We start from the raw sequence: 144,179 nt of genomic DNA, 5'->3' as shown, positions 1-144,179 counted from the left end.
ATGGCGCAAATGTGAAAAAAATCATTTTTGCAACCATATTTTGCACTTCAAAATAAAGTCGCTGTTGATCCAAGGGGGAAATGCAAGGGAAATAAAAAAATACCATTTTAGCCTGCTTATGATTGGTTGATAACATCAGCAGAGCTTCTACTCATTTCAGATCTACCCCTTAGGTTCAGAGCGACTTCACTTCCAAGTGCACTTGCAGTGCAAAGTGGATTTGCCTTTCGTAAATAACCCCCAGTGTTCCCAAGCTTCTAGATGTGAGCTCCACCTGGCCCTAGGAGTAGTAAGTTATATTAACTTTTCCACTGCAATCCCTAGACCTTAAGTTTTTCTTTGCTGCTCTCTTTTTTTCAAATTTAATTTAACTTTCATTCATAAAAAACTCCTTTCCCTTTTCACCTTCAAAACTTAACTTGCTTTACCCTCTACAATATAGAATGTTTTCATTAAAAACACCTTTAAACTCACTTACTTTATCCTCATCACAAAGTAAGGTGTTCTCAGAACATTCCCTTTCCTTGCACAAACCATCAGCACACCTAACAAATTATTTTGCAATCTTCAAAATACTATTTTTACCTTCAAAGAGTCATCAAAACATATATTTAACATGTACTTCAAACAATTACACATCTTGCAAACAAATTAAGCACGTACAACAATTACAATTCTATGAACAAATATTAGTAAAAGGGAGACCTCATATATCTCATATATATATATATATATATATATATATATATATATATATATATATATATATATATATATATATAATCTATTGTACTTTTATAGTACTGACTGGCCGTTTAATATTCATTCTCTTTATACACTGTATGTCTATTTTGTTCTCTTAAGATATTTGTTGACGCTCAGCAAAAATATAAATATCCGTTCCAAATTTAAATCGCATAGCCAAAACCCCTTTTTCCAATATGCACCACAGCAACAACATTTCTTAATTTCTTTAGACATTTTAACACCTTAAAGGGATTGTAAAGTGAATTTTTTTTTTTTAAATAACAAACATGTTATACTTACCTCCACTGTGCAGCTCGTTTTGCACAGAGTGGCCCCGAACCTGCTCTTCTGGGGTCCCTCGGCGGCTGTCTCGGCTTCCTCCTGCAGGTCCCTCGCATGGTGAGAAGCATCTGCGGGCACGCTCCCGTGATACAGCCGGCGGCTATAGCCACTCGCTGTATCACACGGCCCCGCCCCCAGCGCTCCGTGTCAGTGGATGTGATTGACAGCAGCGCAAGCCAATCCATCCACTCCAGCCAATCACTGGCCAGGCTGAACAGTGGAAAGGACGTCGGGGGACGAGCGCGGGACTTTTGAGGGGAGAGGTAAGTAAAACGGGGGGGGGGGCTGGGGGCGCAGGCACTGTCAGATGTTTTTTCACCTTAATGCATAGAATGCATTAAGGTGAAAAAACATTTACCTTTACAAGCCCTTTAAGCAATGACAAAACCACATTTGAAATTTTCCTTCTTTCATTCTTTAAAGAAAACTTAGCAGATTATATGAACATACATACACTCATAATGCAAAATGCTGTAGACCACTTTGACTGTCCTACCTTACAGTCAGTGTATCTACACAACAAATTATCTTATTACTTCTATGCAACAAAAAAGAAGCAAAGATTTAGCTGGCATTGTTGGTTACCTAAATACCCTTCCCAAAAGGATACTGAACTGCAGTTTCTAATATATAGAGTCTTAAATATAGACTCCCACAGACCCTATAATGTATTTTATTTATTTATTTCAGGTACTTATATAGCGCTATCAATTTATGCAGCGCTTTACATATACATTGTATATTCACATCAGTCCCTACCCTCAAGGAGCTTACAACCTAAGGTCCCTAACACACATTCATACATACTAGGGCCAATTTAGACAGAATCCAATTAACCTACCAGCCTGTCTCTAGAGTGTGGGAGGAAACCAGAGTACCCAGAGCAAACCCACGCAGGCACAGGGAGAACATGCAAACTCCAGGCAGAGGGTGTCATGGTTGAGATTTGAACCAGTGACCTTTTTTGCACAGTACTTGTGCAAGCATTTTTCTAAGCATTCTTTCATAGTTGCAGATTTAAGCTAAAATGACAACATCTTGTATACTGAAATGGCAAAGCATATCAAAATAGAGTCACAATGGTTTGGGCATATTATTACAGGTATATGTGAGGGTTTACATCCACTTTAATATCTTAATTTTCCTCAAAAAAGTGACAAAAAAATACCAACTTCAAAAAACTCACAATGACTCTTATCAGATACTTTGGACTGTCTACTTTACAAAAACGGGTCATTTGGGGGTATTTGTACTGTTCTGGCATTTTAGGGCCTCAAGAAATGAGATCCATCAGTACATCAGGACTGATCGATTTTCAGATATGTTTCAAACATGAATACCATATAGCAGAATACTTTTTGGCCTAAATTTATGAAGAAGCATTATTTATTTGCAAAATTTTTTAACAGAAACAAAAGAAAAACTATTGAATAATACTGAAGTCGTAAATGCAGTAATAAAATAATATAAAAAAAAAATGGTGACAGGTAGGTTTAGATAAATGATGAGGAGACTCTATCAGTCTCTTCTGTTTTAAATGTTTCCTTGTAAACTGAGCCACACATGAGCAGCTCAGCATACATTTATGGCAACTGATTTGTGCCGCAAATATGTGACACAGCCATCAAACACACAAAACCTGTAAGGAAGATTGGGCAAAAGTGTAAGCACTTGGGACAGTGCAGAGCTGGAGGGCACATTATTCCTTGTTTTAGAGGGACAGGGAGAATAAAAGAGAGGGAGGGGTGTGCCTGTATATCAAGAATGATTTGATGGTGAACGTGAGGGATGACATTGCAAATGGGGCAAGGGAGGAGGTGGAGTCCCTGTGGGTGGAGCTTCAAAGGGAAGAAATTAATAGTGGGGTATGTTTCAGGCCCCCCTAACCTGAAGGATGAGGAGGAGTTGGATCTCCTATCGCAGTTAGAAATGGCAGCGAAGCAGGGCAATGTAACTATTATGGAGGACTTTAACTATCCAGATACTGACTGGGCAGAAGGAAGAGCTCACTCATTTAAGGCTTGTAAATTCTTAAATGTCTTGCAGGACTTCATGTGCCAATTGGTGGATGCCCTAAACAGAAAGAATTCACTGCTTAATCTATTAATTGCAAATAACACAGATCTGATCGCAGATGTGGAAATACGGGACAACTTGGGAACCAACAATCACAGGATAAATACATTCAGCATAAAGCAGAAAGGTCATTTCAAAAGAGACAACTTTTCTAATCTGCTCTCCACACTACAAGATATTACATGGATGTTGTTTGAAGATACTGAATCTCAATGTATCTATATGAGTGTATTTCTTATTGAATAAATGTGTGTTTTTAAAAGGTTTTAAACTATCCAGCTATTTTTGCTTGCATATACATTTATGGGAGTTCAAGATGTACCTACCCATGTTTCAAGGCTGTACACCGGAATGTGGATTTAAAGGGGTATTCCTCAAAGCTTGCCAGACCTGCGCTTAATTATGAGGTCCTGGCTATATGGTAAGTATACATCTTGTCCATATTTCGGTGGTAGCCTCTATGATGAATGGAGTTTGATGAGTTTCACATGCGATTTGTGGCAAGAAGAATATCACATTATGCCTCTTTATTTAGGACTATTTATTTGCACTTCGAACTATACGCTTTTTATATACTTTTTATATTTTCATGTTTGTAAAATAATTTGTAGCGCAGCAGGAACACAGAATACATTCACTCCCCCCTGTCAAAATTAAGATATGCCTTGTTTACATAGGCATATCTCAGTTCTCCATGTATTGATCAGTGGGTGCCTGAGGAAATCGATTGCCCGGCGTCAGCAGAACAGCTTCTTTTGTGAACCATCAAAGCAGAAGTGGCAAGCGGCCGTTGTACATGCCCCCTGCAGGCGGAAGTCTGGAATTACTTACACTATATTACCAAAAGTATTGGGATGCCTGCCTTTACATGCACATGAACTCTAATGGCATCCCAGTCTTAGTCCAATATTGAGTTGGCCCACCCTTTGCAGCTGTAACAGCTTCAACTTATCTGAGAAGGATGTCCACAAGGTTTAGGAGTTTGTCTATGGGTATGTTTGACCAATCTTTCAGAAGCGCATTTGTGAGGTCAAGCACTTATGTTGACGAGAAGGCTTGGCTCTCAGCCTGCACACTAATTCATCCCAAAGGTGTTCTATCAGGTTGAGGTCAGGACTCTGTGCAGGCCAGTCAAGTTCCTCCACCTTTAAACTCGCTCATCCATGTCTTCATGGACCTTGCTTTGTGCACTGGCCCAAATCATTTGGTGAAGGGGGGATTATAGTGTGGGGTTGTTCTTCAGGGGTTGGGCTTGACCTCTTAGTTTTAGTGAAGGGAACTTCTAAAGGTGTCAACATACCAAGACATTTTGGACAATTTAATGCTCCCAACTTTGTGGAAACAGTTTGGGGTTGGCCCTTCCTGTTCCAACATGACTGCACACCAGTGATCAAAGCAAGGTCCATAAAAAAATGGATGAGTGAGTTCCCATAGACACACTTCTAATGCCTTCCTAGAACAGTTGAAGCTGTTATAGCTGCAAAGGATGGGCCAACTCATTATTGAACACTACGGACTAAGACTGGGATGCCATTAAAGTTCATGTGGCACCCCAATACTTTCAGTAATATAGTGTATATATTTGTGATCCGGCACACGGCTGTCACCCTGTAGCATTAAAACTGCCATGGGGCGGACAGCAAGCGGTTAAACAAAGTTCATCAACAAATGCCCATGCTATACAGTGTTTAACCACTTTAAGACGGGGCCTCTTTTTTAGATGTGGTGTTTACAAGTTAAAAACATTTTTTTGCTAGAAAATTACTTACAACCCCCAAACATTATACATTTTTTTTCCTAACATTCTAGAGACTAAAATGGCGGTCGTTGCAATACTTTCTGTCACACCGTATTTGCACAGCTATCTTACAAGTGCACTTTTTTGAAAAAATACACTTTTTTGAAAAAAAAAAATAAGACAATAGTAAAGTTAGCCCATTTTTTTTATATTGTGAAAGATTATGTTACACCAAGTAAATTGATACCCAACATGTCATGCTTCAAAATTGCGCCCGCTCGTGGAATGGCGACAAACTTTTACCCTTAAAAATCTCCATAGTCAACAGTTAAAACATTCCACCGGTTGCATGTTTTGAGCTACAGAGGAGGTCTTAGAATTAATGCTCTCGCTCTACCGATCGCGGCGATATCTCACATGTGTGGTTTGAACACCATTTTCATATGCGGGCACTACTCACGTATGTGTTCGCTTCTGCACATGAGTTCGGCAGGACGGGGTGCGTTTAAAAAAAAAAAATTCTTATTTATTTTACCTTTTACTTTTTATTTTTACACTGCTTAAAAAAAAAAAAAATCTATCTCTTTTATTCTTATTACACGGAATGTAAACATCCCTTGTAATAGAAAAAAAGCATGACAGGACCTCTTAAATATAAAATCTGAGGTCAAAAGACCGCAGATCTCATATTTACACTATGCAATAAAGAAAAAAATGTAATTTAAAAAAATGAAAAAAAATAAAAGAGCTATGGAAGTGATGTTATGATTTCACTTCCACCCTGCAGTGTCATGGAGATGGGTGGGGGCCATCTTCCCCTCAATGTCTCCATGTCAGCCCAGAGGACAGACGCGATCGCCTCCGCCACTGCCGATGGCTCCTGTAAGCGGCGGAAGGCACAGGATCGTGGCGGGAGTGGGAGCCCCTCTCCCACCACAGATAAAAGTAATCTCGCAGGGAATACGCTGCAGAGACCACTTTTATCTTGTACTGGACCGCCGGCCGAGCATGGGGATACTGGGGTCACAGCAGCTAGCTGCTGTCATAACAACGATACCCGTCCCCAACGTAGGGACGTACACCGGCGTGTGGCGGTCCGGAAGTGGTTAAAGTGTAGCTAAAGGCAAAGCATTTTTCATTTTGGATAGAGTGGAAAGGAATTAAAACACCTGTCAGGTTTTTATTGCTGCCTGTGCTGCTGTTTGGGAGATGCATCCTCTCTGTTTATGATGTTTACTGTTATCATTGAAAGTGAAAGTAAGGCCCCTTTCACACCGAGGCGGTTTTCAGTCGCTACAGCGCTAAAAATAGCGCTTGTGTAGCGCCTGAAAAAACTGGCCCATTTCACTCCAGTGTGAAAGCCGGAGGGCTTTCATACTGGAGCGGTGCGCTGGCAGGACGGTGAAAAAAGTCCTGCTAGTCGCATCTTTGAAGCGGTGAAGGAGTGGTGTATTCACTGCTCCTACCCACTGAAATCAATGGGGCAGCGCGGCTATACCGCTGGCAAAGCACCACTGCAGTGGCCCTTTGTGGGTGGTTTTAACCCTTTTTCGGCTGCTAGCGGGGGTTAAAACCGCCCACTAGTGGCTGCATACAGCCGCTAAAATTACGGTAAAGCGCCGCTAAAAATAGCCTTGTTTCAAGATATTGAGCTGGGGAAGGCACCAGTAAATATGTAATTTACTCACCCCTTTCTTTCCTGAATGAACACAGTGAGCGATTTGTACAAACTGTGTTTACTGTTCTTAGATTTGTGAATGAGTAGGAAGCCTCAGAGCACTTCCTATTCATTCATCTGTGCAGCTGAGGCTACAGAGAAAGGGACTGATAAATATATGTCCCTGGTCACTGTTGGCTAGGGGAAGGGGCCCTGTCAGGTAGGGCCTTGTGATTTATAACAGCTGCCCTGGGGCCCTGTCAGGTAGGCTGTACAGGGCACCATGAAAAAGTATGTTAACATTCAACGAAAAAAAGTCACATTTGATAACTGTGACTCTTTACCTTAATCGGCCTTGCCCTAGTTTCCCGAGTAGTAGTCGAGTATTGCACCATGTTAGCCATAATTTAGAACTTTTCTTTGGACTTTATAGCCTGAAGACTTACATCTTTAAAAATGTAAGTTAGTCAATAAAGGGTATCATTTAAACGTCAAAATTTCTGCTCTAGTTTTTTGAGTGATAACATTTTGGTTTGGTTCAGGACTTATCAGCTGTGTACCTAAGCAAAGGATTAGGTCTAAAGTATTCAAATGAGGTCACTATTGGTTTATACCTTTCTTGAGTTGACGTTCCTAATTTATTTATGTAAAATTATTGAGGAAAATTATAAACGCAACACTTTAACACTTTAATTATAAGCGCAGCACCTATTTATCATGAGCTGAACGCAAAGATCTACAACTTTTTCTATGTACACAAAAGGCCTACTTCTCTCAAATATTGTTCACGAATCTGTCTAAATTTGTGTTAGGCTCGGTTCACACAGGGGCGACACGACTTCAGGACGACTTTGTGAGGCAACTTGAACACGACTTTTAGACATGACCTAGGGCGACTTACAAGTCGCCCCAAGCCAGGCGACTTTTGCCGTGGCCAATCAGAGAATGAGGGAACTCCACGCCAAATTTATTAAAAAAATTTGGCATGGGTTCCCCCTCCGAGAGCATACCAGGCCCTTAGGTCTGGTATGGATTCCAAGGGGAACCCCCTACGCCGAAAAAACGGCGTGGGGGTCCCCCCCAGATCCTTATCCGAGCATGTTACCCGGCCGGCCAGGAAAGGGGGTGGGGACAAGCGGGCACCCCCCCTCCTGAGCCGTACCAGGCCACGTGCCCTCAACATGGGGGGTGCCTTGGGGAGGGGAGGCGTGCGCCCCCCCCACCCCAAAGAACCTTGTCCCCATGTTGATGAGGACAAGGGCCTCTTCCCGACAACCCTGGCCGTTGGTTGTCGGGGTCTGCGGGCGGGGGGCTTATCGGAATCTGGGAGCCCCCTTTAATAAGGGGGCCCCCGAATACCGCCCCCCCCCTCCGCTATCTTCTTCTAGCTCTTTTACTAGCGGAGGAGCCCGGCTTTCTTCCTCGCCGCTGCCCTCTTCTTCCGACTTTGGGGGTCTTGTCCCCCTCTTCGGTTCTTCTGCCGGGCCACCGCGCCTTCTTATAGCTCTTTTACAGGCGGTGGCCCGGTCTTCTGTCGCCGCCACCGCCTTCCGTTCTTCTTCTTCTTCTTCTTCTTCTTCTTCTTCTTCTTCTCCTGGAGATGTTGACTCGACGTTCTCTCCGGCCGCAATGCCAGGGGCGCGCTGCGCGGCGACTTATTTAGGGACAAGGGGCGGGGTCATCGATTGATGTCACATGGGTTGATGTCACATGGTGACTCCGCCCCCTTACGATGTCACAGTCCCGGAGGATGATGGGACTGTTGCCATGTGACATCAACCCATGTGACATCAACCCATGTGACATCAACCGATGACCCCTCCCCTTGTCCTTATATAAGTCGCCACGCAGCGCGTCCCTAGCATTGCGGCCAGAGAGAGCGTTGAGTCAACATCTCCAGGAGAAGAAGAAGAAGAAGAAGAACGGAAGGCGTCGGCGGCGGCGACGGCGACAGAAGACCGGGCCACCGCCTGTAAAAGAGCTATAAGAAGGCGCGGTGGCCCGGCAGAAGAACCGAAGAGGGGGACAAGACCCCCGAAGTTGGAAGAAGAGGGCAGCGGCGAGGAAGAAAGCCGGGCTCCTCCGCTAGTAAAAGAGCTAGAAGAAGATAGCGGAGGAGTCCGGCGAGAAGACCCCCGAAGACGGAATACCCCCGGAGCTGTGCAATAAACTATTTTATCTTGTGTGTTGTGTTTTTTTTGTACTTTATTTTACAGGTGAATGGGTAGGGGTACATTGTACCCCATACTCATTCACATAGGGTGGGGGGCCGGTATCCGGGGGCCCCCTTATTAAAGGGGGCTCCCGGATTCCGATAAGCCCCCCACCCGCAGACCCCGACCACCAACGGCCAGGGTTGTCGGGAAGAGGCCCTTGTCCTCATCAACATGGGGACACGGTGCTTTGGGGTGGGGGGGCCGCACGCCCCCCTCCCCCAAGGCACCCCCCATGTTGAGGGCACGCGGCCTGGTACGGCTCGTCCCCACCCCCTTTCCTGGCCGGCCGGGTAGCGTGCTCAGATAAGGGTCTGGTATGGATCTGGGAGGGACCCCCACGCTGTTTTTTCGGCGTAGGGGGTTCCCCTTGGAATCCATACCAGGCCTAAGGGCCTGGTATGCTCTCGGAGGGGGAACCCACGCCAAATTTTTAAAATAAATTTGGCGTGGAGTTCCCCCTTCAGAGCTAATAATTCTGTCAAAGTCGCCTCCGTATATACAGAGATCCGACTTGAAGGCGACCACCATTGAAATCAATGGGTACAAGTAGCCTACAAGTCGGATTCAAGTAGTACAGGAACTTCTTTTGAAGTCGGAGCGACTTCAGTAGCATGCATTAAGACGGCTCTCATTCACTTACATTGATTTTTAAATGTTGTCCGACCTGAGGTGACTAGGGGCGACCTGAAGTCGGATCGGAGTCGCCCCTGTGTGAACCGAGCCTTAGTGAGAACTTCTCTTTTGCCGAGATAATCCCTCCACCTCACAGGTGTGGCATATCTACATGCTGATTAGACAGCATGCTTATTGCACAGGTGTGCCTCAGGCCACAATAAAAGGCCAAAATAAAAGGCCACTCTAAAATGTGCAGTTTTACTCTATTGGGGGGGTCAGGGTCCAAAAACCAATCAGCATTTGGTGCGACCATCATTTGCCTCACGCAGTGCGGCAAATGCCCTCAACATGGGGGGTGGGTGCTTTGGGGCATGGGGGCACCACCCCAACACCCCAACCCTCGGCTGTGGTTGACGGGGTCTGCAGGCGGGGAGCTTATCGGAATCTGTGAGCCCCCTTTAACAAGATCCCGGCCCTCCCCACTATGTGAATGGCTATCGGGTACATCGTACCCCTACCCATTCACCAAAAAAGTGTACAAAAGTAATAACCCCAGTTTTTGACCAATCCTTTATTAAAAAATAAAAAAAATAGTTGTCCCTCGATGTACATCCATCGTCAATCACGTCGCCCGCTGGACCAGAATTTTTTTAAAAATAAAAACGCTCTCACCTCTGGGTCCAGCTGGCGACGTGATTGACCATGGATTTTCATTGAGGGACACTATTTTTTTTTTTTAACGTGTGGTTATTACTTATGTACACATTTTTGGTGAGTGGGTAGGGGAACGATGTACCCGATACCCATTCACATGGGGGGGTGAGATTTGGGGACCCCTTTGTTAAAGAGGGATTCCAGATTTCATTAAGCCCCCCGCCCACAAACCCCGACTCCGCAGGGTTGTCGGGAAGCGACCTTTGACCAAATCAACATGGGGGCAAGGTGCTTTGGGGTGGAGGGGGCAGAACCCCTCCATCCCAAAGCACCCACCCCCCATGTTGAGGGCATGTGGCCTGGTATGGTTCAGAAGGGAGGGTGCGCTCCCCTTTCCTGACCTGCCAAGCTGCATGCCCGGAGCGTCTGGTATGGATTTTTACGGGGACCCCGCTCCATTTTTTTTTTATTTTTTCAATAGCTGGGTGCCAGCAATTGCAACTGTGAGTCATTTTAATTGGGATTTGATTTTTTGACTTGTTTTTTTTCCTTTAAAAAATACATTTTTGCTGTAGGATGTTTTATGCATGCTACAGATGCACCACTTTGCAGGCACATTAGGGAAACCCCCAGGCATATTTAAAGGAATTTTTCATTTTTTATTGTTGCACTTTAAGCATCATTAAAGTCACTGCTTCTGAAAAAAAAAACAATTGTTACAATTACTTGTATATAAGCCTTCAAAATGGCACTTTGATTTTTCCTGTTCGGCTCCCATAGACTTCAATAGGGTTCGCCATTAGGGTTAGAACATTTCCCCTTTTGGGAAGTTCTGCTACAAACAGAACAGGGGGATGTTCGGCCTATCCCTATTCTCAAATACTTTAATAAATCCTCCCCTATGTATTAGGCATCATATTCAAGAACTAAAAAAACAAGATAAGATGAAGTGGGACAATAGTCATTTATGAATTTTAGCTATTAATGGGTATCATTTAAGCTAAAAGTTTGCTTAATGCTGTCAGTTGGCTTAACTAGTCTCATGAAGAAATGTGACTATAAGGTGATGTTTTAATTATAAAAAATAAAAAATAAAAAAATAAAGCGTCCAGCAAGAATAACAGATCGTGATGTCAGTAATGAGTCTTATCTAAAATGACAAAGTGGGTTGAACTTGGCAGTTGGCAATGAACTTGTCAGCTTTAGTCATATATCAGTTATATTCTGAAAGGAATAGTGTATATATATGATCCATTAATAAAAAAGACAAAAGTCCTAACAGCTTACTTTATTATAATAAGACAGGCTACTGATAACAAATCCTCCTAGCTCACATTTGATACAAACCAAGCCACGGGGAGTTATTTAACAGACTTCAGTAGACAATGCTTTAGCATAATATAGCATGACTTATGGAGAAAGATAATCCCTTTGAAAATAATGGGATTTCACAACTGTGTTGTATATCTTTATCTCAGTTGTAGTTTGTAGCTGGAAGCCCTTTAATGAATTATACCAATGTTCATAGTGGGTCATTTAAAGTTCCCTAGCGGCAAGACTGGCAAGCTAGCTGCATTTTGAATTAACAAAAGAAAAATGTCAGTAACCCATATTTCCATGATAAATGGGCTGGAATTCTCTGCATGACTTTTAAATCTTAAGGGTACGTTATCCTTTTTAATTGCAGACAGCAAATAACACACGTACATAACAAACCCTCGGTGTTGCAAAACGACCTCCAAGGGTTAAAAAAAGATATAGCATTATTTTATGTTAATGTGTCTTCTCCAAGACTTTACTGCAATGGTCAATAGAAATAGTTGACTCATAATTCAAGTTATTATGAATGGACATAAATATGTGACAAAAGCTTGTGTCACACAGGCTTATGCAAAATGATTTTATGAAATTACCTAAAAATTCTTATACACAGCGTTACCATTAATTTATTATGGAACCTCCATAATAATATGTTAATAGCATAGGTAAGCTGCCTAATAATCAGACAGAAGATAACTGTAATGCCGTGTACACACGACCGGACTTAGGTCCGACAGACTTTCGACGGAGTTCTGACGGAGTTCTGAAAGAGTTCTGACAGACTTTCCGAATGAACGGACTTGGCCACACACAATCACACCAAAGTCTGACGGATTCGAACGTGATGACGTACAACCGGACTAGAATAAGGAAGTTCATAGCCAGTAGCCAATAGCTGCCCTAGCGTCAGTTTTTGTCCGTTGGACTAGCATACACACGAGCGGATTTCTCGGTAGGAACTGGGTCCGGCGGAGTTCTGGCGGAAAAATTTGAAACATGTTCCATTTCTAAAGTCTGTCAGACTTTTGCAAATCAAAAGTCCGCTGCAGCCCACACACGATTGAATAGTCTGCCGGAATTGTTCCGTCTGACTTTTGATGTTGAAAAGTCCGGTGGAGTGTACGCGGCATAACAGTTTAATAAAAAGATGCAAAATCTGAAGCAATAATGCAAAACAGGTAAAGATGGCAAAGAACATGTATACACTGCAAAATACTACAAAAGAGATTATGAAAGATGCACAAACATGGACACTTTGCAGAAACATTTATGTGGCTTTGTCAGGGTAACATGTGGCTGTGTAGCGCAGTCTCTATAAGACTATAAAAGCAGAGAGCCGAGCTGAGAACTGTTACTTCAATAAAACAATTCAGAGCACAAACAGCTACTTACAATTATCTAATAATCAGCAACCCTCTCAGTGAAATCCGGAGTAACACAAGTGAATAACTGGAATGGTCCAAAGCTCAAGGACCCAGGGAGATGAGGCCACAACTAGAACTGAGGTACTCTGGTCTTCTGGGAAAGCTGACTACACTCATCCTTGTTTTGACTGTAGAGGACCACTTTTTGATTGAAAATGTATACTTTATTTTGCAAGAAAATATACAAAAAACAAATACTTTAAACAGGGTACATTCCACTCTGTACTGCGACGCAGCGCATAAATACACTACACAACAATACAGTTCCAAGCATACAAATAAATTACATTCATCCTGCGGTATGATGCCTGATGTGTTGCGCAGAGTAATGGTACCCTGAAACATCACATCATGCATGACACCGCATTACCCTGAAAGCATTACAAAAACATGTCAGAAAAATTAGGTCATACTGTCATAGTCAAATAGCGATTCAATGAGCAACAGGTGTGATGGGGGAGGGGTGGAGAAGGTGGGGTAGGGAGGGGGAAAAAGAGTTCACAGGCCCGAAGCTTTATTGAACTGCCAAAGGATACAAAGTGGGGGGGGGGGGAGGGAGTGAGGGGGAGAGGGGAAATCTTCAGACCTCCTCTTCCTCCTTAAAGTCCATCAAGTGATAGTCTCTGAGCAGACTGTGAACCAGTCTGCGACAGTCCTCGATGGACATCCTCTCCCTCTGGTGGAGAGGCGCTTTCTGGCGCACCAGATAGCGTCCTTAAAGCAGCACAGCACCCACCAGGCACTATCAATGTCCTCCTGTGAATGAGTTCCACAAAAGAGTCTGTTCAACACACCAAAGTGTATGATAGCAGTCTGTGGAACAAAGTCTTTGCGATCAGGTTCCAGAGCCCTCAACAGGCCCTGTGCAAAGGGACACTCCCAGAAAACATGCAGAGCAGGTTCCTCCTGGATGATGCAAAAGGGGCAGTGTCTGTATCTGCACAGGTTTCTGGCATGCATGAATGTCCTGAGTGGCAACCCCCCTTGGATTGCCATCCATGCCAAATCTTTATGCCTGAGTCTGGTGAGTTGGTGAGAAACATTCCTCCAGACCACTTTGCAAATGGCTGAAGGGAGGCCTGGAACAGTCTCAACAATGTCCAATGCTCTAATCAACTTGTGGATAGTTTTTGGCTTCCACAAGTCGGGCTTCACTCCATGTAGCCCCAGCTCCTTAATAAACTTGAAAGTGTCCAAGTAGTACCAAGGAGTGTCCCAGTTGTAGGGGATGGAGCTGTCCCATTTGTCCCATCCAAGGGACCTCCAAAGAGGCAGGAGGAAAAAACGGGACATGGAGTTACCACCAGAGTCTACAGTTCTGTCAACCAAAGTTCTGCGGATGCAGTTACAGGCAAAGAACACCCTCAGTAGAGTGGCGATGTCAGGCACGCCCATACCACCCTTGAGGGGTTCCTTGAACATAACCGCCCGCTTTACTCTGTCCATTTTGTAGCTCCAGATGAAGTGAAACACTGCTCTGGTGATGGCCTTGCAGGTGTTAACCCGGGGGGGGGGGGGGGGGGGCAGGCCTGGGAGAGGTACTGCAACACAGGGAGGATCTCGCTGCGGAGTACCAGTGTTTTACCTTCGATGGTGAGTTCTCGGAGGCTCCAAAGTCCAAATTTTTGTCGCATTTTAGTCAGTCTTTCTTCCCAGGACTTCAGGGCTGCGCCCTCAGCTCCAAACCAGACCTCGAGAATTTTGATGAAGTCTGCTTTGATGCTGAAGGGTATGTGGGCAGAAGAAGGCAGGAACCACTTTCCGAAGAGCATGACTTCCGACTTCCCGCAGTTGACCTTTGCCCCTGAAGCTTGGCCGAAGTCCTCACAGGTCTGGGCGAGTGTGTCGATGGAGCGCCGGTCGGCACAGAACACCGTCACATCATCCATGTAGAGTGAGCACTTGACCTCTCGTCTGTCCGGTCCTGGTGCGGTGATCCCTCTGATCTCTGGGTCCCGTCTGATGCTTCGGGTGAAGAACTCTATACAACAGACAAAAAGAGGTGAGAGAGGGCAGCCTTGTCTGACCCCAGACAACACTGGAAAGGGGTCAGTTTTCCAACCGTTCACCAACACCACACTACAGATGTCATTATACATTACATTTACATACGAAAAAAACATTTCCCCAAGACCAAACCTGTGCAGAACGCTGCACATAAACTCATGAGAGACACGGTCAAAGGCCTTCTCCTGGTCAAGACTGACCAGGGCCACGTGCACACGGCGGCCATGAATGTACTGGACCGTGTCCTGGACAAGCGCAAGGCTGTCCGCAATCCTGCGACCAGGAATGCCACAAGTCTGATACGGGTGGATGATCTGTCCGATGACAGACTTTATCCTGTTGGCCAGAACCTTGGTGAGGATTTTGTAGTCCACGTTCAGAAGAGAGATCGGATGCCAATTTTTCAGGTCCGATCTCTCCCCTTTGCGCTTATACAAAATCGTGATCATACCCTCCCTCAGTGTCGGAGGCATTCTGCTCTCCACCACCATCTCCTCGTACAGCAGGTCCGGGCCCATGAGATCCCACAGCGTTACATAAAGTTCAACTGGGAGACCATCGCAGCCCGGGGTCCTGCCCCGCCTAAAGGATTTAGCGGCAGAGTGCAGCTCCTCCAACACCAAGGGGGCGTTGACGGCCGATGAACCTGCAGGATCAATTGGGTTAGAGATACCTGATAAGAACCTGTTGGCAGCCTGTGTGTCTGTTGTTTTCGTGGAGTAGAGGTTGGTGTAGTTGCCGCTGACCACTTGCATCACAGCCTCTTTTCCCTTCTGGAGTGTTCCGGTCTCGTCACGCAGCTCTGACAAGGGTGTGTGTCCTGAGTGGAGTTTCCTGAAAAAGAAAGAGTTACACTTCTCACCTTTCTCAAGATTCTCCACCTTGGCATGGAAGATAATGTGCCTGGATTCTTCCTCAAAGTGCCCTTTCAGGCCTTCAGGTCCTGCCTAACGTCCCAGCCACAGTGATGAAGGTCCTGCAGGGACTGCAACTGACATTGCAGTCTCCTGAGTTCCCTCTTCCTGGCACACACTTGCTGGTGTCCCCTTGCCTGAAAGAAGCTGCGCAGCTTGACTTTCACAAACTCCCACCAGTCACTTACCCTTCCGAAGAATCGCTTTTTCTCTGTCCAGGTGGCATAGGCCTCCCGGAGTTCCCCCATCAATTCCTCGTTTTCCAGCAGGGTACTATTCAGCTTCCAGGAGCCTGGTCCCCAGGCAAAGCCCTCGCCCAGGTCACCCCGAAAGTGAATAGCCCTGTGGTCAGAGAAAAAGCAGGGGATCATAGAGAAATCATGATGCTTGACTGCTCTTGATGTGAGCACGAAGTTGATCCTGAAACGCACCGATCCATTGGGTCGGCACCACGAATAGTTCACGGTACCTTTCCCTATGGATCCCACGGCGTCCTGCAAGGAAGCCTCCGAGATCATCTCCCTGAGCAGCCTAGACGTAGCATCAAGTTTTGCGTACATGCTGGAGCTGCGCCCCTCCTCCTCTATCGGATAGTTAAAATCACCGCCGATTACTACTGCCCTGGTGGTGACGAGTTGGGTCCGCAGGGTCTGGAAAAGTTCCAATCGCTCACTCTTATCTGGGGGGGCGTACACGTTGATGAGCCTAATTGACTCTCCCACCCGTCTATGACCAGAAGACTGCCACAGACTAGCTCATGGATGGAGTCAACCGTGAAGCGCCCACCCCTGACAAGAATGGCTACCCCTGCAGACTTACAATCACAACCCCCGGACCAGTAGGAGGGACCAAGGCTCCACTGGGAGGTCAGATGTGTGTACCTCCTCAGAGGAGGAAGAGCGCACTACTGGAGCATGTAGACATCACTCTGCTGAGTAGAAAGAAATGTCAGTGCCCCTTGCCTTCTAGATGTATCCTTGATACTCCTCACATTAATGGAAAAGATTGAGATCTCTGCCATAATCAAAAAGGGTATGAGGTCTAGTCAGCAAGGGACCGAACATACCTCCCCGGAGAGGGGTCTTCCGTTGCTTCCTATGCCTGTCCTGTGTTCTCGGTCAGACCCAGCTCCTCCAGGACAGCCTCCATCATCTTTTGGTTGATGTTGATGTTGAGGTTGGAGTCAGGCTCAGAGTCGGCCATGATTTCCTCCTCCCTCCCATCCTCATCCTCCTCCCCCGCTGACTCGAGGTACTCCACTATTGGCTCTGGTCCATCGCTGTCGCGCTGGTCCCCATTGGGCCTTTTAGTGGAGGTGGTGGGTTCTTCTGCTGTTGGTCTCCTTGGCTTCCGTCTCCGGCTTCCTGTTGGTCCACTGGTGAGGGTGGAAGGGAGGGCGGGGAAGTCCTCTAGGGAGGACAGGTCCGGGGTGGGTGATTGAGGGGTGGGGAGGGTCTCCCCCCGCACAGAGGTGGTGGGTGGGGGTGTGCTGGAGGCAGGGGTTGGGGCAGGGGCTGGGGCCGGGGCAGGGGAAGGGGTGGTGGGAGTGGGCTTACTAGTGGCCTTCCGAGGTTCCTTTGCTTTTTCCGGCTGCTTCTTCCCTGTGCTGGCGGATGGCTTGCCCTGGATCAGGGCTCCAGCGCAATACCGGGTCCTCTGGGGGCAGTGTTTAAACACATACTCGGCCACTCCACAGAGGTTTCAGGCTTTGGACCTTGGAAAATCCTTGGTCTCATGGCCTGTGACCCTACAGAACCTGCCAGCAAGCTCTGTGCAATCCTTACCCATATGTCCGGTGTGGCTACACCTGTTACAGGTGTAGGGTATCCCGGGGTAGAGAATTAGATAGTGGGCTATGGCGCTAAAACCCAATGTGTATTTAACCTATAAAGGTCTATTCGTAAAGATATATACAAAATTTAATTATAAGTGTTGCAATACAATACTATATTTCAGTGCTAAAAAAAAATTCAAAAAAGAAAAATGCAATAATCAGTGTGTGCAAATACGTGCTGACATTACTGTGACCCATAAATATAATTAGCTTATAATAATAATATCAAATTCATAAAAAATTCATAAAAAATTCATAAAAAACATTCGAGAAATTGTGCAAAACAATTAATCCCAAAAAAACATTCGAGAGGTTGTGCAAAATAATTAATCCCAAATAACATCCTTGTGCATAGAAAAAAACTTTCAAAATCGCATTCTGGGATCGCTGGAAAGTCCCAAACAGTAATGTTCCAGGTAGTGGTAACAAAGTAAAGTGACTAGTGCAAAAGTGCCAATCCTCAATGCAGAGAAAACACTCATCCCCGGTGCGCCACTCAGTGTTGTGGTAATGTGAATGCTCTCACCAGATCATGTACCCCTGTGGGGTTGGATGGGCTTTCACAGTATGAGCCACTGTGCTGCTAACTGGATACTGCTGCTAGTGCGCTGGGGGAATGTTCACTCTTCACTTTATACTCCGTTGCTATATACATTGAGGGAAGAAAAACATATCCATGGTGCAGTACGTTTGAACAGCTTTTTATTTAATTATATAAAAGAAAATGACTCACATTTACTAGTGAAAGCCCATCCAAGGACGTTATTTGGGATTAATTATTTTGCATAACCTCTCGAATGGTTTTTTGGGATTAATTATTTTGCACAATTTCTCAAATGTTTTTTATGAACTTTTTATGAATTTTTTATGAATGTTATATTATTATTATAAGCTAATTATATTTATGGGTCACAGTAGTGTCAGCACGTATTTGCACACACTGATTATTGCATTTTTATTTTTTTTTTATTTTTTTTAGCACTGAAATATAATATTGTATTGCAACACTTATAATTTAATTTTGTATATATCTTTACGAATAGACCTTTATAGGTTAAATACACATTGGGTTTTAGCGCTATAGCCCACTATCTAATTCTCCCCCCCCCCCACACTTTTAGGGGGTGGAGGATCTAGGCAAAGGCAGCTCTAACCCTTGTAAATCTCACGTCTAATAATTCACAGTAGTTTTTGCAACTTTAATTTTATTTTAATTTCCATCTGTCTTAGTCACACACAGAGTGGGAAGTCCGTAACGCGACTTTATTTATTTATTTATCCCGGGGTAGAATAGGATTCCTGCAGAGTTGCCCAGGGAGAAGCACGGCTGCAGGTGCTGGATGTCCCCCGAAGGGTCCTTCCTGAACTTGCAGAGCACAGACCACTTACCTATCCAGAAGCCGTTGGCATCGAGGATTCGGACAGGGTCCTTCACCACGGTGCAGAAACTCTAGAGGTAGGTGGATATAGTATAAAGTGCAGCGCTAAATAATAATGTTTAAAAAACGTGACAGAATCACAAAAGAAATTATATACAAAATACACCATATGATCTTAGTTGCAACTAAACAGTTACGCAAACAATAACGTGTCATATAGCAAAGTGAAAAATTGAAAGACAAGGCAATATAAATAATCCTGTGTGCATTAAGGAAATTACGAACTGAACAGTTACACAAACAATAACATGTCATATAACAAAGTGAATGAATGAAATGAAACCAAAGCAATGTGAATAGTCCTCTGTGCATAAAAGGAGATCCCAAATGGAATGGAATTGTGCTAATTAGCATCCAAAGATGTTTCCTCTGGAAGCTTTCACCAACGTGCTAGTACCACCACTTTAAAAGATGTAGGCTTACCAGAAAATATTGACCCAATTGAACATATATTCAAGGGGTCACCAAAGGCTTGTTGCTCCAATTCTGGGGCACTGGCTCTTCAGTCGCTGGTCAATAAATCCCACCTCAAAAGTAACCCTTCTCCAACTTTTGGGTTTATGTAGTCATAATTTATAATTTATTTGTTTAGACATCAATTTCACTAAGGTAGCAGCTGTTTGTTTTGTTTTTTATTTTCTATTTTCACTGATATTGATATACTTTTTGTATGTTTTTCAGTAAGACTGTTCACTATTAGAGGTCACTGGTTATTGATTGGCGCAGTGGGGGCAGTGCATTTTTTTGGAGGGGTACACATTGCCAGCTGATTTTGATTTTATCACCTTTGCCAAACTGGGGAGATTTCTCTTTAATTTCTGTCCCCACAAAGAGAGAGAAAGAGAGTACCCCTGTTCAGCTCCACATCACCTCACAGAGAGAAACCGCTCCACATCACCCCACAAAGAGAGACAGCTCCACATCACCCCACAAAGAGAGACAGCTCCACATCACCCCACAGAGAGATGGCTCCACATCACCCCACAGAGAGATGGCTCCACATCACCCCAGAGAGAGAGAGATGGCTCCACATCACCCCACAGAGAGAAACCGCTCCACATCACCCCACAAAGAGAGACCGCTCCACATCACCCCACAGAGAGACAGCTCCATATCACCCCACAGAGAGATGGCTCCACATCACCCCACAGAGAGAGACCGCTCCACATCACCCCATAGAGAGAGACCGCTCCACATCACCCCACAGAGAGAGACAGCTCCACATCACCTCACAGAGAGAGACGGCTCCACATCACACCACAGAGAGAGATGGCTCCACATCACACCAGAGAGAGAGACCACTCCACATCACCCCACAGAGAGAGACCGCTTCACATCACCCCACAGAGAGAGACCACTCCACATCACCTCACCCGGGGCTGTCTCCCAGGGGCATACCTGTCTATCTTAAGACTTATATCTGTTTGGTGCAACAGCTCTAAATGCTGACTGTGGTATACTTTACACTACAAGCATCCTTTGAGCTTTATGAATGGTGCTTCCCATAGGATCTTGCACCACTTAGGATTTTTCTACTGGTTGTACGTTTTGTTATGAGACCATACCTGCCCCTGTTATAGGCTACATTACAAACATATTCACTGAACCTGTTATGTGCTATCTACCCGGTTACAGTGTGTTATACACATTCCATATATCTAAAAAAAATTCCGGCTTTTGGATATTTTTTGTTAAATCTTTAAACCTTTACCGTGTCCTGAGGAAGCCTTGCGGTGAAACGCGTAGACACACAAGGGCTCATTGTACAAATTGTATAATTTTATATGATTTTTAACCGTGTGAACACTGTTTCTATACTATGTACTTTTTCAATCAATACAATTTTTTGCTATTTTCTCGTTGTTTTCTTGCCTCAAAAGTCCAACATTTGGGTACCTATTTTGCATCCTTCCCCTGTGTTACCACTCCACAGAGAGAGAGAGAGAGAGAGACCATGCCACACAGAGAGAGAGACACCGCTCCACAGAGAGAGACCACTCCACAGAGAGAGAGAGCGACCACTCCACAGGGAGAGAGAGAGATCACTCCACAGGGAGAGAGAGAGATCACTCCACAGAGGGAGAGAGAGAGAGGGAGAGGGAGAGAGAGAGAGAGAGAGAGAGCACTCCACAGAGAGAGAAACCGCTCCACAGAGAGAGAGAGAGAGAGACCGCTCCACAGAGAGAGAGAGGGAGACCGCTAAAAAGAGAGAGATATTGCTCCACAGAGAGAGAGAGAGACCGCTAAACAGAAATAGAGAAAGGGACCGCTCCAGAGAGAGAGAGAGAGACCGTTCCAGAGAGAGAGACCGCTCCACAGAGTGAGAGACCGCTAAACAGAGAGAGAGAGAGAGAGAGACCGCTTCACAGAGAGAGAGACTGCTAAACAGAAATAGAGAGAGACCGCTCCAGAGAGAGAGAGCGAGAGACCACTCCACAAAGAGATACCGCTCCACAGAGAGAGAGACTGCTCCACAGAGAGAGAGACTGCTCCACAGAGAGAGAGACCGCTAAACAGAGAGAGAGAGAGACCGCTCCACAGAGAGAGAGAGAGAGAGAGAGGGAGACCGCTAAACAGAGAGAGAGACCACTAAACAGAGAGAGAGAGACCGCTCCACAGAGAAAGAGAGAGAGGGAGACCGCAAAACAGAGAGAGAGAGAGACCGCTAAACAGAGATAGAGACCGCTCCACACAGAGAGAGAGAGAGAGAGAGAGAGAGGAAGACCGCTAAACAGAGAGAGAGAGAGAGACTCCACAGAGAGAGAAAGAGACCACTAAACAGAGCAAGAGAGAGAGCCCGCTCCACAGAGAGAGAGACCACTAAACAGAGCAAGAGAGAAAGAGAGAGACTGCTCCACAGAGAGAGAGAGACTGCTAAACAGAGAGAGAGAGAGAGGGAGAGAGACCGCTTCACAGAGACAGACCACTAAACAGAGAGAGAGAGACAGCTCCACAGAGAGAGACCACTAAACAGAAAGTGAGAGAGACCGCCCCACAGAGAGAGAGAGAGAGAGAGAGAGACAGCTAAAGAGAGAGAGAGAGAGAGAGACCGCTCCACAGAGAGAGAGAGAGAGATTGCGGAAGGAGGGCCAGGCTACAGTACAGCTCTAAATGGCAACTGGCTGAGAGGCGGTGGAGGTTGGAGCAATTATCACAACTGCAGAAGACAGATTGGATCGTCTTGGGCAGCTGGCTCTCGGGAATCTCCAAGTCGAGCCGATTACAGCAATTTTTTACTGCCGCTTTTCCCCTGCTACGGAAATTTATGGGCAGGAGAAAAGTGCCCTATTCTTACAGGCTGCCCGTAAAAATACAGGCAGTTGGCAACACTGGTGGGGTTGATTTTCTAAAGGCAAATATACTGTGCGCTGTAAGTATATAGTAAATAAGGTAAAGCTTCACTTTGCAAAGAATACTCAATCACATGCAGTGCACAGTATATTTGACCTTAGTAAATCAATCTCCCAGTATACAACAAACAATTTCTGGAAGAAAAAGAGACTAAAGTGCATCTTTCTGGTAAAATAAAACACAAAATATTAATTTGCAATATTTCATATTGGTCTGACTATAAAAAAAATAATGATGTACCAAGTCTTTACACATTCCTTATAAAGTACATGTAAATCATAACTGAATGGCATTTAGTTTTATTTTACAAGCTGTTTATTTTGTGATAATATAAAAAAAAAAAAACATAATATAAATCTGATGAATCATAATGGTTTTTACATAGAGAAAGAGCGGTATTACAAAGTTTGCAGCTAAGTACCTGTCAGACAACAGAAGAGTACCTTAAAGTCAAGTAACAAAGGGGATGGTAACCTAATTTTCATTCCTCTACATAGTAGGTCATTTATTGAAACTGGAGAGTGCAAAATGAAAGATCAGCTTTCAGGTTTTTTGTCAAAGCTTAATTGAACGAGCCGAAGTTAGAAGTTGATTGGCTACCATGCAAAGCTGCACAAAATTTTGCACTTCCCAGTTTTAGTCATTTAACCCCTTAGTTAAAGTGATTGTAAAGCCTTTTTTCCCCCTTAAAATAACAAACATGTTATACTTACCTGCTCTGTTCAATTGATTTTAACAGAGCAGCCTCAATCCTCCTCTACTGTGGTTCCCCCACCGGTGTTCCTGGCTTAACCCCCTTGCCAAATGCCCCCATAGCAAGCTGCCTGCTATGGGGGCACTTGTGTGTGCTTGCTCCCAAACCCTACTCTGAGTGTCCATAACACACACAGCGCAGGGCTTGATCAGTGCAGCTCCAACAGTGCCCATTGGTGCTGCCTGTCAGTGCTGCCAATCAGTGCCCATCAGCGCTGCCAATCAGTGCTTCCTCATCAGTGCCACCTATCAGTGGCCATCAGTGCTGCCTATCAGTGCAGCATATCAGTACCCAAGCGAGGTTATACAGGAGACATGGCATGGCATCAGGCAGAGAAAAAAAAAACTTACTGGGAAATTTGTGGGGACCCAAACATTAATCGTTACAGACCACGTGGTATTCCAACCCTTCAGCTTCCAGATACGTACAGTTGAATTGGTTTCAGCGGATCTGTATCGCTTTATTTCAATATAATTGTAGGTTTCAAATTGTATCTAAGGTGCCGTACAAGTATGGGGCTAACGAAGCCCTAACGGTGAAAACCAATCAGTGCCCATCAGTGCAGCCTCATAAGCACACATCAGCGAAGGAGAAATATTACCTGTTTGCAAAATGTTATTAAAGAAACTAAGAAGAACTTTATTTATTTATTTTCAAATGGTTTGGTCTTGTTTTGTTTGTTTCGCAACAAAAACCCTGGTGGTGATTAACCACTTACAGACCGGACCATTTTGCTGGTCAAAGACCAGACCACTTTTTGCAATTCGGCACTGCGTCGCTTTAACTGACAATTGCGCGGTCGTGCGACGTGGCTCCCAAACAAAATTGACGTCCTTTTTTTCCCACAAATAGAGCTTTCTTTTGGTGGTATTTGATCACCCCTGTGGTTTTTATTTTTTGCGCTATAAACAAAAATAGAGCGACAATTTTGAAAAAAAAACGCATTATTTTTTACTTTTTGTTATAATAAATATCCCCCAAAAATATATAGTATTCTTCTACATATTTTTGATAAAAAAAATCGCAATAAGCGATTATTGATTGGTTTGCGCAAAAGTTATAGCGTTTACAAAATAGGGATAGTTTTATAGCATTTTTATTAATAATTTTTTCTTATTTTTTTTTTACTAGTAATGGCAGCGATCAGCGATTTTTATTGTGACTGCGACATTGTGGGGGACCCATCGGACATTTTTGACACATTTTTGGGACCATTGTCATTTATACAGTAATCACTGCAATATAAATGCAGTGATTCCTGTGTAAATTACACTGGCAGTGAAGGGGTTAACCAGTGGGTGGCAGTGTAGGGGTTAAGTGTTCCTAGGGGTGTGTTACTAACTGTGGGGGGGTTGGGCTTTCATTTAGTGAACACTGATCTCTGCTCCAATCACATGGAGCAGAGATCAGCGTCACTAGTTGCTAGGCAGAATGGAGAAATGCTGTTTACATGGCATTTCCTCCATTCAGCAGTCCCGTGAGACGATCGCGGGTATGCCCCCGGCGATTGAGTCCGCGGATCCCGCGACCGGACTCACGGGGGTCCCGACCAGCGGGGGAGCGCGCTGTCAGCGTGAGGAGCAAAAAAAAAACTGATCACTGAGCTTTTGTTTACATCATGTGAACAGCTGTGATTGGCTGACAGCTGATCACATGGTAAGGGGCCGGGACCGGCCCCTTACTAGGATCGGTGATCAGCCGAGTATCTGTGACTTTGCAGGGTGCATGCAGGAAGCGTGCACAGGGGAGGATGTCCTATGACGGCCTCCCGGAAATTGAGGTCCGCACTGTAGTCGTCATTCAAGTGGTTAAAGCTTCAAAAAAGCATCACTAAAGCATCACAGATGCATCAAAAACACATTAAAAAAGCATGTTGAAGCGGTAGGTGCTTTAATGTATGTTAATGTCAAAGCAACTGTAAATGAGCCCTAATAGGGGTGTAATACTACTTTAAGTGCTGTCTTCCTGATAGTTTAAGATCTAGTCAATTTATTTAGGTAACATTACACATGCTCCAAGTCTTACAGAGAAAACGTTGTTCCCTGGGGAACAGAATACAATAATATAAATGGAAGTGAGGCTTCCTTCTTTAAAACAGAATCTAACTGTATCTGAGCATCACAAAGCTAAAATGCTATTTAATTCTTTTTTTTTTAATATTCAAAGCAAACATATCATGTATCATCCATGTATCTATGATTTATTTTGTTGAGAAATCACTTTGAAAATCACCCACTAGCATTTCCCCCAGCAGTCATAGCCATCTTGAATCATGTAGCATTTACTTCCTGGAATCCCTATGTCCCCAGGCATGTGGCAAAGCCCCTCCTCCAGATCAAAGAAGAAAAAAGCTCATGACATAATTTTGACCTAGGCCAGAAACCAGGAAGCAACTAAAGAAATAAAAAAATAAAAAAGTTTGAAACAACCTTCCTATCTATATACTAAGGCTAACGGTAAGAATTAAAAAATGTTGATTGGGAGAGTTTATTTCTGCTTTAAGTATACTAGAAGATAATTTTTACTTTTCTGTGGCATCCCTTTCATGTCATGCATATTATTTACAAATGCATAGTATATTGTTGAGCCTCTGGTTTTGCCCTTGCAGATTATTTGCAGCCTATCATATAAATGTGGCGTTCAGATTATACTGTTCTGCCCTGACTTCTAAACCTCACACAGTCATTTCTGGTCTGCTTAAAACACTGGAACAATATGCAGTGATCTGGAAGAAATGTCTCGTACTGAACAACCAATGAGCCATAGCATGCTGTATTTTATTATGTAAAATAAAAAAAATTAAAAATAACTACTTGGATTTCTTTTCATTGCTTTAAGCGTGACTTTAACCATTTTCTTTCTTAAAGATTGTGGCAACCAAAATTTCATTTAGCAAAGTGAAAAATAGATGTTTAAATGCATATCATTAAAACAATTGTCCTCTAGTATGTTAGTGCCTAGTTCTGGTCCTCAGGGTCCCCAAACAGTGCATGTTTTTTAGTTCTCTTTGCAGGCTAGCAGTTGAGATAGCATCGTTCACTTCTGATGCCGCGTACATATGGTCGGAATTTCGGCCAGCAAAAGACCGATGAGAGCTTTTAGTCGGAAAATGCGACCGGGTGTATGCTCCATCTGAGTTTTTCTGGCCAAATTTCCTTCAGCAAAAGATTGAGAGCATGTTCTCAATTTTCCCAACGGAAAAAGTTTCTATCGGAAAGTCTGATCGTGTGTATGCAATTCTGACTCACAGAAACTCACGCATGCTCAGATTCAACTACGAGACAGAAGCTATTGGCTACTGGCTATTGAACTTCTTTTTTCTAGTCCCGTCGTACATGTTGTACATCACCGCGTTCTTGACAGTTGGAATTTGGTGTGACCGTGTGTATACAAGACAGCTTGAGCAAAAACCATCGGAATTCTCTCGGGAAAACCATCAGAGCTTTTTCCAACCAAAAATCCGATCGTGTGCACGGGGCATAACATAGGTTACAAATATATACAGCTGTACCATTACCTGGCGGTGGAAGAAATACGCAAACACACACCTACTTCTCCACCATAAGCCACTGCAACAGGTCCAAGATGCTCTGCTGATGATCTACTTTCTGCCTATCCCATTATACTGAACTGATATTTAAAACTAACCGTCATAAAAAATACACAGGAGCTGCCATAGCTGGCTTACTTCTGAGTAGGGATGAGCCGAACACCCCCCGGTTCGGTTCGCACCAGAACTTTCGAACGGACCCCAAATTCGTACAAACGTTAGAACCCCTTTGAAGTCTATGGGACTAGAACGTTCAAAATTAAAAGTGCTAATTTTAACAGCTAATATGCAAGATACTGTCCTAAAAAGGGTTTGGGGACCTGGCTCCTGCATAAGGGGACATGGGTCAATGCAAAAAAAAGTTTCAAAAACGGCCATTTTGGCGGGAGGACTGATTTTAATGACGATTAAAGTGAAAAAAAAAAGAACTATTCCTTTAAATATCGTGCTTGGGGGATGTCTATAGTATGCCTGTGAAGTGCCACGTGTTTCCCGTGTTTAGAACAGTCCCTGCACAAAATGACATTTAACGGAAATAACGTCATTTAAAACTGCTTGCGGTTTTAATGTTATATCTGGTTCCTGCAATATGGTTGAAAATCATTGAGAAAAATGACATGGGTAGCCCTACCTGCCCATTACCAGCCCCTTTGGGTCTTGTACGGATATTAAGGGGAACCCCGTACCCATATTAAAAAAAGGAAATACAGCAGTATACAGGCGGTGCAAACAAGACAGGGACTGTGTAGATTTGTTGTGTTAAGTTGAATCTGTTTGTAATTTTCAACTGGTACATTTTTAAAGTGTAGCTCCAGTCAAAAAAACTATTTTTAAGCTTTTTAGAAAACATAGGGAAGGGTTATCACCCCTGTATAATTTGTTTTGCCGTCCGTCTTTTTTCATCTCACTTGCTGTTGTCTCCTTCCGTTTGCAAGTAAGAGATGTTTGTAAGTTGGATGTTTGAAAGTAGGGGCCTGCCCTATATGCTCTGCAGAAATGGCGGAACAAGGTGTTTTGCCACAACATTGTAAGCCCTCAAAGTGACTCTTGGTGGGCGCTGGAGCGCCCTGCTGTGAACGATTATATCAAGAATAGTAATTACATGCCATTGTTGAACAGTGGTAGAAAAATTGACCTTTGGTGGTTGTGGTGCTGGTGCCACAACACTGCAACCTCTCCCATATACTCTAGTTTTAGTGCAGGAATGAGCCCTGCTGCAAAGCATTGCATCAAAAATTGTAATTAAACGCCCCTGTTAAATAGGGGCAGAAAAATTGGGCCTTAGGCACTGGTGCCACGACACTGCAACCTCTCCCATATACTCTAGTTGTGGTGCAGGAATGAGCCCTGCTGCAAAGCAGTACATCAACAATTGTAATTAAAAGCCCCTGTTAAACAGGGGCAGGAAAATTGGGCCTTAGGCACTGGTGCTGGTGCCACGACACTGCAACCTCTCCCATATACTCTAGTTTTAGTGCAGGAATTAGCCCTGCTGCAAAGCATTGCATCAAAAATTGTATTACATGCCCCTGTTAAACAGAACCAAAAATGTTCTTCCAACATATCAGCGGAGGAGGAAGAGGATAGACAATCAACATAACAGGACAGTCACTCAGCATCAGCATAGGCAGTCTTGAAGGGATGTGATATTTAAAAAAAAATTATTCGGTTACATCAGCTTCAGGTGCTTGGTAGCTGTGGGTGATCCAAGACTGATTCATCTTGATGAAGGTCAGTCGATCAACTGATTCGGTGGACAGGCACACCCTGTGATCGGTAACAAAGCCACCAGCAGCACTGAAGGTGCGTTCCGAAAGAACGCTGGATGCAGGACAGGCCAGTAGCTCAATTGCATACTGTGCAAGCTCTGGCCAGTGATCCATCCTCAAGATCCAGTAAGCCAGAGGATTTTCGGTGGGAAAGGTGTCCAAGTCTGACCTTGCCCCTAGGTATTCCTGCACCATGTAAATCAGACGCTGGCGATGGTTGCTGGAACCGATCATATCTTGGGGCTGCGGACTAAAAAATTATCTGAACGCATCGGTCAGATGGCCACCTTCTCCACCGCTCCTTCTGACCGATGCCTCAGCAACATGTTGTCCAGGACCAGGAGTTTGTAACCTCCCAGTCTCTGGGAACGCGTTGCACAGACCTTTCTGCAAGGCCTCCCGGAGATGACTCATCCTCTGCTCCCTCTGCAACGGCAAGATAAGGTCGACAACCTTACCCTTGTACCGTGGATCAAGGAGAGTGGCCAGCCAGTAATGGTCCCTCTCCTTGATCCGAAGAATACGAGGATCCTTCCGCAGGCTTTGCAGGATCAGGGAGGCCATGCAGCGTAGGTTAGCTGAGGCATTCGGTCCAGAGTCCTCTGGGTCACTAAGGACAACATGATCCGCAGCTACCTCCTCCCAGCCACATACAAGTCCACGGGTTTCTTGGGACTGTAAATCATCCCTACAAGACTGCTGCTGCTGCTGATACTGAGTGCCAGCCTCCACCTCCATGCTGACACAATCATCCTCCTCCTCCTCCTCCTCCTCCTCCTCCTCATCCTCTTCCTGTGTGATGGGTGGCACAGCAGGAACACTGTCTGGATAAAGGGGGCCTTGAGAGGCAAGGAAGTCCTCCTCTTCCTGCCTCTGTTCTGCCTCAAGTGCCCTGTCCATTATTCCATGCAGCGTATGCTCCAAGAGGTGGACAAGAGGTACAGTGTCACTGATGTATGCACTGTCACTGCTCACCATCCTTGTGGCCTCCTCAAACGGTGACAGGACAGTGCATGCATCCCTGATCATGCCCCACTGGCGTGGTGAGAAAAAAACGAGCTCCCCTGACCCTGTCCTGGTGCCGTAGTCGCACAGGTACTCATTGATGGCCCTCTGCTGCATGTGCAGCCGCTGCAGCATGGCCAACGTTGAGTTACACCTGGTGGGCATGTCACATATAAGGCGGTTCTTGGGCAGGTTCAACTCCTTTTGGAGCTCAGCCAGCCGAGCACAGGCATTAAATGATCGTTGGAAATGCACACAGACTTTCCTGGCCTGCTTCAGGACATCCTGTAAGCCCGGGTACCTGCCCAAGAACCGCTGAACCACCAGCTTAAGGGCGTGAGCCACACAGGGCACATGGGTCAGTTGTCCCTGTCGGAGGGCGGAGAGGAGGTTGGTGCCATTGTCACAAACCACCATTCCTGGCTTAAGCTGGCGTGGCGTCAACCACCTCTCGACCTGCCCCTGCAGAGCTGACAAAACATCTGCCCCAGTGTGGCTCCTGTCCCCCAAACAAACCAGCGCAAGCACAGCATGGCATCATTTTGCCTGCGTACTTGCGTAGCCCCTGGAACGCCTGTGGAGCACCGCTGGTTCTGAGGACAGAGCACTGGAAGAGGCCATGGAGGAAGAAGAAGAGGAGGGGGTGGAGGAGAGAGGTGTGTCACAACCAATAGTAGCATTTTGGAGGCGTGGTGGCGGAACAAACCTCCAACACTACTGCACCTTGTCCTGCATCCTTCCCAGCTGCCAGAAGAGTGACCCAATGGGCCGTGAAAGACAGGTAACGTCCCTGTCCATGCCTGCTGGACCATGAGTCAGTGGTAATATGCACCTTACCGCTGACCGCCCTGTCCAGCGAGGCAAGGACATTGCCTTCCACATGCCGGTAGAGAGCCGGAATCGCCTTCCGTGAGAAAAAGTGGCATTTGGGGACCTGCCACTGAGGAACTGCACATTGTACAAACTCACGGAAGGGGGCCGAGTCTACCAACTGAAAAGGCAGCAGTTGAAGTGCTAGCAATTTAGCCAAGCTAGCATTCAACCGCTGGGCATATGGATGGCTGGGAGTGAACTTCTTTTGCCGGTCCAGCAGCTGGGGCAGGGACATTTGCCTGCTATAATCGGACGTGGGTGTACTGCTAGCAGAGTGCCCGGAAGCACTTGGCTGTGACACACCTAATTGTACACCTTCATTCCTCTCAGAGCAGGTTTCAGAGAGGACTGAATGTCTAGTGGGGTTGGAGATCCCAGCTGATGAGGAGCAAGGAGAGGTCCGCTTTGTTCTTTGGTGTGGGTCTTTGAGGTATGCTTGCCAACGAGCTGCATGGCAGGTCAACATATGTCTGGTCAAGCATGTGGTGCCCAAGCGGCTGATGTTTTGGCCACGCGAGATTCGCTTTAGACATATGTTGCAAATAGCAGCGGTGCGATCTGATGCACTCGTCTCAAAAAAGGCCCACACCAAAGAACTTTTAGAATAACGCGCAGAGGCAGCGCCCTGCACAGGCGGAGCTCTACGGTGTGATTCAGTCGGTGTGCTGCCCCTAAGCTGGCCCCCGGAGGGCATCCTGCTCCTCCTCCCCTCTCCTACCAGGCACCCACGTGGAGTCAGTGCCCTCATCATCCCCTCCCTCTTCATCGCTGGAGCAAACCTGGCAGTATGCTGTAGCTTGTGGAACATGACTGCCAGATTGCTGTCCTTCTTGAGCATCCCCTCTCTCTGCATTCACGCTACTGCCTTCCTCTAGCTGAGTATCTTCATCAGAGCCTACAAAACACTGGGCATCCTCCTGGAGCATGTACCCAACACTGTGCTCAAAGAGTTCAGGAGACTCCTCAGGAGGACGTGGTGGGTCTAGGGAAGGAGTCACTGATGATGACATTGAGAGGAGGGAAGACGATGCGTTGGCAGCTGCTTTGCTAGTACCCTGAACCTGGGTGAGAGAGGATGAGGAGGATGAAGAGGGCTTGGTCATCCACTCTACCAAGTCATTGGCATGTTGCGGCTCAACATGTCCAGCTGCCGAAAAGAAGGACAAGCGTGTCCCATGGCCACGTGCTGATGATGACGATGCACCGTGTCCACGACCAGCACTTTTGTCTCTAGACACAGAGCCTGCTTGCCCTCTTTTATCGGCTCGCGCCTGTCTGCCTCTCCTTGCTGGCCTTCCAGACATGGTAATGGCCTGAAGGGAGTTGGGAAAACCAGCAATTGGGTAGTGTATATTGTGCTGGAGGCACACACAACATCCACTAACTCGTGCAGATGGCAGATGGAGAGCTATGTAGGTGGATATAATGGTGTATACTGGGTTCAGAGCACGCAGACAGCACGAAGACAGCACACACAATCTCCTACCACTGACTGCAAGCTCTATTTAAAACAAGCAAGATAGTTAGCTATATAGGTGGATATAGCGGTGTATACTGGGTTCAGAGCACGCAGGCAGCCCACAGACAGCACGCACAATCTCCTACCACTGACTGCAAGCTCTATTTAAAACGAGCAAGATAGTTAGCTATATAGGTGAATATAGCGGTGTATACTGGGTTCAGAGCACGCAAACAGCACGCACAATCTCCTACCACTGACTGCAAGCTCTATTAAAAAAGAGAAATATAGCTAGCTATATAGGTGAATATAGCGGTGTATACTGCGGTCAGGGCACGCAGACAACAACCACTACAGAAGAGCAAGAACGAAAAATCGGCCGATAACGATCAGTGTATACTGTGTTGAAGGTACACAGAACACCCACTAACTCCTACAGACGCCAACACACTACACAAGGCTGTCGCGCTGGCGGCCTTATATAGTGTGGGGCGTGTACTACACAGCCTGAGCTATGATTAGCCACAGGCATCCTGCCTGTGGCCAATCATGGCTCTCCTGGCTGCCGGCGCTGTGATTGGCCAAGCATGCGGGGTCACAGTGCATGCTTGGGCAATCATGAGCCAGCAATGCACTGCGATGGCGCAGTGCATTGTGGGCCATGAGCGCCACACGAATTTGGCGCAAACGGCCCATAACGTTCGGAATTCGCCGAACGGGCGAACAGCCGATGTTCGAGTCGAACGTATGTTTGACTCGAACACGAAGCTCATCCCTACTTCTGAGTATGCTAGCTGTGTGTAATTATATATATATATATATATATATATATATATATATATATATCTGTATATGAACACACACACACACACACACTGTCATGGTTATGCAGTGATCTTCCTGTGTTTGCTTACCTCCCCTCATGTGTTCAGACTAAGAGGCCAGCCACTTCCACCTGGTGGTTTTTATAACCTCTCCTCTAAGCATGGCTCCACCCCAGGCCCTATCAGGGAGCCCTATATTAACCTGTGCACTGCAGGCCATCAGTGCTGATCAACCATTGTGTATACCTTTGTGTGTTAGCTTCCTGTTCCCTGCCATGTGCTCTTCTACTGTTTTCCGTTACCGACTTTGGCGTGTCTTCGACTATCCCTGTTTGCCTGTGATCCTGACCTTTTGGCGTGTCCCCGACTATTCTTGTCTGCTTGTGGCCCCGACCTTGGCTTTGTCCCTCGCCATCCCTATCCTCCTGTTGCCTACTGTGGGTGTGAGCTGGGGGACCCTGGGGGTCGCGACCTGGAGCCAGTTGCAGCCAAGTCCATCCTCACCACTAGAGGCGCTGGTGAACACCTGCTGGCTCTTAGACTCCGCGCCCCAGGGAATCTTACGCTCTAACCCCAGTGGGATCTGTCCCCCATCTGCAGCAGTCAGCCGCAGGGTCCATAACCTTGCGGTGCACTCCTGATCCCTACGGTGTGCATCTGTCACCTTGCCTCAAGGTGACCTGACACACACACAGTATCTCACAAAAGTGAGTGCACACCTCACATTTTTGTAAATATTTTATTATATCTTTTTATGTGACAACACTGAAGAAATGACACTTTGCTACAATGTAAAGTAGTGAGTGTACAGCATGTATAACTATGTAAATTTGCTGTCCCCTCAAAATAACTCAACCCACAGCCATAACGTCTAAACCGCTGCCAACAAAAGTGAGTACACCCTTAAGTGAAAATGTACAAATTGGGCCCAAAGTGTCAATATTTTGTGGCCACCATTATTTTCTACCACTACCTTAACCCTCTTGGGCATGTAGTTCACCAGAGCTTCACAGGTTGCCACTGGAGTCCTCTCCCACTCCTCCATGAGGACATCAGGGAGCTGGGGGATGTTAGCGACCTTGTGCTCCTCCACCTTCGGTTTGAGGATGCCCAGGAGTCAAGTCCTGGGGAAAAAAGTGTGGGAACTCCCACCCAAGATCCACTCCCCCACCAAAAATAAATAAATGAGAGGCGCATGCGCGGCAGCGTCCAAGATGGCCGCGTAGACTGGGAGCTCTGCACCACCCTGATCTAACGACCACCGCCACAGCTGTCTGAGCCCTCGTTCCTGACCGGGAAGCATTCCAGACGGCTGGGGACACTCCAGGCTACCCCCCGATGTCCTCAGGATACACCCGCAGGGGCCTCACCCCCACTCTAAACTCGACAGCAGCGCAGTCCGGCCGTCCTAAAATGGCTGCCGTCACTTCACGAGGCTCGGCCTGCTCGGCTGACTCCATTGCAGACCAGGACCAGGTAGCTCTACCGCCCATCACAGCATTGGATGCCACAATGAGTAATTGCCTACCTGGGGCTCCCTCACCGACATCCACGGAATCCCTAATAGGGGGTACTCTGGGAGCAGGGGCTCTGTCTCCACAGCATGACCTACTACACAGCCCTGACCCATGGGACACAGATGCCAGGGACCCATCCAAAAATCTATCTTATCTAAATTCCAATCTAAGGTGGTTGGATTTGTCTGGGGAAAGCAGGGCCACCGCTTGGCACGAGATACCCTGTTCCGCCTTACATCCCAGGGTGGTCTAGGGCTACCGAACCTATGGCACTACTACCAAGCGGCACAGTTGGCCCAGTTCTCAGCGATATATACCAAGAACTCCAGGCCCGACAGGGTCTCTCTCGAAAGAGACAGGCGGTCCCTCACTTTACCCTTGATTTTTTAGTATGGAGACCAGCGAAACACAGACCCACCATACTAGCCCCTACTCTATCTCACTCCCTGGCGATATGTGATCAACTACACAAAAATGACCACCTGATATCCCCACTGAAACCTCTCACACATCTCTTTCATAACCCCGATTTCCCCCCAGGAATGAACATACAGGCGTTTCACTGGTGGCTGAACAAAGGCCTTCTCAGGATAGGCCATTTCCTCACACACAGCGGCCCCATATTACTGGGTCACTGCCTTAGTAAATTGGAAATGCCCACCTCTGAACAATTTAGGCTAGCGCAGATCAGGCACTTTCTACATTCACTCAGGTCAGATAAACAGAACATTCACAAGGCGACGATGTACGAACAATGGTGCACAAACACAGGTGCTCAAAAGGGTGGAATATCCATAATTTATGCCTCCCTGGCAGATAGGACGGACAAGCCGGCATATGCCCGATCCTGGGAGAATGATTTAGACATCCAGCTGGACCCGGACATGTGGTTTCAGGTTTTCAGGAGATTGTATAAAGGTATCTTGAATATAACCTTGATAGAAGCTAATATTAAAATTCTCACAAAATGGTACTATGTTCCTTCTAGACTCTCCAAGATGTTCCCTGATGTTTCTCCCCTGTGTTTTAGAGGTTGTGGACACATAGGCATGATGCTCCACGTATGGTGGATGTGCCCCTGTATAAGAAATTATTGGAACAGGTTTCTGCACCTATTGCGAAAGGTTACTAAAGCCGCAATTCCTCAAGACCCCTCATACATTTTACTGAACCGCAGATTGCAGGACACCCCTAAGCCCATTCAGCAACTAATTTTTCTTATGTGCTTGGGTGCCAAGATCACGCTAGCAAAGTCTTGGAAAACCTTCAAGGTATCCCTCTTGGCTGCCAAACGAAAAATTTCATGAATCATGACACAGGAACAAACAGTGGTTAAACTGCGGGACACGGTCCAGCTATTTTAGAGAATTTTGGGAACCCTGGGCCATACATATTAGGGTCCCGCTCTACCCGGGTCATTTACAAACATGAAGATTTCTACGATGAAACCACGGTCCTGTTCCCTGTACCCTACCACCCTCTTCCCGCCTATCCTTTTCCTGTCCCCCTCCCTCTCTACTTCTTTTCTCTCCCTCTTTCTCTGTTATAAAATCTAACATTTGATACTAGCCTTATAGATCCCACACACTCGTCAGTGTGCTCTTCTCGGATATACTGCATAACCAAGTTGGATTAGCCAGTGTTGGAAACTAATCACCAATGTGGGCTTGAGGGTTACGGCGAGAGTCCCGTAGACTCACACCCAGGGGTCACAATCTCAGTGTGTCCCCTGGGGAGGTCGGAGGGCGACAGGCGGGGGTCTCCGCAGTAGGAGTTCCTGGAGCTCTCTCACTCCACAGTGTGTTCCCATAGGAAAGAAATCAGATCTATATCCCCAGGGAGATCTCCCCCCAGGGGATATAGATCTGATTTCTTTCCCCTCACGCAGGCCCTCATTCACAGTGACACGCTAGGGTCACATGCCAACAGTAAAGAGGCCCTAGAGGAGACAAGCCCTAACACCATGGCAGGTCTGTCTTTCCTGCGTTACTTAAGGGAAACTACCTACAGCCCACTGGTACTTACTTGATTTGGGTTGTTCACCAATGAGAACCTCTTTACCTATATATATTTTCTTACCCATAAAGTTTCTCCTGATTAAGAAGGGGCCATAATCCCCCTCCTATAAGTTATACCCTCTTGGTGACCCAAGGGACCAGTTGGGGTTCTTTAACAACTTACAGACCGGACCATTTTGCTGGTCAAAGACCAGACCACTTTTTGCGATTCGGCACTGCGTTGCTTTAACTGACAATTGCGCGGTCGTGTGACGTGGCTCCAAAACAAAATTGACGTCCTTTTTTTACCACAAATAGAGCTTTCTTTTGGAGGTATTTGATCACCCCTGCGGTTTTTATTTTTTGCGCTATAAACAAAAATAGAGCGACAATTTTGAAAAAAATGCATTATTTTTTACTTTTTGTTATAATAAATATCCCCCAAAAATATATAAAAAAACATTTTTTTCCCTCAATTTAAGCCGATACATATTCTTCTACATATTTTTGGTAAAAAAATGGCAATAAGCGATTATTGATTGGTTTGCGCAAAAGTTATAGCGTTTACAAAATAGGGATAGTTTTATGGCATTTTTATTATTCATTTTTAATTATTATTTTTTTTACTAGTAATGGCAGGGATCAGCGATTTTTATTGTGACTGTGACATTATGGCGGACACATCGGACATTTTTGACACATTTTTGGGACCATTGTCAGTTATACAGCAATCATTGCTATATACAGTGGTGTGAAAAAGTATTTGCCCCCTTCCTCATTTCCTGTTCCTTTGCATGTTTGTCACACTTAAGTGTTTCGGAACATCAAACCAATTTAAACAATAGTCAAGGACAACACAAGTAAACACAAAATGCAATTTGTAAATGAAGGTGTTTATTATTAAAGGTGAAAAAAAATCCAAACCATCATGGCCCTGTGTGAAAAAGTGATTGCCCCCCTTGTTAAAACATACTATAACTGTGGTTGTCCACACCTGAGTTCAATTTCTCTAGCCACACCCAGGCCTGATTATTGCCACACCTGTTCACAATCAAGGCATCACTTAAATAGGAGCTGCTTGACACAGTAAGGTCCACCAGAAGATCCTTAAAAGCTACACATCATGCCGAGACCCAAAGAAATTCAGGAACAATTGAGAAAGAAAGTAATTGAGATCTATCAGTCTGGAAAGGGTTATAAAGCCATTTCCAAAGCTTTGGGAATCCAGCAAACCACAGTGAGAGCCATTATCCACAAATGGCGAAGACATGGAACAGTGGTGAACCTTCCCAGGAGTGGCCGGCCGCCCAAAATTACCCCAAGAGCGCAGCGACGACTCATCCAAGAGGTCACAAAAGACCCCACAACAACGTCCAAGGAACTGCAGGCCTTACTTGCCTCAGTTAAGGTCAGCGTTCATGCCTCCACCATCAGGAAAAGACTGGGCAAAAATGGCCTGCATGGCAGAGTTCCAAGGAGAAACCACTGCTGAGCAAAAAGAACATCAAAGCTCGTCTCAATTTCTTCACAACACATCTTGATGATCCCCAAGACTTTTGGGACAACATTCTGTGGACCGATGAGACAAAAGTGGAACTCTTTGGAAGGTGTGTGTCCAAGTATATCTGGCGTAGAAGGAACACGGCATTTCATAAAAAGAACATTATACCAACAGTAAAATATGGTGGTGGTAGTGTGATGGTCTGGGGCTGTTTTGCTGCTTCAGGACCTGGAAGACTTGCCGTGATAAAAGGAACTATGAATTCTGCTGTCTACCAAGAGATCCTGAAGGAGAATGTCCGACCATCTGTTCGTGTACTCAAGCTGAAATGAACTTGGGTTCTGCAGCAGGACAATGATCCTAAACACACCAGCAAGTCCACCACCGAATGGCTGAAGAAAAACAAAATGAAGACTTTGGAGTGGCCTAGCCAAAGTCCTGACCTGAATCCTATTGAGATGTTGTGGTATGACCTTAAAAAGGCCATTCATGCTCGAAAACCCTCTAATGTAACTGAATTAGGACAATTCTGCAAAGATGAGTGGGCCAAAATTCCTCCAGGACGCTGTAAAAGCCTCATTGCACGTTATCGCAAACGCTTGGTTGCAGTTGTTGCTGCTAAGGGTGGCCCAACCAGTTATTAGGTTTAGGGGGCAATCACTTTTTCACACAGGGCCATGATGGTTTGGATTTTTTTTCACCTTTAATAATAAACACCTTCATTTACAAATTGCATTTTGTGTTTACTTGTGTTGTCCTTGACTATTGTTTAAATTGGTTTGATGTTCCGAAACACTTAAGTGTGACAAACATGCAAAGGAACAGGAAATGAGGAAGGGGGCAAACACTTTTTCAAACCACTGTAAATGCACTGATTCCTGTGTAAAGGACACTGGCAGTGAAGAGGTTAACCAGTGGGTGGCAGTGTAAGGGTTAAGTGTTCCTAGGGGTGTGTTACTAACTGTGGGGGGTTGGGCTTTCATTTAGTGAACACTGATCTCTGCTCCAATCACATGGAGCAGAGATCAGCGTCACTAGTTGCTAGGCAGAATGGAGAAATGCTGTTTACAACAGCACTTCTCCATTCAGCCATCCCGTGAGATGGTCGCGGTTATGCCTGCGGCGATCGAGTCCGCGGGACCCACGCCCGGACTCACGGGGGTCCCGACCAGCACGCGAGCACGGCGGCCCGCTCGCGATGGCAGGGCGGCATTGAAGATTGGACGTACCTGTACGCCAATATGCCTGCCCGTGCCATTCTGCTGACGTACATTGCCGTGCGCTGGTCAGGAACCGGTTAACCCTGTAAATTGTTTTCACGCTGTTATATGTTCATATGTGCTCACCTATTAGGGGCCGCTCTCCTGCTGCAGATTTTCTTTCGGCTGTATTGTCTCCCACGTTTCCAGGCGGTCTAACCGAGAAAGGGTTATTGTAAAACGGTGACCTCTAGCCCTCCCCTGGTTTTTGAAATATGTTCTGGTTCTTTATTACTTTGTCATATGTAATTGTTCACAGATTATTGTACATGGTACATTTTGAATCTTAAATAAAAATATTGAAAAGTAAAAAAAATAAAATGATACGGTCATATGCACGAATGCTTCTAAAGTGATATTTTTCATCCAATTTTCATATTAACTGTTAGTACATAAAAAAACAATCCTCCATAAACATAAATACAGCAATTCTCTGAATAATCAGCATTCATTCAATTGTGCTTCCATGCAAATGTGAACATCATGTTCTGATCTTTATTGGGGAATTTTATTTTGTATATAGAGTGTTTACGTGGTGAGTTTACACTTTTCATTGAACAGAGTTTGGATAACCCGGGTTAAACGGAAATGTCATAAATGAACTCCACATTATCTGGACAGAATGCTTGGGGAGATAGTGATGTGTTCCTGCTTAGGAGATGTATGTTAGCTTGGGGGGCTGCAAACTCTGCAGGGCTCCAGCACACCCTATCTGCTATTCCAACCCTTCACATATTTCACATAAACTTCCCTCCTGGCATTAAACTTTGCCAGGTATTGTGCTTAGCTTACCACCCCAAACTGATGTTCCTCCGTCAGTTCACCTGTCTCCCCGCATGTCCTGTGAGCAGAATAGCTGTGCTCCTCCTCTGGGTTCTCTCATCATATGGCACTGAAGATAGAGGAGAGGGGATTCAGCGGGACACACAGAGCAAGTATGCAGTAGATTGGGGGGGGGGGGGGAGATGAGGAGACAGAAAATCAGGAGGGGCCGGCGGAGAGGAGCACATCACGAGAGGTCTGACTAAATACAATCTCTTAGCAGCAGGGACCTGATCTACCTGTCAGCTAGCTGTGATTGGCAGGTAGATCAAAGCGGAAGCTGTCATGGGGCGCCCTACTGGCAATGCCTGAATGGTCAGGTGTGCGGCACTTACTATTGCGACCAGTGTCGGCAGCTGAGAGTGATAACACCAAATTTAACACATCTGTTCCCTACTCACACCTGAGACCTTGTAACACTAATGAGTCACATGACACCAGGGAGGGAAAATGGCTAATTGGGCCCAATTAGGATGTTTTCACTTATGCTTCGTACATACGATCAAACAATCCCGCCATGTGTGGGCTCCGGTGGGCTTTTTTTACCAAAAAGTCCGGGGACTAAGAAAGTATTTTTGCACTCCAATCTGTCTGCCGGACTCGCATTTCGGCGGACAATTCGGGCGTGTGTGTGCCAGTCCGCCATACTTTTGAAATTAACTGTCTTTTCCCGCCCGGAGAAAAGTCCGCTCATTTTGAGCGCTTTTTCAGGTAGCCGGGGCCAGCGAAGGAGGCGTCGCTGGCCCCGTCACCTGGTATGGACTTAAAGGGGAACCCCTACGCCAAAAAATCGGCATGGGGTCCCCCCCAGGTCCATTTCGGACCCTTATCCGAGCACGCTACCCGGCCGGCCAGGAAAGGGGGTGGGGACGAGCGAGCGCCCCCCCCCCCCTTCTGAGCCATACCAGGCAGTGTGCCCTCAACATGGGGGGGTGCCTTGGGGAAGGGGGGCCGCACGGCCCCCCCACTCCAAAGCACCTTGTCCCCATGTTGATGAGGACAAGGGCCTCTTCCCGACAACCCTGGCCATTAGTTGTCGGGGTCTGCGGGCGGGGGGCTTAACGGAATCCCGGCCCCCCACCCTATGTGAATGAGTATGAGGTACAATGTACCCCTACCCATTCACCTGTGAAAAAAAGTAAAAAAAAAACACAACACACAAGGGTTAAAATAGTTCATTGCACAGCCCCGGGAGTCTTCTTCCGTCTTCGAGGGTCTTCTGGCCGGACTCCTCCGCTATCTTCTGCTAGCTCTTTTACTAGCGGAGGAGCCCGGCTTTCTTCTTCGCCGCCGCCGCCCTCTTCTTCTGACTTCGGGGGTCTTGTCCCCCTCTTCGGGGGTCTTGTCTCCCCTCTTCAGTTCTTCTTGCCAGGCCACCGTGCCTTCTTCTAGCTCTTTTACAAATGGTGGCCCGGTCTTCTGTCGCCACTGCCGCTGTCGCCGTCTTCTGTTCTTCTTTTCTGGAGATGTTGCCTCGTCGTGGTCTCCGGTCACAATGGCAGGGATGCGGCGCACGGCAACTTATATAGGGACATCATCCGGTGATGTCCCTGCCCATTATGATGTCACAGTCCCAGAGGATGCTGGGACTGTGACATCATAATGGGCGGGGACATCATCCGGCGATGTCCCTATATAAGTCGCCGCACGCCGTGTCCCTGCCATTGTGACCGGAGACCGCGATGAGGCAACATCTCCAGAAGAGAAGAACAGAAGACAGCGGCAGCGGCGACAGAAGACGGGGCCACCGCCTGTAAAAGAGCTAGAAGAAGGCGCGGTGGCCCGGCAAGAAGAACCGAAGAGGGGGGACAAGACCCCCGAAGAGGGGGACAAGACCCCCAAAGTCGGAAGAAGAGGGCGACGGCGGCGAAGAAGAAAGCCGGGCTCCTCCGCTAGTAAAAGAGCTAGCAGAAGATAGTGGAGGAGTCCGGCCAGAAGACCCCCGAAGACGGAAGAAGACCCCCGGAGCTGTGCAATAAACGATTTTAACCCTTGTGTGTTGTGTTTTTTTTTACATTTTTTTCATAGGTGAATGGGTAGGGGTACATTGTACCCCATACTCATTCACATAGGGGGGGGGGGGCGGGATTCCGATAAGCCCCCTGCCCACAGACCCCGACAACCAACGGCCAGGGTTGTCAGGAAGAGGTCCTTGTCCTCATCAACATGGGGACAAGGTGCTTTGGGGTGGGGGGGGGCGCGCGGCGTAGGGATCCATACCAGGTGACGGGGACAGCGATGCCTCCTTCGCTTGCCCCGGCTACCTGGAGACGCGCTCAAAATGAGCGGACTTTCCTCCACGTGTGTGGGCGAGTCCATTCATTTCAAAAGTACGGCGGATAGTTCGGCGGACTTAGTACGCCGTATTAGTCCACTGAAAAAGTACCGTGTGTGGGCAAGTAGCTCCTTCGGAAAGTCCGGCGGACAGTCCGGCGGAAAGTCCGCCAGGCTAAGTCTGCCGGATAGTCTGCTACGTGTGTACGCGGCATTAGGGGTGTACTCTTTTTTGTTGGCAGCGGTTTAGACATTAATGGCTGTATGTTGAGTTATTTTGACGGTACAGCAAATTTGCACTGTTACACAAGCTGTACATGCACTACTTTCTTATAATGTAGCAAAGTGTAATTTCTTCAGTGTTGTCACATGAAAAGATATAATAAAATATTTACAAAAATGTGAGGGGTGTACTCACTTCTGTGAGATACTGTATACAGTGGATATAAAAAAGTCTACACACCCCTGTTAAAATGTCAGGTTAATGTGATGTAAAAAATTGAGAAAAACAAATAATTTCAGAACTTTTTCCACCTTTAACCACTTCAGCCCCAGAAGGATTTACCCCCTTCCTGACCAAGCCCTTTTTAGTGATACGACACTGCGTCGCTTTAACTGACAATTGCGTGGTCCTGCGACGTGAACAAAATTGACGTCCTTTTTCCCAAATAGAGCTTTCTTTTGGTGGTATTTGATCACCTCTGCAGTTTTTATTTTTTGCGCTATAAACAAAAAAAGAGCAGCAATTTTGAAAAAAAAGCAATATTATTTACTTTTTGCTATAATAAATACCCCCCCCCCCCCTAAACTAAATTTCTTCCACAGTTTAGGCCAATATGTATTCTTCTACATATTTTTGGTAAAAAAATTAATTTTTTTTTTGCAATAAGCGTATATTGATTGGTTTGCGCAAAAGTTTTCGCTTCTACAAAATAGGGGATAGATTTATGGCATTTTTATTATTTTTTGCCAGCGATCTGCAATTTTTATCAGATTGCAACATTGCAGTAGATGGATCAGACACTTTTGACACTATTTTGGGACCATTGGTATTCATACAGCGATCAGTGCTATAAAAATGCTGATTACTGTGTAAATGTCACTGGCAGGGAAGGGGTTAAACACTAGGGGGCTATCAGCATGTTCTAACTGTAGGGAGGGTGGGTTCACTAGAACATGACAGAGATCACTGCTCCCGATCACTGGGAGCAGTAGATCCCTTTCATGTTGCTAGGCAGAACAGGGAAATGCCTTGTTTACATAGTCTTTTTGGGTATGAGTCTATCAGCTTGGCACATCACATCAAAACACTCCAAATCTGCCAGATTGCGAAGGCATCTCCTGTGCACAGCTCTGTTCAGGTCACCCCACAGATTTTCAATTGGATTCAGGTCTGGACTCTGGCTGGCCCATTCCAAAAATGTAGTCTTCTTCTGGTGAAGCCATTCCCTTGTTGATTTGGATGTATGCTTTGGATCATTGTCATGCTGTAAGATGACGTTCCTCTTCATGTTCAGCTTTCTAGCAGAAGCCTGAAAGTTTTGTGCCAATATTGACTGGTATTTGAAATTGTTCATACTTCCCTCTACCTTGACTAAGAAGGCCCCTGTTCCAGCTGAAGAAAACCAGCTCAAAAGCATGATGCTGCCACCACCATGCTTCACGGTGGGTATGGTGTTCTTTTGGTGATGTACAGTGTTGTTTTTGCTCCAAACATTTCTTTTGGAATTATGGCAAAAAGTTCAACATTGGTTTCATCGGACATAACACATTTTCCAACATGCTTTGGGAGACTCCAGATGTGTTTTTGCAAAATTTAGAGGGGCTTGGATGTTTTTCTTGGTATGAAAAGGCTTCCTTCTTGCCACTCTACCCCATAGCCCAGACATATGAAGAATATTTGAGATTGTTGTCACATGTACCACACAGCCAGTACTTGCCAGATATTCCTGCAGCTCATTTAATGTTGCCATAGGCCTTTTGGCAGCCTCCCTGACTATTTTTTTTCTCTTTTCAGTAATTTTGGAGGGACGAACAGTTCTTGCTAATGTCACTGTTGAGCCATACTTTCTCCACTTGATGATGACTGTCTTCACTGTGTTCCATGGTATATCTAATGCCTTGGAAATTCTTTTGTACTCTTCTCCTGACTGATACCTTTTAACAAGGAGATCCCTCTGATGCTTTGGAAGCTCTCTGATGACCTTGGCATTTGCAGTAGGGTTCGACCAAGAAAATGTCAGGAAAGATCTACTTGAACAGCACACATGCAACCACATCAGTTTAGTTGTTCATTTTTTCTCCCCCCCCCCTAAAAGATTTGAGGTTGTTTTTCAACTGAGTTTGTACAGTTTATAGGTCACAGTAAAGCTCTGAAATTATTTATTTTTGTCTCATATTTTTTGTACATCACAGAAACCTGACATTTTAACAGGGATGTGTAGACTTTTTTTTTATATCCACTGTATATATGATGTGCAGTATAGAATTAATGCAGGTATAAAAAAAAGCTTATACTAGACTTAGATATTATTCATTTTCAGGCTTGCTGATTGTCTAATCTAAGTCAGACAACCGGTTGCTTCCTGTTCTTCACCGACAACAGTTTGCCTGCTGAGCTGTATTTGGTAGCTCTCAGGCACTTTCTGAAAAGGTTGTCAGTTACTGTGTGAGAAATCCAGCCTGACTTTCAGTAATTCCCCTCTCCTGTCCAACACTGCCCCTATCCCTCTAGGAGAGCGAGAACTAGAGGGAGTGAGAGAGCGCAAGAGAGTGGGAGAATGAGAGAACGAGAGAGAGAATGAGAGAGAGAGAGAGAACGAGAGAGAGAGAAGGAGAGAAAGAGAACAGGAGAGAGAGAGAGAGAGAGAGAACGAGAACGGGAGAGAGAGAGAGAACGAGAATGGGAGAGAGAGAACGAGAACAGGAGAGAGAGAATGGGAATGGGAGAGAGAGAGAATGAGAATGGGAGAGAGAGAGAATGAGAGAACGAGAGAGCAAACGAGAGAGAGAGAGAGAGAGAACAAGAGAGAGAGAACAAGAGAGAGAACGAGCATGAGAGAGAGAGAACAAAAGAGAGAGAGAGAGAGAGAACAAAAGAGAGAGAGAGAGACAGAATGAAAGAGAGAGAGAACGAGAGAGAGAGAACAAGAGAGAGAGAGAGAGAGAGAGCGAGAGAGAGGACGATGTAAGGCTGCAATGCTCAGTGCAGTGTATAGACCAACACATGACGCACACACTGCAATGTATACATAACACCAAAACATGACACACACACTGCAATGTATACACCAACACATGACACACACACTTACACACTGCAATGAATACACCAAACACAAGACACACACACTACAGTGCATACATCAACACATGACACAAACACTGCAGTGTATACAATACATGACACACACACTGCAGTGTATACACCAACACATGCTACACACGCTGAAATGCATACACCAAGATATGACACACACTGCAGTCTATACATCACCACATGACACACACACTGCAGTATATACACTAAGGCCGCGTACACACGCGGGGACTGTTCGCCCAACTTTGTCCGCTGAACAGTGTTTCGGCGGACAGTCCGCTCGTGTGTGGGCTTTCAGTGGACAGTTTCAGCGAACAGTCCGCTGAACAAGGTTTTTCGGAATTTCCGAAAAACTGTCCGCTGAAACTTTGTTTCAGCGAACAGTCCCCTTGTGTGTAGGCTTGTTCGTCAAACTAAGTTCTGCGCATGCTCAGAAAGGATTTACACGCCGAAAGTTATAATGCAGCGTATAGGACGCCGTATTTTTCGTCCCGTCGTACGTGCCGTTCACGTCATCGCGCACGGTTTCAGCAAACTGTTCGTTCGTCGTGTGTGGCCATGTCCGTCCATGCTAATTTTGAGCGGACTGTTTGCTGAAACTGTTTGACGGACAAAGTTGGGCGAACAGTCCCCGCGTGTGTACGCGGCCTAACACATGACACTAATGATGAGCCGAACACCCCCCCACCCCCCGGTTCGGTTTGCACCAGAACATACGAATAGACAATAGACAATAGACAAAAAATAAGTCAAAATAAGTGCGAACATGTTATACCTGTAGTTATGTTCTGTTTAATTAACATCCATCCCCCCATACTGGGACACGTTTTACTACTGTACAGGCCCCTTACGGGTCAATTGTTCCCTTTTGCCTTCCCACGCCCGCTACATGCACTTCCTGCTAGTCCCCCCCCTCCCCCCCCCCCTTTTTTATGTACTCACCATCCCCCCTCCTTCCCTCTGGCCAAGACCTCCTCAAATTAACTACACTGGCTACTCTAGCCCATCACAGCCATGTGTCCGGCAGCAGAGCCCCCCTGCTCTACCCCGCCCTCTTTGCTATCTAATATCTGTTCTGTCTCTTCCCATCCCTGTTTTTCTCTCCCCTTGTCTTTGCCTCTGCCTTTCCCCTCTTGTGTCCCCCCCAGGTCGGAGCTCCACTAGGGCCCAAATTCCAAGTCCCTGAAGGCCGCTACGGAACTTACACAGTGCAGCTCAGCTTTATCACCTTGCCATGGCTGTGACCCCGTTGAAGTTTTATTCACACAACATCCATGGGTTCAACTCAACTCAACTCAAAACACACAAAAGTATTTCATCATGGTATGCTTGCAAGAGACCAGGTTTTCCTCCTCCTCCTCCCCAAAATATGTTTCTCCTCATTTCCCCATCTTCTATGCTGCTTCTGCACCCAAAAAGCATAGGGGAGTTCTAATTGCCTTCCGACACAATCTCTTATTTTCTTGCACCAAGGAAATTGCAGACCCAACCGGTAGATATTTGCTACTCCGAGGCGTGCTAATTGGTTAAGACATAACAGTAGCCTACTATGCCCTTAAAGAGGAAGTAAACCCTGATGAGTTTACTTCCTCTTTTTTTCCCTGCAAAGGTAAAGCATAATGGACTACTATGCATCGCATAGTAGCCCATTATGTGTCACTTACCTGACACAGGAGCCAGCGAAGTTGCGCTGTCCCCTGTAGTCCGCCGCATCCATCTTGCTGGTGGCGTCTCGCAGCTCCGCCGCTGTCATTCGGCGAAGCCGTGATGACGTCACTCCCGCGCATGCGCACGGGAGTCGACAAATGCGGCAGCTCCATTTTTGGAACTGCCGCGTTCAGTGCGCCTGCGCGCCGCTGTCTACGGCGCATGCGCCGTAGACAGCGGTGCCCGTTTTCGGGCAAATATCTCCTAAACCATATAGGTTTAGGAGATATTGCTTGGACCTACAGGTAAGCCTTAATCTAGGCTTACCTGTAGGTCAAAGTGGTTTGTAAGGGTTTACAACCACTTTAACCGCTTCCAACACAAATTCTTCTCGCTCCTTCTATTAGTGGTCTCCCAGCACTGTTCTGGGACCCTGATCCTAATGGGAGATTCAAAGCTCAAATGCGATCCCTCTCGCAATCACACTGACTGGTGGACGCACGGAGAGAACATCACCCCCGTGACCACGACTTTACCTTTTATTCAAACGCACATGAGAGCTTCTGCAGGATTGACCACATCTTTATCCCCCTGCGACTCATTTCTAGCATACGTAAGATAACGATCCCGGCCTCTCCATGGTCAGACCATAATCCCATAGTCTTCACACTTGCGCTCATGGGCCTAACTCGATCACCTTGTCAATGGTGGTTCAACGACTCTCTCGACATCCCAGGACGCCCTCCATGAACTTTCCACCCACCTCCAGCACTCCAGTCGGCTCCATGTCATCGGCTATCTCCTTGTGGGAGGCTCACAAGGCCACCATGCAGGGTCACTGTATCCAACTCCTGCAAAAGGGACAGGGAAAATAAAATTCAAGAACTTATGACCCGCCTGGCATCTCCTAACGTGGCCTGGAAACCCAACCTTACCCCAGCTAACAAAAAGACCCACAACACCATTGTCGCAGAGCTGGATCTCTTATCCACGACAGCCGAAAAAGCCCTGCAATGGGCTAAGCACAAATTCTACTCTTGTGCAAACAAGCCAGGCGTGATGCTGGCAAGGAAACATAAGGCCACGGGCCATTCTCACAAACCGGTTCGCCTCTGTTCGGCCGGAGGGGACCTTACTTCTGACCCCACTAAAGTTACAGCAGCCTTTGCTGATTTTCTGATCACCTTATATAGGAATCCCCCCTTCCCCTGTGACTTAGCTGATGCCTTTTTCCGTGATTTGCACCCCCCCTCTCATCTGAGGACCACACAGCCCTTAATGCAGACATTTCTGAGCTGGAGGTGGCCCAGGCTATCAAAGACATCGGGCCCTCAAAGACCCCAGGCCCAGACGGCTTCTCTGGCCTATATTATCGGAAATTATCTTCCCTCCTGCTCCCCCACCTGACAGCATACTTTAATGATATGAAACAGGGTACTTTTCCTTCCTCTGACTCCTTGCGGGCGCACATATCCATGGTCCCGAAAACGTACGCAGAAGCTCATGACCCCCAAGCCGTTCGCCCGATCCCCCTTTTGAATGAGAGTATATAACTGGCAGAATCCTATGTTCACGCACCAATAAACACCTGTAAAGTAGTGCATCTTTCCCATATTTATAACAGTACCGCAGCAAAATGACATTTCTAAAGGAAAATATGCCATTTAAAATTGCTTGCGGTTGTAATATATTGCTGGATCCTGGCAATATACATAAAAAAATCATTGATAATACTGAGTGGGTTCCCCTCCCCAGTCCATACCAGGCCCTTCGAGGAAATCCACACCGGAATAAAAAAAATGGCGCGGTGGTCCCCCCAAAATCCATACCAGGCCCTTCAGGTCTGGTATGAATTTTAAGGGAAATCCCATACCAAAATGTAAAAAAAAAAAAAAAATGCCCTGGTGGTCCCCCCCTCCTAAACCATACCAGGCCACATGTCCTCAACATGGGGAGGGTGCTTTGGTGTCCCCCCCAAAGCACCTTGTCCCTATGTTGATGTGGACAAGGGCCTCATCCCCACAACCCTTGCCTGGTGGTTGTGGGGGTCTGCGGACTGGGGCTTATCGGAATCTGGAAGCCCCCTTTAAGAAGGTGGCCCCCAGATCCTGCCCCCCCCATGTGAATGTGTATTGGTTATGTTTTACCCCTACCCATTCATCAAAAAAGCCTCAAAAAAGTAAAAACGACAGGAGACAGATATCCATCCATCTTCAATCACAGCACTGATGGACCGGAAAAATAGAAATAAAAAAACACGAAAATACTCCACCTCCATGGGTGGCGTCCCACCAACTGCTGTCTTTTTGCTATAAAAATCTCTTATATTGGCAAGGGCGGGGCCATGCAACCAGCTGACCCGCGCCCCCTCTGATGGCACATGACATCAGAAGGGGCAGGGTCACTCGGTTACGTCACCAGGTGGCCCCGCCCTTGCCTATATAACAGCTGTCACAGCCAAGAGACAGCAGTCGGTGAGGTGCCTCCCATTTAGGGGGAAGGTTGTCTTTTTTCTTTCTATTTTTTCGGTCCGTTGGCACATAACCCTACCCATTCACATGGGGGGGCAGGATCTGGGGTCCCCTTGTTAAAGGAGACTTACAAATTCCGATAAACCTCTGTCCGCAGACCCCCACAACCACCAGCAAGGGTTGTGGGGATGAGGCCCTTGTCCCCATCAACATGGGGACGAGGTGCTTCTGAGAGGGCCCCAAAGCACCCTTCCCATGTGGAGGGCATGTGGCCTGGTACGGTTCAGGAGGGGGGTGCTCACTTGTCCTCTTTCCTTTTCCTGCGGTTTTCCAGGTTGCATGCTCGGATAAGGGTCTGGTATAGATTTTGAGGGGGGACCCCACGCCAATTTTTTAAAAATGTTGGCGTGGAGTTTCCCTTAAAATCTATAACAGTCTCAATGGGCCTGGTATGGACTGGGGGGGGGGGGGCATGCCATTTTTGTCTTAATTCTGTCATAGGGTTCCCCTTAAGCACTTAAATACACTATATTATATATTGTACACTGCACTATATACCCTGCACTGTATTATATATACTACACTGACTGCACTATATACTCTGAACTGCAGTATATATACTATACGGACTGCACTATATACTCTGAACTGCAGTATAAATACTACACAGACTGCACTGTATATTCTGCAGAAAAAATAGGCCTTAGGTGTTGGTGGTGCCAGAGCACTATAACCGCTCCCAGTTACTCTTGTTGGGCACAGGAACAGGCCCTGATGTTAAATATTATTTCAAATATTTTAATTACATGCCCCAGTCAAACAGGGGCAGAAAAATTAGGCTTGGGTGGTGGTGCCACAACACTGCAACCCCTCACAGTTACTCTTGTTGGGTACAGGAACGGGCTTTGCTGTTAAATATTATTTCAACATTTTTAATTACATGCCCCTGTTTTGTTGGAACCTAGTATCATCAAATTCGAGGAATAGGATAGGCAGCATAGGCAGGCTTCAATGGATCTCAGATCCATAGCAAATTCAGTCAATTATATCAGCATCAGGTGCTTGAAAGCTGCTAATCCAGAACTGATCCATTTTTTTAAATGTGAGCCTATCAACGGAGTCTGTGGACAGGCGCACTCTTTGATCCATTACAAACCCTCCAGAAGCACTGAATGCGCATTCAGAAATCACGCTGGATGCAGGACAGGCCAGTAGCTTGATTGCATATTGAGCAAGTTCTGGCCAGTGGTCCATCCTTAAGACCCAGTAACCCAGTGGATGCTCTGTTGGAAAGGTCTCCAAGTCTGCTCTTGCCCCTGGATATTCCTGCACTATATAATGCAGATCTTGGTGCTGAGGACTGAAAAATTGTTTCCAGGCATCAGTCAGCAGGCCACCTTCTCCACCGCTCTTCCTCTGACAGAACGAAGCCTTAGAAACACCTTGTCCAGCACCATGAAATCGTAATCTCCCAGGGTCTGGAAAGGTGTTACACAAACTTTTCTTTAAGGTCTGCTGAAGCTGTTGCATCCTCTGCTCCCTCTGCGAAGGCAGGATGAGTTCTGCAACTTTACCCTGTACCGTGGATCAAGAAGGGTTGCCAGCCAGTTATTCTAGGGTCCTTTCACAGGCTTTCCAGAATCAGGGAGGCCGTGCAGCATATGTTTGCAGAGGCATTTGATTCTGGGTCTAGTGGGTCACTAAGGATCACATTATCTGTAACTACCTCCTCCCAGCCACGTACAACTCCTTGGGTTTCTGGGGACTGAAAACTATCTCTTGAAGACTGCTGCATGTTATCCTCTACATCCATGCTGATACAATCCTCCTCCTCCTCTTCTTCCTGTGTATTTGGCAGATCACATAAATTCTATCGAGATAAAGGAGGCCTTGAGAGGAAAGGAAGTCCTCCTCTTCCTCCCGCTGTTCTGCCTAAAGTGCCCTGTCCATGATTCCACAAAGAAGGTGCTCCAACAGGAAGACTAGAGGGACAGTGTCACTGATGCATGCATTGTCGCTGCTCACCATCCTTGTGGCCTCCTCAAATGGTGGCAGGACAGTGCATGCATCTTTGATCAGTAGCCACTGGCGTGGTGACAAGAAGCCAAGCTTCCCTGACCCTGTCCTGGTGCCATACTCGCAGAGGTACTCATCGATGACCCTCTGCTGTGTGTGCAGCCACTGCAGCATTGCCAACGTTGAGTTCCACCTGGTGGGCATGTCACAAATGAGGTGATTGGTGGGCAGGTTGCATTGTATGACTGGCAGAAATGACCACAGACTTTTGGCCTGAATGGGATCTTGTAAGCTTAGGTGCCTGGTCAAGAAATGCTGCACTACCAAATTCAGGACGTGTGCCAAACTTAGAACATGGGTCAACTGTCTCTGTCGGAGGGCGGAGAGAAGGTTGGTGCCATTATTGTATACAACCATTCCTGGCTCAAGCTGGCATGGCGTCAATCTCTGAGCCTGCCCCTGCAGAGCTGACAGAATATCTGCCCCAGTGTGGCTCCTGTCCCTTAGGCAAACCGACTCAAGCACCACATGGCATATTTTAGCCTGACTGCTTGTGTAGCCCCTTGAACGCTTACAAAGCACTGCTGGTTCCGAGGACAATTCTGCAGGAGAGGCCATAGAGGAAGAAGAAGAGGAGGGGGTTGAGAAGAGAGCTGTGGAGAAGAGGGGGCAGAACAAGCTCCAACAACACTGAACCCTGCCCTGCATCCTTCCCCGATGCCAGCAGAGTTACGCAGTGCATCGTGAAGGAAAGGTAACGTCCCTGCCCATGCCTGCTGAACCATGAGTCAGCAGTAATATGAACCTTACTGCTGACCTCCCTGTCCAACAAGGCCAAAACATTGCCTTCCACATGACGGTATAGAGACCAGCTAGCCTTACCTGAAAAGAAATGCAGTTTTGGAACCTGCCACTGTAGTACAGCACATTGTCAGGGCTGGGCCCAGCCCTTCCTTCTCTGAGCTGGCCACTCAGCTGTCAGCTAATTGCCAGCTCCTTTCTCTCCACAGTTACTCACCTGTTGATGATGCTGCTCGTCGGTCCTGCCAACTTAAGCCATCCAGTCCAGATGATCTCTGCCTTCGCCTTGGTCACATCTCTAGATACGCTCTCCTGTGTTCCTGTTAAAGACTTGCTTGGCTGACATTCCTTCGGGCTCCCTGACGTTTTGGCTTGTCTGACTATAGGTTCCGGTCCTGAACTCTGGCTATGTTTTGACTACGTTTACTCTGTTTACCTTTTTTTTATTATTATTATTAAACAAGTATGATTTAATTGTACTTCTGTCTCAGTCTGATTCATGGTTTCTGACATACAGTCCACAAATTCACGAAAGGGGGCAGAGTCTACTAGCTGAAAAGGCAGCAGTTGCTGTGCTAGCAATTTGACCAAGTTAGCATTTGGACACTGAGCATGTGGATGGCTAGGACCGAATTTCTTTTTACGGTTCAGCAACTGGGGTAGGAAAATTTGCCTGCTGAAATTAAGTGTAGGGAATTAACTCCCTACACTGAGAAACGACAGCTGCAGAATCGGTCAGCAGCACTGCATGCAGTGCACTATAATATGCTTTCTATATTTGAAAGAAAGTATATTATATGTGTACAACCCTATATACTGTACACCTATACTAGTACTTAAAAGGACCTTTGTGGACCTGATAATATATAACATATAATATACTTTCTTTCAAATATAGAAAGCCTATTATACTTAAGTATACTATTATACACTGCTGTGCTGCTGAGTGCTGACCGATTCTGCAGCTGTCTTTTATCAGTGTAGGGACTGCTCCAAACACCAAACTGTCCCTCCCTGATAAAAGACAGCTGCAGAATCGGTCAGCACTCAGCAGCACAGCAGTGCACCATAATATACTTTCTATATTTGAAAGAAAGTATATTATAAGTGTATTACAACCCTATATACTGTACACCTATACAAGTCCTTAAAAGGACTTTTGTGGACCTAATAGTAATAGCTAATTAGCTAGCTAGTGATTAGACTGACTGCCCCTGCTCCACACAGCGCCCTTTCCCTACACTGACAAAAGACAGAATGTAAAATGGCCGCCGGATCAGGTCTATTTATAAGGTAGGGGGTATGTCCATGTTCTGTAATGTCTCAATTGGCTGTCCTGTACCCCATGATGGATGTGTCATGGGTCAAAGTTCTTCACAATGTAAACAAATATGGCCGCCGCGAACAGCGCCAGAAGTCCGCCGGTTTGGCGAATCGTGAACTAGCAAAGTTCGCCATGAACCGACCGTCATGCGAATCGCAAGGCCATCTCTAGTAGTGAGGAGGACCATCATTCATCTTTACATAGTGTGCAGCTAGAGTAGGGACAGCTCATATAGTTTTAGTGTAGTATAGTGAGACTGTGTCAGTAATCTTGACATTAGTGTATAGCTAGAGTAGGGAGAGTTCGATAATGATATGGATGATGGATGATGATGATGATGAATAATGATATGGATGATGATGATGATGATGATTAGGATGAGGATTAGGATGTGGATTATGATGATGATGATGATGAGGATAAGGATAAGGATGATGATTAGGATGATGATGATGATGATTAGGATGATGATGACAATGATGAGGATGAGGATGATGATGAGGATTAGGATAATGATGATGATTAGGATGATGATTAGGATGATGATGATGATCTAGATAGAGCAGAGGAGGAGGTGGCACAACCCAAAAGACGCCTACATCAAGAAAGTGTAGAGAGCAGCCACCCTATTCCATCACATTCTGCAGCTGTTACCACCATTTGGGTACCACCAACCATTTGGTTACCATGTGCTTAACAAGGAATTTAACATCCAACCACTCAGCCTGTTGGCAAGAGCACCTAAAAGCCACAGAAAAGCCACACAAATCTGTCCTTCCTCCTTACACACTTCAGTCTGCCCCTGCGACACCGAGTCATTACCTTTCAGCAGCCTCCACTGACAGGGATGATTGTATAGCACAGGGTGTCCCAGGTGCTAGCAGCACACCACCAGCTGTAGACTGTAGCCAGAAAATTTCTCTTCCCAATCTGCTGCAGCTAAAAAAAATACAGTCCCTGCCACCCACATGTCCAGCATCTGAATGCAAGCTTGTCAAAGCTGTTGGCTTCTGTCTTTCAGCCTGGTGGATTCTGCCCCCTTCCATGAACTCACACAATGTGCTGTACCACAATGGCAGGTTCCCAGTCGCTACTTCTTTTCACGTAAGGCCATTTCATCTCTCTACTATCATGTGAAAGGAATTGTTCTGGCAAGGCAGTCAGCCGTAAAATCCACCTTACTGCTGAAAAGTGGTCCAGCATGGGCAGGGACGATATATTTAGTTCACAGCACACTGGGTAATGCTTCTTGCAGCTGGAAAGGATGCAGGACAGGGCTTAGTGCTGCAGCTTGTTGTGCCCCCACATCTCCATACAGCTGGTGATGCCAGACCTGTGAGCTCTACCCCCTCCTCCTCTGCCACCTCCATGCCCCCCTCTTCAGAATGGTCCTATGAACATCAGGTACCCCCTAAGCATTCAAAGGGCTATTCCCAGAGTCAGGCTAAAAGGTGCTATGCAGTGCTTCAGCTGGTGTGTTTAGGGGACAAGAACCACACTGGAGCAGAAATTCCTGCAGCTCTGCAGGGACAGGCCCAGAAGTGTTTCACACCACACCAGCTGGAGCCAGGATTGGTGGTGTCCGTTATTGGCTCAAACCTCCTGTCTGCCCTTAGACAGGGAAAGTTGACACAGGTGCCATGCCTGGCACATGTTCTCCATTTGGTGGTGCAGAGCTTCCTAAGTACGTACCCAGGGTTGCAGGATGTACTAAAGCAGGCCAGAAGAGTCTGTACCCATTTCAGGCAGTCATACAAAGCCAGTGCTCTGTTGGCTGAAATTCAGCTGGAATTCCACCTGCCCATAATCCACCTGATTTGTGACATGCCCATCAGGTGGAACTCAACTTTGGGAATGCTAGTTACATAGCAGGTAATGTTGAATAAAGATACAAGTCCATCAAGTCCAACCTATGTGTGTGATTATATGTCAGTATTAAATTGTATATCCCTGTATGTTACGGTCATTCAGGTGCTTATCTAATAGTTTTTTGAAACTATCGATGCTGTCCGCTGAGACCACCACTTGTGGTAGGGAATTCCACATCTTTGCTGCTCTTACAGTAAAGAACCCTCTAGGTTAAACCTCTTTTCTTCTAATTTTAATGAGAGGCCACATGTCTTGTTGAACTCCCTTTTGCGAGAAAGTTTTATCCCTATTGTGGGGTCACCAGTACGGTATTTATAAACTGAAATCATATCCCCTCTCAAATGTCTCTTCTCCAGAGAGAATACGTTCAATGCTTGCAACCTTTCCTCATAACTAATTTCCTCCAGACTCTTTATTAGCTTAGTTGCCATTCTTTGCGCCATTTAGAGTACATCCTTCCTGAGGGCTGGTGCCCAGAACTGGACAGCATACTCCAGGTGTGGCTGGACCAGAGTCTTGTAGAGAGGGAGAATTATCATTTTATCTCTGTAGTTCATCCCCTTTTTAACCACTTAAGGACCACCTCACGCCGATATACGTCGGCAGAATGGCACGGCTGGGCACAAGAGGCACACTCGCAACCCAGGCCTGAGCTTCATGACCGTGGCCACGGGACCCGCAGACCCGATCCCCGCCGGTGTCCGTGATCGTTTCACAGAGCTGAAGAGCTGGGAGTGGTAAGTGTAAACAAACCTCTCCCCGTGCTTTCTAGTGAGCTTGTTACTGATCGTCTGTTCCCTGTCATAGGGAACAACGATCAGTGATGTCACACACCAAGCCATGCCCCCTTACAGTAAGAAACACAAATTAGGTCACACTTAACCCCTACACTGCCCCCTAATGTTAACCCCTTAACTGCCAGTGACATTTTTACAGTAATCAATGCATTTTTAATCACACTGATTGCTGTATTAATGCCAATGGTCCCAAATATGTGTCAAAATTGTCCGATGTGTCCGCCATACTAGTAAAAAATAAATTATTAATAAAAATGCCATAAAACTATCCCCCAAAATGTAGACACTATAATTTTTGCGTAAACCAATCAAAAAAACACTTATTGCGTTTTTTTTAACCAAAAATATGTAGAAAAATATGTATCGGCCTAAACTGAGGAAAAAATATGTTTTTTTTATATATTTTTTGGGGTATTTATTATAGCAAAAAGTAAAAAATATAGACATTTTTTCAAAATTGTCGCTCTATTTTTGTTTATAGCGCAAAAAATAAAAACTGCAGAGGTGATCAAATACCACCAAAAGAAAGCTCTATTTGTGGGGAAAAAAGGACACCAATTTTGTGTGGGAGCCACGTCGCATGACTGCGTAATTGTCAGTTAAAGCGACGCAGTGTCGAATCGCAAAAAGGGGCCTGGTCCTTTAGCTGCAAAATGGTCCGGGGGTTAACCACTTCAGCCCCGGACCAATTAACAGCCTAAGGACCAGAGGTCTTTTTACAATTTCGCACTGCACTGCTTTAACTGGTAATTGCGCGGTCATGCAATGTTGTACCCAAACAAAATTTGCGTCCTTTTCTTCCCACAAATAGAGCTTTCTTTTGATGGTATTTGATTGCCTCTGCGATTTTTATTTTTTGCGATATAAATGGAAAAAGAGCGAAAACTTTGAGAAAAAATTATATTTTCTACTTTTTGTTATAAGAAAAATCGAATAAACTCAATTTTAGTCATACATTTAGGGCAAAATTTATTCAGCCACATGTCTTTAGTAAAAAAAATGTCAATAAGCGTATATTTATTGGTTTGCGCAAAAGTTATAGCGTCTACAAACTAGAGTACATTTTCTGGAATTTACACAGCTTTTAATTTACGACTGCCTATCTCATTTCTTGAGGTGCTAAAATGGCAGGGCAGTACAAACCCCCCCAAATGACCCCAATTTGGAAAGTAGACACCCCAAGGAAGTTGTGGAGAGGCATGTTGAGCTCATTGAATATTTTTTTATATAAAATGTCAGGGCAGTACAAACCCCCCCAAATGACCCCATTTTGGAAAGTAGACACCCCAAGGAAGTTGTGGAGAGGCATGTTGAGCCCATTGAATATTTTTTTTTGTCCCAAGTGATTGAATAAAGACACAAAAAAAAAAAAGTTTACAAAAAGTTGTCACTAAATGATATATTGCTCACACATGCCATAGTTATATGTGGAATTGTACCCCAAAATATATTCTGCTGCTTCTCCTGAGTATGGGGATACCACATATGTGGGACTTTTTGTGAGTCTAGCCGCGTACGGCACCCCGAAAACCAATCACTGCCTTCAGGATTTCTAAGGGTGCAAATTTTTGATTTCACTCCTCACTACCTATCACAGTTTCGAAGGCCATAAAATGCCAAAATAACACAACCCCCCCCCCAAATGACCCCATTTTGGAAAGTAGACACCCCAAGGAAGTTGTGGAGAGGCATGTTGAGCCCATTGAATATTTATTTTTTTGTCCCAAGTGATTGAATAATGACACAAAAAAAAAAAGTTTACAAAAAGTTGTCACTAAATGATATATTGCTCACACATGCCATAGTTATATGTGGAATTGCACCCCAAAATATATTCTGTTGCTTCTCCTGAGTACGAGGATACCACATATGTGGGACTTTTTGGGAGTCTAGCTGCGTACGGCACCCCGAAAACCAATCACTGCCTTCAGGGTTTCTAAGGGTGCAAAGTTTTGATTTCACTCCACACTACCTATCACAGTTTCGAAGGCCATAAAATGCCAAAATAGCACAAAACCCCCCCAAATGACCTCATTTTGGAAAGTAGACACCCCAAGCTATTTACTGAAAGGCATGTTGAGTCCATGAAATATTTTATATTTTGCCACAAGTTGCAGGAATTAAAAAAAAAAAAAAATTTCCCACAAAGTTGTCACTAAATGATATATTGTTCACACATGCTATGGGCATAAATCAATTTACACCCCAAAATAAATTCTGCTGCTTCTCCCGAGTATGGGAATACCACATGTAGGGGACTTTTTGGGAGCCTAGCCACGTGACCATGAAAACCAAGCACTGCCTTCCGGATTTAAATATAAAATGCTACCAAAAAACTGTTAGCGATCGCAGGGATCAGGCCTGACTCTGCGATCGCTGCAGTTATGTGTTTAGTGTTTTGTAAGTGACAGTGATCGATCGATACTGCACTTGGGTGGGCTGGGCAGAGGGGCAAAACGCAGGTGCCAGCAGGTATCTGGGCTGATCCCGCTACCAATGCGTTTTTTTGGAACCCTAAACTGCTGGGGATGCTAGTATAGATCTGATCAGATCAGATATTGATCTGTTCAGATTCTATACCACTACGGGAGGTTTATGCTTTGCGTGTGGGTGTTAGCGGTACTGGCACTAACCTAGCGCTGCCTGGGGCGACACAGACCCTGACCCTAAAACCTAATTGATATCACCCGCCGGGTGATCAGGGGGTTAAACCTTTAAAAAGCAAACTAACCAGAGTCACCCGTAACACTTATACGGTGATCACTGGTGAAAGGGTTAACTAGGGGCAATCAGGGGGTTCAAATTTTTATTAGGTAGTATATGGGGGTCCCTGGCGCTATATAAAAACCTGACGGGGAACCTAAATAACTAACTGGCTAACCAGCGTCACCAGTGACACTTATACTGTGATTGCTGGTGAAAGGGTTAACTAGGGGCAATCAGGGGGTTAAAACCATTATTGGGTAGTATATGGGGGTACTTAGCGCTATAAAAACCTGGCGGTGAACCTAAAAAAATAACTAGCTACCTAGCGACACTAGTGACACTAATGCAGCGATCAGAAAAACGATCGCTTAGTGACACTGGCAAAAGGGGGTGAAAGGCTTAACTAGGGGCAATCAGGGGGTTAAAACCATTATTGGGTAGTATATCGGGGTACCTAGCACTATAAAAACCTGGCGGTGAACCTAAAAAAATAACTAGCTACCTAGCGGCACTAGTGACACTAATGCAGCGATCAGAAAAACGATCGCTTAGTGACACTGGCAAAAGGGGGTGAAAGGGTTAACTGGGGCAATCAGGGGGTTAAAACCATTATTGGGTAGTATATCGGGGTACCTATCGCTATAAAAACCTGGCGGTGAACCTAAAAAAATAACTAGCTACCTAGCGACACTAGCGACACTAATGCAGCGATCAGAAAAATGATTGCTTAGTGACACTGGCAAAAGGGGGTAAAAGGGTTAACTCTAGGGGCAATCAGGGGGTTAAATCTTTATTGGGGGTGGTAGGGGTCTACCCTGGACCTAACACTAACTGCCCTGACAGTTTTTACTTTTACAACTGACACTGAATGCAGTGATCAGTAAATAAATGATCACTGCAATCAGTGACACTGTGACTGGGGGGGGGGGGCGGGGGGGATCGGGGGGCCGATCGGGGGGGGGGGTTTGTGTGCCTGTGTGTGCCTACATGTCAGTGTAGTGTTGGTGCACACTTACTTTCTGTCTTCTCCTCGTAGTCCGGTCAAAAAGACCGCCCCCGAGGAGAATGACATCACTTCCTCCCTGCCTGTGTATACAATACACAGTGGGATGAAGCTTCTCGTTCGCCAGGAGCGATCGAGAGGGGATGGCCAGAAACCAATGGCCACCCCCTCATCCTGGATCGCTCCTGAAGTGAAACAGACCGCCGTATCCAGCGGGAGGGGGTCCGATCGGACCCCCCACCCGCTGGAAGGCAAGCACGTACATGTACGTGCTTGTGCCTGTACATGCCATTGCAATGACATACATTGGCAATACGGCGGTCCTTGAGTGGTTAAGTGGTTAATGTATGCCAGTATTCATTTTGCTTTGTTAGCAGCAGCTTGAAATTGCATGCCATTGCTGAGCCTATCTACTAGGACACCAAGGTCCTTTTCCATCCTAAATTCCCACAGAGGTTCTCCCCACAGTGTATAGATTGCATTCATATTTTTGCCACCCAAATGCATTATTTTAAATTTTTTCTACATTAAACCTCATTTGCTATGTAGTAGCCCATGCCATTAATTTGTTCAGATCTTTTTGTAAAGTTTCCACATTCTGCGGAGAAGTTATTGCCCTGCTTAGCTTAGTATCATCCGCAATACAGAGATTGAACTATTTACCCCATCCTCCAAGTCGTTTATGAACAAAATAATTAGGATTGGTCCCAGCACAGAACACTGGGGGACCCCACTACCCACCTCTGACCATTCAGAGTACTCCCCATTTATCACCACCCTCTGAGCTCGCCTTTGTAGCCAGTTTTCAATCCATGTATTCATCCTATGGTCCATGCCAATGGACCTTATTTTGTAAAGTAAACGTTTATGGAGAACTGTGCCAAATGCTTTTGCAAAATGCGGATGCACCACATCTACGTGCCTTCCTTTATCTAGATGGCAACTCAACTCCTCATAGAAGGTTAATAGATGGGTTTGGCAAGAACGATTCTTCATGAATCCATGCTGGTTACTGCTAATGATAACGTTCTCATTACTAAACTCTTGTATATAGTCCCTTATCATCCCCTCCAGGAGCTTGCATACTATTGATGTTAGGCTAACTGGTCTGTAATTCCCAGTGATGTATTTTGGGCCCTTTTTAAATATTGGTGCTACGGGGGCGTGGCCTGGCTGAGCTTGATGGCGGTCGCTTGAGCTCTTAGCTCCGACATCCCGGGACAAAAGCTATCGCCTACCGCAGGTCTTCCCGTCAATGTTTTACATCTAACGATGGGTACAGCTTCCCGTTCGTCCTCCGCATCCAGATCTCGCTCCCCGAGAGAAAATTCTGCCGGACAACCGCCTCAAATCATCCCGGAGATGTTCAGGTCACAACGAGGAAACATGGCGCCTTCCTGCCACAGCGCACCTCAGGCCGCGGACTCTCACTCTCCCTCACAGGGGGCGATCGTCTTGTCTGATAACCTCATAGTTGGGAACGCAGCAGCTCAGAGATCGACTGATCATCCCCCGCAGGCGGCTTCTTCACCGCAATCGATCAGCATGAACGACCTCCGTTCCGTCGCCTCTGATATCAAAGACACGTTGTCTGCGGCCATAGCTGAACTCAAGGTTGACATTAGAGGCCTTTCGGATCGTATGCATACAGTGGAGCAAATTACAGATCAACATGAAATATCGCTCCGCAAGACCACAAGGAAGCTGGACTCCCATACTCTTCAAATGAGAGATATTCAGCGACATTTGGAAGATTTGGACAACAGGGGAAGGCGTCACAACCTGAGGGTTAGAGGCCTCCCTGAATCGGTTGAAGCTGACCAAATCACCTCAGCAGTCACCTCCATCTTTAATGATATTATGGGAAGACAACCTCAATCTAACATTGAATTTGAACGTATTCACCGCGCTTTAAGACCGAAGGGAAGAGACAATGATCCTCCAAGGGATATAGTTTGTTGCCTGGTCAACTACCACCTCAAAGAGGACATTTTAAAAGCTGCCCGAACAAGGCAAACCATAACTTTTGGCTCTACCCCTATCCAGATTTTTCAGGATCTCTCTGGTATAACTTTGCAACACTGCAGAGATTTGCGCCCCCTGCTGGACGTTCTGAAGACTCACGGCATACCATACAAATGGAAGTTCCCTTTCTGCCTCGCAGCCTCTGACTCTGGCCGTACTGCACACCTTAAAGTACCGGAAGACTTACCGAACTTTTGCTCGATTCTGAACATCCCCATGGTTGAGCTCCCTAACTGGTACGCCTCCTTCCGTCCGATGATACCTAGAGTACCCAGACAACAAGCGGATCCGATGGATACTCACGATACCTCCTTCCGAAGACGAAGATCCCCCTCGGGATCGAGGGGTCGGCGTCCGCCTGATATTACCCGCGGGGATCACAGTCCCTCATCCTCTCCACGCGCCCGCCGGGCGAGAAGAGAATACTGAGTGAGTTGCCATCCTTTACTCTTCACCTTTTCTTTCTGGTCGGACTTTTACACCTAGTTGTGTTCTCTGTTACTTTCCCGCCAGAACGAACTGTCTTCACTCGTAACAGTCCGCAGTAAGTTACTAGTTACCATCCGTTCATGTTGCATTGGTTTTTGTTACCGATTCTTTCCCTGTTATACTCTTCACTTCAGCACGTTGGCGGTACATGAAAACTTTTAGTCCTGCAGTACACCTACCCCGGATCAGATACTGAATTGGTCCCCATGTGACTTTTTAGTTACTGCTCTGGTCTTGACAAAACGATCTGTGCTACCTCTTCGCAGTACCCTCTGATTTGTATTGCTTTCAGGATATGGCATTGTGCGACAACTCGTACACTACCAGCGGAACTTTTGGATCCAGCCTTACTTCGGGACGCCGTTCGTTACCGGTTACAGACGAGTCTGTTCCCTGCCATCCCACTCTGGATGTTTACACGATATAGTTCTGTACACCTCTCCCTATACTATCTGACATGTGTACCCTAAGCAGACTGATCGTCCTGCCTTCTTCGCAGAACTGATAACAGCTCTATATCCTGGAATCTTTCGTCAGTTCCCGAACCCACTTGTTTAAGCCTCCCTCAGTGACAAGGCCGGACCGAAGGTGATTTCTACCCGCAAGTGTCCCCACTATATACTCGTCACATCAGACTGGTCTTCCCTTTCTTTTCTTTTCACAGATTCTCCAGTTGATAAGTATTATTATCCTGATTTGTTGTTGTTAGATTGCGATATTGTTATTATGTTTCACGAGCTTATTCTCTCTACTTTACCATTTTCTACGATCGAATCTGGAAGGCGACTATTTGCTTCTATGTCGCCTGCAGATTCGGACGTGTTCACCGAACATCTGAGGTTTCTTATAAATGTTGACTGTTCGGTCGTGCCTGTGCACCCTGAATTGGTTTATCCACAACTTTATATATGTATGTAATGAAATGTTCCCCTGGTGTACACTGTGTTATACAACGACATGCAGCTACTTAGTTTATTCGAACGACAGAACCCTCTGTTAACTATCCTCCCTTCGTTAGTTCCTTTAAATACACACCAATCATAATGTAGACCTGCTCCCATCACGCACATCTTATAGTCCTGGGATGTCGTGAGGACGTCCAATCGACAAATTTTCTGTGATCCGTTGTTGAGTTGAGACTTGGCCAACCCCACTGTAGGGTGTCGTCCGGGATCCCCTTCGTTTAGTGTCGGGGACTCCCTGCCTCATCCTACCCTTCTTTGTTTTTCTCGTACCACCGACTAAGTGGTCTGATTCTCTCTGCCCTCCCCCCCCCCACTCATTCCCTCCCCACACACGTCCTTCCTCTTCCCTCAGCATTACAACTGGCCCTTTTACACGCTGATCCGTTCTAATTACTGTTCGGACTGTTCCCATCCTCCTAGCTTCCCCCCTAATTCCCATTGCTTTGCTTTGATTTACTTGCACCTCTCTGAACATGTCGGAAGCACGTTCTTCTCAAGACGTCCGTGCTTCTCCACCTGATGTCACAGCCGGTACAAAATTCTACTCGATCAATATTAGAGGTTTAAACACTCCCGAAAAGAGATCAAAATTTCTTCTTGCTTTACATAAAACACACGCACAAATAGCTCTGGTCCAAGAGACGCATTTTAGAACTGATTCTATACCCAAACTACATGACACAAATTATCCGATAGTATATCATGCTACAACGACAGAATCAAAATCTAAAGGAGTCTCTATCTTAGTTTCTAAACATTGCCCTCTTACTGTCACGGATGTCCTGTCGGACCCGATGGGCCGATATCTCTTCCTCAAAGGATATCTGCATAATAGACCTGTTACTATAGCTAACATTTATGCTCCGAATTCTAGACATGTTCCATTCTTCCGAGACGCACTCTCTCAACTCACCACTTTCCAACACGGGATGCTCGTCCTGGGGGGAGACTTTAATATCCCGCTTTCCCCAGACATTGACACTTCTAATGGTTCCTCTTGTATCACTTACAGAGCATTGCGGGCCATCAAAATGGAACTCCAGTCTCTTACGCTACATGACACATGGCGTATGTTACACCCAAGCACTAAAGACTTCACGTTTTTCTCCCCACCTCATAATAAATATTCACGCATAGACCTTTTTTTTCTTACACAAACTGATGTAGGCTGCTTGATGCGAGCCACCATAGAACCGGCATTTCTCTCAGACCACAACCCGATTACTATCACCCTTAACCTGACGACTACACCCCAACGTCCATTGTTATGGAGACTCGATGACTCATTACTCCTAGACCTTGACCACAAACAAGCCATCCTGGAATGCTTACAAAATTACTTTTCAGACAACTCCGGTGCTGATTCCTCTATGGAAACCGTATGGGCTGCGCACAAATGTGTAGTGAGGGGACTGCTTATTTCTTTAGCTGCTAAGCGGAAAAAACTTAGAGAAGCTCGAATCACGGAGTTACACAGTCGCATTCACACGTTGGAGCGGACACATAAACGCACCCTTGCGTCCTCCAGTCTTACCGAACTTACCATAGCCAGGGAAGAGCTTTTGGAGGAATTGCAATTGTCAGTTAAACGTAAATTTGCTCTCACACACAAAATGTTTTATGAATTCGGAAACAAGGCTGGCAAATTTTTAGCGAAAGCTCTAAGGAATAGGAGAATGCTACATACTATACATAAGATTGTGACCCCCACAGGGACTCCTGTTGTCGCACCTGATGCCATAGCAAAGCACTTTGTTAACTATTTTCAATCTTTATATAATCTGCCTCGAACTCCCCATAATGCTGATCCCGCGCCTCGGGCTGACATGATTCATGACTTTCTATCGAAATATGCCCCGTCCCCCTTGAATACCGTTGACGTCTCTTCCCTAGAGGCCCCCATCTCGCTGCTAGAAATTAGGGAAACCGTTAAACACTTGAAGTCCGGAAAGAGCCCGGGCCCAAACGAATTAACGGCGGCATACTATAAATCCTTCCTCGATCTGTTGTCCCCACACTTAGCTGAGACCCTTAATGCCCTTCCACAATCCACGAGGAATAATTCGGACCTCCTAGAAGCACATATTACCGTAATTCCCAAACCAGGTAAAGACCCTTCCTTAGTCACTAATTATCGCCCCATTTCTTTACTTAACGTGGATTTGAAAATATACGCCAAAATTTTAGCAAATCGCCTATCACCTCTACTCCCCGATCTGATATCCAATGACCAAGTAGGCTTTGTCCCTGGTAGAGAGGCCAGGGACAATACCATTAAGGCATTAAATATTCACCACTGGCTCACCACGTCCCACTCGGAAGGCTTTTTTCTATCCCTAGACGCTGAGAAGGCGTTCGACAGAGTGGCCTGGGATTATATGATCTCCACTTTGCAGTATATTGGAATCCCTCCTAGATTACTACAAATGATACAGCTCTTATACTCAGCTCCATCTGCGAGGGTTAAAGTTAATGGCCACCTGTCGAACGCCTTCTCTATCACCAATGGCACACGTCAAGGTTGCCCTCTTTCTCCACTCATCTTTGTGCTTACCCTGGAGCCACTCCTTAACATGCTCAGAGAAAACCAAAACATAATGGGGATATCGATTAACAATCATACATACAAATTAGCCGCCTACGCGGATGATATTCTGCTCTTTCTCTCCAACCCGATCATATCGATCCCCAACCTCCTACGAGATTTAGACTCTTATCATATCATATCCAATTTGAAAATCAACTTTGACAAATCTAAAGCATTACCGGTCACCCTGTCGGAACGCCTTGTATCACAATGTAAAGGTAACTACCCTTTCCAATGGGAACGTAACACATTGACGTACTTGGGAATTAAACTCCCAAATACGCTCTCCCAATTATATGACTGTAATTTCGGTCCAGCCCTTCTAAGCATCCAAGAAGACCTCCTGAAATGGCACAGGACGTCCTTTTCGTGGTTTGGGAGGATTGCTATTTTAAAAATGAATGTGCTCCCGAGGTTGTTGTATCTTTTACAGGCTATACCCATTGATCTCCCCAAAAGATTCTTTAACGCTTACAAACAGATGTGCAGAGCCTTTATATGGTCTCATAGATCCCCTCGTCTAAGTTGGGCAAAACTAATTCTTCCTAAAACAAAAGGAGGCCTAGGTTTGCCGGACATTCACACTTATTACCACGCTAACCTCCTACAGAGAATACTAGATTGGCATTTGCATCTTGATTCCAAAGCATGGGTCAGATTAGAACAAACACTGAGTCCGCTCCCACTGACTAATCTACCATGGATTCCCAAATCTTGTATTCCCGAGTCATGCACGATACACCCTTTGATAGGACCCTCGCTTAGGGCAGTTCACCGAACCTCCAATACCCTTGGCCTACACCTTCCTAATGGTCCAATGACGCCTTTATCTAACAACCCGGCCTTCCCTCCAGGTGTTATGTCTACAGCCCCCTCGACCCCACGGCCCCAACCTTCTTATAGAGCATTCCAATTTTTTAGATGTAAGAGATTGCTCCCTTACCCGGAGATGACAGCTGCATTTCCAGACCTACATTTACCTTTTTTTAAATATTTACAAATCCAACACTTTTTCTATTCCGCTAGGCCTCTTTCGAGTTGGTGCAAAGAATTGACCCCTTTTGAGAATTTATGCAATAGTCAGGAACCCCAAACACATATTATCTCTCAGATTGTGGCTCTACTCACTACAGACAATGTGTCGCACGCCCCCTCTCGACAATTGTGGGAGACTGAACTTTCTGCTACTTGGTCCAATAAAGACTGGGAATCTATTTACTACCACACACATAAGGGTTCCCTTAGTGTTTCCACACAGGAAAACAGATACAGACTATGCTCGAGATGGTATCGCACCCCAGATAAGGTACATAAGATATTCCCAGATATATCCCCAGTGTGTTGGTGATGTAACTCAGCAGTAGGCTCCTTTCTCCACATCTGGTGGGACTGCCCAGCAATACAAACATTTTGGAAAAAAGTTCACGACCAAATCACTCAAATAACGACCTATCGCCTAGCATTCTCCCCAGCCCAATACCTCTTACATCACACTCCTATTCCTTTCCGCAGCTATAAACGCTCACTTACTCTACATTTGATTAATGCAGCTACACAGTGCATTCCCAGATGGTGGAAGTCAAAATCAACCCCCACGTTGGAAGACTGGTACCGACAGATTAATAGGACTGAAGAAATGGAAAGACTCATTTTTCAATCACATGACAAACATGATAAATTTACCCAAATTTGGTCTTGCTGGATACACTTTCGATCAACTTCTACTGCATCTCCTTCTCATTCTGACCGGAGACATCCTACACCTCCGTGACTCATTTACCCCTGGCACTTTAAGCACCCCCTTTTATCTTTTATCTTTTACCTCCCTAACCTGACCTCCCCTCCTATTTCTCCCTCATAACCCCTAAGTTAAAAACTTTTTGCTTTTTCCAACCTCTTTATCCCTAATCCTTTGTAACACAAACTAAGCGGTTTATGACTCCATGCAGTGATGTTCAATAATCCTGTCATACCTCCGATAGGTATCCTACAGTGTGTCTTTCCCATCCACAGCAAGTTCCCGTAAGGGGTGGATGGTTGAAAGATACACATAATACTCACAATGGTAACCAGGTTCCCGAGACCTTCTGTCGTTTTTTCGCCCAGTGTTGTTACCCTTGACCCCCTTCTCCACATCCCACCTTAACCTGACTTCTATGACTCGGTTGATGTGGATATAAACATGTGAACGCTTCTGATTATAATACTGTTTGCCTCAGATTGTATTTCTTTACAAAATTGCTGTTCTTACCTGATGATTGATATTCCTGACTGTGATTGTTCTTGGTATATTGTATTGTATCAGTAATGCATGAACATGGCTGATATTGTATTGTAATACTTCTTATACTTTAATAAAATGTTTGAAACAAAAAAAAAAAAAAAAAATATTGGTGCTACATTGGCTTTTCACCAGTCAGCTGGTACCATTCCAGTCAGTAGGCTATCAGTAAAAATTATGAACAATGGTCTGTCAATTACTTGACTGAGTTCCCGAAGTACCCTTGGATGCAAGCCATCTAGTCCTGGTGATTTATTAATGTTAAGTTTCTAATTTTAATTCTGTCCTCTGTTAACCATGGAGGTGCTTTCTGTGATGTGTCATAAGGATACACACTGCAGTTTTGGTTACTGAAGCCCTCCAATTCCCTTGTGAAGACTGAGGAGAAGAATACATTCAATACCTTCGCCATCTCCCCATCCTTTGTAACCAGATGTCCTTCCTCAATCTTTATGGTGCCAATATGGTCTGTCTTCCCTTTTTTACTGTTTACATACTTAAAGAATTTTTGGGGATTTTTTTCCCTCTCCTCTGTTATCTCTCTTTCGTGTTCTATCTTAGCCGCCCTAATTGCCCCCTTAAATTTCTTGTTGCATTCTTTATAAAGTCTGAATGCTGATGACGATCCCCCGACCTTGTATTTTTTGAAGGCCTTCTTTGCTTTTATATGCATTTTTACATTGGAGTTAAGCCATCCAGGACTTTTGTTCGCTCTTTTAAATTTATTACCCAATGGGATGCATTGGCTAATGCCCTTATTTAATATGTTCTTAAAGCAAACCCATCTCTCCTCCGTGTTCTTTTTCCCTAAGATTTTATCCCAATTCATGCCTTTGAACAAGGTTCGTAGTTTAGGGAAGTTGGCTCTTTTGAAATTCAGTGTCTTTGCATTCCCCTTATGTTTGCTATTTGTGTGATTTATACTGAAGCCAATTGAATTGTGATTGCTTTTTCCTAAATTGCCCTGCATTTCCACAGGGTCAGGTCTGTATTGTTGGCAATCAGTAGATCCAGTAATGTTTTATTTCTAGCTGTGTCTACCATCTGAAGCATGAAATTGTCCTGCAAGACATTTAGGAACTGATGAGCCTTAGATGGATATTTAAAATGCTGCAGCGGCTATACTTGTAGCAGGGCTGGCAACGAGTACCTTTGCCAGTATGGCACTACAACAGGCTCAGGCCGCCCCAGCTTTTTTCCCCCCATGCCAATGGCTGATCATTAAGGATGCATACACTGTATTGTCACCATTTGAGGAGGCTACAAGGATGGTGAGCAGCGACAGCGCATGCATCAGTGACACAATCCCTGTTGTTTTCCTCCTGGAGCAGACTCTGCGTGGCATCATGGACAGGGCACTGGAGGCAGAGCAGCAGGAGGAGGATTTCCATTCATCTCAAGGCCCACTTTATCCAGACACCATCATTCCTAAGTCATAGAACACACAGGAGAAGAGAGGGGGGAGGGTTAAGAGGATTCTGGCACCTTTATAGGCTTCGAACAAGAGGAAGACATGTGTAAGCAATGTCTTTCCAACCCCAGGAGTAGTACGTGGCTGGGAGGAGGAAGTTCCAGATGCTGCCATCTTGAGTGACCCAGGAGTCTGCTTCTTAAGCCTCTCAAAATTTGAGGTGCATGGGCAACCTCATGCTTCAAACCATGTGAATGTCCTCTCCTCCCAGGGCTGTCAGCTTCCACATCCCATCGGCAGCATCTGGATTACATGGCGGACGATTACCTCAAGGCCAAAACAGAGATAGAGAGCTTTCCAGCTGACGATCCACTGATTTAATGGGTCATGAGACTAGACTGCTTGCCAGAACTTGCCCAATATGCTATTGAGTTGTTGGGCAGCCCTGCATTCAGTGTACTTTCAGAATGGGCATTCAGGCTGGGTTCACACTGCTGCGGCTACGAGAACCGGATGTGATTCGCACCGCACTGCAGAGCAAATCCCATCCGATCTCTGTGCGATGCGAGTTCAGCCATACAGATAGTATGGCTGAATTCGCATCGCACCCGCCCCAAACTCGCACAGGACCCTTTTTTTGGTCCGCAGCAGAATCGGATCGCATGGGTGTTCACACCATGCGATCCGATTCCTGTCCGAGTTTGCAGATCACACTGCAATATGCGAACTGATCTGGGGGTGTCATTAACGTTTCACTGACACTCCCAGCAGTTCGCATAGGGCAGTGTGAACTGCCGCCGGGAAGCATTCGATGCGGGAACCCGCCGCGGATTCGCTGCGTTCCCGCATGGCTGCAATGTGAACCCAGCCTCAGTGCTGCAGGAGATTTCGTTACTGATCATAGAATGCGTCTGTGCACAGACTCAGTGGACCGTTTGACTTTTATAAAAATAAATCAGTCCTGGATTAGCAGCTATGAAGCCCATGATGCCGATATCACTGATTATGTCTTTTTGGGATGTGGAATCTCTGCAGGACTTTGAGTCTGCCTAGCTTTGAGGGTGTTCAATCATTTCACCTGGAAGAATGTTTTTGGTAAAGGTTTCATGGGCACAATTAACACCCAAAGACCAATGTTTCTGCACCTGTTTGACAGGTGCATATCATTGCAATTTTTTACAGCAAGGCCATTTCTTGCTTTCATCAAGAGTACCTCTATAGGGTTATGGTGGAAAGGCATCACCGACACCCAAAGACAATTTTTCATCACCTGTTTAACACACCACCAAAAGAAAGCGTTGGGAATTTGTGGGGAAAAAAGGCCAATTTTGTTTTGGTACAGCATCGCACAACCATGCAATTGTCAGTTAAAGTAACACAGTGCTGTATCTCAAAAAATGACCTGGTCATTGAGCATCCACATCTTCCGGGGCTGAAGTGGTTAATATACCGCCTGAAGTGTATTAGAAACTGTACACACTGTATTTTATATACTGTGAACACCGCCTGCACTGTATTACAAATTATACACTGGCTGCACTGTATTATATACTGTGTACACCACCTGAAGTGTATTATAAACTATACACACTTTATTATATACTGTGTACACTGCCTGCACTGTATTAGAAACGTTACAACACCGAATGCACTGTATATATAGGCTACACTAAATGCAGAATATAAATAAATATATATATATATATATATATATATATATATATATATATATATATAGTGACAAAAGGAAAAAAAAGAAAAAATATATAAAAGAGACTTTGATGATTATCAGTCCAATAGTGTGTTTGAGTAGGATCCCACTGTTTCCAAATTGAGACATGTGTCATATAAATCCCCTACACACCATCCACGTCAGGTTAATCCCAAACACAAAAGGAAATAAAAACCCTCCTTACAAAATGTCTCTAAATCACCACATAAAGGACCAGGTTATGACAACTCGTGTATTAATCTGAGTAATCAATATAGAACAGGAACCCCTATGCAGGGACAGGGTAACTTTCGGGGCGTTATGCCCCTTTATGGGGAGGGAGGAGGAACATTCAGGGACAGGGAGGTAGTGATTATTCCATACCATATCAGGGAGGAGACAGACATGGGGACTAGGAATATAATATTCCGGTTCACAATTGTTTCTATCCTCTACAAGAAGGAAACACACCCCCCAATAGTTGGGGATCCAACACTGGAAGACCACCTGAGGCTTATCATTATAATAGATCAAATGGTAACCAACATGTGGTGGATCAATATAATGGACCCCCTCCAGGTCAAAATGACCAATATTGGGGTTTTCCCAAACCCAATTAGGGCAAAAAAAGACCCATAGAGCAAAGAGAGGAACTTGAGGGGGGAGGTGAGTTTAAGAAACAAAAGAGGAAAATAACTTAGGTGAAGGGATTTATAATCTAAGCCATCAAGTGTTGACTAACCCAGAAAAGAACCGATAGTTTCATTACCTAACCTTCCGCAAGAAATTGAGATATATGGTTCTCTATGAGGCTTTAAGATTAATTTATTGAAATCAGAAGCTATGGGAGTAATGATTCCCAAAGACATATTGAGAACATTGAAGTCAAGTTATAAATTGAAATGGTCAAACCAAGCCTTGAAATATTTGGGAACTTTTATCCCGCTAGATCTCTCACACACACACATATAAGCTCAATTTCCCACCATTATTACATAGAGTGCGAAGATTTTTTGAAAAATGGCAGAGGGGGCCTCATTCATGGTTTGGGAGGTGTAATATCATTAAAATGAATATCTTACCGAAGTTCCTGTATTTATTTCCGGCATTACCTATTTCTATACCTAAATATTATTTTAAGCAAATACATTCGCTCCTGGCTGGATTCATATGGGCAAATAAACACTCAAGAATTAGAAGATCCCTGTTGACCTTACCTAAACAATATGGTGGTCTAGCGGTACCAGACCTGTATAAATATTATCAGGTGGCTCTTCTGAGCCGACTGATTGATTGGAGTGGGGATTGGAAGATGTGGCTGGGTCTAGAGCAGGCTCAGAGTAGTGCTTTACTGCAACAAGCCGTTTGGTGTTATAGAGATCTCCCGACCACTATGAAGGAACATCCCTTGATAGGACCTGCTCTAAAGATGGGCTACAGGCTATTATCTAAGGGTAAACTGTCTGCAATAGTTTCACCTTTGTTCCCAATACTGGGGAATCCATAATTTGAACCAGGCCTGAGGAAGGTAAACTTTGGGGTTTGTTAGACCAGGGGATCTTCCAAGCTTCTCGCGTTGTGTCAAGGGGAACATGACCTATGATACACTCGATGACAACAGGATCTACACTATATCAATTGGATTTTTGGAATGTAGGAATGTGGCTTAAAAGGGTAGAACAATTCAACCTTATGGAAGATTTGGTAAGGACATCCCGACAGAAACGAGTGATATATCTGAAAACATGGTCTCTATGGAATCTTTTTATTAATACAGAGGAGGGGAGAAACCAATATTTCTAATGCATCTTTGTTCAATCCCCCAGGAATTATGGACGTTGTCTTGAGAGACTTAGAACAGACTAAGTTGAAGAAAGTCAAGATACATAAGGATTTGGAGGTGGGCTTGGATTCCCTTTGCAGCAATAAAGAACTGGTCTTCAGACCAGCGGATAAGGGGGGTGGAATTATCATTCTGGACAGGTGTGATTATGCGGCTGAAATGCATCACATAGTTGGAGATGTTAATACTTATACTCCCCTGAACAGGGATTTGGTAATCAAATATAAGAAGGAACTGGAAGGGATTGTGGATAGAGGGTTAAAACAGGGTATTATCAATAAAAAAGAAAAAACCTTCCTGGTAACGTGTGTTCCTCGCACTCCAATTATATACTACTTGCCGAAGATCCACAAGAACCAGACTTGCCCACCAGGATGTCCCATTGTCAGTGGCATTGACGCTCTGGGTGTGCAAGTATATCAAGTATTAGCTACAGTGATCATCAGTCCAATAGTGTGTTTGAGTGGCAAAGAAAATTAGCCGCTGAGCAAGTGTGGGAGAGTGAAAAAATGGATGTCGCCACTTAAGGTGGAAATTTAGTTGTGGTTGTAGTGGTGGGCAATCCCACTATTTCCAAATTGAGACACGTGTCATATTGATCCCCTACACGCCATGTCAGGTTAATCCCAGACCACAAAGGAAAGGAAAACTTGCCCACCGGAACGTCCCATTGTCAGTGGCATTGACTCTGATACTTCCCGGGTGGGCAAGTATATCAACTATTACCTACAGCGGTTGGTACAGATGATGCCCTCATATATTAAGGATACTAGGCAGGTCATCAACCTACTGTCCAGTCTTACCCCGAGTAAAGGATTATGGTTGGCAACAGCCAACGTTTCTTCTTGGAAAATGATCATCCCTCACCTTTTAGATTTAGAGGCTGTCAAACTGTATCTGAGCCGGAATTCTGGCCTAACTGCATTACAGCAGGGTTTTATTATGGAGATGTCACAATTTGAGGCAATGCATAATTTTTTTTGGCCAATTTTTCCATCAAGATAGGGGGGTGGCCATGGGGGGTGAAATAGGCCCCTAGCTTTGCCAACCTGTTCATGGCAAAGTGGGAGGAGGATGTCATCTATGCTTAACGTAACCCACAGGTGGTGCTTTGGACATACGTTGAGTTATTAGAATTCATGGGGTTTCTTAACAATAATGGTAGAGGGATTGTGCTAAATCTAAAATCTACAGATACAGGATCTCATGTATTTCTCTAGACAGTTGCCATCGCAAGCCCTGGTTGTTTGCTTTGATTAAGGTGCAACTGCACAGAGATTGTGGAGTTTGACAAACAGGGGGTGATTTACTAAGAAAAAGGCACTGCATCAGTTCATACATTAATTGGTGCATGGGAAAAGTCATTAATTGAACGTGTGAACTGGCGCACATTGAAGCGCAAATAGAGATAATAAATACCTGCATATGTAAACTGCAACTGTCGCTAGGGTAACTGCAGTTTTCCCATTGATAATGGCTCCCACCCAATACAATTGGTAAGTTTAATCTTATTGGATGTGTCTTGTTAGGAAATTAGTAGGTGTTCTCAGTTAACTAACTCTTTTGATGGTAATCTCATTCCTATCACTTCTAATATATCTTTGAAATTAGTTTTTCTTGTTTTATCCAAATCTTTCAATAAATTACAGAGAAGAGTTCCTAAAACCAATAAATTAATATTTTCATATCTTGATCTTTAAAAGGTAACTGTCATGGCTGAGATACATCAAAATATTACATTTTTTATATAGCCTTCAGCTTAGGAGTCATCATTCCAGGAGAGTGCCCCCCCCCCCCCTCCAACAGAACAGGCTGATTAAATCATCACTCCAGGAGAGCTGAAGTCAAGAGACAAAACTTATGTTAAAACCTAGTTTTCTGAACAATATGCCACCTTACATGAAACCAGCTGACAATTATCAAATTTGTGTTTTCAGATCCAAGTAACAAAGCTGTTAATTAAAGGAAAAGCTTGGGTAAGTAACCTCATTGTTTCAAAGGGTGAGATTGCCTCCATATTAAGAACCCTGTGTTGACTCAGCTTTTCCTAAGACAATGACTGAGATACGAGGTTAATGATACATCAGAATGACAAACAGACTCAAGTATCTGAACAGCCGATAATGAACGTGTGTCTAAAGGGTCTGAAAGGAGAAATTGTTTGGATAGCTAAACCCTGATATAAATCTTCATTGAGCCTGTCCAAGGTTAATTTCAAATGCTCTAGGAAAACATTAAATTCCTGTATACATGTGGTATTTTAAATATGTGTGAACATAAGTAATTCAAATGCTACATTAGATTCCAGGTCACAGATAAAAATATGATTTTAATATCCACTGACCCCATGAGTAATCTGCCATAAGTTAGAAACATAATATTTTGATATAAAGCAAATAAAGATTTGTGGTAGGATACCCATCATTGTTGCAAAGACATATTAATCGTGATCACATCTACATAAAAATACCCATATAACATGTATTGTAACAAAATAAATAGGTCTTCACAAAATATGCAGAAGCTACATTTACCCATATAGACAATCATTTTGCATGATATTGATTAATTGGAATTATACTGAGTGTATTGTATATTGTACTGAGTGTATTGTATATTGTACCATTTGCCTGAGTCCCTGAATAATATAGACACATATTCATTAGCCCCGATATATAGATAGATGCCCATAATGAAAGAACATATTTTCTTTTAACAAACAGCTTAGAATATATTTTCTGTCCTCAGACACACCTAGTGGCCGAAGATGATATTACCTGAGCTCTTCAGGTAAATCACTGGAGTTCTCCAACCAATGGAGAATAAGCCAAACCTTCTGGGCTGAGCTTATGATAATTTTATGAGCTTATTGTCCCAGATAGTATAAAGGAAGTGAGGGCAATAGAGAGTGAGGAAAGACCCACACACCAGATACACCCTGGCCTGCTGATAATTGACTGCTCCCCATCTTGCTGGGCCTTGTTACTGGAGCCACTCAAAGTACTTATAATTTGTCAGATATCTTCCCCTTTTAAACTATTGATAAGATACAGACCATACAAATATTAATCAATTTTTTTCTTTAAAAATTGAAGGGATTGTATTTTGCAGTTTGTGTGGTAAACTTATCATGTACAGTGTGTAGGGTAGTCCTATAAGTAATCATTTGCCCATATTGATTATATCTAGGCTGTGTGTATTGAAGCCGTGCTTGGGGGAATTCAGATATAAACCCATATTTACAAAAATTTAAATTACTGTGATCCCAGAGAAAAAATGTATCACCCCATTCAATTTAGTAGCTCTGTTGGATTAATATTTCTTTCAAATTGACAATATCTATCTGTTGACTCCGCGAGACATACTTTGGATGCCTTCTGGCTGGAGAAATTCAGAGGACTGTTTCACCGAGCGACAGGGGATATTGTGTTCTTGAACATAAGGTGTGATTACCGCAAATATTTTTCTAACAGAAACATTTGGGCACCTCTGAGTGATTGTATATATTAAGAAAAATAGTTTTATCATTGTGTTGATGTTTTTAATAATGTGTGTGAAATATTAATCACCAGAAATCCTGGTTCTGTAGGAAATTGTGTAACTATATTTGTTAATTAATACAGTCAAATTATTTACTTATTAATTTTATTGGGAGATATTTATGCATTGGTAAGAATTCCCCATAGATTCACAAACTATAAGGAATTTATTGTGGTATGTACTGATTACCTGAACAAAATTCACAATTTTATCGTAAGGTTGGAGGCACTGAACCAAATACTGAGATCTTAATTTAAATTCCATACCACACTCACAACATGACCATACACTGCAATCAGTTAGATCTTAAATAAATTAGATTTAGTGCAAGAGCCTGTTTGATTTCCTATCATTTTAATTAATTGTTCAAGTGCGTCTTCCTATTACCTATTTTGCCTAAATATCGAATTGTACAGAGATTGGCCAATTAGATTGCATAGTGCATGCCCATCTTAAGTGCCAAATTTGGAATGTAGATGTGCCATGACCCACTTGTATTTTCCAAACTATATTTCTTGGGCATTATACAAGGCACATGAAAAACACCTTTTTTCAAGACATGCTAGAGTGATCAGGAATTTTCAAACTAGGGCTCTGCAACTGTTATAGAACTACACACCCCATGAGGCATTGTAAAACTCTGACATTCACATTCATGACTAGGCATCTTGGGAATTGTAGTTTATGAACAACTGGAGGTCTGTAGTTTGAAGATCCCTGTGCTAGACCATTATTATGCCTCCAGCACTTCTCTTGCTGGTGGACAATTTTTAGATTGTAATATAGATATATATATACACACACACACACACACACACACACACACACACACACACACAAACATACACACACTGAAGCAGGAAGCAATATACATTGGCCCAATCTGTACACAGGAAGTAGGTGTGTTTTGAAGCCAAATAATTTAGGCATACATCCATGACCCACGCAATTACCACCCCATGTGAAAATAAATTACAAATGACCTTAATTTGCAAATAAGGATCAACTCTTCCTCAGAGAACAGTGAGCGGGGCATGGTGGTGGGAAGAAATAAGCAGCAGTACAAGCAACTTCCTGGAGGGGTGTGATGTCATTCCTGTGTGCTGGCCACCACTTCCGGGTACCAGATATGCACCAGAGGTACATACCTCAGCACACACAGCAGTTACGCATCTCACATACACAGCAGTCACGCAACTAGATGCATGTGGTGCATCTAGCTGCAGGAACCCAATGTTTATGGAAATTAATAGTAAAGCAGATGCAGATTTCCAGGACTGGACTAACAAATGTTTAAAGTGAAAGGCAACTGGTGTTTTCTATTAAACAAGGCCTAAATGGGCCATTGACATGCATCACAGTTGAACTTAGGATTTCATTTAGTTTAACTTTGCAAAGACACATTCCTTTCTTATTTTTGCTTGGAGATAGAGTGCAGAGGGATTAGAAGTATTCTCAGTTTTAGGGGATGTCTGCACCCCTGACAGGGTGAAGACATCTCCCAAATGTTGCCAGTTTCTCCTTCAAATTTATTCACTCCCTGTCACATAGCCAAACAGGAAGTGAGGGTAAAACCTTACCAATATCTTTCCTTGGGGACACACAGGTCAATCTAAATAGTTTCCCCATTAGGTAAATTGCACTCTAGCATTTTGCTGTGTACACCCCAAATTATTAGGTATCTTGTACCTTGGGGTTTATTTACAAAAGCAAATCCACTTTTCACTACAAGTGCACTTGGAAGTGCATTTGCTGGAGATCCGAGGGGGACATTCAATGAAAATGAAAAAACAGCTTATTTGGTATTACATGATTGGATGATAAAATCTCCAGTGCTTCCCCTCAGATTTACAGCGAGTACACTTGTATTGCAGAGTGGATTTGCCTTTAATAAACCCCAAAATACCTAATAATTACCCTCACTTCCTGTTTGGCTATGTGACGGGAAGTGAAGCCAATTTTCAGAAAAGGGACACCGAACCCAACCTAAAAAAGACAAGCAGGGGTTCTAACACTCACTTGGTTTCCCTCAAATGCCCCCAATTAGAATAGGATTGCCTTGAGCTAGATTTTAGCTCAGTGCTCTAAATCAGTGGTTCTCAACCCTGTCCTCAATTAACCCCAACAGGCCATGTTTGCAGGTTTTCCTTCATCTTGCACAGGTGCTTTAAATCAGTCAATGGCTTGGTATTTTGGACAGCTATTTTAGCTAAGATAAACATGTCCTGTCGGGGGTACCTGAGGACCGAGGCTGAGAATTACTGTGCTAAAATGGAAAATGTAATACTTACCTCTCTGTAATTTTCCTTTCCTAGTGCCTATCCATGGCAGCATACGCACAAGCCATGCATATGCTGCCTTGAAGCCACCAGGAAAGTAGCTTTTAGATAAATCGCACCTTTTTTGTTTTGCCATGCCAATCAGCCTAGTTAAGCCGCAGCTGGGAAATCTGTTATGGTATATGAGGTCTGACCATTTTGCATTGGAAATGAACAGTTAAAAAGGACTGCACCCACAAGTGGATATCTATAAAGGGTTTAAATATAAGTCACTACATCTTGAGAAAGATTTTGCTAAATAATGCAGCACAGACAATTAAAGCAACGTGAACAACCTGCAAACGACACACATTGACAACATCAAAAATATTTCAGAGGAAAATATCCCCCACCCAAAAAAAATACAATAAACCAAAGTAAAAAAAAAAAACTTGCTTGAAAACACATCTGTTTTGCAAAGACATAACATACAAAATACAAAGGTAAAACATGCTATCTGTAAGCGTTATATAACATAGGTTTGCGTGCTAATGAGGCAATTGAAAACACATGCACAGTCCATGAAACACACAAAATGCAAGTTCACCCAGTGTTGAGACTAAACTTCTAAGTGGGTACACCTGTTAAGGATATCCTTAAATTACTAACCCCAAAAACACTTGAGAGGGACGGAGCATCGTGATGTAGACAGCCGAGGAGTGTCCTCCCGCACGATCGACCTCGCGCTACCCCGCCGTCCCGTTGGGCGCTCTCGCTAGACCCCGCTTTGTCGGACGCTCTCGCTGGACGCCGTCTCTCCGCCTCGCCGCCTGCTGCCCCCAGCCCGCGATTTCGGGTCTTTGGCGGCCCTCGGAGGGAGCGGAGAAGTCGACGAGTGGACGAAAAGCAGCCCTAGCCTGCAGCTCTGGAAGAGGATGAGGAGAGACTGTGGAGAGAGCGTGTAGCGTCGCCCCGCCAGTCCGACTGACCTCCGCTGACCCCAGCACAGCTCTCAGCCTCAGCTTAATCTTAAACATCGGAGTCAGGTATAGTAACCCGCCTGAGGAGCGGTTTGGAAGAACAAGGAAGCTGCTCTAAAAGTAAGTGATGCTGCAGTGAAGATAAGTCGCAGGAAGGAGGTAGGAGAGTTTTTCACATGCCTCCCCTTCCCCCCGCTATACCCCCGTTATACTGTTCACTACAAATGGCTGCTATCACTAGAGGTATTATTTGATTTTTTTCATGTGACACTTGGAAAATGCTTGTTTTGCCGAGGTGAGGTGTACATGGCTTAAGTACCCTGGGCTGGTAAAACAAAAAAGCGAATGTGGATCAGTTGTGATATGCAAGAAAGAGGTTCTGCTGTGGGAAGAAGCTTAGAGTTGTAAGGAGCGTTGTTGGGAAAAGTAGTGACTTATACTCTCGCACACTATACAGCAAAAAGATAATAACCTGGTGATAGAAGAGTAAAGAGGTATTGACATTTCCGCCGCACCATATGCCTTCCCCGCCTTGTAATAATTTCTATTAAGAGGAAAGAAGGGAAAGAAAAAGGAAAAGGAAAAAGAATATGTATTAGACTGTCCTTAGTCCGTATTATAGAGCTTTAACTGGGTGGAGATCTGGCCGGGAGAACTTGACCAGTGGTACATCTTTGGGCCTAACAATATTTCCCAAGATCGGTTGGCGTGGAAGAACGCGGCTCAGACTAGAATAAGTGGACGGGCCCTATTGCAAGTGGAGTCAAGGAACTTTATGGACATAAATATAACAGATATATAAGGATAAGGATAAATAAGGGCCTAAATTAAAGGAAGAAGGGAGAGGTCAAACATCAGGGCGAAAGTTATACTCCCGACAAAGAGATATAGGGACATCCTCAATATGTATCTGTTTAAGTAGCATGGAATGTTGACTTTGGTGTTTATAACAAAGGTATAACGGTGTTGAGCTGATCAGTTAGGCTCCCTTCACTCCTTCCATCTCTCCCCACCTCCTCGGCTCTGGGGAACAGAGACTAAGGGGCAGAGAGAGGAGAGGGGGGAAGATAGGGGGGAAGGAAGGAAGGAAAAAAGGGAAGGGAAGGAGAAAAGGAAAGAAAAAGGAAAATGAGAGGGAAAGCAAAATCAGGTAAAAATATACCGCCCGTGCCCAGTCCGGGAGGCATCCAGCGGTATATGGCAAACATGGCTTGCACAATAGAGGAGGGACAAGGTAGCCCTAAGGCAGGATCAGCGCGAAGATCAGGGCCAAATAGACAGAAGGTCTCAGAAGAAGGTAAAACTGGCAGAGTAAGTGGGGGAAAATCGGGGGACTCAAAAGATAGTAGTACCTCCTCACAAATCTGTACAAGGGCTCAACAGGAGAGAGAGGAAGTAAGAGAGGCAGAAATTGATACTGGAGGGGTAGGAGGGGGTAACCCACCAACCCAGGAAATAGAAACACCCTCAATTAAGGAGTTGTTAACAGAAATGTTTGCTAAAATGGAGGAGTCAATAAGAACGGAGATAGCAGGAGTAAGGGCGGATATAGGGCAGGTCCTGGGAAGAGTAGAGGAACTAGAGGATAGACTAGATAAACAGGATGAAAGGCTGGTGTGAGCCCCTGAGGTAAATATGGGAAGGATAAGACACCAAAGGGAGAGGTGTCGATCCCATATGATCAACGCAGAAAGGGGGGTCCTCCGAATAACCTGTTTAAGGAAAAGCGTTGCGGAGGGGGATTGGGTGGGGGAGGAAGGAGGGGGGAGGGAGGGGAAGGATAGGGAGGTGGTATGGGGGGGGGTTTTGTTGTTGTTTTGTTTTGTCCAATCCCGATCTGTCCCCTCGAAAAATGCCCCCTGGGTCGGTGTAGGTCTCCAAGAGAAATTAGTAATTAATGGCTTTAATTAATGTGATAACATATAATGTGAGGGGTTTAAACACAAGAGAAAAAAGATTTAAAATGAATGAGGAATTGCATTTTATGAGGGGGAACGTAATCTGTTTACAGGAGACGTATATAACTAATGACTCGGGAACAAAATTGGCCTCAGCGCATTTTCCATGCTGGTATTATGGGGACTCGCCATCGGCCCACTCAAGAGGAGTAGCTAGTGGTTTTGATAGACAATTAAGGTTTGAAATTCAAGACCGTCTAACCGACCCAGAGGGTAGGTATTTATTTATAAAGGGAAAAATGGGGGTAATGCAATGTACAATAGCAAATGTGTACGCTCCAAATAGAAATTCAGATAAATTCTTAAGGAAAATATTAATAAAACTTGAGGAATTTAGAGAGGGCAAAGTGATACTAGCAGGTGACTTAAATTGGTGCTTAGACCCAAGGATGGATTCCTCGGGGGGAGGCTTAAGAGCATCGGAACAGAGATATAGGCGGGTAACTAAAGCACTGTCAAATGCCCAGCTTCTAGACTCTTGGAGGATTAGTCATCAAAAAGAGCGTGATTATACTCATTGCTTGGCAGTGCACAAAACTTTCGCAAGACTGGATTACGTTTTTATAGAACACCGACTTGTGGCCAACTTGAAAAGAGTGGAAATTAAGCCTATTACTCTATCAGATCATGCCCCTATAGTAGTTCAACTAGAAATGCAGGAAGAGACAGGGAAGGAGACAATCTGGAGGATGAACGACTCCCTCATTCAAGAACAGGGGGTCAGTCGACAAATTGAAAAGGAGTTGAGGGATTTCTTTGAGCTAAATGATATGAAGGAAATATCTAGAGCGATTCTATGGGAGACCCATAAGACAGTAATAAGAGGTAGGTTGATTGGGATCGGAGCAGGAATAAAGAAGGAAAAGCAGAAAAGGAAGGCCCAATTATATAATGAGATCGAACAACTTGAACGGAAAACAAGACCTAGAGGGATCCAGGAGAGTCAGGAACTACAAAAAAAAAAGGGAGTTGGAACAGTATTTAGACCAAGATAGGAGAACAATGTTCTACGAGATAAATAAGGAAAGATACCAGTGGGGGAATAGACCAGGTAAGTGGCTCGCAAGAAGGGTAAAGGAACAGAAAAATAGGACTTTTATACCCAAAATTAGAGATAAGAAGGGGGAGCTGAAGTTTGCCACCCCAGAAATCGCAGAGAACTTTCATTCCTATTATAGTACTCTCTATGAGTTGGGAGCAGGAAGTAGCAAAGGAGGTAAAAGGAAGGAAGCGATAAGGGAATATCTTAGGAATCTCGATTTCCCAAGAGAGGCGAGGGAGGAGATGGAGGCTCTAGAGGCCCCCATTTCGACAAGGGAAGTCGAGAGAGCAATTAAGGAAATGCCACTGGGGGGCAGCCCCGGCCCGGACTGGTTTTCCAGTGCGTACTACAAGAGATATCAGACTCTTTTAGTACCAAAACTTTGTGAGTACTTTAATGCAGTTGGTGAGGGACAGGCCTTCCGTAAAGAAGCACTTCTTGCCCATATTGCCTTAATTCTGAAGGAGGGTAAAGATCCAGCTGCTCTGGAGAGTTACCATCCGATATCGCTATTGAACGTAGACATAAAGATATACGCAAAAATAATAGCTGATAGATTGAGAGCACTCCTCCCAGCATGGGTCCATGCTGACCAGGTGGGATTCGTGCAGGGACGGGAGGGAAGGGACAACTCGGTGAAATCCATCATTCTGATCCAAGAGGTAAGTAAAGAGAAGACCCCAACAGTCCTTATGTCAGTCGATGCCGAAAAGGCCTTTGACAGACTAGACTGGGAGTTTATGTATGAGATCCTAATTTATAAGGGGGTAGGGGAAAGAATGATGAGATGGATCAAGGCGTTATATACCCACCCAACCGCTAGAATAAGAGTTAATGGATCCCTGTCTTGTCCCCTTGAGTTGTTTAACGGGACGAGACAGGGATGCCCTCTCTCACCATTGTTGTTTGTCCTGAGTCTCGAACCCCTCCTGGTAGCAATACGCAGGAACCAGGATATCCAAGGTATCCGGGTTGGAGGGACAGAGTATAAACTATATGCATTCGCAGATGACGTACTATTATATATAGCTAACCCTAGAACATCGATCCCACCGGTCCTGAAAGAACTAGATTACTATGGAAAATTATCAAATTTTAAGATAAATCTCACGAAGACAGAGATTTTAAACTTGAATTTATCCGAGGTAGAACAGAGCACCCTCGCATCAAGTTTACCCTTTAAATGGTGTAAGGGAGAATTGAACTATTTAGGGATTAAATTAACGCCACAAAGACAGGGGCTTTATGAGGCAAACTATATCCCTCTCCTTAATAAAATTAAAGGTATAATGAAAAACATGAGGTATAAAGCAGTATCTTGGATGGGCAGAGTAAATGTAATAAAAATGTTTATACTCCCAATTATAAATTATACATTTCAAATGATTCCTGTTCAGGTCCCAATGAGCTTCTTTAGGAAATTAAAATCACTGACGATGGCTTTTATATGGCCTCTGAAACGTTCCCGTATACCATACAAAGTTTTAGTAAAGGGAAAAGAGAGGGGTGGAGTAGCATTACCAGAATTCAAGAAATACTACAAGGCAATAATAATAGCCAGAGTAGCAGACTGGATATATAATCAGAAGGAAAAGGGTTGGGTAGACCTGGAAACTAGACTGAGTGGGACGTCCTTGAAAAAAATGATATGGATACCATCTTATCAGCGGAACTTAGGAGCAGACACGAGCACTTTAACGAGACACACATTAAGAGTATGGGATAATATTAATAGGGTACACAACTGGACGCACAATTCACCACTAATGTCACTTTTGGACACAGACTATTTTTTGCCAGGTAAAGAGGAGCGGTTGTATTTTAGCAGATGGGCAAGTAAAGAAGAAATAAAATTAGGAGAAGTTAATAAAGGGAATAGGACATACACATATAGGGAACTCACACAAGAGTGGGGGCACAAACCGTTAGATAAATGGAGGCACGCTCAAATTTTACATTTTACCCAAAGTCTACCACATCCGTTACGGGGATTAGAGAATCTGAGACCACTGGAGAATTTATTGAAGGATAAAAAGTGTTTAGTTAGAAAAGTATCAAAAATGTATAAAATATTAAGACAGGAAGCTGATCTAGAATTCCCGAGATTCTTAGGGAAATGGGAAGAGGATTTAGGATCACTAAGGAATGATGAGCACAGGATAAAAATATTTCAACTGACACACTCAGTATCAAGAGAAGTCCGCATGATAGAGATGTCCTATAAATTATTATCATCAAGATGGTATATGACCCCCCAAAGAATGCAGAGGTTCACAGGGGCAGAGCAGGCATTGTGTTGGAGGGAGTGTTCGGAAGAGGGCTCCCTGTTACATATTTGGTGGGATTGCCCCAAAATAACCCCTTTCTGGGAAAAAAATTGTAGAAATCATAAGCATGGTGACACGAAAGAAACTTAAGAAAAGCCCCTGGACATGCCTTTTTCATGATACCGAACTTGGTGTAACGCAATATAGAAACACGATAGTCCCGCATCTGCTGAATGCAGCTAAAGTGCTGATCCCTCGCTATTGGAAAACCATACAAATTCCAAAAATAACGGAATGGGTACAGAGAGTGGAGCAAATGAGAGTAATGGAAGAATCGTTACATAAATTACAAGACACAGAGGAAGAGGGTCACGGGGAATGGCAACAATGGCTGGCATTCTTGGAGAGGGGGGACTGCCGTGAAATAATCGAGGGATAAGTGGACAGTGAGGGGGGTGACTGTGAGTGGGGAGTGAGGGGGGCAGATCTCCCCACTCAATTAAATTTTTTTTTTTTTTTTGCCCTAAGGTTTTGGGAGGGGGGGGGGGGGGTATGGAATTTTATGAAAGAAAGGAAGGGAAAAGAAAAAGGGATTATAAGTAATTTCTTGAAATGTTTGTATATATGTATAAATATGAAATGGATAAATAAAGAAGGCAGGCTACTAAATGAAACGAAAGGAAAATAAAGAATTGCCACAATGATGTCAAAAGGAGTAAGCGGAGGCATGAACATTAAGCTGACTGGATTCCGCGACTATAAAGTAACGGACTGAGATGGCAGGAAAAAAAAAAAACATACAAAATACAAAGGTAAAACATGCTATCTGTAAGCGTTATATAACATAGGTTTGCGTGCTAATGAGGCAATTGAAAACACATGCAGAGTCCATGAAACACACAAAATGCAAGTTCACCCAGTGTTGAGACTAAACTTCTAAGTGGGTACACCTGTTAAGGATATCCTTAAATTACTAACCCCAAAAACACTCTGAGCATGCACAGAAACATCCAAGTGCTGTTCACACACAAAAAAACAAAGTCTCAGAGCATACCCAGACCAACCCAAATGCAGCTAGCACAAAATAAGCCACCCCCCCATACAAAATTAAGCACATCATCCAGCATGTCCTTATTTAAAGTTAAGAAAAAAGGCACTGGACTGCATCAAAAATGCACCGAAAATATATCATAAACGCACTGGAACACATCAAAAATACACATGCAGAAAAGCATCTGGAACACATCAAACACATCTTGACGGGGTCTCTATGAGGTGAACTAGCCCTAAAGCTAGTAACGGGGGGGGGGGGTTACTTTGCCTGTAAAGTGGTGCATCTGTAACATGTATCCAAAATTCTGCTTCAAAGATGTACGGCTTTAGAGAAAATGTACAAATCGACATTGCAGCTGCAAGATTCTAACTCAAAACCAAAAATAGCCTGCCCCCAATATATACAAGGCCATTTGGGTCTGTAAAGGCCTAAAATGAGAACCCCTACATGAAAAATCCCACCCCAAAATAAAAATAAAATTTTGCCCCTCACACAAACTAACAAACCCCAGCCAAACACACAGCAAGCCAGCCCATGAAAGGGGGGTGCATGCTTGGGGGCAGGAGGGGCTTTGGCAAATGTTAACCACATTGTTTCCATATTCAGGGGGACAAGGGCCTCTTCCACACAACCCTTGGCTAGGGTTATGGGGAACTGCAGACAGGGGGCTTTATGGAATGTGGATAGCCCTGTTAAACTAGTGGGTACAAGGTGCTTTATGGTTGGTACTGGGCTGAGCCCAACATGTCCCAAAGGGTTGAGTGCATATGGCCTTGTATGGTTTAGGAGGGGGTTGGGTGATTGCTCTTCTCGCCCCTTTCCTAGCTGACCCTGTTGTATGCTCTGAAAAAAAGATGTGGTTTGGATTGGTGAAGGCAGCTCATAGCCTTTTGGAGTGGAGTGTGGAGTTCCCCTTTAAAAGCAAAAGCTAGCCCATGGAAATCCAAGGGGTTAGAGTGGGAGACAAGAGCATTTGAGAATGGAGTGTGGAGTTCCCCTTTAAAAGCAAAAACTAGCCCAAGGAAATCATATGCAATAGAGGGGAAAAGTTAAATGCACTTTTAGGAGGAGCTAGAGTCTTTTTATATAATTTTAACAAGGTGCATATAATATGTTGGCAACGTAACATGCTAACATGACCTGTGTGCAAATCTCCTTAAAAAAAATTCATAAAGGTGAACCAGCATAAAAAAAATATTGTCAAGTTTAGAGGTACGCCTGTTCAACCAACGCAATGGCATTTGCGTTGCTTGACATTTACTAAGATTTTGGCCGCGCAGCACACTCAGCCTTTGTGTGTACGGCTGAGACACCAGACTTTAGGTGTTGTATTTTTAACTTTTAAATTATGCTGTGAGCATATGAATTTTACAATAAAACATCCAAAAAGTATGTTACACTATATGGAGCCTCTTTTTCTCTTTTTTTGGTACCCCACTCTATATCCATCTGACGGGCGACAGCGGAAGTGCGGAACAGTGCTGAGATGTGGAAAAGCCTGGGTGTTAAGCCACAGACATACATTGACGCCCTATAACAAGGGGTCAAGCAGTTCACATTACCGGTGGTGGATTCACATTTGTTTAGTTGATTGAGAATGAATCATGACACCAAGTAGATTGATTTGCTTCATCATATTAGAAGTGTAGACTTATGTGCACCTGTACCTTCAGACTATTTGAATTTTCTTGACTTTTGTTCACATACATATCAAGTGTTTTTCATTATTTCACTTTATGGATTTTTTATTACTTGCACAATTTATTTTACTTATATACCCCTGGGAACTTTGTGCAAATTTTACTTATATACCCCTGGGAACTTTGTGCAAATTATTCCTGAACCTTTGCGTCACTTACAACTGAATCCCTGCACTCTGTGTCCAATTAAGCCACAGCCAGTATTCAGCGCAATGAAAATGCCACCCAACCACTTTTTCTCAGCTGTGGGGTCCCAACTTATGATCCTGCACACAAGCCCACTGCTTTCAGAAAATGCCCCTGACCTGAGCTCATCATTGTGCATCCATTTCAGATGCTTGTATGTGACATCACACATATAACGTACAAGCATGTGGGTTGGATGCGAGAGGTGGATCAACAGGATGAGGGGTAGATGTGTCTCATCTCCGCTTCCTCTCACCACCCTGCAATATCACACATATCATAGATGAGAAAAGGTTACAGCGTTGAAGCAGATGAGCAGGAGGGTAAAGCATTGGGGCAGATGTGCAGCAAGGTACAGTAGTGGAAGAGATGGGAAGGAGGTTCAGCAGTGGGACAGAAGAGCAGGAGGTACAGTGATGGGCCAGATAAGCAGGGTGGTTCATTGGGCCAGATGAGAAGGGGGTTCAATGTTGGGGCCGAAAATCCAGGGGGGTAGAGCAGAGGGGCAAATGTAAAAGGAGATGTATTGGTGGGGCAGATGAGCAGGGGGTTACACTGGTGGGGCAGGAGAGCAGGGGGAACAGTGGTGGGACAAGAGAGCAGGGGGAACAGAGGTGAGACAGATGTGCAGGATGTACATTGGTGGGGCAGATGAGAAAGCAAATTACAGTGGAGTGGCAGATTGGGTTCGTTGACAGGACAGATTAGAAGGTGATTCAGTAGTGAGACAGAAGAGCATGGGGATACGGCGGTGGAGCAGATGTGCAGGAAGGTACAGTGATGAGGCAGATGAGAAAAGGGGTACATTGATGGGGCAGATGAGCAGGGGGTTTACATTGGAGGGACAGAAGAGCAAGGGGATACAGTGATGGGGCAGATGTGAAGGAGGTAAAGTGGTGGGAGGGATGAGAAAGCAGGGGGTTACAGTGATGGGAAAGATGAGCAGGGGGGTTCAGTGTTGGGGCAGAGGAGAAAGGAGGTACATCGGTGGAACACATGAGCACAGGGTTACAGTGGTGGGGCAGAAGAGAGGGGGGACATATATGCAGGAGGTACAGTCATGGGGCAGAGGAGAAAGTATATTATAAATACTTCTGTTCAGAGTATATGATAGTATAGTATAGTATAGTATAGTATAAAAAACATTTGGGTGCGGGGTTCCCTTAATATCCATACCAGGCCCAAAGAGCCTGGTAATGGGCTGGGGGGGGGGGGGGGACCCATGCCATTTTTCTCAATGATTTTCATCTATATTGCTGGGACCCAACAATACATTACAGCCACAAGCAATGTTAAATTACTTTTTTTCCTATAGAAATGTAATTTTGCTGTGGTATTGTTCTAAACATGGGAAAACTGCACCACTTTACAGGCTTACTATTTAATGGAATATTTCATTTTTAGTGTTTTACTTTAAGCATTCTTAAAATCACTGCTCAGCAGTTTTTAAAACGTTTTTGTTTTGCATTACTACATGTCCCCTGGGGCAGGACCTTGGTCCCCAAACACTTTTTATGGTAATAACTTGCATATAAGCCTTTAAAATTAGATTTTTCATGTTTGTGTCCCATAGACTTTAATGGTATCATCGTCACGTCGTCATCTACACCCGTCATCATCTACACCCGTCATCATCAAACCCATAGTATACACCCACCATCACTATCCTCATCTCCGTATAATACAACCTTCATCATCATCCTTGTATAATACAGCGGTCATCCTCATCCTTGTACAATACACCCATCCTCATACAATACACCCATCCTCATCCTTGTACAATACAGCCGTCATCATCATCATCCTCATATAATACACCCATCCTCATTATTCTATAATACACCCATCATCATCATCATCATCCTCAACCCTTCCTGGGTACAACAAACAGTTAAATTCTAAAATAGCAGATGCTTCTAATCTAGAAGCATGGAGCACCAACACTGGTTTGATGAGATGATCCTTCTCCTTTAGCCTGGGTTCACACTGATGCGATGCAGGAACCAGTGTGATTCTAGTGTCGTTCCTGCATTGCATCTCTCTCTCCCGCAGGCAGTTCACATCATCCTCTGGGAACCGATACGGGGGTGTCATTACAATGTTAATGACACCCCCGGATTGGTTCACAGATCGCAGTGTGAACTGTGAACTCACACAGAAATCGGATCGCATAGGTGTGCACACCCATGCGATCCTATTTCAGTGTGGGGGAAAAAAAGTCCCTGCACTTCTTTCCTGCGAATCTAATGCGAGTTCAGCCATACAAGTCTATTGTTTTTAGTGGGTGGCCAGATGACAACGTCAGTACCTGTAATTGTAAGGGAATACTGGTCCTTTAGAGATGAAATCAGCATACAAAATGGTATCTTGTACAAAGGTCCAAGGGTCATAGTGCTGACGTCACTGAGAGCAGAGATGTTATTACGCATACACTCCAGCCATATTAGAGGTGAGGCATGCTACAGACAAGCTTGTGATACTCTTTACTAGCTCAATATGCAAGGTAAAATCAAGGACTTTGTCACTAATTATCCCACCTGCAATGAATATGCCCATTTACAACAAAAATAAATCATGATGTCATATGAGATACCTGAGATACCTACATGTTCGTGGCAGATTATCAGTATTGATTTATTAACTATGCAGGCAAAGAATACCTGCTATTAGTCGATCATTATTCAGACTTCTGGGAAATAGACCTTCTTCCTGACTTATCCACTGAAGCTACAATTAATGCCGTGTACACACGGTTGGACTTTCCGGCAGAAAAGGTCAGACGGAATCATTCCATCGGATATTCCGATCGTGTGTGTGCTTCATCCGACTTTTTCTTTTGAAAATTCTGAGGGACCTAGAAATAGAACATGTTTTAAATCCTGTTCAATGAACATGGCTTCTGTGCAGTAATGGCTTGTGCTGTCTTTACTTACATCACATGAAACAGTTGCTTACAGAAAAAGCTCAGGAACATCGCTGGTGTCCTTTAGGGCTGCTGCAGGCAGGTGGTGTCTCTGAGGTGTTGCAGGTAGCTAGGGTCACTGAGACAGAGGGTAATCGGTTCAAGCAAAGGTTTGGTGCCAGGTGGGTAGCAGAGGAGACGAGGTCAGTGGGAGCCAAGATCAAGACAGGTAGCAGGCAGAGGAAATCTATTAAACAAGCTGAGGTCAAGGTCAGGAGACAGGCAGGAGACAGGTCTGGAACAAGCTGGGTCAGTAATCAAGAAACACCGAAACATTGGTAACAGCAGAAGATCAAACAGCACTTCAGCCAAGGACTGGCTTCCTTATAAAGGCCCATGTGATGTGCTGACAGAGATGCTTGGTCCTAAAGCCCCCCTCCTGCCCTGACAGATGCTGGGTCTTAGAGTCCTCTTGCTATTGGTACCCTGACAAGAAGTTGTAACTCACTGGGAAACGTCTGCTCATACATCTTACTTGGCCACCCCCCCCCCCCCCCCCCCAACTTTAAAGAATTTTAGTATGTCAATTAATTAATTGCTAAGAGGTTCACCTAATCCCCACACAAAATGGAGCTACAAATAATTGTGTATCTGTAGATGTAAAGTGGTTGTAAACTCTTACATATACCAAATGAAGTGACTAGCCTCAGGAGATTCACAGAGATTAAACAAATCCTCCTATATCAATTGTAACAGTTTATCTGCAGCCTCTCTCTATCTCTCCATTAATTTGCCAGTATATTTAAATCTGCTAATACATTTAACACCCCCCCCCCCCTCCTTAAGTTACTGGCCAGATCGTCAGGTGAAATCAGATGAGAATGATGATCAGAAAGATTAAAAAAAAGAAAACTGATGCATCCACCACATCTAGTTAATGGTAAATATTACATTTTTGGTTATGAGTTTAATACCGCTTTAACTTACACATTAGCTGTGTGCTGGGAACTGTGGCAAACACTTTTGCAAAATCCTATTATACTATATCCACAGCCACTCCCTTTTCTACGTTTTTGCTTACTTCCTCATAAAAAGAATGCAAATTTGCTTGACAATGTCTGTCTTTCATTAATCCCTGCTGTCTATTGCTTAAAAAAAATTCTAGCAAAAACTCAACTGTATGGTCTTTTATTAAACTTGCCAGTATCTTCCCAACTAGAAGTTCACCTAACCCATCTGTAGTTACTTGGTAAAGACTTTGATCCCAGGGGGAATGAAGCTCATCAAAACGTAGGCTAGTTGATATGCAGAATGAACAATGAGTATGTCCTGTGAGACAAAGAGAGCTACAAAACCATAGGAGGGGAAAGGAAAAAAGTTTAGAGAAAGAGGGAATAGAGAGGAGAAGTCCACAAGGTTGACCTGAGAGCCCAGAGCTCAACTCTTTTAAGACATGGGGGTGTAGGCCATCTGGTCCAGGCGCTTTATTTACTATTATTTTGTTGAAATATTTCTGGATCATATTAATTTTCAGCAATCCTCATTATGGACATGAGCTCCCCCATGCTCCCTTGTATACACAGAGATGAAGAAAGTATTTCATAAAATTTGCCTTATCTTTGTCCCCAGTCACCATCTCTAAATTATTTTGTAAAGGGCCTACCGTATATGCTCAGACGTAACTTTTTTTACTGTTAATATAGCTGACGTTTTTTTGGTGTTTGTCCTGTGGTCTTGGGCAACCTGTCCTTCTTTTTGAATTTTTGTGGCCTTGATTTCCTTTTTACATATTGTGTTATATTCTTTGTAACTTTTAAATGATGACAGAGTCTCTTCATTTATATTTTTTAAATGTTCTTTACTTATTATTTATAGCTTTTTGGTCAAGAGCCACATATGCTTTATTTTTAGCCTTTTAAAATTATTGGTCATGGGAATATATTTTGCAGTGTGTTCACATACATTTGTTTGGAAGCATTCCTATTTTTGTTATCTGTTCTCTTCTATGTCAATATTACCTTCCGGTCTAAGTCTTGGAAAGCAGTCCCAAGCCTTGGAATATTTGCCCTATTAAAGAGGAGTTTCACTGGTTTTTAAGTTTATTAAAAGTCAGCAGCTACAACAAGTATACAGTAGCTGCTGACTTTTAATAAACAGACACTCACCTGTCCCAGGTCCATCAGAGCATCATTTCTAGTTAAGGCTTCTATTAACTGTACCATACAATTGTTTTGTAATAGGTTTATTAATGTTTGCCCTTTTAACTGATCCAGCAGTGCCATTATTCCAGTAAATTTCTGGATAGTTAAAATCCCCCATTATCATCACTGTCCCAGCCTTGCAGCCCTTTCTATTTGTGCAAGGATCTGAATCTACACCCCCTCATTAACACTCAGTGGCCTTTAACAAAACCAAATAATGAACTTTGTAGCATGCACACCCATATGCAGTTCCACTTATAATGTTTCAACACCTTCACACTCTCCATCAACAGGGGCCTTTTTCAGACTCGCTTTGAGATCACGTCTCACATAGAGACAGACACCACCACCTTTATGTTTTTCCCTGTTTCTCTGACAGAGTTTAGCCATGAATATTATTAGCTCCATCATGTAAAGAATGAAGGCACTACTAAATATATAATAGTTCTCTTCATGCACTAAATTTTCCAACTCACCTATTTCGCTTGACAGACTTCTGGCATCTTCATCCAATCGACCCACCATTAGGGTCTGACCCCTTTCTGACCTTTCTGCCCCATTATATTCTAATTTCTCTTTGCTCTTAATCCTAGTTTAAATACTCCTCCAGCCTTCCCATAAAACTCTCCTGCAGCACAGCAGACTCCCTTCTATTGAAGTGCAAACCATCTTTAGCTTATAGGTTGTACCCCAATGAAAAGTTAGTCCAGTGCTCAAGGGACCCAAATAATTCCCTTTTACCCTTTAAGTCTCTCTCCACTATTTAGAGCCTGTTGCACTCTATTTAGATTTTTTTTAGCAATCTCCAAGGCCCCTTTCACACGGGACGGATCAGTAATGATCTGCCCCGTGATGATCCGCTCACTCAGCGGGGATCACTCCGTTGTCCCTGCTGAGCCGGCAGTGGACAGGGCGGTCCCGACACACTGTGCAGGGACCGCCCTGTCATCTCTCCGTTCTCCTCTATGGGGGATCAGATGAGCACGGACTGTCTGTCCGTGTTCATCCGATCCGCTCTGCAGACGGATAGAAAAATAGGATTTTCCTCCGTCTGCAGAATCGGACAATTGCGGAGGCGGACAATAGCGGGTGTCTGCGGATGTTCATCCACAGACACCCGCTATCCCATAGGGATGCATGTATGTCCGTATTTCATCCGCAAATGGATGGATGAAATACGGACATACTGTCCGCATGTGTGAAAGGGGACCAATCCCCAACTGTAATCTGCAAAAAGCAACAGACAGGGAAATTCAAATCCCCAGACCATTGGAGCTGCTTGTGGGAGTCTTGACAACTCAGGATTGCAGGAGGTAGGTTTAGTATGGATGGGGAGGGGGTCTGGTGTTAGGTTACCTTTCCAAATTTCCTGTAAAGTTGAACTTACACTTTAAGTTACTTTAGTGCTACCCCTGCAGGAGCTGTGTAAGCAGCGACCTTATATAGTGTGGGGTGTGGACCCCTGGTATGGACCCCTGAGCCATGATTGGCCAAAGGCACCCTGCCTTTGTCCAATCATGGTTTTCACAGCACATTGTGCTGTGATTGGCCAAAGCATGCAGGTCAGGTGCATGCTTTGGCCAATGCCTTTGCCAATCATCAACCATCAATGTACTGTGATCTCGCAGTGCATTCTGGGGCGGTCCGTGGCATGCGAGTTTGCCACGAGCACCCCATATGTTTGTTTGTTCTACAAACAAGTTATTAGTGCTAATCAAAGAAAGCAGGCACCAGATAGTTTAGGGCAAACTTAATATATTGTCCACCCAATTTGGTTGGTAAGCAGGCAAGCATAAAATGGCCACCTCAAGTGCAGCAGTAATCACATAGTTGCCAACATTGTAAAAAAAATTATAGGGACACTTTTTTGCCTGTAGACGGAGTATTATTATAATTAGGGGGTGGGGCATTCATTTTAAGGCGTGGTGTAGAAGAAAAAGGAAAGTGCGGTGCGCTAAGTGAGCCATGGCAAAGAATGGGCGTGGTTTAAACTAAATAGTGGGTGTGGTTTAAAGGGGGCGTGGCTCAATGAGGTCTTGCTTGAGTCTGAGATGAATGGGGGTGGAGGGAGAAAGAAAGAAAGGGAGGGAAGAAGAGAGAAGGAAGTAAAGAAAGAGGGATGGATGGACAACAGGCCCAGATCCTACACCACAATAAAAATATGTGTATTACATAAAGTTTAACAATCGGCAGATACTCCAAACACCTGGTATTAGTGCTTCATTCTTCCCAGGAAACATGGTTTTTATGGTCTCAGGATGATTGAAGCACATTATTTCTATTGTTACATTGTAATATAATATGAAATAGTTCAACTCACCATAATGCCGAATCAGTGGGTGTCCTTAACGTGTTACTTGTCACGTCGCTGCCACCAGATGCCATCAGGTGTCCCCAGCAACTTCCCTTCTTACAACAGGCATCCATAGTGGAGTCCCTCCCTACATCAGGTGTCCCCATCGGAGTGCCTCCTTACATCAGGAATCTCCAGCGATGTCCCTCTTTACATTAGGTGTCCCCAGGCAGCGGAGTGCCTCCTTACATCAGGCATTCGCAGCGGAGTGCCTCCTCTCATCAAGTGTCCCCCACGGAGTACCTTCTTACATCAGGCATCCCCAGCAGAGTGCTTCCTTACATCGGGTGTACCCAGCTGAGTCCCTCCTTACATCAGGCTTTCCCAGTGGAGTGCTTCCTTACATCAGGTGTCCCCAGGCAGTGAAGTCCCTCCTTACACCAGGTGTCCCCAGGCAGTGGAGTCCCTCCTTACATCAGGTGTCCCCAGGCAGCAGAGTCCCGCCTTACATCAGGTGTTCCCAGGCAGCAGAGTCCCTCCTTTCATCCGATGTCTCCAGCGGAGTCCCTACTTATATCTGGTGTCCCCAGCAGAGTCCCGCCTTGCATCAGATGTCCCCAGCCGGGTCCCTTCTTACATCAAGTGTCCCCCACGGATTACCTCCTTACATCAGGCATCCCCAGGGGAGGGCTTCCTTACATCGGTTGTCCCCAGCTGAGTCCCTCCTTACATCAGGTATCCCCAGTGGAGTGCCTCCTTACATCAGGTATCCCCAGTGGAGTGCTTCCTTACATCAGGTGTCCCCAGTGCAGTAGAGTGCTTTTGTTCTGCCTCTCACAGACAGGTATTGTGCCAACATCGGTTTCCCCCAGAAAACCTATTTCCCCTGGCTCTCGGCTGAGATCAGATCTCCGCCCCTCCAGACTACTGAACTCTAGCTTCTCCTAATCTCCGCCCCTCCAGCCCTCTGTACTGCAGCTCCTCCCACTCTTCCTTGTAATGTTATTCGGCCATCTACCGCCCCAGCTCCCGCCCCCCCTGCGTGCCCCTGGTTTTCATAGGAAAAACTGTCTCAGTACAACACCATGAAAACAGGGGCTGCGGACGAGGATGGAGGGGGGTAGACAGCCGAATAACATTGCAAGGGAGAGTGGGAGGAGCTGCAGTGCAGAAGGCTGGAGGGGCGGAGTTCGGATCTGATCTGAGAGCTAGGGGTAAACAGGAAAGTGTCTTACGGCAGTGGCGGCGGCCATATTTTTGGAGCCAGAAGCAGCTCCGGTGCCAAAAGCACTCCTGATTTCCCAGATATCCGCTGCTATGGTCTCCCGCTGGCAGAGGTATTTAAAAAATTTAAAAGAAGAGACCTGCCGCAACTTTAATGTATCAATGGAATGCTTCCATCTCTGGTTATTTTATAGAAAATTAAAGAACGGAAATGGGACTTTAAAATGAAACATGTCATTGTGGATATAGATAATGAATGTAAATAAATGAAATAAATTTAGATGTAATTTGATGTCATTAACCCCTAGGAGTGGTCCATGATTTTGGGTTTCGGGAATGGGCAAGTGCGGCTGAAAGCCACCATAAACGGCCGAGTGCAGCCGAAAGCCGCTGAAAATAGCCGAAAGCCACCGAGAGCTACCGAGCGCCGCTGAGATACACAGGACATTTGCTCAGTATCTCGGCTGTGGCATTTTTAAACGGCAAGTCTGCAATGCGACACTGACAAGGCTGCAATTGACTGACAAGGCTGCAATGCAAGGCTGCAAATGACACTGACAAGGTTGCATTGATAGGCATTTAAATGTAAGTTTTTTTCTTAAACTTCCCTCCTAAAAGTTTTTTTTGTTAAAATTCCCTCCTAAACTTGGGGTGCGTGTTATACGCCGATAAATACGGTAATCAAAAAGATTAGTATATTTATATTGCTAATCAAAAGATTTTATGCAAACAAATCAATGGACATATATTGATGCAATTCTTACAAAGAAATATGTGAATCATAAATTTACCAATCAAAATTACATAAATCACATGATATGAATACAGATTTGGGAAAATAGTATCAATTAAATTCATGATTAAAATAGGCTTAGCTTGGCACCCTTAGTTTAAAACCCGATGCGTTTCTTGGCTTCCTGACAGTTATCAGGGGTGGGATGCACATATTTACTGAAAAATCAATAGAATAGGATGAATATTAATATATGTAAAGCCGCGTACACACGGGCGGATTGTATGGCCTACTTAGTCCGTCATACAATCCGACGGACAGTCCGTCATACTTTCGAATGAACGGACTTGACCACACATGGATGCACAAACAGTCCGTCGAAAGCTTGCACGATGACGTGTACAGCACGTACGACGGGACTAGAAATAGGAAGTCCAATACACAGCAATGCAACCTTTCGCCGTGTAAATCCTTTCTGAGCATGCGCCATTCTTAGTCCGTCGAACTAGCCTACTGACGAGCGGATTGTCCGCTGAAACCAAAGTATGACGGACAGTATTACGGAAATTCCGAAATACTTAGTACGCCAGACTGCACGCTGAAAAAGTCCGCTGAAGCCCACACACGAGCGGACTGTCCGCTGAAATGTGTTTCAACGGACTAAGTAGGCCATACAGTCCGCCCGTGTGTACGCGGCTTAAGACCTTCTGAATAGAGAGAAAACATCGGAATCAACCGCTTAATTGAAAATTACCTACAGATTAGCCCATAAATTTGGCAAAACTCCAGCAATGGATGGCCATATTTTTGAAGCCAGAAACAGTCCTGATTTTTCGGATATCCGCTGCTATGGTTTCCTGCTGGCCAGTGAACTTCCAGACAGAGGTGCCCTCTCTCTAATTCCCTTGATGACAAGAAGAACTTTCTTTTCTCCACTCCTACTGCACAGTGCTTATTGGGATCTGTAGTGTAAGGAGTCTATTTTTCTCATTATATGGCTGCCATCTTAAACAACAACTCTCATGATTCTCAGTAATCTGCATAGAAGCCTATGGGCTGTCTTGATTTAGTCTTCTCCCTGCTGGCTGGAGGAGAATGGTGCAACATAACATCAGTATCTCAGTAGAGAGAGAAAAGAATAAATAGTAACGTCTCCTTCTCCATACTGCTGTACCCAGCACCTGGCTACAATATTTTCTTCCTTTAAAATGGACATCCTAGGCCTGAAGATGACTTAAAACCCCCAAACAAGCTTACTGATAGTGGAGACCTTGCAGTTAAAATTTGTTTATGGAACATGATATTTGCGCTACTGTTTATCAAATCTATATTTTTTGTAAAATATAGACTCAAATTTATTTTAGTGCACTCAAGCACAATATAATACCTATTTTTAGCAAAAATATAAAAGATGAGGTTGTGTCAAATAAATATATACCAAATATGGCAAGCCTCAAAACAGTTCATGCCCATGAAATAGGCGATACCCAACATTGTCCAAGCGCCACACTTTAAAAGCATTTATAACCTATCAATTTAGAATTGCTGTAAATAATGGCCCCAGAATAACTGCTCACATACACTCATGGGTGTGTACAAGTTGATGCAAAAAAGTATTGGAGTTTACCAGAGCACAAGAGTGTATAGCCATTTATTTCTATGACTGGATATATGCACCACCTGCAGCTCCCTAGGCATGGAAAACTCCCAGGATTTTTGCACTAGAGCTCAATTGTGTCTCTTACCATCCAGGTGCATGAGCCCTTATAATGTATAATTCAGTAGCAGTTTAAGATAAAGTGTGACCCGGAGAAGAGAAAATAGATGCAGGGTCGTTATGTCTAAGGGAGGAACAAGTCTGAGAAGGGTTTAAAAAATCAGTAAATAGTAGGGTAGGGGTGTAGCTTACCTGATTGGTGCCTTAGGAGTCAGATGGTCAGGGTGGAGCCGCAGGGGTTTTTCTGTGCAAGGGCTGATGGGTAATCATTCCAGAAAGTTCAGCTGATGTGAAGAGTTTCCCTCCCTCCCGCCCTGTATTCTGGCTTTAAGGTGTAGTCTGGGTGGGGGAATAAAAAAATTTTTTTTGCTTTTAATGTTTTGCACTTTTGTCGCAGCAGCAGGGGGTCTTTCGGGGTTCAAGGATTAACCAGATTGACATAGAATTGGGGGCCCATCTAGGGTATGGCGCTCCCACCTGGTTGGTTGTTGGTGGTTCTCTCAGGAGCTAGGTCCCCTGGGGGAAAGTCAAAATGTGGAAGTTGCAACGTCTTCGAGCAGGATGGGCGTGGCTGAGGACATGGTCAATAATAGTCAAAAATGTGCTTTAAGGACACCCAAAGACCCCCTCCTGGTGTTAAATTTTTTTTGTTTTTGTTATTTATTAATTTGGCCGTTTGAACCCACATCACGCAGTGTTGTGTCTTATTATAAGTTTAAGGATCGCATGCTATAGTCAAGTATACCCATGAGATGCTGGTTATAATATTGCAGCGAGTTATAGCTATATAGAAATTGTAGCAACCTACAGCAGAAACTCTTTAGCTAGGTAGAAATCACTGCATGAAGCATTACTGAACAGGTTCCAGGATGCTGCTTAGGATGTTACTGAGAAAAACCCAGCCATTAGTGTTTACCTTCACCATCACCATTACAAGAGCAAACCCTTTCTCTAATTCAAACTCCTTCACATATGCTTTCTCTCACTTGATGCAATAGCTTGGAGCTCAGTGTTTGAGAGCTCACTCCTGTAATGATGAAGGTGAACAGTTACAACTGGACCTCTCTTAGCAATGTTCTAGCAACATCCTAGGAGTTTTCCAGTCAGTCTTTATGAGATACATAAATTACCTACACCTATAGCGAGGGCATTATTAAACTTAAGTGACATCTGCACCATTTTTTTTTCTCTGCAGGCACCCCTTATCTGTATAGGCATTAAATCAGAGGGGTATTTTCTGAAATTTGCCCACATACCTCAAGTCTATAGACAAACTGTAAAATTACTCCCAACTGTATGGGATTTTACTGGCAAAGATACATACATTTTAAAGAATTTTTCCTCATACTTGTGTATGTTTCAATATATTCAGAAATCTATATTAAAAACAACATTTAACAGGCTGTTTCACTTATCACTGTTACATTACCGACATACTCTATAACACTCAGTAATTTCCATGGCAAGCATAAATGCACTCCATCCATCCATGATATATTCAATCTATGCTATGCACTAGGTGGCTTCTATGCATGCAATAATGTATATTATCTTCTAGACCAGTGAGTCCATAATGATAATTTTAACAGCTAAAACTTCCCTCTGAAAAACCAGTGAATAAAGTATGGTATATGCTATAAGAAAATCAGAAGAAAAATTCCATACAAGGCTTGATTGTTTGATTTTCTTATAGTGTGTACCTTTCAACATCTAATTCAGACTTTCCAAATGAAAGTTTCTGAAAGGATAAATTCCCAAAAAATTTGACATGAACAGAACAAACTATTTTAATTTAACCACTTCAGCCCTGGAGGATTTGGCTGGCCAAAGACAGAAGCACTTTTTGCGATTCGGCACTGCGTCGCTTTAACTGACAATTGACCGGTTGTGTGACGTGGCTCCAAAACAAAATAGATTTCCTTTTTTCCCACAAATAGAGCTTTCTTTTGGTGGTATTTGATCACCTCTGCGGTTTTTATTTTTTGCACTATAAACAAAAGAAGAGTGACAATTTTGAAAACTTTTATTTATTTTTTGCTATTATAAATATCCCCAAAAAATATAAAAAAACATTTTTTTCCTCAGTTAAGGCTGATATGTATTCTTCTACATATTTTTGGTAAAAACGATTGCAATAAGCGTTTATTGATTGGTTTGCGCAAAAGTAATAGCGTCTACAAATAGGGTATAATTTTATGGCATTTTTATTAATATTTTTTTTCTTACTAGTAATGGCGACAATCAGCGATTTTTATTGTGACTGCAACATTATGGCGGACACAGCAGACAATTTTGACACATTTTTGAGACCATTGGCATTAATACAGCGATCAATGCTATAAAATTGCATTGATTACTGTAAAAATGTCACGGCAGTGAAGGGGTTAACCAGGAGGGAGCGCTGCAGTTGTTAAATGTGTCCTAGGGAGTGATTCTTGTAAGGGATTGTAGAGTTACTCTTTAGATATTGTAAGGGAAAGTAGAGTTACTCCTTAGGTCTGTTTTAGAAGATAATGTTTTAGAAAATGTTTTCATCTCATGCTAAGCCTGTGCTAAAATTACCAGACGTGCCAATGCGAAGTGTGAAGCAGGATGCATCTGCGGTTAGTTGCTGGACATTAAGAGCATATATTTTCCCCTCTCCTTGTCCTATATTCTTGGAGTCTTTGTTTCCTTTTGTGCCTTTTATACACGATATATGGGCTACCCTATACCTCTGTAGAGACGCTTTTTTCTCTCTGGCTATCCATAGGGAACAAAAAGTTATAATCTCCTGATGAAGCGTTGTAGAGAACGCGTAACATGTAGAGCATCTCTGAGCTGAGTCGTCCATGATACGCTGTCTGTATCAATTGTATTCTCTGTATTGATGGTTTCTTTTTTTAATGTCCACATGTTGTATGCATATGGGAATATATGTAAAATGTGATGCATTTATATCATACTAGACAGTGAAACTATTATGCTCTGAGGCATTGAACATCTGTTTGTTTTTAGAAATAAAATTTGTTTAAAATTATTATTTTTTATCTATATTTATGCCTAAAAAGTCCATCATTTTCAACACTATTTGCTGTGTTTTCTAGTAAAGATGGCCTAGGCTACAAGAAGATTGCTAAGACCCTGAAACTTAGCTGCAGCATGGTGGCCAAGATCATACAGCGGTTTAACAGGACAGGTTCCATTCAGAAAAGGCCTCACCGTGGTCGACCAAAGAAGTTGAGTGCAGGTGCTCAGCGTCATATGCAGAGGCTGAATAGAGTCTTTGGGTAATAGATGTATGAGTGCTGCCAGCATTGCTGCAGAGGCTCGGGGGGGGGGGGGGGGGTCAGCCTGTCAGTGCTAAGACCATACGCAGCACATTGCATCAAATTAGTCTGCATGGCTGTGATGACAGAAGGCAGCCTCTTCTAAAGACGATGCACAAGAAAGAAAGCCAGCAAACAGTTTGCTGAAGACAAGCAGGCTAAAGACATGGATTATTGGAACCATGTCCTGTGGTCTGATGAAACCAAGATAAACTTATTTGGTTCAGATGGTGTCAAGCATGTGTGGCGGCAACCAGGTCGGGAGGAGTGCAAAGACAAGTGCGTCTTGCCTACAGTCAAGCATGATGGGAGTGTCATGGTCTGGGCTGCATGAGTGCTGCCAGCACTGGAGAGTAGGGATGGGCTTTATGTTCGGGCCTAACATGAGTTCGACTGGAACATTGGCTGTTCGCCTGTTCGCCTAATAGCAAAATGTTTGAGGTGTTCACGGAAAATTCGAAAGTCGTGGAACACCCTTTAAATGTCTATTAGAGAAATCAAAAGTGCTAATTTTAAAGGTTAATATGCAAGTTATTGTTATAAAAAGTGTTTGGGGACCTGGATCCTGCCCCAGGGGACATGTTTCAATGCAAAAAAAGTTTTAAAAATGTCAGTTTTTTCAGGAGCAGTGATTTTAATAATGCTTAAAGTGAACCAATAAAAGTGTAATATTCCTTTAAATTTTTGTCTATAGTATGCCTGTAAAGTAGTGCATGTTTCATGTGTTCAGAACAGTCTGAGAGCAAAATGACATTTCTAAAGGAAAAAAAGTAATTTAAAACTATTCAAGGCTATAATGAATTGTTGTTCCTGGCAATACACATAAAAGTCATTGAAAAAAAACCAGCATGGGATTCCCTCACAGCCCCCCACCAGCAGATCCACACAACCAGCGTGCTTGGATAAGGGTCTGGTATGGATTTTTGGGGTGAGTAGTTTTAAATGACTTTTTTTCCTTTAGAAATTAAATTTTGCTCTCAGACTGTTCTAAACACGGGAAACATGCGACACTTTACAGGCATACTATAGACACCCCCTCCCAGGTACAAAATTTAAAGGAATATTACACTTTTATTGTTTCACTTTAACCACTTGGGATCCGCGCTATTGCCGAATGACGGCATTAGCGCGGACCTAGATTGCCGGGACTACGTCTATTGACGTAGTCCCGGTTACGAGCGGCCTGCGCGCCCCCTGAGGGGCGCGCGCGGCGCGCTCTGTGATCGGCGAGTCCGTGAGACTCGCCTGATCACCGATCCGTGTAAGGGGTCGATCCCGACCCCTTATCACGTGATCAGCTGTCAGCCAATGACAGCTGATCATGTGATAAAACGGAGCCGGTAATCGGCTAGTATTCCTCCTCGCGCTGACAGCGCGAGGAGAAAAAAAAAAAGCCGATCGCCGGCGGCCGTGTTCGGGACATCAGTCCCGATCACGGCCAGCAATTCAAGCGGACACCTGCCCCCTGCCAGTGCCCACCTGCCACCCGCAGTGCCATCCTGAAATAAAGTAAGTGCCCCCCTGTCAGTGCCACCCAGCAGTGCCCATAGTGCCCACAGTGCCACCCAGCAGTGCCCACAGTGCCACCCACAGTGCCACCCACAGTGCCACCCACAGTGCCACCCAAAATCTGCCTCAAAGGTGCTGCACCCCAGTGCCGCCCATCAGTGCCCAGCAGTGCCGCCCATCAGTGCCCAGCAGTGCCACCTATCAGAGCCACCTATCAGTGCCACCTATCAGTGCCCATCAGTCCCATCTATCTGTGGTACCTATCAGTGCCCATCCGTGCCACCCATCCGTGCCACTTATCCGTGCCACCCATCCGTGCCATCTTATCTGTGCCCATCTTTGCCCATCAGTGCCGCCTTATCTGTGCCCATCGGTGCCGCCTTATCTGTGCCTATTAGTGCCGCCTTAACTATGCCTATCAGTGCCCACCAGTGCAGCCTATCAGTGCCCACCAATGCAGCCCATCAGTGCCCACCAATGCAGCCCATCAGTGCCCACCAATGCAGCCTATCAGTGCCGCCTAATCAGCGCACTTCAATGAAGGAGAAAAATGACCCGTTTGCAAAATTTTATAACAAACTATTAAAACATGATTTTTTTTTTTTTTTTTTTGCATCTTTTTTTGTTTGTTTAGCAAAAAATAAAACTCCGAGCTGTAACTAAATACCACCAAAAGAAAGCTCTATTTGTGGGAAAAAAATGATAAAAATTTCATTTGGGTACAGTGTTGTATGACCGCGTAATTGTCACTCAAAGTGCATCAGCGCTGAAAGCTGAAAATTGGTCTGGGACTGAGGGGGGTTTAAGTGCCCAGTAAGCAAGTGGTTAAACATTATTAAAATCATTGCTCCTGAAAAAACTTCAATTTTTTTAAACTTTTTTTGCATTGATACATGTCCCCTGGGGCAAGACCTAGGTCCCCAAACACTTTTTATGACAATAACTTGCATATAAGCCTTTAAAATTAGCACTTTTGGTTATTCATGCTCGTGTCCCATAGACTTTAACGGGACATTTTTTGCCTGTTCACATGTTCTGGATGCGAACCAAACCAGGGGGTTGTTCGGCTCATCCCTACTGGGGAGTTACAGTTCATTGAGGGAACCATGAATGCCAACATATACTGTGACATACTGAAGCAGAGCATGATCCCCTTCCCTTCCCTTCGGAGACTGGGCCTCAGAGAAGCATTCCAACATAATCATCAAGCTCTCCAACATCCACCAGCTCCGTGATGTCATCATGGGAGGAGTGGAAAAAAACTCAGTGGTAACCTGTGAAGCTCTGGTGAACGCCATGCCCAAGAGGGTAACGGCCGTGCTGGAAAATAATATTGGCACTTTGAGCCTAATTTTAAAATTTTTATTTAGTGGTGTACTCACTTTTTGTTGCTAGCATTTTAGACATTAATGGATGTGTGTTATTTTGAGGGGAGAGCAAATTTACACTGTTTTACAAGCTGTACACTCACTACTTTACATTGGAGCAAAGTGTAATTTCTTCAGTGTTTCACATGAAAAAATATAATAAAATATTTACAAAAATGTGAGGGGTGTACTCACCTTTCTGAGATATACTGTATATATAATATAATTACACATACAATTACAGTTTGCAGTTAAAAGCTTCATATCCTGGGAAACTCATATGAATGTTGGTTCTACTGTATGTAAAAGAACAGTTTCATGTATTTTATTTCTTTTGTGCAATAGTTGTAAAGCTGGGGTTAGAGCCAAACCATGACAAAACCATACATGTAATTAATGCACATTCAGTTTAAATGATTTGATGCGCTGCTAGTGATAGCACCCACACAAGGCACTTAAAGAGGTATTAAACCCAAAAGCACACTTTTATTATATCACAGCTTTCTACATCGTAAATGTGATCGTTGCATTACTTTTATTTATTTTTCCTTCCTTTGTTTTCATCTGCTTATCCAGACAGTAAGTCTGTTATTTTTCAACAGAACAAGCTCTCCTGCAAATGTATCAGTTAGAGTGTTGAGACACCCCATTCAGCTGCTAGGTAAAAATCATAACCTGAACCACCAATGTAATAATCAGCTTTTTTCAATTTGGAATTGTTTGGTTGATAAGTAAGGATGGGCGAACGGTTTGGCCCGAGTATGAGTTTGGGCCGAACATTGGCTGTTCGCATGTTCGCTGAACATATAAATTATCAGGACGCTCGACCGTTTGTTTGGCCTGCTGAATGATCACAATGCACTGCGCCGTGGCACAGTGCATTGAAAGCCCTGATTGGCTGAAACAATGAAAGCTTTGCCCAATCAGGGTACAGAGCACTTTTACAGCCATGACTGGACACATTCATGATGACTCTATCCAATCATGGCTCATTGCTCTCAGTCCCACCCCACACTATAAAAATATTCTTTCAATAGCGGCCATTTTTAGTGTGATATCAGTGCAGAGAGAGATAGAACTGGGCTCTGTTCAGTGCTACTAGACAGTGGGGGTTATTTACGAAAGGCAAATTCACTTTGCCCTACAAAGTGCACTTGGAAGTGCAGTCGCTCTAAATCTAAGGGGTAGATCTGAAATGAGTGGAAGCTCTGCTGATTTTATCATCCAATCATGTGCAAGCTAAAATTCATTTTTTCCTTGCATGTCCCCCTTGGATCTACAGTGACTTTAATTCCAAGTGCACTTGTAGTGCAAAGTGGATTTGCCTTTACTAAATAACGCCCATTGTGCATTGATTCTATTGTCAGTGCAGAATATCAATTTAGTGTTAATCTAGAGATAGTTCACTTAGAGTGAGTGTAAGGACCACCATTCATCTTTACATTAGTGTGAATCTAGGGATAGTTCAGTCAGTGTGAGTTTAGTGTGACCACCATTTATCTTTACAATAGTGTGAATCTAGGGATAGTTAAATCATTCTGAGTGTAGTGACCACCATTCATATTTACCTTAGTGTGAATCTAGGGCTAGTTCAGTCAGTGTGAGTGTAGTGACCACCATTCATCTTTACATTAGTGTGAATCTAGAGATAGGTCAGTCAGTTTGAATTTAGTGACTGTTTAACAGTGTATTTCATTGCATTACTGCAAGTTGAACATAGTTTATTTCAGTGCGTTACTGCAAGTTTTAATGCTGTATATTTCTGTGTGTTAGTGCATGTTTAACGCAGTATATTTCAATGCGTTACTGCAAGCTTAACGTCGTATATTTCAGTGTATTACCTTCCGTTTAATGCAGTATACTTCTGTGCATTGGTGCACGCTTAACACAGTATATATCAGCGTACTACTGCAAGTTTAACACCATATATTTCAGTGGGTTAACTTCCATTTAATGGCGTATAGTTCAGTGTGTTACTGCACGTTTAACACAGTATATTTCTGTGCTTTAGTGCACATTTAACGCAGTATATTTCAGCACGTTACTGCAAGTTTAACGCCATATACTTCAGGGCGTTACCATCCAGTTAACACAGTATAGTTCAATGCATTACTGCATGTTTAACACAGCATATTTCTGTGGGTTACTGCACATTTGACACAGTATAGTGCAGTTTTTTTTTTATAGTGTATCCATGGAGTGTGTTTGTGTAGTAAGTACCACTTTCTATTGCTTAAAATGCATCCACATCCACATTTTCACATCTTTATTACATTTTGTTAATAAGCAACCACCCATCATGTCTGGGAGGACAACAAGGAGGGGCAGACATTCCCATGGCACTGTGAGGGGCAAGCAGTGTATGTGTCCACAGGGAAAGTTGGATGTGGTCAGCCCTCAGGCAGGGCATAATTTCCTCTGTTTAGTGATGTTGTCCATGCTATCCAACCACAGCATGCAGAGGAGGTGGTGGACTGGCTTACTAAACCATATTCATCCTCCACATCCTCCGTCACACAAGCAGAGACTAGTGCGCAGTCCACTGCAGCTGCCAGAGTGGCTAAACCTGCCTCCTTGTCCACAGCTATTCTTCCATAGCCCCGGCATCAGGCATGGAGGAGTCAGCTGAGTTTTTTGAACATGGCATCAGCCACTTGGTCCTTGACAATGCACAGCCATTACTTTGGTTGGTTCTGAGGTTGAGGAAGGCAGGAACATGAGCCTACAGAGAGGGGAGAACACTGGCGCACAAATTGGCAGTCATGTTCCCTCAGCCACAGCGTATTGCCAAGTTGACTCCAGTGGAAATGAAAATGGAGGAGATGATGATGAGGTCACTGACGTGACTTGGGTGCCAGATAGATCAGAGGAGGAAAGTGAGGGTGAGGCACAACCCCAATGAGGCAGCCATCTCGGAAGTGTAAAGAGCAGCCACCCCAGTCCATCATATTGTGGAGTTGTCTCCTGGCCCACTTCCCACAGCTCAGCTGTCTGGGCCTTTTTTAGCACATGTGCAGCTGATCGCACTGTTGCAATTTACAAACTTTGTCTCAAGAACATCAAGTGTGGCAAAAACACCAACCATTTCGGTGCTAGATACTTGACAAGGCATTTAATCTTCCACCACTCACTTACTCGTTGGTAAGAGCACCTGAAAGCCACACAAAAGGGGTGCAAATCTGTTCTTCCTCCTTACTCACCTCAGTCTGCCCCCACTATACCTCATGACCTCTCAGCAGCCTGCACTGACAAAGATGATGGTATAGCACAGGGTGTCCCAGGTCCTTGCAGCACACCTGCCAGCAGCACACCACCAGCTGTAGACTATAGCTAGCAAATTTCTCTGCCCCATCTGCTGCAGCGAAAAAATATATATACAGTCACTGCCACCCACATGGTCAGCGTCTAAATGCAAGCTGCTGGCTCTAAAACTACTGGCTTTCCATCTGGTGGATTCTGCCCCATTCCAGCTCTGTATCATCACATGGAAGGCAATGTTGTGGCATAGTTGGGCAAGGCAGTCAACTGCAAAGTCCATGTTACTGCTGACATGTGGTCCAGCAAGCATGGTTAGGGATGATATATTTTGTTTACAGCACGCTGGGTAACTCTACTTGCAACTAGGAAACATACAGGAAAGGGCTCAGTGCTGCAGCTTGTTGTACCCCATGTCTCCATACAGCTATTGGGGATGATGAGCGATTTATCAGCTCTACCCCCTCCTCTTCTATGCCCACCTCTGTTGAATTGTCCTGTGAACCACAAGTACCCCTTAAGCGTTCAAGGGGCTATTCAATGAGTCAAGCTAAACTGTGCCATTCAGTGCTTCAGCTGGTATGTCTAGGGGACAGGAACCACACCGGAGCAATTTTTGACAGCAAGGCCAATTCTTGCTTTCATCAAGAATACCACTTATAGGGTTATGGTGTGAAGCCGCCACCAACACCGAAATACCAATTTTTCGCCACCCGTTACTTCTATCCAAAGCCTGTGGAAGAGACATCATCATACAGACTGGTTCCCCAAGCAGTTACAAAATCAAGAAAGCTTGCAGGGAAACTTTAATTTTTTTTTGGCTTTATAAAAGCAATTATTGCTGCAGCAGCTTCTATACGCAGTACAGATGTGCCACTTTACAGGTAGACTAAGGGGACCACCCAGGCACTATATGAAAGGAATTTTTCATTTTTAAGCTTTCACTGTAAGCAGCAATAAATCACTGCTCATTTAAAAATCAAGTTTTTTACAAACTTTATTTTCATTGATACATGTCCTCCAGGGCAGGACCCTGACCCCTATAACCATTGTATGCCTAATTACTTGCATATAAGAATTCAAAATGAGCACTTTTGATTTTTCTAGTTTGGGTCCCATAGACTTCAATGGGGTTCGTTATTCAGTTCCAAACTTTCGCGATGTTCGAAAGTTCTGGTCCAAACTGAACGGGGGTAGTTCAGCCCATCCTTATTGACAAGAAATTTAATTGTACCAAAGATTTAAAAAAAAACATGTCATGGACACTTTCAACACCTTTTTATTTCATTCTTGTTATTAACTACATCATACCATGGTTTGTGAGCATACACAGAAAAATACTGCAACAAAAAAATCTTTAAGCAATATAATTACATTCTAGCATTCAACAATGATCTAATGTATATGGCTAGCCTTATGGCCAGGGCTAAGCATAAGCAAGGGAGAACTGAGCTGGAAGGCAGGGTGGCATTTGCCCATTGACCATTACTAATAAGATATGTTAGCCTGGAGGCCCCATATGGAGATATTTTACCATTCAAAAATCAGAGCGAGACCACAGGAACATATGGTGTGCATTACAGTATACAGCTGCCTGCTCCCTGTTCAGACCAGAAATTCAAGTAGTTGGCAGAGGGAATTTTTTTCAGCACCAACTTCCTTTTTGGCTCTGAGATGTCTTGTGGTTAAAGCGGACCTCCACCCAAAAGAGAAGCTCTGCTTATCTGCCTCCTCCCCTGCCACATTTGGCACCTTTTGAAAGGGAGCCGGTACCTGGTTTTGACAGGTACCCACTCCCACTTCCGGCTCAGTTTGCCACGGGGAACTGAGTCAGAATTTCGCCCCCCTCCCCTTCACCTGCAGACTTTTGGGACACTTTACAGGTCCCAGAAGACCGAGGTCCATTCACAAATCACAGCGCACTTCACGCATGTGCAGTAGGGAACCAGCTGTGAAGCAACAAGGCTTCACTGTCTGTTTCCCTTAGTCAGGATGGCGGAGCCAGCACCCGACAGACAATTGAATAATTAGCTTGGATGAGGACACCACTGGATGCCTGGACAGATAAGTGCCTTAATAGTAAAAGTCATCAGCTACAGCAAACTCAGTTGATGATGTAAGATGCTAGAAGGCAAGTCACAATAAACCATGGTGGAACACCCAGCATTCACCGTGCCAGCAACATGACATACTTTTCATAGTAGACTATTTTTAGTCCAAATATATTTGGCGCTACTATGAAAAGGCCAGATGGTTATGTATACTTCCCAGGCCAAAGTTTTCCAGCTTTTTTCTGAGTATGAGGATTACCCTAAATATATGGCTAAGGAGACTATAAAGAAAAAAACAACGTTTACTACACAGCAGTATGGAAAGGGTGTAGTGGTGAGTGACATAGAAAGTCTTTGGATTGTACAAGATAGAATCAGCAGTAAAACTCATTATATGATACATTCTTTGCTTTACAGTGGGGGCAGGAATACTCATGGGAGCATCATTTATGTAGTAAATGGATCTATAAATACATAGCAGTCACTGAATATATGCTACAGGGGTTGCTACTTTGAATGAGAATCAGGAATATATCTCCATATACATACATACATACATATATATATATATATATATATATATATATATATATATATATATATATATATATATATATATATATATAAAATCTACAATGGCAGTAGAAGAGAACATTTTTAAATGCACTGCAGCATTTAAATGCTAAGGAATTTAGTATGTTTGTAAAGAAATGAGTGAATCAGGGCATCTAATTTAATCTGGATTGGAAAGAGACCAAATGGATGCTTGCAAAACTATGGCATTTCACATAGTGATTTGCCAAAAGTTTTAAGCCATTTTAACATTGTTGTTATGTCTAATATGATGCCTTGGAGCAATGTCATTTTCCCACTTGTCTTTTTGCCCTCTCTCCCACAGCTAGTCATTAGGGTGCGGTGTTATCACGCACAGCTCCGAAATAAAAGCACTGCAGAAGCAAATGTTTACCAGTATTTGCTTGCACAGTAAGTTAATTGTCAATGCATAACTTAGAACCTACACTGCTTGGCAAACTGCCCCTTTTACTCTTCTTCCTTCCTCATTATCAGTAGTGCTGGTTAGGGCTTTATCAATATTATGCGCCATACACACGGTTGGAAATTCCGATGGAAAAAGTCAGAGCGGATTATGTTGTCGGAAAATCTGATCATGTGTGGGCTCAATCAGACTTTTTCTGTCGGATTTTCCAACGCACAAAGTTTGAGAGCAGGATCAAAAATTTTATGACAACAAAATCCGATCGCATAAATTCCGATCGTGTGTAGACAATTCCAACGGACAAAGTGCCACGCATGCTCAGTCAGAATAAACTAAGAGATGAAAGATATTGGCTACTGGGCGTTTATAGTCCTGACATACGTGTTTGACGTAACCTCGTTTAGAAAGATAAGATTTTCCGACAACTTTGTGCAACCGTGTGTATGCAAGTTTCGGCCAAAATCTTGTGGTCGGAATGTACGACCATGTTCATGGGGCATTAGAATGTCGTTTTTGTTCTTGATTCTTAGCATGCCTGCAGTCTGTGACAGCAACCATAACCTGACATTCTTTTTGTCATTAATGTTACCTTGATTTGCCATACATTCTTGCCAAGCATTTGTGAAAAACTGGCAGTGCTGTTACAATTTAGAAATCTGCATTGATTTTCATCCAAATGCATTTTCGTCCAAATTTCGGGTATTTTCGTTATCATTTTAACAAACGATAATGACGCGCAGAATCTGAAAACTGAAAGATCCGACATAAACAAATGCTTTATTTTCGTTTTCCTTGTGACAACACTTTGATATAGATAGGAGATTCGACATGACGCTGACAATAGCAATCTGTGTCCATCGAACTTGTGGTGCCTAACCTTAGCTCTATTAGTCCAAGATTATTCTACATAGAGAGAAAAGATTTGACATAGAGAGAAAAGATTTGGCATAGAGAAAAGATTTGACATAGAGAGAAAAGATTCAACATTATAGAGACAATAGCAAAAAAGGTTGAATGTGCCTAACCTAACTCTATTAGTCCAAGATTATTCATCAGAGAGAAAAGATTCGTCATGAAGATTCGATGAAGCAGTCGCCACGAGTGGACATTTATGGTCAAATGCTAATTTTGGTTGACTAGTAAGAATAATAAATAAATATAATTATTACTAGTGTCATACAACATTAGAATTTTACTATAGCTTGTAGGCAGAACATTCGACTGGAAATGTACGATTGCAGCGTCGTACAATTTAGCTGCACCGTCAAATCGTGTTAGAACATTCGACAGACACCATTGGGGTTATTTTTACGAAAGGCAAATCCACTTTGCACTGCGAGTGCACTTGGAAGTGCAGTCACTTTAAATCTAAGGGGTAGATCTGAAATGAGTGTAAGCTCTGCTGATTTTATCATCCAATCATGTACAAGCTAAAATACTGTTTTTTATTTTCCTTGCATGTCCCCCTTGGATCTACAGTGACTATTCTTCCAAGTGCACTTGCAGTACAAAGTGGATTTTCCTTTAGTAAATAACCATCCATAAGCCTTCAATAACAGATTTGATCTTAATTATTTCGCATTTTTTAATGAAACAAAATAAATAAAAATGTATTTCGGGAGTAACTAAATAAATGTATTTTTCAGACGAAAACTAAATTCCGAAACAAAATATTTCAGTATGCACATGCCTATTACTAATTTATATTATCACATTTTAGTTTTTTGAGGATGGCTTACTGGTAATGCACGCCATTTCAATACATTTATAATGAAACTCCCAAAGCACAAATACAATCGATGATAACACACCCTCACTGCAAAGCACTATGACACATTGGGGGTTATTTACAAAAGGCATATCCACTTTGCACTGCAAGTGCACTTGAAAGTGCACTGGAAGTGCAGTCGCTCTAAATCTAAGGCCGCGTACACACAGGCGGATTGTCTGTCCAACTTAGTCCGCTGAACAGTGTTTCAGCGGACAATCCGCTCGTGTGTGGGCTTCAGCGGACTTTTTCAGCGGACAGTCTGACGAACAAAGTCTTACGGAATTTCCGTAAGACAGTCCGTTCAAACTTGGTTTTGTCCTTCCAAACTTGGTTTCAGCGGACAGTCCGCTCGTGTGTAGGCAAGTTGGACGGACTAAGTATGGCGCATGCTCAGAAAGGGTTTACACGGCCGAAGGTTGCATTGCAGTGTATAGGATGTCGTTTTTCTAGTCCCGTCGTACGTGCTGTACACGTCATCACGCACGCTTTCAGCGGACTGTCTGCTCATCGTGTGTGGTCAAGTCCGTTCATGCAAATTTTGAACGGACTGTCTGTCGGATTGTCTGCCGAACTTAGTTGGGCAGACAATCCGCCCGTGTGTACGCGGCCTAAGGGGTAGATCTGAAATGAGTGAATGCTCTGCTGATTTTATCATCCAATCATGTGCAAGCTAAAATGCTGTTTTTTATTTTCCTTCCATGTCCCCCTCAGATCTACAGTGACTTTACTTCCAAGTACACTTTAAGTGCACTTTCAAGTGCACTTGCAGTGCAAAGTGGATTTTCCTTTAGTAACTCACTGTGGTGTACACTATGTACATTGTGTCAGGTTTTCCTTGTATTGTCAACAAGCACAACTGCTGCTCCTTTTTCTTCTATCACACATGTAAAGTAAAGTACAACCGCCATAGGTGTGGGCAGCCTATTGCATTAGGGTGCGTACTCCAAACCTCAAACACACATTAATTTGTGTGTGTCTAAATCTACCTGTATATGACCAGGTAAATTTGATCTCCCTGTATAAGCACCTCTCTTATGGCAGAGTCGATAAGATGGAGATCTTTTCTATCTCCCCATCTGCGCATAGTGATAATGCTAATGCACACTAGGCAATTAGGGTGTGCCCAGGCACATCTGGCACACCCTATGCGCATGTCTATGACAGCTGTGTTAAACTTCACCTAAAGCCTAGGGTAGAAAAGCCTCAGAGAAGGTGATTGTAACCTGCCTACAGTATTTGGCTTTCAAAAATCTGTTCAAAATGTTAAAAAAATAATAATAATAATAATAATTTGGGAAAGGATTTTATCACAGCTAGTTTAGTGTCCACATTTTTAACAAATATTGCACTGGTACAAAATGCTTTCCGGACATCCTTCCCTTCCTCGGGATACATTTTGCCCTTTAAATGATTTATTACTTCTGTGTGCAGTGTAGAATAGTCCATGCCTACCTTTTGCACCATATCACCAAATTAATGAGCAGCGATGAACCAAACACCCCCCCCCCCCTCCATTCGGTTCACAGCAGAACTTGTGAACAGGCAAAAAAATGTGTGCAAACACGCAACCACCGTTAAAGTCTATGGGACACAACCATGAAAAATCAAAAGTGCTCATTTGAAAGGCCTATATGCATGTTATTGCCATAAAAAATGTTTGGGAACCCAGATCCTGCCCCAGGGGACATGTATTAATGCAAAAAAGTTTTAAAAACTGCAGTTTTTTCAAGAGCAGTGCTTTTAATAATGCTTAAAGTGAAACAATAAACATTTAAAATTTCTTTCAATATTGTGCTTGGGGGGGGGGGTCTCCTTAGTCTGCATGTAAAGTAGTACATCTTTCCCATGTTTATAACAGTACCACAACAAATATACAAAACCACACAGCAAAATCATATTTCTAAAGCTAGCAACTGTAATGTATTGTTGATTACCTGGCTATGTATTCCCTCTATTCCATATATGTATTAACTTGTCTATTCCTATAGTTAGCTAGTCTATTAAAACTCTGATAATGTTACTGCTGAAAATAAACATACTGCTTAGTAAAATAACTTCTTATTTATTTCTCCAAGAAAATTTGAAATGCTAACTGCTAAGATCATCAATGATACTTATCCTAAGGCAGTCTTCTAAATATTGTCTCATCAGCTGGGCTCACAATGGCAAAAGAGAAAGCTTCCCCTCTCAGTCAGCACTTTTTAAACTCCATCCATACACCGTCCAGACCCAGCTCCATTGCCTAGGTTTCTCACATATCAAAGTAGTTACGAGGCAGTCCTTCTCAATATATTATATTTCTGTCCATCCTGTTGTATTGGCCACTAGAGCAGCATTCGTCCATGTATCATCGCTATGTGACCCAGGTCATCTTCAGTGAATGTTGGTCCTTTGATCTTCTGTAGCCCACCTTCATCAATCATCCTGGCAGCAATGGCCCTCTTTGAAGCTTGATTGCAGAGTGTTAATCAAAGGTTTCAAGTTTATCACACCAATTGGTTAGGAGCCAAGCTTTTGTTCCCATCCTTACTGGGGGCATAACTTCTTCTTTCAGATGAAGGTTCGGATTTGCTACAAAGCTTTGATGTGCAATTTTTTACATTCCAGTCAGCCCCTAAGAGTGTGGATGCTTGGTGTATCCATATTTCATATTCAAACACATCTTGTATTATAAGATAAAACATGTTGCCTCCCAACAAATTTCGCTTTGTGCCTAAAGGGGGCATATCACCCTTCTTCAGACATGGCTCCTATGGAACAGTCCATAACTGTCTTAAAATGTTGCGCTTCCCAACATGTGTTTCAGAAACAATTCCTATGGGAAAGTCCATAACTGTCTTAACGTGTTGTGCTTCCAAACATGTGCCACTTTGCCACTGAGTGACACACCACCATCATTCTTCAGTGACAGCTTCCATGTCACGTTTCTGTGTCTTCTCCTTTCCAGGATCTTCACGACAGGGTGCAATACAGTCAAGGGGTGTCCATTCACTCACCATTCACCAGCACACACTCCGCGCAACATATTAACCAGCTTTCAGATACAGAGTCTCAAGGAGGGCCTTACTCTCCCATATTACTAACCTAAAATACACATTTGCCACCACCCCTCCCAGCATTGCTGAGTGGTTACAGAGGGTAAATAAGATTGCAGAGATGGAAGCTATCATACACCAGGTCAAGGAAACCTCACACAAATTTCAGACAACTTGGGCCTGCTGGCTACAGTTTCAACAAACTGAGGAATATAAAAAACTCTTACGCAGTCTATAGCTTGACCTGAGGGATGACCCCCACCTAAATAATTACACTGATCTACATTTGCTGATATCTATCCCACTCCTCAATCCTTATCCCTATACACTACTCTGATTCGTTCCCTTACCCATCAGTTTAGGTGTCACAATCCAAAGGCCAGATGGTCAATTCATGTTTAGACCCCCAGACCCCGCCTGGTCGGTATTAACCTTTAGCACACAATGTCTCCAAGACATAAGATGGGCTGGCATAATAAACGTACATAGGAACGAGGTGGCCATATGCAAACAATGCTAATTTGAGATCCCCATCCCTCTCACAGTCAGATCCCCGTGGGGGTGGGAGGGTTGGGGATAGAATCACCAGTTCCAGAGCTCTTGCAGAGCAGCCCAAGGAGATGTAGGTTTAATCTCTACTTAGTTAACAATCAGTTGTTGTTAACCATACAAAATAAGTCCAATTCCTATTCGACAGAGCCTTGTAGGATGGGGAAAATACTAGGACTAGGTTTGACGGTTCTTGCATTACTTTGAATTGTTGATCTTTTGTTCTTTGTTACATCCTACCTGTTCATGCTAAAAGTGTACTTGTACTTTTCTGTTATGTACTTGTGAGTGATATTACTTCAATAAAAAGTTTCAACACTAAAAATACACATATGTCACACTATACCATAACATAAATCAACCCATTACCATAATATATGCATATGCAGTATCTCTCAAAAGTGAGTACACTCCTCAAATTTTTGTAAATATTTTACATCTTTTCATGTGACAGCACTGAAGAAATGACACTTTGCTACAATGTAAAGTAGAGAGTGTACAGCTTGTATAACAGTGTAAATTTGCTGTTTCCTCAAAATAACTCAACACAAAGCCCTTAATGTCTAAACCGCTGGCAACAAAAGTGAGTAGACCCTTAATTAAAAATGTCCATATTGGACCCAAAGTGTCAATATTTTGTGTGACCACCATTATTTTCCAGCAGTGCCTTAACCCTCTTGGACATGGATTTTACCAGAGCTTCACAGGTTGCCACTGGAGTCCTCTTCCACTCCTCCAGGACGACATCATTCCATTTGAGGATGCCCCACAGATGCTTAATAGGGTTTAGGTCTGGAGACATGCTTGGCCAGTCCATTACCTTCACTCTAAGCTTCTTTAGCAAGGCAGTGGTCCCCTTGGAGGTGTGTTTGTGGTCATTATCATGTTGGAATACTGCCCTGCGGCCTGGTCTCTGAAGATAGGGGATCATGCTCTGCTTCAGTATGTCACAGTACATGTTGGCATTCATGGTTCATTCAACTGTAACTCCCCAGTGTCGGTAGCACTCATGCAGCCCCAGACCAGGACACTCCCGCCACCATGCTTGACTGTAAGCAAGACACACTGTCCTCACCTGGATACTGCCACACTTGCTTGACACCATCTGAATACGTTTATCTTGGTCTCATCAGACCAGGGGACATGGCTCCAGTAATCCATGTCCTTAGTCTGCTTGTCTTCAGCAAACTGTTTGCAGGCTTTCTTGTGCATTATCTTTAGAAGAGGCTTCCTTCTGGGACAACAGCCATACAGACCAATTTGATGCAGTGTGAGGTGTATGGTATAAATACTGTCAGTCTGACCCCCGCCACTTCAACCTCTGCAGCAATGCTGGCAGCACTCATATGTCTATTTCCAAACGACAACCTCTGGATATGACGCTGAGCATGTGCACTCAACTTCCTTGGTCGACCATAACGAGGCTTGTTCTGAGTGGAACCTGTCCTGTTAAACCACTGTATGATCTTGGCCACCATGCTGCAGCTCAGTTTCATGGTCCTGGCAATCTTCTTATAGCCTAGGCCATCTTCATATAGAGCAACAAATATTTTTTTTAGATCCTCAGAGAGTTATTTGCCATGAGGTGCCATGTTGAACTGCCAGTGGCCAGTATGAGAGCGTGAGAGCAATAACACCAAATGTCTTTATCGTACATCATGGGACACAGAGCCATAGTAATAACTATGTGGGTCATATAGGCCACCTTTAGGTGATGGACATTGGCACACCCTAAGACAGGAACTTCAGTTTCACTCCCTATATAATCCCTCCCATTACCAGGAGTACCTCCGTTTTTTCGCCAGTGTTTTAGGTGTTAGTCACGAGTATAAACGTGCTATGCTAAAGCTCCGCTAGGGTAATCCTTGCTGGGGCAAGCTATACAGCCAGATCCATTCAAAGTGTCATTAAGGCCAAATTGGATGGTACCTGGGCCTCGTGGTGGAAGAAACGAGGTTTAGCCCGTAATGCTTCTCTTTGAGAGCTGGACCCTGGGATCCAGTGCTTTGTTTTTTTCAGCCCTAAAGATCCTTGGCAGGGTGCTATATGGGTCCAAGGGAGTGGAACCCTGATACAAAGGGACTCCGGTTTCACCGGGGGCTGTAAAGAGCACATACCTTGTTCATGCTTCCCATATCTTGCTCTGTGTCAGAAGAGCTCCATTTGCTAGACTGCAGGCTGAGGGAGGGACACAAGAGCAGGCGGGGCATGAGAGTGGTCACACAGGCATTCCCCAGGCCCAATTACTCAGCACCAGGCTGAGCATTAATAGCAGCGGCAGTTGCTAAACTATTTGCTCAGCAGTGGGCGTATTTTATTCTGGCAGTACCTCTGCATTTGTGCATAGGACTATGGTTGGCAGAAGAGGTGGAAACACCCCAAGAAAGGGCCCAAAGGTGTCTCCCTCGGGCTCTGAGGACCCTAGTCTCACCTCTAAAATGTCATCCTCCCCTGAAAGACCTGGGGTGGCTGGTCAGGGTGAGCCATCAGGTCCATCAAGTGTTGCAACGGTTTCCAACATTGCAGCCCCTGTCTATATTACTGAGGAGGTTTTTTCCTCAGTTTTGGTGGGATTGGAAGAAAGGTTAGCGGCTTTAATCGCATGTTCCAAGAGTGGGAGAAAACAAGACAGGTCCCCTTTTACCACCCAGAACCCTCAAACAGAGGAACAGTGGGTGGGAGAGGATGAAGTCCCCTCAGGAGACCATGAAGAGACCGATGACGCCTCTTCCAGGGGGTCAGTTGTGGAAGAACCTCCTTCAACTTCACAATCTGAAAAATTGCTAATGCAATCTCTTACTGAAATAGTCCACTCCACATTTAAGCTACCGTTAAAGAAAAAGTAAACCCTCTGTAAACCCTTTAAAAAGAAAAAACCCAAAAGACAACCTGCAAGACAAAAGCATAACGAGCTAGTATGCATAGCATACTAGCTCATTATGTATCACTTAACTCAGATTAAAGCCCCTGAAGCCCTCCTCGTCTCCCCCTCCAGCCGCCGAAATGTCATTCTGGGGTTACTTTCCAGGTATCGCAGCTCTGGCACTGTGATTGGCCGGAACCGTGATGAGGTCAATCCCAAGCATGCATGCAGCAGACGCCGGTAATGGCATGCAGACTGATGCAGTGGCATATAGGTGCCATTGCATCAGTTTGCACTAGTGTGCATGTGCCGATGTCCTTGCCACATGCATGGGACAGGGGATATCCTGGTTAGCTAAAGGTAAGCCCTAATATAAGCTTACCTGTAGCATAAAGTTAAAAAAAAAGGGTTTACAACCACTTTAACTGAGTTGGCTGGAAAGCCCACTTCTTGTTTGGGTTCATTAAAGCCTCCTCAAGCTTTTCATGCCTTTCCTGTCCATTCATTGCTGGAACAGCTTATGTATTCTGAGTTGAATCACCCAGATAAACATTTTTTTCCTCCTAAAAAATTCTCAGCACTTTATCCCATGGAAAAATTCACAAAAAAGTGGGAGATACCTGCAATTGACGTTGCTATATCCTCTATGAATAAAAGTTTGATTTTTCCAATTGACAATGCTCAAATGCTTAGGGATCCAACTGATAAAAAATTGGAATTCGTGTTAAAAAATGTTTTTTCTTTGGCAGGTTCAGTGACTCGACCTGCAGTGGTGGCAATTGGTGTATGTCAAACCCTGAAAGACCAGTTGAGACAGGTGTTCAAGGTTATCCCTCATCAGCAGGCACAGGATTTAGCTGCGCTGCCAGGGGCTTTATGTTTTGCAATTGACACTATTAGAGATTCTATTCTTCAGGCCTCATGCCTTATGATTGGGATGGTGCATATACATAGAATCTCATGGTTGAAAAATTGGTCAGCCGAAGCGCCATGCAAAAAACTCCTGGCTAGTTTTCCTTTCCTTGGTGAACAGCTGTTTGGGGATGATTTGGACAAATACATCCAAAAAATTTCAAGTGGGAAAAGTACCTTTTGCCAGTTAAAAAAATGGGCTCCTTCTCAAGTGCCAGAGGCATCAGCCTCCAGGCAGTCACAATGGCCTCCACCGTCAGGATCAAGAAGTAAACCTCAGGGTCAACCCCAGGGACAAAAGAAGTCCTGGTGAAGGAAATCTTCAAGACAAAATACTAAAGCCTCTTTATGAAGGGGTGCCCCCATTTGCTTGAGTGGGGGGAAGACATTTGCAGACAGTCTGGCAGGAGGGGTTACGAGACAGATGGGTGGTCTCCACAATAGCGCTGGGTTATAAGCTTGAGTTCAGAGAGTTCCTGTCTCCTCTTTTTCTCAGATCAAATGTCCCCAAAGATCCAGAGAAAAAGAAGTTTATCTTTCAAGCATTGGACTGATTTTTGTCTCAAAAAGGGATCATGGTGGTCCCCATGGAAGAGCAGGGGCTGGGGTTTTATTCAAACCTTTTCACGGTGCCAAAACCAAATGGAGATGTCAGACCCATTCTAGACTTCAAAGATCTAAACAGACTCTTGAATATCCACTCCTTTTGCATGGAATCAATCCGATCAGTTGTCTCCATCCTACAAGGAGGAACTTCTGGCATCAGTCAACATCAAGGATGCATACCTGCATATGCCTATTTTCCCCTATCACCAGAAATATCTATATTTTGAGGTAGAAAAATGAAAATTTCAGTTTGTAGCTCTGCCTTTTGGTCTAGCTACTGCACCTCAGGTGTTTATAAAGGTCTTGGCCCCTCCTCTAGCCAGATTAAGGGCTCAAGGTATAACAATTATAGCTTCCTAGACGACCTGCTCTTGATAGACCAATCGGTAGCCCCCCTTAGGCCAAAGCCTGGTTACCACAGTCAACTACCAGGAATACCTAGGTTGGATTCTCAACCTAGAGAAATCTTCTTTAAAACCATCAAGAAGACTATAGTACTTGGGTCTGATCATAGATACAACCCAGAAAAGGGTATTTTTTCCCCATGCAAAGATCAGCGCCATAAATGAGCTAATTCAGGTGGTCAGAGCAAAGAAGAACCCTTCTATTCGCCTTTGCATGAGGTTGTTGGGAAAGATGGTGGCTTCATTTGAATCCATTCGTTATGCTCAGTTTCATTCGAGACTGCTGCAAAACAGTATCCTATCGGCTTGGACCAAAAAGGTCCAAGCTCTAGATTTCCCAATGCGTCTGTCTCCAAAGGTGCAACAGAGCCTCAATTGGTGGTGAATGACCAAAAAAAGGGGGAAATCCTTCTGTTACCTTGAAGGTGGTAACAGCAGATGCCAGCCTTTCCGTTGGGGAGCAGTCCTGGAGAAGGCGACTGTCCAAGGGAAATGGTCCAGATGCGAAAGGACCTTGCCCATCAACATTCTAGAGATTTGGGAAGCACGATTGGCCCTGAGGGCCTGGACGTTCAGGTTGCGGAATTGTCCTGTGAGGATCCAATCCGACAGTGCCACGGTAGTGGTCTATATCAATCCTCAAGGGGGCACCAGAAGTCATGCAGCCCAGGGAGAGGTGAACCATAACCTAGCCTGGGCAGAAAAGCATGTGCCATTCATATCTTCATTCCAGGGATAGAGAATTGGCAGGCGGACTACTTGAGTCACAAGAAGTTGTTCCCAGCTATATTCCAAAGATGGGGGGTGTAGATGGTGTACAGGACGCCGTGGCTGTATATTTCCCCTCTGTTTGGGTTGTGGTCTCTTTAAGGGAATAAAAATTGATTAACCCACCTGTTAAGGAAGTGTCTTTAAAAAACAAGACAGGAAGTGGTAGATGGGTGTGAAGGAGTGGAGAAGACATGGTGGATGGTGGATGGTGTTTATTTTGGACTGCAGCAACTGAAGTGGACAGCAGTGTCCTGTTTGGAAGGCTCCTGGCAGGGGAAGCTACCTGCCATCAAGATCAAGCTCTGTTTTGATAAGGACAGCTGTTCTGGACTTTGCAAGTCGGTGAGACTACAAACCTTTTTTCCTTTTGTTTTGGGCTGCTGTAAAGCTATTTAAGTTAATAAACCCTTTGTTGTATGAAAAGCCTGTGTCCTGTGATCTACCTGGTCCCCCGAACATTAAAAGTGGTGCTCGAATGCGGGCAGGACAAAGTAACAGGCGTTTTTCTTGCTATTTTTATTTTTTTTGCATTGGATTTGAACTGACATTTAAAGGGACAGTACAGTGAATTTATGTCCTGGGTTAAAGCTGCACAACTGTTGAAAGCTGAAACAATGGAGGAGCTAATTAAACAGCTGTCCTTGGCTAATATGCAAGCGCAGACTCGCCATGAGGAAGCTAATCAGCGCTTAGCAACCCAGCTGGAGGTACAAAAAACGCACCACAATGAGGAGCTGGCTCTGCAGCAAGAAAATACTCGCCTGTTGGTGGCCCAGTTAGCAGCCCAGCAAGCGACCCAACAAGGGGTGATGCAGGCTCAGATAACTGCCTTAAAAGAAGCAGTGCAGCAGCTTTCTCAGGGCCATGAACAAGTGGCCGTTGCCCCTGGCAACCAGGTGACCATAAGGGCAAGCCATTTCTTGCAGAAGTTGTCCCTGAGTGATGACGTAGAGGCGTTTCTGGCAACATTTGAGAGGACGGCAGAGAGAGAAGGGTGGCCCCAGGACCAGTGGGCCGGCTTAATTGCTCCTTTCCTCACCGGAGATCCTCAAAAAGCCTATTTTGACCTACCACCAGAACATGCTAAAGATTATCAAAAACTAAAGGCAGAAATACTGGCTTGGTTGGGAGTGACTACGGCTGTTCGGGCCCAACGAGTGCACCAATGGAAGTATCGTTCAAACTGGCCACCGCGATCTCAAATGCATGACCTGGTGCAACTTGTAAAAAAATGGCTGCAGCCCGAAGTGTTGTCTGGCCCCCAAATTGTGGAGCGGGTCGTGCTGGACCGATACTTAAGGTCACTGCCAGACGACCTTCAACGGTGGGTCAGCCATGGAGACCCCAAAACCGTAAACCACCTTGTCGAGATGGTGGAACGATATACAGTGGTGGAGGATCTGCTTTGCCCCGCCAAGCGTCAAGGGCCCAGTCTGCCAAGGCCTTTCCGACCAACTGCCGCCCTTCGAAAGGATGTCCCCAGAAGCCCTGGAACCAACACCCCGGAAGGCCAAGAGTCACACCCGTTACCCCCTCAGCGACCTGTTCCTGATCGGAGAGGAGGGGATGTACAATGTTGGCGATGTCATGCCTGGGGCCATACCCGGGCCCACTGCCCATTGCAGGAAGAACCCATGGAATGCGGGGTTCTTCGGAGGGGGTCTTTTTATGCCCATAAAGCGTGTACAACACATCTTGACCTTGGAGAGGGGAAGTTTGAGTGTGAAGTCCAAGTGAACCACCACCCTGCACAGGCTTTGCTGGACTCTGGAAGCATGGTAACCCTGGTTCACCCTAGAGTAATTGGGAAGATCGGTCCGGTAAGCAAAATTTTGCGGGTTGTGTGCATTCATGGTGACACTAGAGAGTACCCTCTCATCTCGGTGTCCATCTCCACAGCATGTGGCACTGGTACTCAAGAGGTGGGGGTGGTAAAGAACTTGGTACATGACGTTATCATAGGACGTGACTGTCCGTTATTTGCAAAACTTTGGAGACAAGGAGAACTATATGAAAGGTCCAGAGACTGGGAAGAAACTAGTACCTCTGTTCCTGTTGTTGAGGGTAATAACCCTGAGATGCCACATATTCGTAATATGGACCCAGTTGATAAAAACGCCAAGACTTTGGTTAATAATGATGAAAATAGTGCTGATACTGTTAAGGATGTCAAATTGTGGGGTTCTCAGACCTACCTGAACACTGAGGGGGGGGAACCTTCCCCGCCTCAGGTAATGCTGGGGGAAGAGGATGAGGAAATGGCCTCTACCCCTGACTTGCCAGATTTGGATGTTCCCCAGGGGGCATTTGGTACTGCCCAGATGCAGGACCCCACTTTGGCCAGGGCACGGGAACAGGTTGTAGTAATAAATGGGGAGCCCCAAGAGCCAGGTGCTAATGAGCGGTGGCCACATTTTTCAATATGTAATGAATTGCTTTATCGGGTTACTAAAGTGAGAGAAAATGTGGTAGAACAATTATTGGTACCCCAACAGTATAGACGCAAGGTCCTGGACCTGGCCCATGATGATGTTTTAGGGGGACACCTGGGAGTTGAAAAGACGGAGGCACGGATCACCGACCGGTTTTACTGGCCAGGCTTGAAAGCAGAGGTAAGGAGATACTGTACCTCTTGTCCCACCTGTCAGTTGACCGCTCCGGCGACCCATTTCCGGAGCCCGTTGGTCCCTCTGCCCATAATTGAGGTCCCATTCGAGAGGATAGCCATGGATATAGTGGGTCCCCTGGTAAAGTCGGCTCGAGGTCATTCTTACATACTGGTGATCCTCGACTATGCCATTCGATATCCTGAGGCGCTACCCCTGCGGAATACCTCCTCTAAGGCTATTGCACGGGAGTTATTCCAGTTGTTTACACGGACAGGTTTTCCCAAGGAAATTCTCACAGACCAGGGCACCCCGTTTATGTCGAAGGTTATGGCTGATGTATGCAAACTGTCCTGGATAAAACAGCTGCGCACATCGGTCTACCATCCCCAAACAGATGGATTGGTAGAACGTTTTAATAAGACCCTTAAGTCTATGCTCAAGAGAGTGGTACAAAGGGATGGGAAAGACTGGGACTGCCTGTTACCAGCTCTCCTATTTGCTATCCGAGAAGTGCCCCAGGCCTCCACTGGGTTTTCACCCTTTGAATTAGTATATGGGCGGAGACCCCGTGGATTACTGGACTTTGTTAAAGAAGAATGGGAAAGTGAACCAATTCAGCATAAAAGTGTTCTTGAATATGTCTCTCAAATGCAGGAGAGGATCCGAACTGTGATGCCGCTAGTTAAGGAACATTTACAAAAAGCCCAGGAGGCTCAACGACGGGTCTATAATACCGCAGCCAAAATTAGGAACTTCCAAGTGGGGGATCGAGTAGCAGTGTTGATTCCCACTGTGGAAAGTAAGTTCTTGGCCAGATGGCAAGGCCCTTTCGAGGTTGTAGAAAAAGTGGGAGAGGTAAATTATAGAGTCCACCAGCCAGGCAAGAGGAAACCCTTCCAGATATATCATGTAAACTTGTTAAAGCCCTGGACAGACAGGGAACCAGTGACCTCCCTGGCTAGTACAAAACTTGAGCCTCGGGTTGGGGTGGAGAGTGTCCAAGTAGCAAATACCCTGTCTAAAACCCAAAGTCAGCAGGCAAAGGAGTTCTTGCAGAGAAATAAAGAAACATTTTCAGACTTGCCAGGGCTCACTAGTGTCATAGAGCATGATATTGTCACAGAACCAGGAGTCAAAGTTTTTGTCCGGCCCTACCGCATCCCAGAGGCTCAAAGGAAGGCCGTTTCAGAAGAAGTTAAAAAGATGTTAGACCTAGGGATTATTGAGGAATCGCAGAGTGAGTGGTCGAGCCCGATTGTGTTGGTACCGAAGCCCAACGGGACTCTGCGATTTTGCAATGATTTCCGGAAACTTAATGAAGTTTCCCGGTTTGATGCCTACCCCATGCCCCGGGTAGATGAGCTTATCGAGAGACTAGGTCCAGCCAGGTATATCACTACGTTAGACCTTACCAAGGGGTATTGGCAAATACCGTTGACTAAGGCCGCTAGAGAGAAAACTGCTTTTTCTACCCCAGAGGGGAGTTTTCAGTACAAAAGGATGCCTTTTGGATTGCAAACTGCTCCAGCCACGTTCCAGAGAGCAATGGAAAGGATTTTACGACCTCACCGGAAGTATGCCTCAGTGTACTTGGACGATATAGTAATTTTTAGAAAAAGACTGGGAATCACATTTGCCCAAAGTGCAGGCAGTGCTGGACTCTCTTTGGAAGGAGGGGTTTACAATAAACCCTGAAAAATGTGCTTTGGGAATGGAGGAGGTGAAATACCTGGGTTATATCGTGGGTAGAGGGGTAGTGAAACCTCAGGTCAACAAGATAGAGGCTATACAGAATTGGCCCCGCCCCCTCACAAAAAAGCAGGTACGTGCATTCCTGGGCATGGTGGGATACTACAGGAGGTTTGTACTCAACTTTGCCACGTTGGCGGCTCCGTTGACCGATCTGACTAAGGGTCGGAAATCGGTCATGGTGGAGTGGAATGCAGACGCTGAGAAGGCTTTTTTGGAGCTCAAGTCGGCACTGTGCCAACACCCTGTCCTGGTAGCACCCAATTTTTCAAAAGAGTTTGTTGTCCAGACTGATGCTTCCGATGTAGGATTGGGAGCGGTGTTGTCACAGGTTATTCATGGCGAGGAACACCCAATAGTCTTCCTCAGCAGGAAGTTAACACCAGCGGAGAAAAACTATGCCATAATTGAACGAGAGTGTCTGGCCATTAAGTGGGCTCTGGAATCCCTCAGATATTACCTTTTGGGGAGGAAGTTTAGGTTGATTTCTGACCATGCCCCTTTAACATGGCTGAGGCAGGGAAAAGGGACTAATGCCAGGGTTACCCGGTGGTTCCTGGCTCTCCAGGAATTTAAATTTGTAGTGGAGCATAGGCCCGGGAGACTGCATCAAAATGCAGATGCCCTCTCCCGAGTCCATTGTTTGAGCTCCACTGTTGCCTCCACCTCCTTGGCGTTGGGGCACAGGGGGGGATATGTACAGGACGCCGTGGCTGGGTCCTGGAAGGACGCTATATTTCCCCTCTGTTTGGGTTGTGGTCTCTTTAAGGGAATAAAAATTGATTAACCTACCTGTTAAGGAAGTGTCTTTAAAAAAACAAGACAGGAAGTGGTAGATGGGTGTGAAGGAGTGGAGAAGACATGGTGGATGGTGGATGGTGTTTATTTTGGACTGCAGCAACTGAAGTGGACAGCAGTGTCCTGTTTGGAAGGCTCCTGGCAGGGGAAGCTACCTGCCATCAAGATTAAGCTCTGTTTTGATAAGGACAGCTGTTCTGGACTTTGCAAGTCGGTGAGACTACAAACCTTTTTTCCTTTTGTTTTGGGCTGCTGTAAAGCTATTTACATTAATAAACCCTTTGTTGTATGAAAAGCCTGTGTCCTGCGATCTACCTGGTCCCCCGAACATTACAATGGGTAAATAGGTGTAGATCTGTTTGCACCCAGGTTCAACAGCAAAGACGAAAACTTTGTGTCAAGAACAAGGGATCCACTCGCATGCTGGACAGATGCCTTGGTGATCCCGTGGGATCGGTTTCCACAAATGTATGCATTCCCTCATATTTTGCTGCTACCATGACTTCTTCTCAGAATCAAGCAGGAAAGGAAGTCGGTAATTCTTGTGGCCCCCTGCATGGCCCAGAAGTTCTTGGTATGCAGAGATCATAAGAATGGCGGTAGGGGACCCATGGACCCTACCACCACCTCCAGACTTGCTCTCACAGGGACCAGTGTTCCATCCTACCTTACAAATGCTAAATTTAACGGTTTGGCTATTGAAACCCACATTCTGAAAAATCGTGGGCTTTCAGGGTCAGTGATATCTACCTTGGTTAATGCAAGGAAGCCAGCTTCCAGAGTCATGTATTATACAGTTTGGAAGGCATATGTTTCCTGGTGTGAATCCAGGGGTTGGCATCCTAGAAAGTATGTCATAGGTAGAATTCTTGCCTTTCTGCAAGTAGGGTTAATGATGAAGCTTGCCTTGAGTACCATCAAAGGCCATGTCTCGGCCTTATTGATATTGTTCCAATGACCACTTGCTTTGCATTCCTTGGTCCGTAGTTTTATACAAGGGGTAACACGGCTTAATCCACCAGTTAGGTCACCCTCGAAACCTTGAAAATTCAATTTAGATTTCTTGTTGCTATTTCTTCTGCAAGAAGAGTATCAGAGTTAGCTGCTCTTTCTTGTAAAGAACCATATTTAATTATTCACAAAGATAAGGTGGCATTGCATCCTCATCCTAGCTTTCTGCTGAAGGTAGTGTCAGATTTTCATCTAAACCAGGATATTGTTCTACCTTCATTTTTTCCAGAACCCTGTTCTATGGAAGAAAAGTCGCTACATTCTCTTGATGTAGTGAGAGCAGTCAAAGTCTACTTGAAAGCGACTGCTCAGATTCGAAGAACGGATATTTTGTTTGTGTTGCCTGAAGATCCTAGAAAAGGACAGGCAGCAACTAAATGTATTTCTAAGTGGATTCGGCAAGTAATTGATCAAGCTTATAGTTTGAGGAGGAAGATTCCACCTTTTCAAATCAAAGTGCACTCTACCAGGGCTGTTAGTGCTTCATGGGCAGTGCATCACCAAGCCTCCATGGTTCAAGTCTGCAAGGCTTCAACTTGGTCTTCAGTCCATACATTCACCAGATCAGGTGGATGTAAAAAGGCATGAGGATATCGCCTTTGGGTGCAGTGTGCTGCAGGCAGCAGTATAGGTCCTCAGCTCTGATGGCACCCTACTTTTGTTTGTGTCTTCCTCCCATCAGATAGCATTACTGTGGGATATCCCACATAGTTATGGCTATGACTCTGTGTCCCGTAATGTACGATAAAGAAAATGGGATTTTTATAACAGCTTACCTGTAAAATCCTTTTCTTGGAGTACATCACGGGACACAGAGGTCCCTCTCCACTTTGAATACATGTATATTGCTTTGCTACAAAAACTGAGGTTCTCCCAGTAATGGGAGGGGTTATATAGGGAGTTAACTTCCTGTCTTAGGGTGTGCCATCACCTAAAGGTGGCCTATATAACCCACATAGTTATTATTATGGTACTGTGTCCTGTGATGTACTCCAAAAAAAGGATTTTACAGGTAAGCTGTTATAAAAAATAGATACAAACAAACCCAAGGATAAACCGAGGAAAAAAACAAGCTTTACTTACCACCAGCTGTTATAAAAACCCTATTTTAACACACCTGCTCCCCATTCACACCTGAGACTTTGTAACACTAATGAGTCACATGACACCGGGGAGGGAAAATGGCTAATTGTGCCCAATTTTGACATTTCCACTTAGGGATGTACTCACTTTTGTTGCCAGTGGTTTAGACATTAATAGCTGTGTGTTGCATTATTTTGAGGGGACAGAAAATGTACACTGTTATACAAGCTGTACACTCACTACTCTACATTGTAGCAAAGTGTAAATTCTTCAGTGTTGTTACATGAAAAGATATAATAAAATACTTACATAAATGTGAGGGGTGTACTCACTTTTCTGAGATACTGTATATGTGACCCATCAAATTACGCGTCCTGCTTCCAACCTCCTATAACACGTCTTTCCTACCACAATATTGGCACATCAGCAGTGTTTAAGGGCTCTGAATACCCTCCAGCATCATTTGCATCATTTGCAGTAGTCCAGGGGTTCATCACTCCTCAGAGCGTCCACATCGGCCGTTAACCCGATGTAGTCGGACACCTGACGGTCTAGGCTTTCCCTGATCCTGGATCCGGATGACACCTGTCGATGGGTCGGCTGAAAGAATGACCTCATATCAGAAGTCACCAACACATCTTCAAACCGGCCTCTTCTTGCAGGCGCTGTTGGATTGGTACCCGCAACTCCTTCTCTGGGAATGGGAATTGCTCCTCTGCCAGCGCACGCAAAAGCAGAATGCAGCATTTCGCGAAGCAAGGCCTGGAAGTGCTCCATTCTGACAGCCCTCTGTGACGGTGGTAACATTTCCGCCATTTTGTGTTTGTACCGGGGGTCTAAGTACGTTGCCACCCAGTACTGGTCCTTGACCCTTATGCTTTTTATACGGGGGTCCCTGTTAAAACACTGGAGCATGAAGGCCCCCATTTGCACTAAACTGGAAGCGGTGTGGTGGCCTGGCTCCTGCTCATAATTCAGGATAATGTTGTCCTCTTCATTCTCCTCTCCCCATCCACGCACAACAACAGGAATCCCAGAAAGGTTTAAAGCATGCTCTTCTTGCTCCTCCTCATCCGCCCCGGCACCATCCTCCTCTGACTCCTCTTCAGACTCCTGTTGTTGACTTGTCTCAGATAGAGTAGCCCCCCTGGGAATTCATCCAGCATTGCGACTTCCTCATCTTCCCGCTACTGCTCCTCCACAGCTTGATCAATGACACGACGCAATGCAGGCTCCATAAAGAAGGCATAAGGTACCATGTCACTGATGGCGCCATGGCTGTGACTGACCAGTTTGGTGATCTCCTCAAATGGCCGCAGAAGTCTGCATGAGTCGCGCATGAGCAGCCACTGGTGCGGTGAAAAAAAACCCAGCTCCCCAGAACCTGTTCTGCCGCAGAGTTCATACAGGTAGACGTTAACTGCACTTTTCTGCTGGAGCAGCCTATCAAGCATATAGAAGGTTGAGTTCCATCGCGTCGGGCAATCGCAAATAAGACGTCTGACCGGCAGATTGTGTCGCCGCTGAATGTCAGCAAGGCGAGCCATGGCCGTGTAAGATCTTCTGAAATGGGCCGAGATTTTCCTTGCCTGCCGCAAGATGTCCTGGACCCCAGGGTATTTGACAACGAATTGCTGCACGACCAAGTTTAGGACGTGTGCCATGCATGGCACATGCGTCATTTTGCCCTGTTTCAATGCGCTAAGCAGATTGGCACCGTTGTCACACACCACTTTACCAACTGTCAAATTGAGCGGTGTTAGCCACTGATCTGCCTGGGAACGCAAAGCTGAAAGGAGTGCCGGGCCAGTGTGGCTTCCAGGCACAACAGACGCAGCATGGCATGGCAACGTCTCACCTGGCACGTCGAATAGGTTCTGGGGAACTTGGGCGGCGCAGCGGAAGAGACGCTAGCAGCGGAAAAGGAGGAGTCAGCCAAGGAGGAGAGGGAGGAGGATGGAGTAGGAGGAGGAGGAGAAGAAGAGCCAGGCCTGCATGCAATCCGTGGCGGTAAAACCAAATCTACACGGGTGCCACGGGTTACATGCTTGACGGCCGTCAGAAGGTTCACCCAGTGGGCAGTAAAAGTGATATACCTTCCCTGCCCGTGTTTGCTAGACCATGTGTCTGTGGTCAGATGTATCTTGGCACCGACACTGTGTGCCAGAGATACATTCACTTGCCACTGAACATGGCCATATAGCTCTGGGATGCCCTTCTGTGAGAAATACTTCCTTCCTGGGACCTTCCATTGTGGTGTTCCAATGGCCACAAATTTGCGAAAGGCCTCCGAGTCCACCAGTTTATATGGCAGTAGTTGGCGGGCTATGAGTTCTGACAAGCCAGCCGTCAACCGTTGGGCAAGAGGGTTATCCGGCATCATTATTTTTTTACGCACGAACATTAGGCCCACGGAAGCCTGCCTTTTTGCAGAAAAACGTGAGCTTGGCGTGATGGAAGGTGGAGTGGAGGACAATTGTGAGGAGAGAGGAGAAGGAGAAGTAGAAGACGAGGCTGGATGGTGAGAGCCTGGAGTGTGGCTTTTTATGTGTTCCGTTGCTCCCACTGGGCTCGGTGATGGCTGCTCATGTGCCTTCTTAAGGCGGTCGTCCCTAGGTGAGTGTTGGGCTTACCGCGACTAATGCGTTGACTGCAAAGATTGCAGATGGCAACGCTATTGTCAGCAGCGGACACGTTAAAAAAAGCCCACACTGCGGAGCCATGTGCCGGTGTCCTGGGAGCGCCAGATGTGACCGTACATGGTCGATGACTCGCTCCTGATACATTTGCAGTCTGCTTTGTCCCTCCTGTGCAATGTAAGTTATCCCTGCTTCTCCTCCCTATCTGCTGGTCCATATCTCCCTCTGAACTCCCCTCCTCTTCCTCTCTTGTGGGCACCCACGTGACATCACTAGACACGTCATCATCAATGTCACCTTCCCCACCGCTATAAGTAGAGATCTCGGAGTAGGCAGCAACGCCAGGGACCAAAGAAACAGAAAAAGGGGCTCCAATAGTGAAGTAAGTCACACAAATACTTTATTATAAAAAGGACCAAGTCCTGGGTACTCACATTTATGTAATAAAATTCAAACGTTTACAGCTAAAAACAACGAACGGCTTCCTCGTTCGTCCTCCCTGATGAAGTCACGTGATCAATGACGATACGTGTAGGATTGGCCTAGGAGGACACCGGAAGTGACGTCCGGGGTACGAACGAGGAAGCCGTTCGTTGTTTTTAGCTGTAAACGTTTGAATTTTATTACATAAATGTGAGTACCCAGGACTTGGTCCTTTTTATAATAAAGTATTTGTGTGACTTACTTCACTATTGGAGCCCCTTTTTCTCTTTCTTGGGTCTGACTTGTGATCCTTTGCGGAGTATCTGGAGGAAAAGTTTTGGGGGCGCTTACACTGCACTTAGGATATACACCGCAAATCATTGGAGTGTACCTATACCTACTGAGGACATACATCCCAATCGAGGATATACCCGTTATATTGGAGCATATTGCTGTCTAACTGACAGCAGTGAGGTAAGGTACCCACTGCACTCAGTGTGTGAGCACCCACGTCTGAGGAGCTGCAAGATCACTGGTGGAACTATCCCGGGGTTGTTCACAGGATTAACCCTTCACATAGCACAGCGTGGATTCACTTTATTTTTTGCATGAACTGAATTACTAGTCTTTTATGCTAACTAAGAGACACTTTTAGGAACCCCCTCTTTTTGGATTATTGTCTTTTTACTTTTTGATATATTTCCCACATATCTTTTTATATTCTTTTATTGTGTATTTATGTGTTTATTTTCCCTCACACAAGTTTTCTGTATACACGTTGGCACTTGGATGCACTTTCATGGACTGAGACACATTTGTTTGATTTCACGATTCTTTTGAAGTGTTATTATCAGGATTTGCGCTTTTATCTGTATTACTTCACTTGCACTTTACTATGAATGTATAGATCATTTGGATTTCTCTTTTATGAATAACACTAGGAACAAGTGTATATTCTTAACACCCTACTAATCACTTGGTATAAATTTTAGCACAAAAGTTTGTAGATATAATTTAAAGTAATTTTAATCGCATAAGTGCGTCTTTTAGATTTTATGCGATTATTTATCAATTTTGTTACTAGATTTAATTAATTTTGTGTGGAGCGCAACACCATTTTTTGTTTACTTACTATCACTTGAGGGGAGGGTTTGCACCTCTGCCGGCGTTTTTGCTGCAACCATACCAGTTTTCTTGAATTTACCATTGTAGCGCGAGGATAACCCATTATTACCAACACCAGGGACCAACCTCCTCCTTGGGCTGATCTGGGTACTGTCGTCAGACTGCTGAGTGGCGGTTGTTGCTACCTCCTCTTCCTGATCCAATACCAAGAGTGGCTGCGCATCAGAAATGTCTTGATATGGATCAGAAAATAATTCCTGTGACTCAAGTGGAAGGTATGTGGTGGTCGTGGTGTTGTTGGTGGTAGTGTCTTTGCGGGTGCACATAGCAGAGAGTGAAGAAGAGGGTGCAGATCGAGAGGATCAGGAGGGTGCAGAAGAGTAAGGCTGAGTGAGCCACTCAACCAAGTCTGGTGCGTCCTTTAAATGAATTGAACGCACCTTCTGCAACTTCCCAATTTGGCTCAAGCCTGTTGCTCCTGCCCTACCCCTACCACCCCTGCGGAAGGGCCTGCCTCTTCCTCTGCCTGTCATTTTTTAAATGAGCCTGTGACAAAACTCTCAGTCCCTATACTGATAAAGGACTGCTGCAGTATAGGGTAGCAGTCAGCAGTAGTGCACCTCAACCCTATGTATTGTGGACCTATACCAGTCCTTACAGAATAGCAGACTGTACCTCACCCAACCCTATGTACTGTAGTATCCTATACCTTACCAGTCCTTATAAGGACCTTTGTGGAACAAGTAGGTTGTGAATGATTATCAGACTGTACCTCAGTCCCTATACTGATAAAGGACTACTGCAGCAGAAGGGCAGCAGTCAGCAGTAGTGCACCTTAACCCTATGTATTGTGGACCTATACCAGTCCTTACGGAATAGCAGACTACCTCACTCAACCCTATGTACTGTAGTACCCTATACCTTACCAGTCCTTATAAGGACCTTTGTGGAACAAGTAGGTTGTGAATGATTAGCAGACTGTACCTCAGTCCCTTTACTGATAAAGGACTACTGCAGCAGAAGGGCAGAAGCCAGCAGTAGTGCACCTCAACCCTATGTATTGTGGACCTATACCAGTCCTTACAGAATAGCAGACTGTACCTCACTCAACCCTATGTACTGTAGTACCCTATACCTCACCAGTCCTTATAAGGACCTTTGTGGAACAAGTAGGTTGTGAATGATTAGCAGACTGTACCTCAGTCTCTTTACCGATAAAGGACTACTGCAGCAGAAGGGCAGCAGTCAGCAGTAGTGCACCTCAACCCTATGTATTGTGGACCTATACCAGTCCTTATAGAATAGCAGACTGTACCTCACTCAACCCTATGTACTGTAGTACCCTATACCTTACCAGTCCTTATAAGGACCTTTGTGGAACAAGTAGGTTGTGAATGATTAGCAGACTGTACCTCAGTCCCTATACTGATAAAGGACTACTGCAGCAGAAGGGCAGCAGTCAGCAGTAGTGTACCTCAACCCTATGTATTGTGGACCTATACCAGTCCTTACGGAATAGCAGACTGTACCTCACTCAACCCTATGTACTGTAGTACCCTATACCTTACCAGTCCTTATAAGGACCTTTGTGGAACAAGTAGGTTGTGAATGATTATTAGACTGTACCTCAGTCCCTATACTGATAAAGGACTACTGCAGCAGAAGGACAGCAGTCAGCAGTAGTGCACCTCAACCCTATGTATTGTGGACCTATACCAGTCCTTACGGAATAGCAGACTGTACCTCACTCAACCCTATGCACTGTAGTACCCTATACCTTACCAGTCCTTATAAGGACCTTTGTGGAACAAGTAGGTTGTGAATGATTAGCAGACTGTACCTCAGTCCCTATACTGATAAAGGACTACTGCAGCAGAAGGGCAGAAGTCTGTAGTAGTGCACCTCAACCCTATGTATTGTGGACCTATACCAGTCCTTAAGGAATAGCAGACTGTACCTCACTCAACCCTATGTACTGTATTACCCTATACCTTACCAGTCCTTATAAGGACCTTTGTGGAACAAGTAGGTTGTGAATGATTAGCAGACTGTACCTCAGTCCCTATACCGATAAAGGACTACTGCAGCAGAAGGGCAGCAGTCAGCAGTAGTGCACCTCAACCCTATGTATTGTGGACCTATACCAGTCCTTACGGAATAGCAGACTGTACCTCACTCAACCCTATGTACTGTAGTACCCTATACCTTACCAGTCCTTATAAGGACCTTTGTGGAACAAGTAGGTTGTGAATGATTAGCAGGCTGTACCTCAGTCCCTATACTGATAAAGGACGACTGCAGCAGAAGGGCAGCAGTCAATTATAATATTCTTTCTATATTTGGAAGAAAGAATATTATACGTGTACAAGCCTATTACCATACCAGTCCTGAAAAGAACCTTTGTGGACCTAATAGTAACAGCTACTGATTAAACTGACTGTCCCTCACTGCCTCACACACAGCTTCCTGCCTGTCCCTATTTAAACTGACAAAACAGAGGCTGCTGGAACAATAACTTGAATAGCACTTTTGTGGACATAATAGTAACAGCTAATGATTAAACTGACTGTCACTGCAGCACACAGCGTCCTGTCCCTCTCTCTACACTGACAAAAGACAGGCTGCTGCAAAAATCAGTAGCACAGCAGTGCCTCAAACCTATATCCTGAACTACATCTAACACCTATACCAGTCCTGAAAAGAACTTTTGTGGACCAAATAGCTAGCGATTTGGGTCACTGCAGTCTCTCCCTGCTCCACACAGCAACCTCTTCCTATAATGACACAAGAAAGAATGTAAAATGGCCGCCGGATCGGGTCTATTTATAAGTTAGGGGGAATGTCCAAGTGTCCATGTGCTGTAATGTCTCAATTGGCTGTCCTGTACCCCATGATGGATGTGTCATCATAGGTCAAAGTTCTTTTACACAGTAAACACAGAAGTCCGCCGGGCGAACAGCGGCAATAGTTTATCTATCTACTATAGATAAACAATTTAGGACTGAAACATTTATCCACATATACATTTTTGATAATCCAATTATTCTGATATTAATGTTCATATTAAGTTATCATTATTATTTTTATTTATTTTTATTTATTCATATATTGAATATTTTTAGGTTACAACTGCACAATCATTCTAGTTAGTAGAACATATTTTGTTCATAATTTAGGAAAATATCACTCTTAATAGAACTATGGAAAGTTATGACAAGTTTTAGAGTGTAAAGTATATTTCCAAAGAGCTAAAATATTATTTGAGCACAAATATGGAAATATAATATTGCATAATGTATTTATTTTAATAATAATAATAATAATAATAATTATTATTATTATTATTAATAATTATTCATATGAGTCATGATTATGTTATACTTTAAAAAAAAAAAAACCTATACCATTATTTTAAGAATATTAGAAATAGATAGATCTTAGAGGTGTTAAAAGTAAAGAGAATAGCATTTAGAATGAGAGTTATTTCTAGCTGCTTCAGTTCTGAGGAATATTGTGTCCGATCATTTGATCAAGGATGAGTGAATGGGACATAAATGATGTTATGAATGTATTAAATAAATTTGGTATGATTAATCATAATTCAGGGGGGATTGTTAGAATATTATTCCAAATTCATAATTCGGTACTTATAGGTATTATAATATATTTATGGCAAGCTTGCAAAACATATTTGGTTTTATGATTAATCATAATACATAGTATGTGTGAATGACCTTGATCAAGTGTTCAGTGAAACATATCCTCATCGAAAGCAGAGTTAGTAATACGTTTCTGATGTAGCCAATTTGAGCATGACATATATGGTATCTTGGTACAGAATGTCATGAGAAGACAAAAATAGACATGAGTCTACGTAGCTAAAGCAATGATACATTATGGATTATATCTTGTTAAAATAAGTTTAGAGTAGTCTCAGTCATGTTAATACATATTAGTATATAGTTATTTAATGTAAAGTTGCTAATATGTGTTCATATTATGTAAATGTATGGTTATATGACATTACATGAACAGCACATGATGTCAAGTATGGAGTGTTACATGTGAGCTTGTCAATCAAGCTCCATATGACTTTCTGAGTTAGTATCTACTTTTGGATCACACATTGAGGAAGTTAGCAGACATGAATGTGTGCCATACAAGGTTCTAAGTTTGTGAGGTTATGACGTTCACATGTAATATTTAAGCCTATGCTTCCAGATTGAAGGAGCTCTCACAGACACTCACACGGGCACTCACTCATACTCAGACACCCACACACACACACCCCCTAAAGATATGATACTGACATATTCACACAGACACTGATGACTTGGGACAGCTGAATTGACACACAAGACAGCAAGACAGCAACCATTGAAGCACACATGCTTTCATAAGCTTATTACAGCTTTATAACTATTCTATTTTATATATTTTTACCTACACTGAACTGAACTATTATACTTTTTACATTGTATTTATGCCAACTGTGTGACAAATAAACTCACACTTTCTTTTAAGTCAGTTTGACTATCAATGCTATTGATTCAGAAACGTCCTCTGAGATACAGAATATTAGACATTTTTAATATTCTACAGAAGGTGAAGGATTGCAAGGTCTTACATCCACCAGCTCCGTGATGTCATCATGGAGGAGTGGAAGAGCAATCCAGTGGCAACCTGTGAAGCTTTGGTGAACTTCATGCCCAAGAGGCAGTGCTGGAAAATTATGGGGACCACACAAAATGTTTACATAGTGGTGTACTCACTTTTGTTGCCAGCAGTTTGGCTGTGTGTTGAGTTATTTTGAGGGGATAATAAATTGACACTATTATACAAGCTGTACACTCACTACTTTACATTGTAGCAAAGTGTCATTTCTTCAGCACTGTCACATGAAAATATATAATAAAATATTTACAAAAATGTGAGGGTGTACTTACTTTTGTGACATAGTGTGTGTGTGTGTGTGTGTGTGTGTGTGTGTGTGTGTGTGTGTGTGTGTGTGTGTGTGTGTGTGTGTGTGTGTGTGTGTGTGTGTGTGTATATATATATATACAAAATGTATTAATAAAAAAATGAATTTGGAATTAAATGAATGGTAATGAATTTAGACAAATTCATTAATTCAGAAAGAAGTATCCACATTTCCAAATCTTAGAATTTCAGATTTTTTTTCCAAATATTCCGAAAAAATTAAATAAAAAAATCTGAAAATTTGGAAATCCAAAAATAAGAATAAAAATCCGAAAATAAAAATGAAAATTTGAAAATTCAAAAACCTGAAAATTCCAAAATCGGAAATAATAACTAACTAATAATAACTTAACTATTACTAACTATTAAATTATAGGTATTAGAATTCCCTTTCAAATTTGGCTGAACTCAACAAATACGATTTATCCAAAGTTACAAATTATCCGTAATAACGAATGCCGTATACAAACGAATGGAATGTAACAAATTCATAATAATAAATAACAATAATAATAATAACGTATTATTATTTCATTCCATTCCATTTGTTTAGATGCGCCAAATTTGAAAGGACATTCCAATACCTATAATTTAATACTTAGCAATAGTTAAGTTTTTATTAGTTAGTTACAGTATTTAGATTTTTTGGATTTTCAAATTTTCATTCTTTCTAATTTTAGGATTTTCCTTTCTTATTTTTGGATTTCCGAATTTTCACATTTCTGAATTTCCAAATTGTCGAATTTTCAAATTTTTGAATTCTGAATTTTTGAGTTACGAATTTCCGAATTCCAAATTTTAGAATTTCCGAATATCCGAATTCTGAATTTACGAATTCCGAATTTACAAATTCCAAATTTATGAATTTCCAAAATAAAACAAAAAACGAATGAAATGAAAACAAACAAAAGTTTCAACAGTGCACATGTCTAGTAAGCAGCCTTATATAGTGTGGGGCGTGGACATAGTCCCCCTGAGTCACGATTGGCCAAAGGCACACTGCCTTTGGCCAGTTATGGCTCTCAGCAGAGCGCACTGTGATTGGCCAAAGCATGCAGGTCAGGTGCATGCTTTGGCCAATCATCATACAGAATTGCACTGCGATCCTGCAATGCATTATGGGGTGCTCCGCAAGCTCAAATTTCCCATGGACGCCCCATAATGTTCACTGTTCGGCGAACGGGCGAACACTCGATGTTCGATTCTAACTTATGTTTGACCCGAAAATCAAGCTCATCCCTATTAATGAGGATGTAATAGGTTAGTAGGAATCAACTGGGAGAAAAATATAATGCTCTGAGCACCCCAAGGAAGAGTCTGTAAAGTTCATGGTCTATCCCTCCAAGAAGGTTTCTTTATGTGACTTACCTGGGTTGAGGACTCTACTTGGTCTCAGTGTGCCTTTTTCTTCGCCTTGGGTGCCAACCAATTGGCTTCAGCCATGACCTGACTTAACCAATAAGTAACATTTTAAGAAAAATTGTAACATGTCTGGATGCCCCATGATACTCAAAGTCATGACCAGAAAAATGTTAAGAAAAAAGACCGGTGGCCTCAACTAGCTTAATTTACCATTGGGGTCTTCTCTTGGAAAGTATTTTGTTTCAAGGCATACAAAATATACAGGGTCCCCCCAAATTCCATACCAGGCCCTTCAGGTCTGGTATGGATATTAAGGGGAACCCTACGCCCAATTTTTTTTTTAAATGGCACGGGGTTTCCATCAAAAGCCATACCAGGCCCTTCAAGTCTGGTATGGATTTAAAAAAAAATGGCAAACCCTTATCCGAGCACGTAACCTGGCAGGCCGTAGTAAAAGAGGGGGGACGAGTGAGCACCCCCCCAAACCGTACCAGGCCACATGCCCTCAACATGAGGAGGATGCTTTGGGGTAGCTCCCAAAGCACCATGTCCCCATGTTGATGGGGACAAGGGCCTCATCCCCACAACCCTTGCCCTGTGGTTGTGGGGGTCTGTGGGCAGGGGGCTTATCAGAATTTGGAAGCTCCCTTTAATTCGGACCCCCAGATCCTGGCCTCCCCCCTGTGTGAAATGTACTCCTACCATTTCACAAAAAAGTGTGAAAATTGTAAAAATGACATGACACGGCTTGAAACAAGTCCTTTATTAAAAAAATAAAAAAGTCCCACAAAGTCTTCTTCTTCTCTTGCTCCGTGGATGGAATGAAAAAGCAAAAAAAAAAGAGGCCGACCCGCAACTTCCCTATGGCTTCCCCGTAGTCAGAGGGGGCAGGGCCACCCAGTTACATAAGTGGGTGCCCCCCTTTGATGCCCCGGGGAAGCCATTGGGAAGTCTGTATGTTTGACTATTCTTTGAGAAGCGCATCCCAAAGGTGTTTTATTGGGTTGAGGTCAGGACTTTGTGTGGGTCAGTCAAGTCCCTCCACCCCAAACTCACTCATCCACACTATATTGCCAAAAGTTTTGGGCCAACTCTCCAATTCATTTGGTGGGGGGGGGGGGGAAATTATGGTGTGGGGTTGTTTTTCAGGGGTTGTGATTGGCCCCTTAGTTCCAGTGAAGAGAACTCTTAAGGCGTCAGCATACCAAGATTTTTTTGACAACTTTGTGGGAACAGTTTGGAGCTGGCCCCATGGATGAGAGATTTTGGGGTGGAGGAACTTGACTGACTTGCACAGAGTCCTGACCTCAACCCGAGGTTCAGCCCTAAGTTCTCTTTGCAACACTTTTTACTTCATATCTGTGTGCATGAAGAATCCCATCTAATGTAAAATTGTGTAAGAAAAAATATAATACAGTATAATATGCTATGTTGCCTCTTATCCCAGTATTTTTATTGGTAATATTAAAAACGAAATCAAGAGTAATCTGTAAAAATAAAAAAATGGGCATATTGCTTTTTTCATTTTTAATTATACCATATGAACATTGCAAAATATGTAGATAGATATCTACTGAAACACTGCTGAAGTTCTAAAGGAAACATACTCTGCCTCTAGTCTGCAGTAATTTTATGCATGCAATAATTCTTATTTGTGTCCTATTTTTTGCAAGGTAATTTCAAGCTACTGTACTTCATCTTTTTAATTCCTTTTTCTCGTTTACATGCACACACATTTTTCCAGCAATTTGAAAGAAGACAGAATAAAAGCCTAGAAAAACTAAAAATGATTTTTGTAATTCATACCGTGTTCTATTTTTCTCTGTGATGAATACAAAATAATGCCAAAAAACATATAAATTATATATAGCTATAAATATATATCCTCAGAATGACAGTGTTCTGTACACATGAAGTACAATTTGGGAAATTAATTACTATGGCCCTTTTTATGCAAAAAAGTTATGCAAAAAAAAGTACACTCAAGTCAAAGTTAAAACAGCCTTCCGATCCATATAGAAATTATAGTGCACATCCTCCATCCACCCGACTCTGTTTTGTCAGTAATCTGGTAAAAGCCATGCCAAACTAGCAATTTTTTCATTGGTGACAAAACACCAGCAACAGACTCAACTTACTTATTTCTGTAACTCAGCAGTGTTACTTTATTTTCTAGTCCTTTGCTAGGGACTTACATTAAGCTGCATTTTAGGCAGCAAGGGGTGAAGTGAAATTAGAGATAGTGATCATGTTTCAATTGTGAGAATCATCAGTGTGAAATGGCAAAGACAGGATATTCCTTTTGTCACTGTTGTCTGCTTTGATACTATTAGTAATAATTCTGAAAGAACAGATTGTGGTGCTGTTTTTATGTTTGCTTTATGTAAGCCTTACAGACCCATCTCTCAACTCCACCAGACTTGTCTGAGTATCATTGCACAGCTCCTGGTGCTTCAGTGAGGTTTCAACTCAAAAAGTGGTAATAAACAAAAGTTCATATAACACATAGTCAGTAATGAAGAGATTCCAGGTTTTGATTGGTTCAAAGTCTGTCAAATGAGGGATTTGTGATGAGATGAAAGACAGAGGACCCGACCCGTCACGAGCACCTTAAAAAACTGACCCTCACTGTCAGCAAATGGGTCATACAGCAATTTAATAGGTTGCACACTGAGACAGAAACTCCCTTTTTTACCTAGAAATCCCCACTCCACTGATCCGGAAGTGTATAAGCCTATTCCCAAGATGGCTTTGGCATGAATGCAAACTCCAGGGGCATAGCCCAGTAATCACATATGCGGGAGAATGAAAAAAACATTGCGCAGATATCCCAGGAAAAAGTGACTTTAATCTTTAAAAATTTGAAAAAGGCTCCACGCTTAGGATCAAGCAAGGTGTGCAGCCTCCCCTAATAGACCCCCTAAAGGGCTAATAGGTACAAATGGGTGGGATAGGATAGATGGTTCTGTCTTTATCTGGGGAAAAACCTTTTCCTGATTTTCAAAAGAATATGTGCACCTGACACACTAAAATGCTCAATTGATCAAATAGTGATACCACAATCATACAGCATCTACAATCATAAAACATCAACATGTGATCTGCAATAATAGTGTGACTAAACTAAATCATTAATAACATATATATATAGTGAGTGACCAGAATCAATTAGTCCTGTGTGTGAGAGATCAATTACTCTTGTGTATACATATTATGAATACTCGAAAATTTTTCCAAATTCATCAAAAGTCTCTCCTCCTTCTCAGCAATATGCCCCAATCAGCAACTGCTACACACGTAGGACACCCCTAAGGAGAAGGAGGAGAACACGATCATTGAAGTTCGATCACAACGCCATTTTCTGTAATGAAGAACAGCAGATGAGGGTATACCTTGTGTATTATGGGGACAGCTTGCTACTTCCTACTACAATGCCGGTGACTGCTCTATACACTTCATGACAGATAGTCCAGAGTCACTTGATCGCTTGAACACTTGGCCATTCTGAAGCTTCACTAATTTCACACTGGTTTTGGACTTCTTTATTATTTGGACTGTTTGATGATACACCTAATATTTTTAAATTTTTTGCTGAAATTTTTTTGTGATGAACTGTTTGATGAATTTTGGAATTTTTTCTGGTATATATAATTTTAATCTTTAAAAGCTTACAAATAAAAACTAACATGCAGTAAATATAATTCAGGCAGCAAGGAAAGCAACCAGTGCTTCCTACCAGTAAGA

This window comes from Lithobates pipiens, unplaced genomic scaffold, assembly GCF_037356315.1.
Source record: "Lithobates pipiens isolate NorthernLeopardFrog02 unplaced genomic scaffold, aLitPip1_a1.2 Scaffold_8, whole genome shotgun sequence".
In the NCBI taxonomy this organism is placed as follows: Eukaryota; Metazoa; Chordata; class Amphibia; order Anura; family Ranidae; genus Lithobates; species Lithobates pipiens.
This window is presented reverse-complemented; position numbering follows the sequence as displayed.